The following is a 144179-nucleotide window of genomic DNA, read 5'->3' as shown; positions in this document are numbered from 1 at the left end:
GTACTTCCTTTCAACGGCACCTTTCGTCTTTGAACACCTTTGACCCTCTAAGGATCTGCTGAAGCGTGTTAGCAATGAACCGAAACTGATATGGGATGCTGTGAATAAAATAACAAGTAGAAAGTCAAATATCAGGTCACGAACACCGTATCTGAACAAAAGCCAAGTAACAAGCATGAACGAAAGTTTCCTGCAAGCTGGATCTTGTGCTTCAAGAGCAGGTAATGAAAGTGTGGCTCATGCAATCGATATCACACCTGTGACTAGCACTATTTTCATGCAGCCCGCAGATAGCGCAGAGATACGGAATTTAATGGACAAATTGAAAACTAATGCCTCGTCCGGACCCGACAGAATTCGGCCGGTGCAGATTAAGTGCGTCTCAAACGAGATAAGTGAAGTTCTAGATTACACTGTTAACTTGTCAATATCTTCAGGAATTTTTCCGGAGGCCTTAAAAACTGCACGAGTGACACTAATCCACAAAGGCGGCGCGAAGGATCTAGTCTCAAATTACCGACCAATATCTGTCCTAAATATATTCTCAAAGATTTTTAAAAGTGTGATATTTGACAGGCTGTGGTCATTTTTCGTTAAACACGATGTGATCTCAGACTGCCAATATGGCTTTCAAGAACATAAGTCGGCCGATCAAGCCCCTCTTAGTATTATAAAATAATTGCAAACATTGAAAAACAACACATTACACTGGGACTTTTTTTTAGACTTAAGGAAGACTTTCGACTCAATTGATCATAAAAGTTATATTACAAAAATTAGAGATCTACGGGATTCGTGGGCATTGCTGGTGATTTAATAAAAAAGTTATTTAACGAATCAAAGCCTATTTGTTCAGGTAAACTCTATTTCTTCTGACATTTTGCCTTTAACAAAAGTTGTTGCCTTCGGGCTGAAAAACTGGGCCCACGATTGTGCCTTATATACGTAAATGACATTGTACGAATACCTGACTCACCAGACATGGCAATGTATGCCGATGATACCAATGTATTTTTTTACATCCAGTGACATTGCGAACTTGCTTTTCAGCGCAAGTACTTCAGTGCAAATCTAAATCGTTTTGTCAGAATGGCTGAGAAAAAAACAGCCTCGAAATCAATACAGCAAAAAACAACATACATTTTATTCAGGCCTCGTAACAAAAACATGCATAGTGACATTAACTTAAATTTTAATGACACGAAAATTACTCGCTTAAGGAACAAAAAATTTTAGGTGTATGGTTTGATGAACATTCATCGTGGAGTTCACGTATAAGCAGGTTATGCAATGATCTTTCGAAATCCATAGGTACTAATAAAAGAATAGCCCACCTAATTCCTCTTTGGGTCAAACAACAGGTATACAATTCTATTTTTTATTCAAAGCTCTGCTATGGGATCTTGGTATGGGGAACAACAACAACAACGAACTGCAACAAGCTAATTCTTTTACAAAAACGCATTCTTCGTATATATAGCAATTACCATGGTCGTTACGCAGATCTTGAAGCCGCTCCATTATTTCCAGCGTTATTCACTTCTTCGCGCAGACAAAATTTATTATAAGAAGCTTCTGCTTACAGTACACAAAACAAATTATTCTCTAAAACATTCAATACAGATACATCTCGGCACCTTCTACGGCGAAACCCACCGAAACAAGCCGAAAACAAGAACAAATTATGGAAAGCAAAACGTTTTTTATATCAGTAAACTGAAATAATAAACAAGGTTAAGGAACTGTTAGACTTTAGCGCTCCATAGGGTACTTTCAAAAAAGCGTTAACCGCATTGCTACTAGCCGATGTTGTTTCCTTTTCTTGATCAATGTCATTCTGTTCCATTTCTGCTTGTTTGTATGTACATACATCCCGTCACAAAATGAATATATACAGTGCAGTTGTGATATAAGTGCATTGTGGCTGTGTAGTGCGTATTACAAGTGTAATATGTTTGTACTTGTGTAAATTCTGTACTTTTGCCTTTTATATGTATTTCCTTCTTTTATCAATGATGTCGAAACTGTTTGCTGTAGGGGGCTGGGATCTTTCGGCAGATCATTGGTACCTTTAGTCCCAGTCTCCACTAGCTATGACGAGGAAATAAAGTTCATTCATTCAAAAGAATGTGCTTCACGGGAAGAATGACGAGATTGCCTTCGGCAATAGCACTGAACTGACAGTTCAGATTTCTCTTCAGGTTTTGAGTTTCTGCCTATATTCCAGCTTTGTAGGATGGGAATGAAAGCTGTATTCGCATAAGGCAGGTGTGTGTGTACAGGGTCCAGCGTTTCCCGTGTTGAGTGAAATCTTCCTTAAGTGTGTTGACAAGGATGTCGAAAAGAACCCAGCATGTTTGCATCATAACACCGTCAGAGATGTTAACAATTCGTTGTTTTTTCACAGAAAGTGAACGGTTTGCGACTCCGGTGGTCGATGTTGCCAAAGGGTGTGGGTCCAGTTTGAACTTCACTTTCAAGGCGTCCGTTGGCGAGGAGCTGCAGTATTTGGATTTGTGACTGCATTTCACCCGCGATCGCAGTAAGTAAATTCCAACTCAGGCCACTCTAAACTGGTTGAAAACTGCATTGCTAGTTATTCCCTGAGAAATACTAAGTCTTGCCACCATGGCATCGACAACAGTGTTCATTCCCAATTGACTATAGAAGTGCCGACTACCTGGATCCTGTAGTAACCGAGGCTTGCTCTCGTTTATTTCAGTGTGTAAAGCGACAGGCGGCCCAGAAAGCACCGAAAAACCGGCATGAAAATGAAAAGAAAAATGTTTCTGCCCTACCATATTTCCATCGGGTCTCCCGGCAAATAAAGAATATAAGAAAAAAGGTTAATTGTTGATGTCTTATTTTCAGCACTCGTCAAACTAAAGCAATTATGCCTATAAATTCAAAGAAGACGCGATTATAAAAAAAAAGCGAAAGGGAAAAACAAGAAAGGGTGCGGTGTCGCGCCCAATGATTCATTTGTCAAATGCCGAACAGGTGTTGTTTACAGGTTTCTTCCCCTAACTTGTGGAGCCCGATGCGATGGGCAGTCTGTTCGCAACCTGTACAAGCGTTTCCAAGAGCACTGAAAGAGCACCACGCACACCCATTTGATATTCTCATAGATTCACATTTGGTTTATCGCAACTATGCTCAGAACAGCTCGAAAACTCAGAATACTGCTCGACCATCCACATCTCACCACTTCTAATACTTTCAAACTTGTTTAGGTGCCTGGTGACGCAGGCTAAAAGGTAATGAGCGCGCTCTGGCGCTAGCCCAAGAACTCTCCGACAGGGCCTCCAGGGGTGACTCACACCTCCCATACTCTAATTTAAAGTACCTTGCGGACGTGCGACTCGCAAGGCAGTACTGTCCTTCTCTCCATCGGGCTCTTTCTCAATGGCATTATTCTGTCTTTGGACCGCTGCATATCTTCAGGTTTCACACTCGTGTCTCCTACTTGTGTCTACCACTGAGCTCAACTAGAAGTGCTGGATGCCGCATCAGGCGCCCGAAAGTGAAGCCAATGGAAGTTGGGCGCCATGACCCGGAAGTCAGCCTTTGGCAGTGCATGAAATCAGACCTCAGCACGGTTTTTCAGCTTTAGGTTTTGTTTTAAACTGTCTTTTCGACATTGTCGTGCTTTCTCATGACAACGCCTACCTTTTGCGCCGTCAACTGCATGAGGAGAGCAGCAAAGTCTTCCAGAACGACGTTTCAAAAATAAGGATCTATAGCATCGCAATTGGACATTAGCAGACGACAGGACGTCGCTACACACAGCACGTACGGAGCCTTGTCTCCTTAGCTCTATGACGTCCTGTTGCGCTAGCGTCGCCAACTGTGCTCGTTGTTGTGATGCACGTTTTCGTGCTCTAAGCCCAAGTTATACTATCAATAGGGACAAATTTAAGAAAAAATAGCTTGAAAACTTCACCAGGCAGCCGAATTTGCAGTGACCGTTTTACCGAATCATGTTTAGACCGACCTGGAGCGAGGGCGACGACACTATCTGGTGAGGTGCCGACGGTGTTCTTCACTTAGCGCGTCCTGCTTTTTGGAGGAAGTGTATCATGTACTGTTTCGTAATGTATCAAATTTTGCCTGAATGGACTTATATTCGTGATGCTTGGTTCAGTTTCTTCCAACAGCGCTTGTCACGCGCTCTGCAGCGTTCGTGTTCCTCGTCAGTCATTTCTCACGCGCTATGCAGCTAAAACGCAGCTGTGCTATGGAGTTTGGTTAAAAGCACATCCGGAAGCCAAATGACACCACAAAGGAACAAATATCACCTCCTTGTGATGAGAAGAGACGTCGTTCGACACCTATTCCAAAGTGAAACTGCGGCAGCTGTATTACGAGTGGCTCTTCGAGCGTGAGGATTTGGCTTTTCTTCTTTGCAACACGAAACTTTGTTTTTAAGATGCCTAGACCCATCGCCTTTCCACTACTTGTCCTAATTACGCTCGGAGGGCAAGAACCAGATAAGAACAGTGTTCAATGCGCGTACCCCTTCGCCGCGGCATGGTGCTACCTGCATGCCTCTTTACTTCGGTTCCTCTGAAATTACAGGGTTCCCCGAACAATGCTTCCATTTATCGCGTTGAGCTTGCTTATTCCCTTGATATTATAATAGACGTTGCCCGAAAACAACGCGAAGAACGGAGGACGGAAGGGTAAAAAACGCGACTTCTTGTTTCCAGGACATGCCACCCAACTTCCGTGGCTTCACTTGCACCTACTTCGGAAAGTGGGAATGCGGCATCCAGCCACCTGGAAGAGATCAGTGGTATCTACACCCCCCCCCCCCCCCCCTTCATCGCCCTCAATGTCCCCAAAGTGGGGACCATCCAACCCTCTTCCACATGGTATGGCAATGTCAAGCCATTCCCTCTGTTGTCTCCACGCCTAACCCTTCCCTTAGCGAGAACTAATATGTTGGGAATTTACGGCGGGATATTTATAATATGTTTTAAACATATTTTGTATTAATGAATGCACTAAAAATACGCCGGAAATAAATTCCTGAAATTTTATGCTTGGTATATGAAATATATTCTTAAAATTTTTCAAAAATACGTCACTTAAAGCATGCTTCGAAAAGGTTTCAAATACGTGAAAAAATATCTATTCGGTTTTAGCATTTTGTTAATGTATTAAAAGTGTACCTTCGTAAATATGAAATTAATTCGTCGGAAGTATACGTCACATAAAGCATGTTTCGAGCACGTTTCAAACACGTAAAATATAGGAATATGGTTTTAGCATATTGTCAATGTATTAAAAGTGTACTTTCGTGAATATGAAATTAATTCGTCAAAAGTATACTTCAAATTTAACGAATGAGCTGTTCGCGCAAACGTATTTGCAGCATACATCAAGCTGCCGTAGAACAGTTAGTGCTCGAAATCGCTTTTCGGGAAATGACATGTTAGCAATGCATTTAAAGTGCACTTTCGAAAATACGAAATTAATTCGTGCATTGTATACTTCAAGTCTAACGAATGGGTAGTCTGCGGAAGGATATTTGCAGCACACTTCAAGCTACCGTGGAACAACCCAGTTCTAGAAATCACGTTTCCGCGAACTGTGATAACTCTCCCCATCCGTTTATGGTAACTTCTAGCAGGAAGGCAATAACCACTTATTTATTTGCGTGTGGACAGCGTGATAGCATTATAGCGTCAAGGGCGCCATGCGCACCTCTGGGCCCGAACATGCCAGCGAAAAGACTCCTACTGGCAAGGCCGACCGGCTCCCCCATAGACGCCCATGTATTTGTTGGTTTACAGTTCGACTCCTGACCGATGCCTGACGCAAGTTACGACTAGCAGTTTGGCTCCAATAGACCGCAGATTCGAACGCGACCACTCCGACGCTTGTGCGACAATTTGGGGGCCCACAAACTGCACAAAAAGCGCCTCTCCGGGCAAGATAATGTGATTCCTCTCGGGGGTATATATAAGCCAAGCCAAGTATCACGCTTGTCGAAGCAGTTGTTTGCTCACGACACTCTCTGTCGGCACTTCCTGTCTGGCGACATCTTTCAATTCAGGTGCTGTCACGTTACCTTGCATAGACATAGACTTCTTGATGACAACGCGTGTTATCTGGATTGCCTGTCTGGCGAGTTCAGTCATTACTTCTGCTGCTGACAACATTGAGCAGTACCATCCGGTGAATCCGACTGGTAGACCTTTGTTAAGCGATGTATTAATTGTGTATTTTCAGTGTATTTTTACAGCAATATAATATATTTATTGTATAGTTTTAGTAAATTCCTAATGTGTTAATTGTATATATTTAGTGTATATTTAATGTAATGTAATGTATTTTCATTATATTGTCAATATATTTTAATGTATAATAAATATACTAAGGGACAGAAAATGTATTTTTGATGCATTTGTAAGAATGTACAAAACATTACACCTAGCATTTATTGAAAGCATTCCTATTGCATTTTAAGCATACAGACAAAAAATGCAAAATTATATGAAATTGATACAATGTCTTCGAAGTGCATTTTAGCACCGGCTTTTTTCGCTAAGGGTTCTAAAACATCCTTGTCGAAGCTGCCAACGGCGCCACCGCTGCTGGCTTGAAATGGCTGGCGGCACGAGCGGAGTGTGTGGCCAGCACCTAAGGTGCCCCAGACTGGGGGCTCGACCTGGGAGGGACATATATATCGACAAAATACTTGCTTATTCCTCCTTTTGTCGAAAACGCACTTGAGGACACATCTTATGTGTTTACATTCCTAAAAGAACCCAAGATTGTTAACAAACTGATACTTTAAATATTCTTAAATGTCTCTTGCACATCCTACAAGTTCTGCACTGCCTTAGTCGTTTTAGAGGCATGAAGGTCAGCACAAACACGAACGCAGGGGCACCTCAACGTGACTTGTTTTCTTTAATTTTCTTGCAGCTGCTGATAGAAGACAGTTTTAGTTGCTCTTAATTCATTTATTTGGCATGCAGGTCATCTACCTAGGACTACAGCAGTGTGGGAAGTAAATTAGTGCGAAGAAACCGTGAATTTTTAATAATACAAACATAACATGCAAACAATAATAAATACAAAACAATCAAAACGGAAAACAAGAGTTGTAAGCTAAATAGAAATTGCGTAATTATTAAAGGTATAGCATTTAGGTCCTCGTCTTACAAAAACTTCCCGGTTTCTCTAGAATAAATTTTTTTGATTGGTCAATGGGGATATGACGTAATCAGGGTCACATCAACCCGCAGGAACCAATCGCAGAGATAAATTTCAAACGACTCCCAAAATTTGGCAGTTCGCAAAGGGTAGCATCAAATTTAGCACTCTGCTAACCTGCAGAAATAGTCGGTTGCACAAACAAGAAACTTCGCTCAAGCAAACATGAGGCAGTTCGGACATCCAGGAAATTTTGCATTTGACCCAGTTCTGAAACTCGGCATTTGGCTCACGTCAGAAACATGGCAGTCAGCCCCCCATATTTTCGATGTTAGACCATCTAAAATTTGACAGTTGGCCCACTTCTCAAAATTTCGGAGTTGGTCCAGCCCAAAAGTTAGGCATTGGACGCCTCGCAAATATCGGAATATGCTTCCACCAAATATCTGGCAGTTGGGCCACCCCTGAAATATGGCAGTAGGCCCACCTTATATGGGTTAAGTTAGTATAGTAGGTGGGTTTGCAGTTTTAGCGTGAAAAAGTAATGTGGTGTGAAAATGGCGGGGAAATCTGTTTTCCAACAGTTCTTGGCAGCAAACGATGGTATATGAGCAGTGGTGGGATGCCCAGCGATCATCTGCCAGGAGGTCACGAATAGATAGGCCGCTTGTCAGTGTCTGTCTGAAGTGGTTGCCTGTGTTTGTATTTACATAAAATTGAGAGGGCGAAGGGTACAAAATTTAATCACATGAAAAACATCAGAATTACAACGTACATTGCAAAACCGACAACCTAAATGATACTGCATTTCCTTCGTTAAAGAATTGTTAAGAATGCCCGTGATTTTTAGTGACGTGATTCGTTCACTAGTCGTCTGTCGTCATTACATAAAACATTTGCCTTTTTTAAGAGTTCAAAGTGCCAGCGAGTGTGCTCCGTGAAATATTTCATTTGGAAGGCAAAATAAAGGGTACCGAAACTGCAATGGTAATGATCTTATCATTAAAAATCTAAACCATACTCCCAAAAAACAGTTCGCACCAACAGGCAGTGTTACCATCGAACGGTTTATAGTACAGTTAATCATGTATGATTCTGCAAAACTTTGGGCGAAATAAAAGCTCAGACGAACGTAAACCAGTTGACCACGTCACAATAGGCGAGAAAATTATTTCAGACAAGCGGAAAATATCAATGGAACTCAATCTGTTCTTCCAGTCTGTCTTTTCCGATCACCATCCTTGCCAGTTTTTGGTCGACAGCGGTACAGATACAGACATTTCCCCAGAATTCATAACTAATGAAGGTGTATTTTTTAAGCTACTTAACATCAAAATCAGATAATCATGCGGCCCTGAAAACACCTGGAACGCTTTTGTTCGTCGTTACCCGGAACCACTTTCCCAGGTTCGGGTTGTTATATTCCAGATATCATTCTCAAGTGGATTTGTACCCTGTGACACGAAGCTTGCACGTGCTGTTCCGGTGCACAAAGAAAGGTGATCGTTCGCAGTTGACCAAGTATCGTCGTCTATCGCTTATTAGTGCCTCTTCAAAAATAACGGATCACATCATATCTACATATATATCTGAATTCCGAGATAGGCACAGCATTCTGTCACGATTCCAGCATGGGTTTTGCAAAGGCCTTTAAAATTCCGTTGAGCTAATAACGTAAATTCGATATTATTCTTCAGGTCTTGGTAACGCCGGTCAAATAGATGTAGTATTTCTTGGTTTCAGCAAGGTATTCGATAGGGTCTCACATTCTGGTTTACTGCTCAAATTGCACTCCACTGATATTATAAACAGGGTAATTACTTGGATATCATCATATCTGCATATGCGTCAGCAGTTTGTCGACCTTACGGGACATCACTCTAATTTCCTTTTCGACAACTCCGGTGTCTCACAGGGAAGTTTCCTTGGACCCTAGTTTTTTCTCAATATACATCAATGAGTTAACCAATTGCATCGATGAAAGTATCAGTGCACGCTTACTCGCGGGCGACTGCGTGCTCTTCAGGTATATTCATTCCACCAAAGATCAAGCTGCACCTAACGCTAGCCTTGATGCTGTTTCAGACTGGTGCGGTCTCTGGGGCATGTAACACAATCATTATAAAAAATCTTTATGCGCATCACAAAAAAATAGCATTCGCTTCCCTATCAGTCCACTATAAACCACTCCCAGATAACTAAAACATACAGCTTAACTACTTGGGATGGATGGAAAGCTTTAAAGAGTTCACTTACATGGGAGAACAATCACTAATCACTCTAGTTGGTCCGACTACTTTGACAAAATCTCTTCATCAGCCTGTCGAAAGCTAGTTTTGATAAGACTGGTTTAAGTCGTCTCCTCCGGTCGTCAAATTACTTTCTTACAACAGTCTAATCAGACCTCGTTTGGAATACGCATCTGAAGTTTAGGATCATTGTACGAAGAAATAGGATCCTTATACAAAGAAAGAAGGAAAAAAAGGAAGAGAGAAAGAAAGAACAGAAGAAAGAAAGAAGAAAAGAAAGAAAAAAGAAAGAGAGAAAGGAAAAAAACAAAGAACGAAAGAAAGAAAGGACATTTGTACGCAGCAGCGGCGGCAGGCAGCACGCTGTAGATGGACCACGCAAAATTCTTGCATATACACCTGTTTCGATTTTGCCGTCACTGTATTTTGGTTGAACCTGACTTTCCCACCCCCCGCCTGATAAGGACTGCTGACTTGGCTCCCAGCTGGTCATCTTCCGGAGCATCGAGGTGCCCTGGCCGTGCTTAAGGGCACAGGGTAAGCCCTATACTTCCCATGCATTTTAGGCCATGTTGTACATGTTTCTCACTAACTAATAACATTAGCCTAATAATACATATACCATTTTTTGCCAAATTTTGTGCTCTTTTTACTGAACGAGAATATTTGAAATGTGTTGAAAATTCGATTTTTAATAAAATTTTTTCCGGTAGTACACAAATCTGGCCTTTCTTTGCGCATTTCAAAATTCATAACAGAATAACTGCTCAGTGAAATTGCTTAATTCTAGTTCAGTAGTTGGCAACACTTATGTAGATGATTGCAAAAAAAAATCAGCCGTCTGTCTTGAAAGGCATTGGAAATAATGGTACCTTTGTAAGAAAAAACACTGTTTTGAGATAATAGAGCGTAAAGAGAAAAAAGATGTGAAAAACCATTTTTTATTCGCAGAAACGCCTCCATAGTAATTGGTTTAATAGCCCCCTGCTTCGTAGTCACTGTCGCCGTCATTTTGTCGCTTTTCGGCTTGTCGTTTTGACTGTCGGGCCTCTTTTGTAAGCTGTCGTGTTGCTCGGTCCGCAAAGTACATGCGCTTATGGTCAGCTTCCCTCAGCCACTTGATGGTGTTGCTCCCTGGGTTCAATCCACACGCCTTCAAAACGTTGGCCCGTGCGATGCTACCATCATTAAATGAAAGAACAGCCTCCAGTGTTGCCATCCGTAGGGTCCGAAGCCTAACAAACACATTCTTTGGCGCGCGTTCCCAAACAACATGGTTGAACGACTCATTTGCATTTTGAGTTCGCCCAGCAGGCACTTCTCTAGGAGCTCAGCCTTCGATAGCTCCCTATAAATGGGTTTGATAGCCTCCAAGACAGATGCAGGCAAACTCTCCTTGTGGAAAAATGGCTTGCCCTCTGACTGACTTCTGTTGAAGGCACACCACGTATCAGGTCGCTTTGGGCAACGTCCATGGCATGGGTCATCGTCTGTGGCCGATAAGTGGAAGAAGGTTGCCCAAACAGCCTTTCGCATTTCATCCAGGTTTCCTACATTTCTTCTGATGGCCAAACCATAGTACGTCTGGAGCTTGTCTATTACTGCATCAGTCAGTCGGCCTCGGCCCGAGAGGCTCTTTCCATCAGAGAGTTTTCCTGCTTTGTTTCCTTTTTTTAGCCTTCGTAACCTTGTGCCCATCCTTTTTTGCACGTGCCCTATGCACTCAACCTTGGATATTTCAACGGAATCACCATATGGCATTTGTGCCTTCACAGCCATAAAAGCCTTGCTGTCACCATCCCCAAGGTATTTGACGTATCGAACACCGTGAAGCTCCTCACTCCTGCCGAAAATTTTCAGTGCTCCTGCGACTTCCATTCCACCGCTGGTGCCTTGGTTGTTGCTTTGGCACACCTCTCTATGAAGGGGGTCACTGTTTGTACCCTTGATGCTGCACTTGGGACAACGTTTAGACAAAACCTCCACATCCAGCACTTTCCCATAGTCTACACTGGTCGCAGAGACTATGCCGTTATTGGAAGTATGGCCTCGCTTCTGCCAGCTTCCATCAAGAGCAACTGCGATGTCTTTAACCCCTCATTCAGCTGTATAGCTTCGTCAGCTGCCCTTTTCATCGACTCCTGAGCAGCAGCTTCGATGTGACCTAGAAGCTCTTGATTGTATTTCGCAAACTTTGTCGGCGGCTTAGGAAGGTTTAGCATAGCACAGAGTATATTTCCTGCAGCCATTCCCTTACCAATGGACCTCAAGGCATACACTAACCTGAGGTTGGCTTCATAGAGGCCAGAAGTAGTTTTCTTCGACGTCTCAAATCGTTGTGCGGCACTACACACTTCACAGTTCAAACTGTAAACGCTTGCAACACCTACCCGTTTTGTCACAATTTCAATGAGCTCAACACTTCCACCGCACTCTCTGCACACACAAATCTGTGTAATTGCGGCACAAATGCCGTCCATGTCCATTAAGGCATATTGGCTGCTGCTCTGTAGCACGTCCTCTTCCTGGAAGCGCAGAGAAAATCTTGAAAGCTTCGATGTCGAGGAGCTGGCGCGTTCGGCGTTCGGGATCTCATTCGGTCGTGGACATCCTTTTGCTTTTTCACGATGAGCGTAGCGGTTGCCGTGAAATTCACGCCTGACGAAGGCCTTCTTTGCCCTGGGCATCTCAACTTATCAGCAGCAACCAACACCGGCACAATTTACAATACTGATCGAAAGGGATAGCACTCGGACGCAGCTGCATGAAGGTTGCAGAAACGTGGAAAAAACGTGCAAAGCGTCTCAGGATTGTCTAGGCTAAAAAAGAGGAGCTGTACAACAGTTGCCAGACAATTTTTTATATGTAGCTGATTTTAAACAAGTTTTGAAATCAGGTGGTGGACTTTTTGGTTGAAAAAATTGACGTTAATCCTGAAAGGGGGCGTGGCCGCTCACTACTTGGTTTCGGAAAAAGCGTTTTTCAGCCGTAAATATGGCTTTCTGAGGAAAGTGCGATCATGGAACATGTGTAGAAAGAATTGAACGTCTAAAATTCCAAAAAAAAACGATTTTTTTCCAATTTTACCTTACCCTGTGCCCTTAAAAAGGCTGCATCCATACGCTGCGCCGCCATTTGCACACAGCTTAGGCGGAAGGCAGCACTCTGCGGATCTGCTCCAACTGCCACGCAGCATTCTTGCAGGTTGGTGTTTTTTTAAAAATATCTTCTTTAAACTTCGTTTTGTGCCCCGCTGCTGCTGCCGGTGCTGTTTTGTTTCCTGCTGTATTCTTCATTCACCTCATTTGAGAACTATGTTGGAATGTTTAGCCTGCCATGAGGATGTGAATGGTGAAGGAATGTGCTTAGTATGCTCAACATGTAACTATCCTTATCACCTTGCAAAAGTTCTGGTGTGTCTGCGTCGAGCTTTCGAAACAAGGGTAACTATATTAAGTCGACGTGGAAATGCCCAACTTGTGATTCCGCCAAAAATGAAACTGGCCCAGCTGCTTCTCCAACAACTGAAAATGCTAATATTGACCGCCAGCTAAAGGATCTGAATGACAAACTTTCTCTGCTTGGTCCTCTTGTCGCAAAGGTCGACGCGCTCAGTGAACTTGTTGCGAAAGTATATTGTTACGGTTGGTTATGGTTTATGGGGGTTTAACGTCCCAAAGCTACTTAGGCTATGAGGGACGCCGTAGTGACGGGCTCCGGAAATTTCGACCAACTGGGGTTCTGTAACGTGCACTGACATCGCACAGTACACGGGCCTCTAGAATTTCGCCTCCATCGAAATTCGACCGCCGCGGCCGGGATCGAACCCGCGTCTTACGAGCCAGCAGCCGAGCGCCGTAACCACTCAGCCACCGCGGCGGCTTGCGAAAGTATATGGAATTGAAAGATGAATTAAGTTGGTTTCTGAGCAGAATGACACCGTGCTAGAAAATATTTAGAAACAAAAGAACGACATGGCTGCACTGAAGAAAAGGGTACAAAACATTTAAACTGTTAAATATCCGGCAACCAGGCAAATAATGCTTCCGATAAATGAATTAGAGCAGTACAACCGCAGACTGAACACGGAAGTGCTTGTAATCGTTCAGGAACAGCATGAAAACCTTCTCGAGATAATGACTAGCGTAGCGGCTTCACTACAAGTTCCATCCCTGGAGGACTCGGATCTTGAAGCCCTGTATCGCTTGCCAGCGAAGGCTGTGAAGGACTCAGTCATCACTGCTAGATTTCGTCTGGCATCTCTAAAACAGAAATGGGTGAACTGTACTGTTCTCATTACAAATGACTCGGATGGTAAGCTTCTGGAACACTTCACTGCGGAAAACAAAGGGTAAGTCTGGCTAGCCCGCTCGATAGAAACGAAAAAAAAAATGCGTTCGTGCGGCAGAAGGATGAGCGCATTTTCGCTCGTAAGGCAGAAGGCGATAAGGTTCTTCGGATCTACGATGAACATGACCTTGAAAAAAATGTAATGATAAGGGGTGAGCGTTTACTGCTGCTGCCAGTTTTTCAGCAGAATGGCAAGTCCTGACGCTGGTATTTTCTATCATGACATATAATCCTTTCGTAGCATTTCTTTATCATTGAAAAAGCAGACCAAGCGCTTTTTCCTTCACCACCTAAATGCGCACAGTTTGCGTAGCAAGGACGAAGAGGCTTGCAGTTTTTTTTTCTTCGTTAAAGTATGAGTTTGAAGTTTTCAGCTTTTCAGAAACCTGGTCCAGGGATTCTGAAGACCTAGTGCATTTTGATGGTTATGGATGTGAAGCATTATGCAAAAGAACTAGATTAGGGGGTTGTGTTGCAATTTATATTAAACAAGGCCTTTTGGTATGAACTCATATCTGACTGCACAAATTTAAACCAAAACATTCCATCGCTTTTTGTCAACTCCAAGGCATTCATAAATGGTGTTGTTTACAGACCACCGTAAGGTTCTTAAGAAGAATTCTTCCGGCTGCTTGAACTAATGTTAGAAAAACTTTCTGCACTAGGTCTTCCGGTTACAATTATGGATTATTTTAACATCAACCTGCTTCGTTCCTGACATGTATCTGGCATTTTCGTTGATATTTTGTCTTCTTATGGCATCTCCAATGTTATCAATGCCCCAACCCGTGTCACTGTCAAGGCTGAGTCATTATTAGACCTCTGTTTATTATGTTGCGATAACGATAGAACAATGGCTGGTGTTCTTGCCAGTGGCATCAGCGATCATTTATCTATTTTATGTTTTATACCAAGAGGGAGGTCTACAGAATGTCGGTGCACAAATACTGCACGCACTACTCGAGTGATAACAAAGAGAAGTATTGAACAGTTCCGATCTCTTGTAGCCGCTGTAGACTAGCACGAACATTCAGCACTCCGAAACCCCAATGACTTGTCAGAACGATTCCTAGAAAAAATGATAGGGTTATATGATATCGCAATCCCCCTTGTAACAGTAAAGAAAAGGAAAAGACCCAGGAAACCTTGCATTACTTGCAAGCTACTGATAAGAAGAAGAGCTTGAAATGCTCTTTTTCACAAATTTTTATCATAGAGATAAAGCGTTGTGCGCGGAATACAAAAAGAGCGTAACAAGTTAGGTACCGGTATAAAGTAAGCACGCATCCTCTATTATGCCAACAAATTTGCTGACCTCTGTTATGATCCCCAAAAGACTTGGCGCGTTGTAAAAAGCTTACTTAGTAAACATCTTACTTTTATACCCGCTTAATTAAAGATGTAATAGCGATATGTTTGGCGGTGCGGCTCTGAGCAATGAGTTCAATAGGCATTTTTTAACTTTTGGATCTTTTACTGCTTGTGGTTCTTATCAGTTCGAAAAGTATATTCAATGTAACCCATACAACTAGATGTTTCTTCACCGACCACAGAAGATGAAATTGTTTGCCTAATAAACGCTCTTAAAAATAGCGGTTCATTTCATGGCACTTCAGCAGTGCCAATCAAAGCTGTTTCTGAAATTCTACCTGACGTGCTATGCCACATAACAAATCAGGTATTATCTCCCGGAATATTTCCAGATAAATGAAAATTGCTAAAGTAATAGTTCTTCACAAAGGCGGTGCTATCGACTGTATCAGTAACTATTGTCCAATATGGGTCCTCCGGCTGTTCTCCGATATAGTACAAAAAGTAATTAATGTGAGATTAACTAAGCACTTAAATGAATACTCCTTGCACTCTGGAGCACAGTGTGGTTTCCAGAAGAGAAAATCAACTGAATCTGCACTAGTATTCATTAAAGATAAGTTAGCCTATAACATAGAAACGCAGTTGTTTACCACAGACCCCTGGTGGTCGAAAATATTCCGGAGCCCTCCACTACGGCATCTTTCTTCCTTTCTTCTTTCACTCCCTCCTTTATCCCTTCCCTTACGGCGTGGTTCAGGTGTCCAACGATATATGAGACAGATACCGCGCCATTTCCTTTCCCCCGGAACCAAATATTATTACCACAGGAATTTTTCTGGATTTTAGCAAAGCTTTCGACTCAATTAAACACGAAATACTTTTACAAAATTACTGCACTACGGAATACGAGACGTCGCACTCCAGCTATTTCGGAGCTATTTTGTTCAACCGTTCTGAATTTGCCGTTATGCATTATATTGCCTCTGATTCGGAGTTCATAAAATATGGGGTTCCTCAGGGTCCCATCATGGGCCCTTTATTATTTCTTATTGTAAGGTGGGGTTTATCCTGAGCAGCTTCTTCACAGAAGCAGGGCCAACAGCACTCCGAGGTGAGCTAGTCCAGCCAGGAGCGTGCACCAGGCGATGACCATGCGCCCCGCGTATATGCTCGTCGTATTCCTTAATATGGCCCCCTAATAGAAGAGGAGCCATCCTGGCGACTTAAGGGGCGGACTAGACAGCGGGGTCGTAGTATCTCTTGAGGCGCTGGATATGTACAGTCTCACGGCCGCGGAGTCTGAGATCGGGTGATTGCGTGAGGGGCTCAACAAAAATTACCGCACTACGGAATACGAGACGTCGCACTCCCGCTATTTCGGAGCTATTTGTTCAACCGTTCTCAATTTTCCGTTGTCTGGAGATGTTTGTTCCAAGATGCGATATGGCCCTTGATATGTAGCCAGCAGTTTCTGGGAGAGGGCCGGAGTACTGGGAGGTATCCATAGACAGAGAAGAGAGCCGGGCGAGAAATGCTGGGGACGTTGATCTTCATCGTGGCGCGTTTTTCGAAGGGACTGGGTAGCTGTCGTGAGCGACCGGGTGATCTGGCGCCAGTCTTTGGCGTGCCTGGCGGCTTCCGAAACGGTGGTGCACTCGGATGCGTTCGAGAGCCCGCTGCTTTTATTGCGCTCATCTGCGAACCTCCTGGGGCACGCCTGATAATAATCGACCGCCTGCCCAACCGAGAAACTCCTGGCGCACGCCTGAAAATTGCCCGATCTGCTACCTCTGCGGCTTGTCAGGTCATGTGGCGCGGCTTAGCCGTCGACGCATGAACGTCTCCCGAACACCTCCTGAGTTTGCCGGTTACTGGTCTCAGCATCAGAACTCACCGCCTGCTGAGCCGCCTCTATGCCGCTCTCTGTCTCCTGAGCGCACCTCCTTCTCTGGACGCCGTTCACCTTCTTCACGTCGCCGCTCCATCACTCCGATGCTATGGTGTCCCTCGACCACTCAAGCGGAATACTAGATGCCGCAGTTCCCGAGGCGAGAATTGCGCAGTCGTCAAATTTTGAAAAGCCTCGTTTGTCTGCCGCCAATTTAATTGAAGTTTTTGTAGAGGGCGTATCCGTGATGGTGCTTGTCGACACCGGTGCTGTGGTTTCTGTCATGAATGCAGCGCTTTGCCGATCTTTGAGGAAAGTGAAGACGCCCCTTTCTGGCTTTACGCCCTGGTCACTTTCTCCGCCGGCCTCACTGCACTGCGGGTCTTCAACCCGTTTTCAAGCGCCTTCAACTTGCGCCGTGGCGAATGCATCCACACCGTGTAGCTATGATTCTGTTTTCAACCATCTCGACGCTGCCGCAGAATCACCGCCAGTCGCCATGGACGCCCTCAGCTCACCTACTCCTGCGCCCGCCCCGTTGTTGACCGACCTACTCTTTCGCTCTATCGACGCCACTCTACCTCCAACTCAGCGAAGCAAGCTTCTTGCGATTCTTGAGGAGTTTCGCTCCTCCTTCGATTGCCACTAACGTGTTTAGGGGCGCACGTCGACTGTCGAGCATCGCATTGATATCGGTGCCCATGTCCCTCTGCGACAGCGCCCATATCGTGTTTCCGCCACTGAACGACGAGTTATCGAAGAACAGGTAGACAGGATGCTTCAGAACGGCGTTATTCAGCCTTTCCCCAGCCCCTGGTCCTCCCTGGTTGTCTTAGTGAAGAAGGATGGCTCCGTTCGGTTTTGCTTCGATTACCGCCGCATTAATAAGATAACACGCAAAGACGTCTACCCTCTGCCTCGTATTGATGACGCCCTGGACTGTATACAAGGCACGGAGCTCTTTTCTTCCCTTGATTTGCGCTCTGGTTACTGGCAGGTCTCAATTGCAGCTTCAGATCGTGCCAAAACCGCAAACCGCGTTTGTGACCCCTGACGGCCTCTATGAGTTTACCGTCATGCTTTTCGGCCTGTGTAACGCTCCTGGAACTTTCGAGCGAATGATGGATACCGTTTGGCATGGCCTCAAGTGAAAGACGTGCCTGTGCTACCCGGACGATATCGTTATCTTTTCACCCGCCTTTCTAACGCATCTATCTCGCCTGCGGGACGTCTTCACATGCCTCACAAACGCAGGCCTGCAGCTAAACTTAAAAAAAAAATGCACCTTTGCAGCCCGTGAACTAACAGTTTTAGGTCACGTTTTGTCGAAAGACGGTGGACGCCCTGACCCCGCGAAACTTCGTGCCATGATTGAACTTCCCAAACCTTCCACCACAAAGGAACTTCGTAGCTTCCTAGGGCTCTGCTCTTATTTTAGGCGTTTCATTCGCAGCTTTGCCTCCATTGCTGCCCCCTTGTCTCAGCTGCTCGGTGCCAATGTCGATTTCTCGGCCTTATCACCCGCCTGCGACGCTGCCAACAAACTTTACGCCGTCTCCTCACGGCACCGCCCATCTTGCGCCATTTCGACCCGGCGGCCCCGACTGAAGTTCACACGGATGCCAGTGGTATTGGTCTCGGTGCAGTGCTCGCTCAGCGCAAATATGGATGCGACGAATATGTTGTTGCCTATGCCAGCCGCACACTTACAGAGGCTGTCTCACTACTCTGTGACTGAAAAAGAGTGCCTAGCCATTGTGTGGACGTTAGGCAAGTTTCGCCCTTACGTGTACGGCCGTCCTTTTGGCGTCGTCACGGATCATCACGCCCTTTGTTGACTTTCTTCACTGAAAGATCCTTCCGGCCGCCTGGCGCAACGGGCGCTGCGTCTTCAAGAATATAACGTCTGAGTCGTCTACCGGTCGGGCCGCAAACATCAAGGCGCCGGCGCCTTGTCTCGCTCCCCGCTCCCCGCCAAACTTGCCAGCCTCTGCGAAATCGGAGCCCCTAGGCCGTCTGCCACCGTCAGTGACATGCCTTCTGAACAGCGCAAGGATCCCTTGATTCGTACTCTTCTCGACTTTCTCTCCGACCCATCGGCGGTTACACCAACACGCGGGCTGCGCCGTGAAGTTTCCCATTTTGAGATCCGAGATAACCTGCTTTATCGCCGTAATTACCATCCTGATGGACAACAATGGCTGGCTCCTCGTCATTCCTCGCCACCTATGGTCCTATATCTGCTCATGTTTTCACACTGACTTGCAATGCGGTCACGCAGGCCTTTTCAAGACTTACACGCGCCTCCGCCTCCGCTACTACTGGCGTGGCATGTACAATTCAGTTTTGAAATACGTACGCTCGTGCCTCCACTTCCAACGCCGCAACACACCCACTACCCGTACTGCTGGCGAGTTGCAGCCGCTATCTTGTCCGCCTCGCCCTTTCGACCGCGTTGGGATTGATTTATATGGGCCCCTCCCGTATACTGCTTCTGGCAAACGATGGATCATTGTTGCCGTCGATCACCTCACGCTGTGTGCTGAAGCCGCCGTGCTCCCTGCTGTCACGGCACAGGATGTGACATCCTTTCTTCAGCGTCGGTTCATCCTTCGACACGGTGCCCCTCGAGAACTCCTCAGCGACAGGGGCCGTGTCTTCCTATCTGATGTCATCAAAGCTCTGCTCCGTGAGTGCAACGTCATCCATCGGACTTCCACCGCTTACCACCCTCTGACCAACGGCCTCACTGAACGCTTTAACCGCACTCTCGGGGCCATGCTAGCTATGCTCGTCGGTTCGAACCAGACGACCTAGGACCTTATTCTCCCGTATATTACGTTCGCGTACAATACTGCTACAGAGTCTACAACAGGATTTTCTCCTTTCTTCCTCCTTTATGGCCGCCATCCCTCCGTTCACATTGATACTGTTAGACGGCAAAGCCGCGCCGCATGACCTGGCAAGCCGCAGAAGTAGCAGATCGGGCGGTTGTCAGGGGTGCGCCAGGAGTTTCCCAGTTGAGCAGGCGGCCGATTATTATCAGGCGTGCCCCAGGAGGTTCGCAGATGAGCAGGCGGCGGAATAAAAGCAGTGGGCTCTCGAACGGGACCAGAAGGCGGAGCATAGGCAGGTGGACGAGGTCGCGCAACAACGTCCGCATATATCAGCGGGGCCGCGAGAGGTGTGGGCTGAGGGGCTTGCGGAAGAGCCTCAGCGACCTGTTCTTGAATGATGTGCCGTAAATTCGGAGTTATGTGTAGTGATTGCTCTTGATGGCGTGAAATAAGCGAGAGCTGGCGAGCAGCTTCTTCCAGGATGAAGCTGTTGATGTGCGGTAGGAGCGATGACTGGTCTCTTGCATCGTTTAGGCCAGCAAGCGAGTCGACCTTCGTGGTGCGTTCCAGTGTCAGAGCCCTGTGCTTGCGTAGTTCGTCGAAGCTCTGACACAGGGTGACGACGTCCGTGACGGTGCGCAGGTCTCGTGCCAAGAACACCTGAAAGGCGTCATTAATTCTCTTGAGTATATGCGTAATCTTGTCGGCTTCGGACATCTAAGCGTTCACCCTCTTGCACAAATCGATGACATCCTCGATGTAACTAATGAAGTTCTCTTCGATCTGCTGCGACCGCGCACGCAAGCGCTGTTCGGCACGGAGTTTTCTGACTGCCGGGCGGCCGAATACTTCTGAGAAGTTTGCTTTGAAAGCAGACCATGATTTAATGTCCGCCTCGTGGTTCCGATACCACAGATTAGCCACGCCCGTTAGATAGAAAATCACATTGTTCAGTTTGGTTTCCGCGTCCCACTTGTTGTACGCGCTCACCCGCTCATACGATGCGAGCCAATCTTCAACATCATGGTCGTCCGTGCCACTGAAGATAGCGGGGTCTCGCTGGCGGAGAGAACCAGCACAGACGACGGCGGCCGGGCTCACTTGCACGGCTTGGTGGTTAGGCACCGCTGTAGGGGGGTAGCGTTCGGTTGCGGAGCTCCAGGGCGAGAGGTCGTTACCAGGCACGTGCGCCAAAAGTAAGGTGGTGTTTATTCTGAGAAGCTTCTCAACAGGGAGCAGGGCCAACAGCAGTCCGAGGTCAGCCAAGTCCAGCCAGGAGCGTGCACCAGGCTATGACTATACGGCTCGCGCATATTCTCGTCGTCTTGGTTACTCTTATATATATTAATGGTATCATTGCTATCCCTGGAATTTCTAATTGTTTTCTCTATGCCGATGACACTAGTGCGTTGTTTACCTCACGAAACTTACCCGCTGTGATGTCTTTGGCAAACAAAAGCCTTCAAGATATGTCGGAATGGCTTTGTGCTAACCAGCTGATGTTAAATGTTAATAAAACGAAATAGCTAGTTTTTCAGCCGTCAATAAACCAATAATTAATTATATCACACTTTTGTTCCAATCTAGCTCCCTAGATCGTGTTTCAGTGCATAAATATTTAGGTGCGCTGTTTCACGAAAACCTCCGTTGGTGTTACCATGTAGACCTTCTAACCAGCAAAACTGCCCGATACATCAGTATACTAAATAAATTTCGCCCCCTTCTCCCAATATATTTGAGAAAACAACTATACTTCTCCACGGGCCAGTCTCGCGTACAGTACTGTTTGTTGGTACGGGGAACGGGCACGAAAACAAACATGGAAAAGATTTATATCCTACAATATAAACGCCTTCGTTTCATTCACAATCTGTCGAGATATGACTGTTCCAGCATACTTTAAAAAAACTCATATATTAAGTATGACAGCACTCAATAATAAATGACTACCGAATTTATATACACACAATATAAAACTAATTGTAGTGCGTTTTTAGATACGTTTGCTAATACAGACCCACACTGTGGTTAAAGAAGTAAACTTCCTAAAACCTCCTCTAATAGCCGGGTATGGTGAGCAGTTAACTCACTGGCAAATCCCGAACCTTTTGAACTGTTACCCTCGCATATTTGATCTTGAACAATCATCATCTTTGTCACCCTTCGGGAAAAAAGGTAAAGTATACGTTGTTGAACATGTGTAATTATTTTTGCCCTATTCTGCTTTGTTCTCGCTTTCTCTGATCTTCTAACTCCTCATTTGATGAACGTAAAGCGTTGTATTATTTATGCATTTGTATGTGCACTTTATCGTCTGCATTCTGCCTTTTCTGACGAATTAAATGTTTTCCAATCCAATTATCCGCGACCAGTGACCGACAGTTTTGGTTTGCTCCATGCCCGCCAAGTTAAGTTGCACATGTGATCTGTGGTGCCGAAGGCCCAATCAGGTGACTTGTACGTCACCTTTAGCCTCGGTCCCATGGACAATTTGCATTTGTGATAAATTTCAATGAAGAAATAAATAAAATTAATTTTTGCAAATACAAAGATTGGCTGTTTGTCATTATATAAGCGGCACCGGAGGATTGATTAACCATCTTGATTATTAGTACAAAATACCATCAAATCCTCAGAACCACGCGGGAAGCTAGCCAGAATAAAACTTCTATTTAATTTGTATCAGCACCGGCTTCACACCCCCTCCCTCCTCAACCTTTCACCATACTTTTTGCCATCACAGTCCAGAATAACAAGGAACCGCCAGCCACACACGCTAACTCTTTTGCTTGCTCGTACCAGCAGTTTTAAGTATTTCTGTTTCCCCAGAACCGTACTCGATTGGAATGATTCACCTGCTGATGCATTTGGGACTCAAAATGTGCTTGTAGCGATCCAAGAGTCACGTTAGTTGTGAACGTTTTCATTTGCTTCGGCGCTCTGTTTTGCTTGTTCCTGCTGTGCTTGGTTTTTCATGTGTATTCTTGCTAGCATGTGTAATCATTGTCTTCGGGTGTAGCCCACTCTTGCTTGGGCCATATTTTGGCCGACAGAATGTGAGGAATAAAAAAAGTAAACAAAATCTTACTGTTTTGAGTTGCAGTCCCAGCACCGGAGTTAGCCGCGACCCATCTCCGAGACGAACTTGCATCTCGAGGGCAAAAGCCGCCGATCTTAAAGTGACATTTCACGGCCGCAAGGTAGCTCGACAGGAGAACAGACTACTCGGTCATTAGAAGACTGTTAGCCGCCAAAATTAAGAAACCGACGACCATGTGTGATGGTCCGCAAATCCGAACCGCTAAAGACCGCTTTATTACGCCACCGAGGCGGTGCACCGCGTGAGTGACGGTCATCGGGCGCACCTATCATGCGACCTGCTCAGTCCTGTAGGAGTGATCCCGCGATTTAATTTTACAAATCGACGACTTCATGATGAGCAATAGGCATCGTCGGCCTCCGATCCAAGCTCGTCATGCTTTCGACGAGCTAGGCACATCTTCGAAGACAACCTTAGGGCACTGCGTTCCAGCTGGCAACAGGTGAGTGTTAATATAGAAAAAAAATTGAAAATTTGACACACCTGCAGGATTTTTGTTACAGGCGCCCACTTCATATTTCCGTCCAAAATGACCTTTTTTGTTAATTTATATAGATTCACTTCATAATTGCGATAGGTCTCTTGGTTTTCATTCATACGTCCTCATGCGCTCCGTCCTCAGTCCGAACATTTCAGTTGCTAAGAAATTATGAACCGCCGTAGCCCATCAAATTTATGATATTTAACATAACTGAATGTATACCAGCTGTTTCAGGGAAGCTCACTAGTACTTTGAAAATCTGGCTTTTGAGAAAAAGAGAAGCTTTTTGTGACATAGTAATGACAGTGTTGGCGGACGTCAAAAAACAGGCGAGTCATGTTGTCTAGTAGAGTGATCGACTAAATTCTAGAAGTTCACTTCTTAATTGTTGCCGATAGGCGCCTGATGGCAAACATACTTGTAGCTGGTCGTTAGTGATAGCCATGTCAGTTTTCACAATTTAGAAAACGCGATTGCTGTCGGCGATATGGCTCGACAACCATTTCTAACGCCGTTCGAAAACCGCGCGCGTGCGGGGAGCGCAAGGCGACGTTCGTCAAATCGCGACACTTGGTGACAATACACCACGTGCGCTGCGCCGCTGCCCGCTCTTGGCCACTTCACTGCACCCGCGCAGTCAGGGCAGCGATTGTCATGGGGTACGTGCGTCACGGAGTGTAGCGATTTGACGGCGTGTCGGAGATCGCTCTGCGCTCTCCGTGGGCAGGCGGATTTCGAACGGAGAGCGAAATGGCCAAAATTTGTTGAGCACCAGCGGTAAGGGTAATCACGTTTTCGTAACAGTAAAAACTCATAAGGCTAGCACTAACGGCGGGCTACAGACCTCTATTCGAAATCAAACGCCTATCGCAAATCGTTGAAAGCTGACTATTTGAATGCAGTCAATAAATATTTAAAATCACATTATTTGCCAGTTCTTGGAAGACCTCGAGAAGTGGTATTCCTGTACAGCAAACAGCTTCTGTTGACTTCAAAAATTCTGTATTTGAAATTAAGATTGGGCTCAAGCAGTTCGTATATATGCCATTCAGTGTTCAAGGCTGAGAAAAAGTGCTTGATTCTAAACTCTTGTCGCACTGCTGCCCGCGAGAATTTTTAAGAAAGTTCGCTTTTGGGTAAGCCACTTAACTCCCCCCCTCCTCCTACACACACATGAAAGATGTAAAAGGGGAGCAGACCCAAACATTAATAATTAGACATAACAAAAGCCCCAGGAGACCGCACATGTAGGAGTGTGAGGGGAAAAGGCCCCCAGCAGGTTCGAGCGTCCTCCGAGGTGGGGCCCCGGAGGATCCAGAAAAGTCGTCCCAGACCGTGCACGTCCGTAGATGTAACAAAAATGGTTTACTTAATATAGGAGAGCAGTCACTGATGAGTATGGAGCTGTGCGGCCGAGGGTCGAGGAGTGGCTCCGGTGTGAGGTTCCGCGGCCCGTCGCCGGAAAGGCGCCGGGGCCAAGTACCTCCGCAGGGTTGTTCTTCCTGCGGCCGGAAGCCGGGCGCGGAGCACCAGCACCGGTGGCGCTGACGACGCACCAGAAAGGTGACGGCCGCCCAGGTCTGGGCACCCGGGCACGGCCAGGAAGGCACCCTTTCACGGCAGGGGGTCCCAGCCACGGGACGGCAGGCACGATCCCACAGCAAGGCCAGCAGGATCTCCGGGCAGGCAGCACCTGCCTGTTCCCGGCACGGCGCCCGCACTCCGAGGCAGCGAGCGACAGGCAGGAGGCACGAGACAGCAGGCTCCTGGTTCAGCAGAACTGGGCGAGGACGGCTTCCCCAGGCCTGGTCACCCGGGTTCAGGAAGCCGTTCAGCCGTGACCTCGCCTGCTCCGTTGCTCGAGCTCGTCTCCTCGTGCCGTTCTTGTTGTTGTTGTTGTTGACCTCACACAATGGCACATACCCACAAGGGGGATTGGCCATAACCAGGCGGTGGCTATTTAAATGACCAGTTGCATGTGGCAAGCATGGGATGACCTACCAAAATTTGGATCGCACAGTTTTCGTAGCCGAGGAGGTTGCAGGAGGTTAGGGGGGCATACAAACTAAAATTTAGGCAAAGAAGGGGTAGGGATTACTATAAGTGGTTGTAAAAACCGAAATACAGAAGCTGATAATGGGAGGGGCAGGACGAAAGATCATGAAGGTAGACGTTTTGATTCCAGTAGATAATTTTGAACGGCAGAGCAAACATTCCCATTGGTATGGCCAAGCATAGAAGCGCCAAGAGACAGAACAACCACAGAAGACAGGCGCAAACTGAGATTCTGTATTGGAACTTCTAATAGTCGCCTCCTAATCGATGAGTAACGACGGCAAAAAAGAAGAAAGTGCTCTATTGTTTCCGGCTCCGCACAATACGGACACAATGGGGAGATCGCCAGACCAGGCCTGTATAGGTAAAAATTTAGTTGCGGTACTCGGCAGCGAAGCCTCGTGAAGGAAACTTCAAGATTGCGCGATCGCCAGACTGAGCTTCTCCATGGGAACAGTAGGTGCTGGAAGTCGTCCAAGGAAGTAAGCGCTGATGCACCCAGTTCGTTCATTACAGTGTACCGTCGGAAGCGTGCCGCCGTGATGTAAGCAGTTTTTGGAAGCGGGTCAACAATCGGTCCACTCAGGGCTGCCGCGCCGCGCCCCGCGTCTCACTTCCTTTTCTTCACCTTGCTTCTCCCGCCTGAGCGAGCGTCAGGCCGCCGCTAGAGCTGAAGGCGCTGGTGGCGCATCACAAGGAGACAATAATGATGATAACAGTAACAACGACATTAAGACAATAACGACTGTATTTTGGCTGAAGCAACCGTCATGGATAATTTTTCATAGCAGTTCTTGTAGCCTAATGAAAAAAAAACACAAAATACAGAGGGGAGAGCGACACAAGTGATCTTTTATTCGGAAAATTGGTCCTTTTTGGGGATCGTTAGTGTAAAATTGGTCCTGAACGCGAAAGCAAATTTTCAAGACAAAGAAAATTTGCAACACTAGCATCTAGAAGTGGGCAATGTTTTCGCCGGAAGATAATACAAGCTGCATCAACATATCGCCATCCTTAGTGTACGACATCCGAGACGCTGCGGACATACGGTTCTTTATTGGACGTTGATGGAGCAGAAAGAAGGCGCTTTTATCTCGCGCCTCTTCCCGAAGTCGCCCACTTGTCACGTCTTGGCTCTCTTATTTGCCTGGGACGGAAGTGCTGGGCTGTGTGCATTTAAGCTTTTCTCGCGGTCCCACTTCGTCAGGAAATGCATATGACATGCTGTGCAAATAACCTTAACACGTGTTGGTGGCTCAGAGCCTCATTTTGGGGCCCATATGAAATTATAAACTGAAGTTTATCTTCCCAGCGATGGGAAGAAAAATAGGGTAACTTCATCCAGCGGCTGCATCAAGCACGCAGCAACCCGAGCACCACCATTTGATTAAGTGATGCACTTCTTTTTTCTATATATACTCTCCACTGGCCCTCCACTGGCCCACCTCCATGGCGCCTGCTTTCTTGACAACATTCGTACCAAAATTATGACGCAACCGTTTCCCGCACAGCGGTCCGGGTGATCTCATGCAATTTGTCGTTGCATATAGCTTACATATGCGCAAGTAAAGTTTTAGGCGAGTTTACGACAGGGATTCCAACCTACGGCATACGCACTTTAAAATGTATGTCTTCGTAGTCTCTTTACCTCTTCCTTTAATGCTCGGTTGAGTTTTCCACCGAGCTGTTAGACAGGTAAAGCGCCAATCTCTTTCCTCGGAGACCCATTTGAAATTGTGGTTACACCGTTCGTCGTACAGCTTTCCGGGGGTGTCATACGTGGGCCGCAACCCTTCTTCGTACAGCGTTTCGAGGGGTGTCATACACGCGATGCAACCGTTCGTCGTAAAGCGCCCCGGGAGGTTTCATACGCGTGTGTGCGTGGTTGGTGCCGCGACAAGGAAAGCCGCACACACTGGAGCTCCTTGCTTGTGGTGTTCCATCGCCTGAAATAAACTCAGTTCGCAAACCACCACCAAACGTCTACGTCTTGCGTCCATGACATGCAAAGTGGACCAACCTCATCGGCGCACAGGGAGAGGGTACGCAAGTTTTCGATGTGGTGCGAAACCATTACTAAAACACATAAACTTCTATAACTTTAATGCATGTAGAAACTTGACGCGCAAACAATGCACCCAGGGACAGTAATATTCTCGGATTTCCGCACGTAAGCACTCTTAAGTGTATTTTCCAAAAACATTTTTCCCTTCTCAGGAATACAAGGACCGCACCGTTAGACGAACAAGCTAATTTGCTAGTAAATAGGCTTGCCATGCTGGAGCTGACAGCAGTCAGAACTCGTCACATGCGAGAAAGAAGTGCTGTTTAACGTGCTTCTTTTCATTGCTTCTATCATGTGGTGCATTCTCAGTGAATATGGCTTGACAGTGTTCTCAATAATTCTTTTTTATCACGTATGCTTGCCGAGATTTCTCACAATTCTTGCATGGGTGAGACAGCGCGAAAAAGAAAACGCACACACGGCCTGGGAGCAGTACACTTGCAAGTTTCATTATTCGGATGAACACCAACATCAATGAAAAAACGCTGTAAACTGACGGTGGGAGAGTTAGCACTTTGGAAAGTACTGCAGGGGGAAAGTGCCTTAAATAGGAACATTGAGTTTTTTATTAAGACATTTTATATGAATGTGTGAAAAATAACTGTGTAGGCCACCGCAGTGGCTCAGCGGTTGCGGTGCTGTGCTGCTGACCCGAAAGACGCAGGTTCGATCCTGGCCGCAGCGGCCTCATTTCGATAGAGGCGAAATCCAAGAGGCCCGTGCGCTTCCCGATATGAGTGCACATTAAAGAACCACAGGTGGTCGAAATTATCCGCAGCTCACCACTACGGCGTCCCACACAGCGTCACTAATTTTCAGATGTTAAACCCCGCAAACCATAACTGAGCGGCACAAGTCTGATCCAGAACATTCTCGAACGGCTTAAAGCTTGAGCATAACTGCCAATAGCCCAGTATGGATGGGGCGCCTTGCTTGATTGGCTCAAAGCCAGAAAACGGCGGAGGGTTTAGAGTGATTTTGTCTTCCCCTGTGCAGCTTTTGTAGCGATAGCTTCATTAGATAATTTCAGTTGAGCGTCTTTACGGCCAGCGGGGCGGAGCGGGCGAACGGATGCACCAGCGGAGAGGCGCGCGAGAAAAGTTTTAGCATGGCGGATGCCAGTCTTCTCGAGCGGAGTAGAGTCGCTTGCTCTTCTGCTCCACATATCGGTCACAATTCGAGTTAGAGTGAAAAGAATATCAATTAAGGCTGCTAATAATGCGCTGAAAGTCTTTAGTGAAGGTAGATTCTGTGTTTTAGTGAATTATTCGACAGCGCAGCAGCGCCGGTGCTTGTGTTGGCGGTTGCCATCTTGAATATCCATACACGCCCGCTCGCGCGCTGCCAATCGCTCTGCTGGAGAGGGATGCCCCGCGGGCGCAAGCCTCGCTCTGTAAAAACGCTGGCCTGTTCATCGACATGCGCATGCGCAGTGGCGTCTGCGCTCGTCCGCTCCTCTCCGCTGGCCGTAAAAACGCTCAGCTAAAACTGGCTATTCCGGTAGCATTTCAAGCCTTCAGCGTGGCCGCGCGACCACGGTCACGTGGCTGGTCACGTGGTTGGTCACGAGCAGCTGCAGGTGGCGCGGCGCCGTGCCTGGTCACGTGGTTTGTCACGCGGTTGGTCTAGTGACCAGCCACGTGGTGCGGAGCAGCTGCTGCTGCCGGCGGAGCGGTGCGCCGACGAAACCGAGCTGCAACAGCTGTGCGCATGCGCCGTGTCAAGCGGGATGAAGATGAAGAATGAACGCCCAGCAAAACGGAGCGGGGCAAGCCTGACTTTGAAATTCAACTGAGCAAGTCCACTCGGCCAGCTGTAGCGATCGCGTCAATCCAGGTTTAACCAGAGCGGAACCAACAACAATTTTTTTTATAACTCGCCTTTTGCCACTCAAAAAAAAAAAGAAATTAGCGCGGCTTACGTTTTGCCATGTACAGCCGCGGTCAAAAATACGCGGCCCACGGCTCCGGCGCAAGGAGCGGCTGCGGGGCCGCACCGCGGCGCTGCTACATGCGTCGGGCGCTCATTGCGAGGGGGCACACAGTGACGACAAAGCTTCGACCTCACTCTCCCCTGAGCCGCCACATGGCTGATGAATGTCAAGTGCAGCGTTCAGCTGTTTCGCGTCTGGCGGTCAGTACGAAAGAGGGCTCTGCAATGTGTTCTGTGTGTGACTTTCAGCGCCTACTCGAATATCTCGTTTTCCCTATGCACAGATCGGCTACGGCAGGCGCGCGTTGGGCAGTTCGGCTAAGCGCGTCTGCCTGCGAAGCGTCCGAGTACGGTTCGCATGCCATACTTACTCGGGTCTCGCGTTCGTGTATGCTGCACTCCAGCGCCCGGCGCTTGGTCGGGTTAACCCTAATTAGTAGCTGGAGATCGCTCCTTTAAAATCGTTAATTTCAAGCTAAAAATAAATCTAAGCACGTTCCTGCTGCAACGAAATTACGAGTAACACACTACCAGAAACAAAACAGGGCTTCACCGAGTTCACAGACCGGGGTTCTGACGCGACAGTAACTTGTTCTGCCCTATTTATTTAGCCCCGTAATGTACGTGCACCAAGGCTCACCACGCATGGGCGCGCGGGGCATACGAGAGCGAAGCAGTACCGAGGCCGCAACGGTGAACCGCGCGCACACCCCTTCATTACGGCTGGCAAACGACGGAAACCGGAGACGCGCCCCTTCATACTGACCGCCAGCCGCGAAACAGCTGTACGCCGCACTTGACATTCATTAGCCGTGTGGCGGACTCAGGGAAGAGCGAGGGCGAAGCTTTGTCGTCACTCTGTGCACCCTCGCAGCGAGCGCCCTACGGAGGTAGCAGCGCCGTGCTGCGGCCCCACAGCCGCTCCTTTCAACGGAGCCGTGGGCCGCGTATTTTTGATCGCGGGTGTACATGTTTCGTCTGTATTGCAAAGGCCGACGAAGACTCTCTTTGCGTGGAAAAATCATGACAGTTCAAACTAACCCTCGCCAAAAGGAAGCAAAAAGCGCTCAAAACAATGCAGCATCAAAGCAACGTTGCTCAGGGGGACGTCGGGTCAAACGCGCTGCCAGATTACAACAAAAACAGCGAACACAATATCGTCTAGGACACTGATGCAGTCACTGCCACCTATAAAGCATCATGACCGCGCCTACTCCTAAAGCCATTTTACATCCACACATCCAAGCATGCACTTGATAGGAGACGTGGGCCTTGCCTGAAGCATACGCATGCTCTTTACGACGATCATCGCACGTATATATATGGAGGACCTTTTTTTTTTTTCGTTTCATATATGAACAAAGGAGCCTACGCGTCCCGAAACGTCATTTATTTTGGCGAGTGTAAGTAATATGCGTCCTCCATTATTTTGCTCTCTCTTCCCTGTGGAGATGCGCAGTGATGTTGCCACTTCCCGGACTTCAATAATGTTGGAAGGAGGCGGGTGAACAACTGTGGTCAGTATACGAAACAGAATTCGCGCTGGTTGCGATTTCGGCTCGCTGTGGTTGACCCCGGCGACGGGACTCCGTCCTAAAACATCCCCGCCCCCACACACTTCTGCTGTCTGGTCTCCGACCGTGAGAAAGCAGTTGTTTGGCCGGTGACTTCTTGTACGTAAAGTTCCGTCTGGGGCCTCGACGGGGCCAGCCAGGGGCTCGGGCGGGACGTTCCGGCGAGATAGTTTACGTTTCGTCGCGGCCTCTGATTCGTCGGTCCCGGGCCCCGGGCTGTCCGGGGGCGGTGGGAGAGGGAGAGAGTAACGCTGCGGGGTGACTGTGTAATGCGGCGGATAGTAGTCGAGTTGGAGATCTTAGATGTGGCGGTGTGCTGGCTAACCGCGTGTGTGTGTGTGAAATGCCAGCCGAAAGGGGGTCGGCTCGTCACGAAGTGTCTGGCCAGCGAGTAGCGACTCCGGGGACCCGAAATCGACAGCCCGACGCCATCTCGGACCGGACCTCAACCACCCAAACAGCTATGCCCCGCCACTACCACCTTTACGAACTGTATCCTGTTTACGAACTATATATGTGTTCTTAAAAAGTGCCTTGTGTTTGTGTTTCCTCTCATCTGTCATATTAAACGTTGTGTGTAGAAGCCAAAACTTGTTCCGTCTGTTCAGTGTCTATGCTCTGTTATATGGATGGTATCGTAAATGTGTTGATCCTCTTTGTTAATTAAATTCTATTCACTCTTATCCCTGACTCCTAGGTCGTGCCTCCGGTCAGCCCCTGGTCAGGCGTGGACCTATCGCCGGTTAGCCACTCGGACCTGCTTATGATCTGACACCTCGGTGGAGGTGTTTGTCTCTCCTCCCCTAGAATTGGTATGAGAGAGTGGGGTGCCCATTGGTGGCGTGGTCCAACATAGTGACAGCGTACAACGAAGCTGCTCAAGGATTACTTGTACTCAACGCGCCTATGGTTTAAAATTAAAGAAAAAAGCATCCAGGATTCGACCTCTACAGTTAGAAGCCTCTACTAACCAGCTGCTTCAAGTTTACAGTTCCATGCGAAAGTGGCTGCTCCCGCAAATCTGGCCCTTGCCCTACTAACACTGCTGTTTGGCATTTGCTGAGGAAAGCGACAGAGATCACAGTGCACAAGTCTACATAAGCTGCCGTTTTCTGCAGTATTTGTGACGAGTGCATAAAACCGCGCATCTAAGATGACTTGATGGTTCGACCGGACACTAAAAGACAACCGCGCCGCAGATTTCATTGTTGCTTGCGGGTGCTGCTAAAATTTTTAAAGGCGAAGTTGTGTATTTTTCATCTGGGCACTGAAGATTGGAAAATCTGCCTAATAAGTATCATTGCGTCTTTACTGTCAATAATCAATACCAGAGATGGCCGAAACTATTTTTTTCCTGCAATTGGGAGCTATCCTGTATCCATTCTTTTTTTATACAATAAGTTGTTTATTGTTTATAGAAATAAATTCATAAGAAAGGAGAGGCTCACTATCACCGGCCTGACTACGCCCTCTACAGGGCAAACACCTCTCCCATATCTCCCCAATTAATTTTGTCCTGTGCTAACCGCGCCTACCCTGTCCCCGCCCGCAAACTTCTCTATCTCATCCACCCACGTACCTTCTGCCGCCCCTGCTACGCTTGCCTTCCCTTGGAGTCCAATCCCTTAATTACCATTAAGAGCCATCGGTTATCTTGCCCTCGCCATTACACGGTGTGCCCAAGCCCATCTCTGCCTCTTGATTTTGACTAGGATGTCATTGACCTTTGTTCGCTCCTTGACCCCCTTTCCCCTCCTCGAATTGGAGCGACACGGATTCTATTCAATGATGGTGCACAAAATGGCGTTCACTCGAAAGCGTTCCCCACAAAAGACCCGTTACTCATCGTTCCCCTGCAAAAAGTTTACGTATGCAACTATCTGCGAATTTATCTCACAACTAACCGTACGTGGACGAGGCAAGTTGAGCATAGTATACATTGAAATCCTGCAGAATGCTTAATCTCTTAAAACGCAGATTCAATGAAGCAGCCTTATGTCAAACAACTCCTGTAGTTCACCTACTAAGACCAATACTGGAACATGCATGTCCCTTATATGACACCCTGTTTGCTTACTTGTCTGACATGCTCGAACGAGCCCGAAATAATGCTGCAAGATTTGGGTTAACAATTCTAGCTTTTCAACTAGTGTCACGTCTCTTTTAAAGACCATCTCGATTGGGGTACGGTATAATTAGCTAACCGAGGAATATATTTCAGGTTGAAATCATGTATCGCATCTATATTGGAAAGCTGAGCGCAGCAAAGACCAGTATCTGCTTGAACCACACTTTTTGTTCTAGACGATTCAACCATCAGTGGAAGATCCGAGAGATGAAATGCCGGACAGATGTATACAAAACCTCACTCTTTCCACTGACGATCAGTGAGGGCACAGAACAAGCAGCCAGCTGGCGTCACTGAGTGCTGTACGGAAGATCCATTTCGCGCATTTTATAACAAGTGTGATGTGGCGCGTAGTTCTCTTGCGCATGTTTTCATTGCTCTTGTGCTATTGTGTTTGTGGCGAACAGCCGTCCTCCTTCGATGCATGTTTTCCATTCTCTGTTATTAATTGAGTCAAGATATCTTTATTTTTTTCTCGTAATTTACTAGTCTTTTCGGCCTTATCAGCAAATGTTATTTGTAATGCCTTCGGGCGCTGCAGGACTGTAATAAATGAATGAATAAATAAATACATAAATAAAGAAACAGCTTGGTAGTTTTTTTCCAAACAAAAGGCCAACAGACTGCAGTATATGATTTCTTTGTTTATCGCTCCCTTAGTTCTAGTCTTTCAATACTCTGGCAAGGCCAGGTCGCGTACTTCAGCAGGAAAAAAATCGCGCAAAGATACGCTCTGTGAATTTGACAGGAACTGTCAGATGCTCCTGTTTGTCGACACACAGGCGACCCATTGCTGCATTCTCGAAGCGGCAGCGCGTCTGGTGTACATCCTGCGTAAGCGTCTGCTTTGGCTAAGGTAGGAGGCAGCAGGAAAGGAGCACGGCGGAAGACCGGCGCGTGCGACGCACCGATTGCAGCAAATCTGCCACGCGACAGCTGAGCCGGACGCGAAGCCCTCAAGGAGGTGCGACACGGAGCGCTATCCGTGTGCCTTTCCTGTTTTCTTCTCTCAGACTCGAAGCGCCGCCGCCGGTCCATGGATAAAAGCGCGCGTGCTGCACTGTCGAAATCATTCACAAAAAAGCCAGCAAGCAAGGACGCCCGCACCCTGAATTCATTGCAGCTGCGTGGACTCCTCAACGCTCTGGGAGTAACCGTGAGTTGACACATTCGATTGTCTTTGATATACAACTGTGTCGCCAGGGGCAGTATCCTTGGCACAACACTGTCCGTTGAGCACCATAGTGTTGAATCGGGGTCGAAGATCAGAAGATTTAAGACGTAGCGCCGCTTACCAGGATATGAACCTGTTTAACTAAGATTTTCTAAACGCTTATCCACGTCTACCCAGTCCATTACCTTCTGCGCTGGTGTTGATAAACATATCTAAGGCGGCTACATTTACCAGCATGAATGGCTCATTTAGTCAACGTCATAGTGCTAGCTTTGAATCTGTAGCGCTGGTACGCCACGCCGGAGGCCGTGTACCGGAGCGCGTTGCACGGGAAGAATAGAGTTGGCCCCCTTACTCCGTACCACAAGGAGTTATAAGGTACTGAAATAAAATACTGAAATACCCAGAAAAGAGAGGAGACTCACCGCATAACAACAGCTCGTCGCTCGAGACGATAGGGCTAAAAAAAATAGAGGAGCGCTCGATTAACAGCTCGTAGTTGCTGAACACCCCCGCCATGCCATGCACATTTTCAAAGAGCTGCAGTCAAGGCTGTAATGTACTCAACACGCCCATTGCCTTTTTGGAACAATTCGAGGTTACAGTTTTTAAATATTCTTTGTCTGTTTTCATGTCTCTAGGCGTCAAAGGCTCGGCTGTCGGCTGTAATGATGTAGGCATAATTTTTTAGTTGATTTCCTTATGATCTGAAACGATACTGAATTATGCACTCCAAGCCATAAGCGACCCATTGAGAATTCTTTCGGCTGCCTCAGGCACAAGAGCACAGAAGGCAGATGAGCTTTGTTGCTATGACACCGTACAGCATACATTTGAAGATTTCTCTACTCTGCGATATTGACGCCAAGCAGTTGCACCCAAGCGCATGCGTGTAAGATTTCATAGCTGAGAAGAAGGCTTTAATACGCTACGCCTTAATGCACAACCCGCTACCTTGCATTCATGCTTTCAGGAACCTTGACCATATATTCAGCATTTCCATTAGCATGTTCGAATACTTCAGTTACTGCACAATTTTTCCGCTCATTATTGCCTCCTGTCGGTAATATTTTTGGACGCTGCAAACTCAATCATAAACAAGCGCACAGTCATGCGCAGTTTAGGAGGGATCAAGGTTTGAGCATATTTTTGTTAATTAGTCGGTAATTATATGCCACAAGCGCTGTTTTTTTTCTTGCTTATTTAGTATTCCTCTTTCAGTATAATATCCAATACTCATTTTCAGATTTAGAGGAGTGATAATTAGAAAAATCATAGCATTGTGCAAAAAATTTGTTCCTCTCGTATTGATCACAGATGCACGCTTTAATAATTATTGTTGCGCAGTAAGGTCTTAATTTAAAACGTGGTGTTCGGTCGTTTGTACGTTTGCTTCATTCGTGCGAGCCTGGTACCATAATAACTCCGCCTTGTTATCTAAAGTAAAATGTGTGGTGTATGATGAGGTGTACCTTTAATTGCCCTAACTGAGGAAGAGCTAACATATCAATGCATACCCGCAACTAGTTTACTTCTGTGTCCTTTGATGTTGACAGCGATGTTTTCTAGATAGTGTGCTATGCGTCTTGTTACGAAGTTTTTCTCCTCGATTGAATATCTTGCCCAGCGATTTTCCTTTTATCCTTTTGGTCTCCAGCTTTTCCTCTCCTCTTTCTCATTTCTTTTCATTTTAGAAATTTTTCAAGAGGTGGGTTTATATTCCTGTTTTGTCAATAAAGATTTAGTTGCGAAGTTGCGCTCGTGTCGCGTCTTGCTTCGTCCTTTCGTCCGCGTCTTTCGCGCTACCTCCACCATTTAAACACTCATAGTTATCCCCGAAGCGCTTTTGATTCACGAATCTGCAAATTGTGTTCCCTTCATTGAAGAGCACCGGTTGGAATTGTCCTTCCACGCGCGCTTGACATCATCCTTCTCTGAAACACTAGAAATGCCAGAACTAATCCTTGGGCTCATTTCAGGTTAAAAAACGTTTCTGGCTCCGTGCTTTCGTACGGAAGTACTGGAAACTGTTCACAAGGCACCTTTTGAATTAAACTGCGAAAAAATAAGGTTGCGCGAATACGGCTGCATCTCCGTACACATACGCTTTCGTATTCCAGAACTCACCTCCGCTCTTAGCATAAATGCCACAGGCGTCTTAACTTTGAAGCGAGATGTATTTTCATATACACTTGGCGTGACTGAAAATGCTCAGCTAGAACGCGCAGGAATAAAATAAAGTAGAGGATTGCTCTTAACATGCATACAACTGTAGGCGGTCACTTCATGGGCCGCTATTTATTCCAGCGCAATCAAAGAAAAACGTTTAGAAGTATCCGTGCATGTACCTTATCCTTTTGCACGCCGGAATGTTTTGTGCAGCTTGGAAGAAAAACCGTAGCGACAGGTCAGCCTCCATGAAGCTTTCTTTGCCGTCTAGAGAGCGTAACAAAGAAGACCAGAATACAGCGCGCCGAAATTGTGCTACAGACTTTATTTTCTTGTTTTTTTTGTCATATTTTAGCCTACCGCTGTCATGAAACTCTTTGGGATGTGTCGGGTTCCAGGCACTTTATTGGCGCACTTTGCCCGGGAAGATTTTGTGTGGCAAAAAGACTTCTTTTTCGTAATTACCAAGTTGGAAAGTTCAGCGCCGCGCTTTAAATATAGTCATACAGCAGTGAAACAGGAAACGTTCAGCCAATGCTCTATGCAGTGACTAAATCCTGATACAGTGGTGTCGGTAAAGGTAAAAATATTTAGTCCCACTCCACGCCACCTCATGCGGCTGCTCAACTACTTCATATTTGCGTGTAAAACAAGCTTTCTAAGAGCGTTAGCTCTCACCACTCGCATTCGAATGTTTCTTGTCCGTCCAAGATTTCAATATAGCGGCCGGTCATGTGATAAAATTGCTGTAGTATTGTGCAAAACATGACCCCTACATCACGTGACCGTGCGCACCCAGTCGCCGGCCAGCACGGCTGCATGTTTACCCCTTCGTTGGCGTTCCTCTATATATTTACCATTGCGAGGATGCCGACACTGGTGCCACTTCGGGTTGCTATTGGTGACAACATTGTGGCCCACCCGTTTGGCGCAGAGGGTTCGACGTGGAGGCAAACAAATTGTCACGATTCGGCGCACAAAGTTGTTAGTTGAGTTCAGCCTGGCTTAAGTGAGCCCTTTGTGACGACGACCTTTGAGTTCTCGAAACCGCAATGGGGGTGACCTTCGGAGGGCATGGAGGGCGAACCACTGGTCGCAGACAGATGCGGGTGGTACCAAATAAATTGTCGTTTCGTGATGTACACGTTGGTATCCGAATTTGGGACCTGGAAGCAAAATTCGGAGATAGCGAAGGTGCACGTTAATAATCATCGTTAAAATATTGTAAAGCATACTCGAAATCGTAGGTGAAAACAACCTAGCTAACAGTCTTTATTTGATTTAGCATTCGAAAATGAATCTTAAATTTTTTTTCTGCTGTAGCGAGAGTTGTTCGCCTTTGCTGGTACCGTATAAAGACTGCCCTTTATTTGGCGTACAACGCAATTTTACGGAATTCTTGCGTCCCGGGCTGAATATTTAAAACCGCCTTATACTATTTTCTACCATAATATACACCTGAAAGTGTAGTTTTTTTTTATACTGAAAAGGTCAAAGCTCCGCAGGGAAACTAGCTAGCGGATGCCTTGTACTTTTTCAGGAGCGGTTTTTTTCAACCAGCTGATTATTTTAACTCTCTTTTTCTGCGTGCTGTCCCCAGACTGGTACACTTAATGTGTAATTTCGAAAACGCAGTCATAGGATCGAAAACTGAGGACACGGACACTGACGAGGCTCTTTATGAGAATCATCATATCGAGCGCTACCCACACTGATGGCGCCCTGTTCTAAGACTTTGGTGTGGTTGATAAATGGCTGTTGTTATGTTGAAGATTTTTGTAGCGTACAAAGGTAGACAAGTCTCGCAGAGAGCGGTAATGTCCGGTGTGAAATGGTTTTAATCCCATAGGAAAAAATTAGATAACCGACTTAAACACCTCTTTCTGGGTAGAGGCTACCATCTTTAGAGTATTCAAAAAATAATGAGCGCAAACGGACACATATAGCGGGTGTCCCATTGAAGGTAACCCAATTTTCAAGAAGGTGGAATGCCCTAGCTCAATGAAACCAACTCAGGGCTGTTTACAGGCGAGTGCCCTTGTCGGCAGTATATTTTTGTTCTTGAAAGTTAGTTACTAAGTTTTAGTTAGTTAACCATTTTATTATTGATGTCTAGAATGAGGTGCCAGTTCAGAAGTCGTAGGTAGTCTTCGAAAATAGCTTGCTGAATTTTTTTTCACAAATCAATCACGCTGCTTAATTTACCCTCCTTAAAAGGAAGCTATCACGCGTTGACAGCTGCTTGGACATATGTATCTCCCAGTTCGTACGCTAAGCCCTGTCGTGGAAATCACTCCTAAAAAGAGCGGATTTTGTTCCCTGAGACGCGTATTGAGAGGCCGAAGTAGCACGGTGAAGCTTTGTAATTTTCGAGTAATCTTTTAAGGCCGGTTAAGAAAGCTAGTGTACGGCAAATTCTGTCTTGCTGCAGACATTCCAGCCAGCAGTTTTTCAGCATGATTTACAACTTTTGCATTTCCATTTTATTCCTGAAGCGAAAAATTAAATTTTATCTAATAAATGTTTAATAATTAACTCTTGCAAACGAAAAAATACTGCCGACATGCGGCTCCTAATAGCATGCCGCTGGTTTCCGTAGGTTAGGACTCTCCTTTTTTTGAATGTTTGGTTACCTTTAGCCGGGGCTCCCGGTATATCCCTATCATAAGCGTGAAATAATATTCCCTTATTCTTGCCGCAAGAAATGGCCCGATGAAATGCGAATAATTAAAACATTTGTTGAATACCCTGGTTTCTAGATGAATTTGAACTTCTAAAAAGCGCTTGATTTCTAACCTCAAATTCAAGAACAAAATAAAACCCCAAAGAACATCATTCACGCAAATGCACAAGCAACAGGCACATTAAAAAAGGGTGACGAAGGTAATCCCGTTTAGCAGTGGAGGAAGTAGCGCACGTAGCAGCTACTGGACAGTGGCATTCATATCTGCAGCTTGTAGCATGAAGTTATTAATGGCATTCTAATACAGTGCTGTACAAAACCACGATACACAGTTCCAGACAAGTAAATACTCGACAGGTAGTTTGGCTTGAGGGAAAGCAGTCAAACTGGCGCCAGCAGTCCAAAATAAAGGCGACGACACTGCGTAACAAAAATTACCAATTGGTAAGGTGCGCGCAAAAGCTTTCTGACAGAGAAATGAATGCATGACGCTTCAGAAATGAGGAGGGAAGTACAGAGTCTTTGTTTCAAGCTCGATAACATGGAAGCAGCTGCAGCTGCGATAATGTATCAGGCAGCTTCCGCTAGCGAGTGTGAGTACGACTGGCACGGCAAATTTCTTTCCTGCTCGTGTGAAGCCAGCTCACTTGAACTCAGAAGTGGACACTTGCATCGTCGGCACCTCTGTCGAAGTGCGCGTTAGCGTTCAACCACTCCCGGCCACACTCATGCACCTCCTCCGATTTCTCCCTTTTTGTAGAAACGAGAGACGTGAATGCCTTCGGTGAAGGTTTAGCGTTGCGGAGACCTAGGCTAACACACGTGATGCCGGCGCGTTAATCCCTTTCGGGCTGCTACAGGGTGGGAAAAAGAGAACAACGCTTCGAAGAAGTTCGCAAAAAAAGCATTTCCAGCCTCAGCCGAGACATTTAGCTCAGCGGCACCCTGAGAAGACACTGGTATCGAGTTTGTTCCAGTCAACAATGTTCGAACGAGACATGAATATTTAAATATATCAACTCTTCGTGTATAAGGCTGTATGGCATAAAGGTGCGGATACTCGCAGTGGAGGTCGTAAATATACACTCGGATCTAACTTTAGATTTTGTTATAAAGCTCGTAAAGGAATTTAAGCCGTGCTATTTTTATTCTCAGTGACAAGGGCGGCAGACCGGCCGGCCCTGCCAAGGAACGCAGTCACCGATCGTTTTCTGTCGTAGTTCGAAAAAATTAACCGGGCTGCTAATCTCTGAACCCTCTCTAATTTTTGCTTGTTTCTGTTTGACTGTTAGGGTCCCAAGCGATACCTGCATATAGCAATGCTGGTCATACCACAGTTTTATACGCCGCAAGTTTGGCACTGCGAGTGACATTCCGCAGTCTACTTTTCAAGAAACCAATGTTACGTTGGGCGGATTCACAAATATTTTCGATATGTTTGTTTCACTTCAAATTATCGCTAATTGTGATACCTAGATATTTAATATGCTTAGAACAATTGGTTTCTTTTTAATTAGTGGCACATGTATACTGTACTGGGGATTCTTATTTGTAACTGTCACACAGGTAGTTCTTTCGAAGTTAATTTTCAAGTCCCATACTGCACACCAGTCATTAATAAGTTTTAAAGATTCATTCAAAATTATTTGGTTATTAAAACTTTTCACAGAACAAAACAAAATGTAGTCACCCGCACCAGTTGAAATATCATTGATGTAAAATAAAAATAAAACAGGTCCCAAAACCTACCCTTGCGGCACACCAGATGACACGCGTCATGTACATGAATGGCTTCCGGATATTTCAACAAATTGGTACGTGGTAGACTTGAACCCTTTTAATTAGCTGAGATCCAACGCTCATGTCGCACAATTTTCAATCAGTTTCACATGGCACACCCTATCGAAAGTCTTCGACAATTATATTGCAGTCATATCTATTTGCTGCCGGGAGATAATTGCAGCCGCAAAGCTTTGTACTCTTTCTGAATGCTGAGTAGCTGTTGACAAGCCCTACCCAAATCCGTGTTGTTCTCTTCAAAATAGGTTATTCTTTTCCATATTTCTGCTAAGTGCTTTGCGATCACATGCTCCAGAATTTTTACACGCCGGACAAGTAGTTGAAATGGGACGGCAGTTATCCACAAGATGCTTATTACCTGCTTTAAAGGCTGACACCACTCTTGCCAGCAGCCAGCCGTATAGTAGTCTTCCTTCGTGCAGTGACATATCAAAAATATTAATAGAAGCCAGAAACCTTAATACCCGCTCACAGTAGCGTTTCAGGAATTTATTTGTCTTGTCAGGACCTAGTGATTTCTTGCTGTCGAATTTGAGAAGTAAGCTTTGTTTTTGTGTTAGTTGCCTATTCAGGGTGCTATTCGCAATGACGGTGCCTATGCGAAAGCGTGGCATATACTGCGCAATTTTTTTAGAATAGGCCCCTCTAGTGAGTTCGTGTTAGGAAGCAAAAAGGGGTGTTGGTCTAGATGGGCTTATGTGAAGTTCTTCGACATTGTTATTGCGGTGCTCATGGTTTACACAAAGAAGAACGGCAAATACGGACAGTTTGTGTTTGTGGCAGTTTGTGTTGTTTGTGTAAACCATGAGTAGCGCAATAACAATGTCGAAGATTACAAACCAACTTGGCCCATTTGAAGCTCTTATGTGAAGTGTTACGGTAAAGGCAATACTTTTGCATCGCGAGGTAGAAAACCTGTGTGATAGCGCCTATTCATTGTTGACGTGATCATTTTTCTGCCTTTATAGGAGCAGTCTTTGTGACAAACAGAAAAAATCGTGCCTTTACTGCTGCACTCTGACGCCCGTATTTAGAAGCTGGGCATGAATTTGATTGCGAGGTTTCTGAGAGTCCTGCACTTTCCAGCGCGTACGAAAGGAGCAAGAAGCTAGTGGAGCCAAAGATATCGCCGAGAAATATTGACATCGTTTCGTTTCTTATAAAGCGTAGGTAATGAAGCAAACACCGAAAATAGGAGATACAAGACACGACGACATGCAGTCTGAACAAGCCGGATCCATTAACTGCGCACGTTGCGTGCGCTGATCGACATAATGATCTAGGCAGGGGCCTCTGCCGCTTCCTACTTCCGAAGGTATTTGTTTAGCATTTCCCACGACAGTCTTGTTGATTTAAGGCAGGGAACTTTCCGCTGAAAAAAACACGTGAGGACGGCACGAGAGGAACAGAATGCAAAAACAGCGCAGTGAGCCTATGGTTCATCAAACTACCTACAATCTATATCTTCACTTTGTTGCTCCAGGTTTGAAGATGCAGTCCCGTTTCGTGATCTGCGCAGTTCTGCTGGTCGTTCTAGTCGTCGGCTTCACCGAAGCACAGCGTGAGTATCTTCTTGCAGCAGCCCCACGCAAGTAACTTTTTTTAGTATAGCGTCAATTGCCGTTCTCTGAGACGTAGCTGCAGCGGTGCCAGTGTCTCTTACAGAAAGGCATCTTTTTCCTAGTGAGGCTAACGGTTCTTGCAAAATAAAGGTTTGAAAGTTACAGTAAAAGGGACAGGTCTCCTTACCGCTGCGCTTATGGGTTGCCTCACAGGACCAGGGCTCCCGTTTTCTCTGAGTGACTGTAATGCCTCACATAACTTACTTGCAACGGATTCAAGTTTCCTTCAGTTAGCACCAGAGCACGCAGGTTTTGAAAAGACGGCCGCCACTATGATGAGCGCATGCTTTGTGCAATAAGTAACCATTGCAGGCTATCAGTAATAGGCAATTCGAGAAGCGTATCAGCCTACGCCAGTGATTGAGGAAGCCATGACTGCAGATGTTGGCACTCTTGAAGCCCGTGGGAGCTCAAGACGAATGGAGGTTCACTATTTATGCCGAAAACAAAAGACTGTATGCCTACGAAGACAAGTCCTCTTGTCGAAACGTTTGCGAAGCAATCTGAGGCTCCCCACTCGACCGTAGTTAACTTTCTTTTGTGCTGACAATCACGTGAATGTTATACAGGTCGATAGCTTTAGCGTTTACAGATTTGTATTTTAGAAGCAGTGAAATATATGTCCGTGCAGTCTGTGCAGGCGCATTGTACAGCTGATCGAACATTATGTACATGATTTAGCTCAATAATTGACGACTAATTGAATAAAATTCAAGAATTTTTGTTTATTTTGTCAAATTTTCCTAAAATCTTCCCGTGTGCTTCTTTTGGGTAATTGGGGTTCTCAAGGTTTCCTCCCTCTCACAGGTGGTCGTCCGAGTCGGCGCTGTGGCCGCAATGAGGCGTTCAACCAATGCGGCAGCGCCTGTCCACGTGTCTGCGGACGCCCACCGGCCCAGGCCTGCACGCTGCAGTGCGTGAGCGGATGTTTCTGCCGTCGGGGCTACATCCGCACCCAGGGCGGAGAATGCATACCTGAGCGCCAGTGCACCCGAAGAGGATAGACACCGACACAGCGATTCAACCTACGATTAATCTTATACAGCACAAGAAACCCCTTCCGGGGAAGCAATCACCTGCCGTGTAACATGCAAGCTTGAAATACACCTGAGGTTACGCATTTGATGTATCGCGTTTCCCTTCTTTACGAGCGTACTATTCTTGCCTTCTGTTACAAATAGTGTTCCTGGTTTATACGGAATAAAACCCCCAGAGTTTTTTTCAGCCAGTGGCTATTCTTCGACATATCAGTATCCCAAGTTAAGGCAAAAAGCGAGTTTTATACAGTGTTCATTTCGTTTTTTATAGCTGATTTTACGATTTGCAGTCACTAGTCACCGTGCGGCGTCTCGTTGGGGTCTACTTATGCATTCATTCCTACTTTATGGACACAAAAATACAAACATCTTAAGTGAATCCGTCTCTATGCCAGTTGGTCCGAAAATCATAGATGTCATCCACTGCTTTATTTTAAAAGCCCACAGGGATGAGATTTACATTGCGTCCGCAGAGACCGAATAATAATAATAATTGGCTTTGGGGGAAAGGAAATGGCGCAGTGTCTGTCTCATTTATCGTTGGACACCTGAACCGCGCCGTAAGGGAAGGGATAAAGGAGGGAGTGAAAGAAGAAAGGAAGAAGAGGTGCCGTAGTGGAGGCCTCTGGAATAATTTCGACCACCTGGGGATCTTTAACGTGCACTGACATTGCACAGCACACGAGCGCCTTAGCGTTTTTCCTCCATAAAAACGCAGCCGCCGCGGTCGGGTTCGATCCCGGGAACTCCGGATCAGTAGTCGGGCCTTTCGTTTTTCTGAGTACCAAGCGCGTGCAGCTTACAGCATGGTCTGCTAAGCAAGTAGACTCAAACGGTGATGACAAAAAAATTGCCGGGAGCACTTAAGGAAAGAGTAATGTGAATGCATTTCAAGTCTATTTGAATTCTTTTTCATTTCTATACGAATTATATTTCACCTCCATTGTAACATTATTTAATTCCTCTGTAAATGGTGCAGTTTTATGTACTTTACAGACTATTGCTTTTTAATATTTCGTATTTTGCCTCCTGTGATACCGTCCGACCGTTCCGAGAAATTGCGACTTTTGAAAACAGGCACTTTGTCAGCGACGTCGGGTTTTTGTATCGATGAGTCATCTAATGTTTTTACCTTAAGAATGTGCCGTAAATTCTATGGCCCGCCTGCCCCTCCGTTAGGGCTCTAAAAGCCTTTTCAGCTTTTACTCTAATCGGGTAATCAATGAGTGTTGTGTTGTGTTGGGTTTAGTGGCGCATATTCATCTAAGGCTATTGTGCGCCCAACACAATCTGTAGACCAATCAATAAATCAATGAAATAATATGACCGTTATTGGCACCGATGCAAGGGAGTGATGTGGATTACTGTGCTCTCAACTGCCAGTGTGAGGAGGTCCTTTCCGAAAGTTGTGTAATGCATGCCCGATGGCTATTCATTCATTATTAAAGAAGAGGTCTGCATGCTGTAGCTACAAGAGAAGTAAAAGCCATCGCTTGCTACAAGGTTTTGGCCGCTGACGGTGTCAAACGTTCTTGCGATTCGGAGCTACATGCTTTTGAGTTGATTTTCCTTGGTCAGCGAGCGGAGCTGTAAGTTACCAGATGGTCTCGTGTTCAAACCCCCAAAATTTGTTTAGTTTAATGCTTGCTTTCTCGACTAAATTTGCGAATACTTGAAATTGTTCCGGTGCGGTCCATCACCTCATTTGTGGACATCATGTTCGATGATACACTTCGACGCAGTGCCACACTAATGCCTTTCCCGTTTTTAAATAGTATGTTGCAGTACTACTTGAAGACTTTACGCTCACTTATTTCAATTGCAATTGATGCCTCGGTGTTTGAAGAAAAGGGAGGTGTAGGCATTTACTCCCAATCCCTCGACTAGTCTTTTCGTATCAGTCTTCCGGATATCACGTCTATGTGTTTGGCCGAGTTTATAGCGGTGGCTCTTGCGCTGCGTAAGGTCCTCAACTCGTTTTCCGCGTTAATAATAATTACGGACTGATTATCTTTATGCGCTTCTCTGTCCGCGTCTACTGAACCGCCGTCATTTCGAATGCTAAAATTTCTGAACCCTCCATATGTCCAATCAATTCGATTTGTTTGGATTCCCGAATAAAGGGGCCTTGATTTAAATGAACGAGCTGATGCTTTAGCGAAGGCAGCACTGAGTGGTCCGATCATTGACCCCCTTCCAGCCTGTGCGCTCATTACGGCGGCAAGTTTCCTTACGTACAATTTGATGAGAGAATTTTGCGCATCAGCGCTTACTTCCCTGGACGATTTTCAGCCCCTCCTGTTCTCTTGGAGGAGTACAGCTTGGCGATCTCACAAACTTGTAATTTCCTTCACGCGACTACCTTGTCTCTGCCGCAATAACCGTTTTACCTCTACAGGCCTGATCTGGCGACATCCCCATTGTGTCAGTTCTGTGCTCACCCGGAAACCGTATACAGCCCTTTCTTCTCTATTGTCGTCGCTACTCATCGCTAATTAGGCCACTGCAAGTAGTCTTATTACAGAATCTCCGTTTGGGCCCGTCTTCTGCGCTTGTTTTATCGCTTGGCGCTTCTATACGTGGGGATACGAATGGAAATGATTACTATGCCATTTAATTTTTTTTAGAATTAAAACCTCTACCGCCATAAGGTTTCGTAATACCCCTTTTACCGTTTATTTTGGTATTTCCTTTTTGCCATTCTGTTTCTTTTTCCTCTTTTCTTTTAATCGCTCACTCGAATTAATTTAAGCTTGTTAGGCCCCTTACCACCCTCGCCCAGCTGTGTAACGGAAACTGAGTTGCCCAATTTTTTTACATCATGCCATGTTTGTCGCATGCAATTTTCCATACAGGTAGTCACCGACTGGTTATGGCCAATCGCCCTTGTGGGTATATGCCATTTTATAAAGCCAACAACAGCAACAACAAAAGGCTTGAGTATTTCGTTCGGTGTCAGTTGTAGACGCGCCACAAGGCACAACAAGAAGAGGCCACCCCATATCTAATATAGTCGCCCTTTACCGATCCGCCATGTTTACCGTCCGATACCCCTTAGCAACCTTGAGCTCACTGGTGAGCCTAAACTATTAGGCATAGTGTAATGTGCGTTTAAACCGAGATGAAATATTTGCGGTTACTCTCCTGTCTCTTGTCTGACGTATTTACATCCACAGCGCTGCTGTGGAAAGCAAGAAAAAAAATTATTATTCCAAAACGTTTCCGCAATATTGGTTTAAATTACAGCATTACCGCTGATAATCGATGAAGTTGGTGTAGGCTCATATCTAAACGCTGCACTAAGGGGCAGATGGCACACCACCAAAGTAGACGGCACAGTCCCTCAGCCATAACTGACGCTTCCTTTTGGAAATCGCATTTGATATATACACAGCTAGAAATATTATTAAAAGTAAATTGGAAAGAAGAGTCAAACAGCGGTCAAAATGAGAACACATAGCGGTCATGTCCTATGCTGTCGAGTTAAGAAAACCCCCAAAAAAGTGCGAAAGGCTAATTATTTATTGCCACTTGCGACACTACGCCTGAGGGAGAGGGTATTTCTCGGGAGCACTAGAAACATTTTGTGATCGCACAAACATGGCTGGCTCTCTGAGCAAATCGCAAATCAAATTCCAGAGCTCTTCTCATTCACGGACCCGCAAACTCGAAGGAAAGGTATGGCATTTTTATGACGTTTGATAGCCGCAGCTCCACGGCTAGTCGCAGGCGTCTCACAAAAATATGACTAGGGACATCAATGTTTTGATAAAAAAATGACAGGTGATCCAGCTTTCTTCGCATAATTTGAAGAATGTGCTCTAGCAGGTCGCGTTCTATTTCTCTTTGGGTTCGAGGCTAAGGTTTCAAGGTCAGGTTTCCGGCAAAGATGGCCTAACTTGTTGATTAGGTGCCTTAGTGGCAGCTCAAAATAAAATTTTCAAACCGCTTAACGAACCTTGAAAAGGCACTGCGATAGGGGTGTGTTCTGGATCCATTGCACACGGATGAAAGTTGATGGAGACGGCGACATGTAATGCAGAGCGCAAGAGAGTGGCAGTTAAATACTCTCGATGATCGGTTGGGGAAAAGAAAACGAATGCGGCGATAGCATAGTGCTCTCGTGCAGTGGCCCTGTTCCCGCCGCCAAGGGTTCGAAAGTGAGTGGTGGCGCAGTCGGGGCCATATTTATTTTATTTCTACAGGTCTAGCTAGCTTCAGACAAACAGACGACGGGGTTTCTCGAGATTTAGAGCCTTAAGGCCAGCGCACTAAAAAATATAAAGAAACGAATGAAGTTCCAGCGACAGCTGTATCGCCAACATAACATTAGATGCGCTTTTCATGAACGTTTCTTCGTTCATAGAGGACATATGTATGCCCCTAATAATAAGACGGGCCACAGAAGCTGGTTTAGACTCTGCGCTCGTGTTTGTAACACGCCTTCCTGTTCGTAGTCTGCTTTTCGCTATCTTAAGACCCGGCGCTTTCTTGCTTGTCGCCTCCGCGCTGCTGTCCACACATTTCGACGGTGCTTGCCTATTGAGGCAACATAGCGTTGCACGAAAAAGCACTCAACTAATATTCGCCGGCGAAGAGTTGAGTTGAGTAGATGTGTTTAATGCTACAGGTGGGTTTAGCCTTGCCTTTTCTGCCGGCAATTGCTCCACCGTAAGCCGGCGAAGAATCACGTCACCGTGCGCAGCTGCGGAGAAACGAGTGGGCCTGGTCCCCTCCGCGGCGTGCTCATGCTTTTTGCGAACTGACCCAGTCTTCAAACGATGGCTTAGGAGGGGCAGTCCCTAGCTGCGCTGTGCGATTGTGTTATTTTGAGAGCTCCTCTCCTGGTTGATACTTTTCTGAAGAAAGCTGATCTGGCACTGCTCTCGCATCTACGCCAATCTTCATGTCGCACTGCGGTCCCTGGCACGCCAATAACACTTCTGCTGGGCCTAGTTGGTGCATGGTGATACAGATGAACGATGTGCGCAAACCACTCGACGAACCACATACACGGGAGAAACACAACGACTGGCGCAACTCCTTGCGCCAGTCCTCGTGTTTCTCTCGTGTATGTGGTTCGTCGAATGGTTGGCGCACGTAGTTCATCTGTATCACTGGCAAGACACGCCTTAAACACACCAGGTATGCGTCGGACAAGCAACGCGGACTGAGTGTGAGTAAACTATGCGGCTGAACAGCAAAATATTTCGAGACGTGAAAGTGCACAAATCGTCACGCTCTTCCTATATGGTGGTACTTTTTTTCCGTTCATTGTACTTTGTCACCTTTGAAAGCTGCTTCCATACTTGAAAATTTTCGTGTGTAATTTTCGTGTTTAATTTCAACTTTTAGCCGGCACTCAGATGGTTCTTAACATGGTTTGCCTTTAGCTACTTAACACTTCCTCCCTTGATACATATAAAAAAGCAGAACAAATCAGATTGGTAGATTTCTTTAAATTTATATTTTGAGAGTACACCTAAAAGGCCCGATGTATGTGGTTTTACAGCTCAAAGTCACCGTATTCAAAATTACACATGCAAAATTACTTTGAGCTGCAAGGAAAATGATGTATCGCCTGCAGCAAAAAGCTTACAATCCACCGCGCCATTCATGTCAGTGGAGCTTTGAACTGTAAGCTTTCTCAACAGACTACAGTTCTGCTGAAAGGTAGCAAGAAAATTTCCTCACACTTTGATATTTAATGCGTGTTGCAGTCTATTCCTTGGAATTTAAAACAATCAGGTCCAACCTGCCGTGTATGGTCATCAATAGGCGACGATGTGGCAGCGCCTGAAGTTACCACACCCTGTCTATGTGTCTTATACCACGTGTTTAAGGAAAGACTAATTCTCAAAAATATATTTTCTGAGATAAAAGTGTTTCTTTATGAACATATTATTGGCGTTGTTGCCGGACGCCAGAAAACCGGTGAATCGTTTTAAGTATTAAGCTGGTTAACTAAGTTTTAACTAATTACCTTAACTAATAACATTTTACCTATTAGAGTTAGGCGTTTGATTGCAATTAGAGATTTTGTAGCGATAGTTACATTACGGTAGCATTTCGAGCCTTCAACGTGGCTGCGGCTTCACCCCGTGGGTGCGCCGCCACGCTGTCACGTGGTTGGTCACGTGGCGCGGAGCAGCTGCAGGCGGCGTGGCACCGTGGCTGGTCACGTGGTTCGTCACGTGGTTGTTTACGTGACCAGCCACGTGGTGCGGTGGCGGCGCGGCGCGCCGGCGAAACCGAGCTGCCATAGCTGTGCACATGCGTCGTGTAGAGTGGGACGCAGATGAAGAAGGACTGCCCAGCGAAACGGACACCAGAAAACCGGTGAATAGTTTTAGGTATTGAGCTGGTTAAGTATTAACCTGGTTTTGGACTGGTTTGAGGCACGCATCCTTGAGGAACGTGTCGTTGCTGGCTGATGCTGTTCTCTGCTTCTGGTGGTGGTTCCGGCTTGTTCATCTTGGTGAGCCCGTACTACGTTGGGGGTTTTGGCCAAGGCATAGGATAAGCCGCAGTTCATGTGAGAGGGTGCGTTTTGCTGAGAGATGTCATTGACCTCCGCAGATGGAGGGTTGACAGCTTGGTTTGCCAGCTTGCCAGTCCAAAGCCTGCCGCTTGAGCCCTTCCAAAAAATGGCATTGATGCAATTCCCGTGGCTCTCGTCCCAGTCGGTGAGGGTGCGATCAAAATGAAAACCCCCAAACAGATTCAACAGGAGCTAAGATCATTGACAGACCGCTATCTGCAGGTCTCTGAGGTGCGCCCATTTGGCAGTAGAGGCATTGTGTGCAAATCCTCAGACGTCGCTTGTGTTGCAGACTTGCTTCAGTGCAAAATTTTCGGCTCACTGCTGGTGAAACCATTCATTCCCGAACAGCTTGCATGTATCAAGGGTATCGTACGTGTAGTCGACCCAGCATCGTCCCCGCAAGAAATTCGAGAATTTCAGAATGCAGGAGTCAGGGTGCTTTCAGTCTACCGCTGTAGTAGAGAGGTAAATGGCTCGCGGGTTGCTACTGAGTCTGTAATAACAACTGTAATAGCAGCCTCATTGTTGCCTCTGTAGCAACATCCACTCAGCTGATGATGCCGACTGCGCAAAACGTAGTGAAGAGCGTAGCTTGCTGGAAATTATCAAAGAGAAGAGGTGCTTAGGAACCGATGCTTACGCTATTCTTAACAGGAAAAAAGACTCATATGCTAGTCGTGCGCGCCCTTCTGTTGGGGACATTGAGTCCAACTTGACTTCTTCAATTGTGACAGCAGTAGAAAAAGCCCTTAATAATGTGGTTGAGCTAATGCTAAACACTTTTTCTGAGGCGTTGGCTCAGTTTGGGTCTGTTCAGTCTGTGTCACCATCGACCTCCGCTCTGGCAGCAACGTCTGCATCTGTTTCAGCTTGTGCAGCTAGTGCTAGCCGCTCAACATCACGTCCTGATGCTCCCCAGGTCCAAGCTAACGTCTTTGTTCCTAGCAGTGCATATCGCACTGACATCTGCACAACACATGTCGAAACGTCGTGCCCTACGCAGAAGCGCCGTACTTCCTCGTCACCATCTAAATCTAGTTCTCCGCTGATGAAAGCTAAAAAAGGACCACCCAAACTTCTTCCCCATGTTGATATCCTTAACGCGGGCGGTTTTTGCCTCTTAAATTGGTCACTAAACATGGCAGGGATCAAAGTGTTGCAATGGAATAGCCACTCCATATTGTCTTCTTTTCCATATCTAGAAATACTCATTAACAAACATAAACCTGATATTGTGCTTTTACATGAAACGTGGTTATTACCTTGCAAATCATTTTCAATAAGAAACTTTCGAGTTTGCAGGTCAGATCGGAATGCTGGTAGGGGAGGTTGTTTGGTAACCACGCTTTCTAAACATTTATGCCATCAGGCATCTATCTCTAAGAAAATTCTTCTTGCTGACTGAGGTTTTAGCGATAAAAATTTCATTTCCGCATTGTGTGGATATTACAATTGCTAATGTCTATTTTTCTTTAGGTGCACGCAGGACAGAGTGTTTAGAAAGCTTGGTGACTGGCAGAAGCAGTGAAGTTATCGCAGGAGATTTTAACGGTCACCATAGTGACTGGGGAAGTCGTAGTGATTCCTGCGGCCAGCTTCTCTGGTCGTGGCTGTCTGCAAATGCTGTACGCTGCTGCAATTCCAGAGGTATAACCTTTATTCGAGCGGTTGCTCGCTCAGCCATTGACTTACCTTTATCAGCAGGTAGGCTAGAGGTGACTGATTGGTCGACACAGGATTCGGGTACATCTAGTGACCACTTTCCTATAACTTTCACTATCCGGTTATCTCCGTTCAAAACTAGTTGTGTAACCCGTATATTTTTCAACCACAATATTTATAAAAATCTGATGTCCGCCTCAACTGCCTCTTTAGTTAGTACAAGTCGGGGTGACAGAGCGCAGCATACGGTTTCATTTTTGCAATATGCAGTAGGCCACTCAATATTCGCTGTGCCCGCAGCAGCCTCTAATAAAAAGCCGTCTCCTTGGTGGACAGAAGATTGTGAGAAAGCCTATCGTAGCAGAAAAGCGGCCTAGAAGAGGTTATCCCGCAACCACAATCCAGCTAATTGGTTAAATTACAAATTTTTCTGTGCATCTTTCAAAAGAACAATTTCAAAAGCCGAAGAGGAGTATAACCAAAATTTAAACACTTATCTTTCAAATCCTCGTAATCGCAAGGCCCTGTATAGATTCATAGAACGTAACAAGCGTTATGCAGTACCTTTCCTCACTAATTCAACAGTGTTATCAACAGAAAAGGCTCAGGAAACCCTGTAGCGTATTGCTCAGGGATTGACTTCACTTTTCCAGACGCAGAGAAACGTCCCTTTGTGCACAATCTCATCCCCTTTGGATTATACCGAGGTTCACGCATCAGAGCTCCTCTCAATCCTGGCAATGTTGCATCCTGCAGCTCCAGGACAAGAAGGTGTCACTGTTGGTATGATTAAAATTTTAGCCCAGGATTATACAAGCGACCTCTTAGCTATCGCCAATGCTTCGTTGAAACATGCATGGATTCCTATCATTTGGAAGACAGCGAAATTTACTTTATTGACGGAAGATGCAGGAAAAAGATACGTCCATGATAATATTCGGCCAAATGCGCTAACTTCAAATTTAGTCAAATTATTATGAAGAAGAGTGCACAGTCGCCTCACAAAACATGTTCATGACGTCACCGGTCTCAGATCAGCACAGATTGGCTTTCGTCGCGGATGCTGTATATGGTCCGCGCATGTGGATCTAGAGAGCCGAATTCGGCTTTCACTACGCAGAAGGGGTGTTTCAGCTTTGTAAACTCTTGATGTAGCAAAGGCCTGTGACAGTGTAGAACATACTATACTACTTAACAAACTTGCTCAGTTACATCCTCCAACCTACATTTATTCATGGATATCTCAATTTCTTAAGGACAGATAAATTTACTGCACAGAGAGAAGCCTATTTCCTGATACATATTATCAATCAAGAGATGTGCCGCAAGGATCGGTGCTATCACCGCTGCTTTTTAATATTCTCGTTAGTGGCATCCCCATTCGTCCTGATATAACAGTTTTTGTGTATGCAGATGACATAGTTTTTTCACCTCGGCCAGGGATATCCATTCCCTTTACCAGATTCTGGAGGGATGTTTGGGTGCTCTTGGAGTATGGTTGCAAGGTATTTATTTAAGCCTGAATGTTGACAAATGCGGCGTTTTGGATTTCGTCCACACACGCCTTTGCACATTTCATTACTTCATCGCCCTAACCAGATTCCACAAGTGGAATCCGTTAAATATCTAGTTGTCACTTATCACCCAGCATTAGACTGGAACCTTCATATAAAGAACAATATGTCTAAAAGAGAATGCGTTCTAGGCCGACTTACAAGAATCGCCAATAAAAAGTTTGGGATGCGCCACGACACATTATTGCTATTATAGAAAGCCTATGTAAGACCTATACTTGAATTTGGTTGCATTATGTTTCCTGGTAGGGCAAACTACAAGATTCAACCCTTAATCTGACTGGAAAGGCGTGCTCTCCGCCTCTGCCTTGGTCTCCCAAAATCAGTTTCAAACGCCCAGCTTTATCTGGAAGCTTGTATTCCTCATCTAATGTCCCGCTTGCAAATACTCACGGTGGGAACTTTCCTCGGGTCGTTGGATCCGGTGACTGATGTCAGTACTCCTATTTTTGTGTCGCAGCCGGCCTTATTATTTTCTCATCATTGGCCACGGTTAAATGCGACAAACTGTCTTAACGCAGAACCTTTTAACACGGATTGGTGTTGATTTCATTTCTTCGAAGTGGGTTGTTGACGCGCCGGCAGCAGTGGAATTTCATTTTTACCACATCTTCCCATCTCATTCAAAACACATGCCGGTAAACATTTTAAACGGTCTTCTCTCTGATCACATAGAGGAATACCTTTATCATACGGTAGTTTCGACCGATGCCTCCGTCAGCTGCCAAAAAGCTGCAGTCGGCATCTCTTCGCAGGATTTGGCCTGGAGCTATTCTTTCCGCATCCCTGATTATATTCAAATATTCTTTGCAGAATTTTTGGCTCTTGGATTGGCCCTGCACAAAATTTCATGTCATGTGTCTCACATTATTATTCTGGCTGATTGTTTGTCAGTTTTAGTCTCCCTTTAAACATCAAAAAAAGATTCTCTGAGACGTTTCCTGTGATTTTTTGTCCCATGCACTTTGAAGGAGGTTCGTTTTGTCTGGGTCTGTGGCCATGCAGGTATTCATTCAAATGAGGTGGCTGATTACTTAGTAAGGTCGGCTCTTGAAGGATCAGTGACACATCTTGTCGCGAATCTCAGCCTCCTGGCGATTTCCAGGTTTCAGTGCTTACAAGACGTATCAGCCAGGTTACGGGATCTCTTCCTAAATACAACTGATTATCAGCACTTAGCCTATAATTGGAATGTCCTTTCGTGTAAAACCAGGCTGTGTGAGGTATCAATGACGTGGTAGCGGTGCAGGATTCCCAGTTTGAAATTCTAGAGGCCCGTGTACTGTGCGATGTTAGTGCCCGTTAAAGAACCCCAGGTGGCCGAAATTTCCGAAGACCTTCACTACGGTGTCCCTCATAGCCTGAATCCCTTTGGGACGTTAAACACTGATAAATAAAATCAATTCCCACTTTGAATTTGTATCTCTTCAGGTGTGCGTTGACACTGACAAACCTATGTGACGCATGCGGGGTAGTTCAGTCTGTAGGCCATTTTCTCTTCTACTGTCCACAGTTCGCACTTCTGAGGAAGACTCACCTGGAGGTTCCTCTGTCGATGTTAGGGCTCCCGTTATCTCTGCCAGTGTTATTATCGTTTGGTGCAAGCACCAAATGATTTGAATTGGGTTCAATTCGTGGGATTCTAAATGATTACATAATTGCAACTGGAAGGTTGATTTGTTAATTCTTTTAAAATTCTTCGAGCTCTTTTTTTTTCACCAAAGTGCTGTCTGTTATTTTACTTTAAATATTCTTCTGTCGTTTTTAATGACACTATTTTCAAAATTCACGCTTGGTGCTAAAATTTTGTCGTTATCTCCAATGGAAATTTCCTTGTTTATGCCACTATACCTTGGCCAACCCCCCCCCCCCCCCCCTTCCCCCCGTGGTTATGTGTCATGGCTTAAGAGGACGAAGAAGAAGTAGCGAAACGGAGCGGCGAAAGACTGACTTTGCAAATCAACTGAGCAAGTTCCACTCAGCCCGCCGTAGCTATCGCGTCACTCCAGGTTTAGCCACAGCTAAACCACCGCCAGTTTTATGCCGGTTGTTAGTATCAGCCATATAAATTTTTAGGATTTAGAAAACGCCACTATCGTTGGCGCTGTGGCTCGACAAAATTTGTCTTCTCTACTAGTTTCGTGCATTGGAAAGCTCGCTTTGCCTACATGCTTTTCGAGAACGCATGTATTTTGGCACGATGTAGGTAAATTTTGTCGAGCGACAGCGCCGACAATAATCGCGTTTTCGAAATTCTAGAAGCCGATATGGCTATTACTTACGACCGTGGCTACAAATCTCTAATTGCAACTAGGCGAATAACTCTACTAGATAAAAAGCTAATTATTAAAAATTAATTAACTAGCTTACTACTTAAGACGATTCGCCAGCTTTCTGGTGCCCACAAACACTGGTAATACAATGCCGAAAAAGTCACATTTTTACTCCAAAAAGCCTTTTTTTGAAAATTTTCGAAAGTGTACTCTGAAATACCCGGTGCACATTCAGCAGACAAAGAAATGGAACGAGGAAAAAAAACGTGCAAAATTTTGGTTGCTAAATTAGACGGAGATAATTTAGATGCCTTTTTTTTTATACCAGCCATTACCAAAATCACCATTGAAGTGTGAGTGTAAGAATGTTGCGTATTGTACGCTTCATGCTAAAAGAACACGTCAGCCCCTTGCGAAAGCCATGACGAGAAGCCTTAATTTCATCCCACAATTTTCTGTACCGGGATGAGAATGATGATGATGATGATGATGATGGATGGACGGACGGACGGACGGACGGACGGACGCACGGACGGATGGATGGATGGATGGATGGATGGATGGATGGATGGATGGATGGATGGATGGATGGATGGATGGATGGATGGATGGACGGACGGACGGACGGATGAGGCTGCACCCTATAAATCGGGCGGTGGCTCATGCCACCTAGCCATGACTCGTAAAGTTTTACTCTTGTCATGATTTTAGCCACCAGGAAGATAACGTTCGCTTGGTTGCTTCTACCTGCTTAAAATTTATTCTTCCTTCATTGTCCTTAAACCCCAATGCTTTCAATAAATCAGCCCCACTGCTTTCCACTGCAGGGTGAAGCTTTTTACAGACAGGAATCAAATGTTCAGCCATTTCCTCCTCCTCTCCGTACGCAACGCACAACGTGTCTATCTCATGGTACAAGACTCTATATGTCTTAGTCCGCTAAACTCCCGTCCTGGCCTCGAAGAACAAAGAGCTTCTCCTACAATTATCATGGATATTTTCATTGGAAATTTCCTGCTTAAAGATCCTGTATGTTCCCAGTGCCATTTTCGTCAGCATCCCTGTTTTCCACAGAGCCCCGACTGTTTCTTTCACCTTTTTCTTAACTAATAATTGCTGATTTTCCACCCAACTGCTGTCCAGATATTTGCTTGTCTATTTTCTAGTTCGCTTTCTCCACTTTGTGTCCACATTTCTCATGTACAGATACCTGAAAACTTTCGTAGCCCACTGCTTTTCCCCCATTTTGTAGGGATATCTACATTACGCTAGAATTTTGAGCCTTCAGCCACGGCACCGCTACGTGGTTACGTGGTTGGTCACGGGGTGCGTGTTTGTCACGTGGTGCGGAGCAGCTGCCGGCGGCGCGGCGCACCGGTGAAACCGAGTAAGGGGGGAGGGGGGGGGAGAGTGGAGCGGTAGAAAGAGTGAATCACGTCCAGGGACGAAGATGAAGAAGGAACTCCCAGCGAAACGGAGCGGCGAAAGACTGACTGCAATGCGACCTGAGCGAGTTCGACTCGGCCAGCTGTAACTATCGCGTCACTCAAGGTCTAACCAGATCTAAAGCACACCCATTTATTCTCAATCGCTCCTCAAATGCTATCATACTACTACCTTCTCTCCCCTCGAACGACGCCCATCCCATATCGCCCTGTACCCCTTGATTTGGTATATTGCCACGTGCTCCCAATGTAACCTCCCTACGCCGCGTTGTTTGATTTCTAACCTTCCTTGAACCTCTGGACTCATGCACAGGAACGCATTGCCTAAATTCAGGTTAGGAACTTCACCCCTTCCAGATCACTCTTACCACTTCGTACCTATTATAATTCCACGGTCCCTGTTTTTCATGACAGCTGCGTTCGTAGTAGTTTTTTCCCTTACATATTTTTCAAGCTCTGTCAAATATTCTGCACACTTATTTATTGACACCAGAAGAGACTTGTACTTATCCATTACTTCTAGCGTGATCTCCTGCATTCTATGCTCGCCATCCTCATCATTAAATATCATGACTGCAGATTTTTCCTTACTAAACTTGAAATCTAATCTATCTTCCTCTGCACCGCAGATATCTATCTACTTCTGCAAACTTTCCTTATTATCTTCCATTACCGCTATATCATCTGTGTGGATTAGTCCCGGTAGTGACCTTTTAATCCATTCGTCTTGTTTGAAAAAAGCTAGGTTGAAGCCCAATCCGCTCTTCTCTAGTTTGGTCTCTAACCCTTCCAGGTAAAACATGAAAAACAAAGGAGAAAGAGGACATCCTTGTCTAAGCCCCCGCTCTATTTCTATAGGCCCTGATACATTTTTTTCAGTTTATATGCACTCTGTTACATTTGCATATATCGTTTATAAAAGTAATTACTCCATCTTCTACTTCCAATGTGCCCAGTATGTCCCACAAATCCTGTTGAATAGCGTTGTCGTAGGCTCCCCTGATATCCAGAAATGCTAGCCATTTATCGGCCTGGGTTCATTTTCAGTAATCTCTGTACACTGCTTCAATCAAAACAGATTGTCCTCCAACCTCCTTTGGTTCTGGAACCCATTTTGTAGCTCCCCTAGCACCCCCTCGTTCTCCACACAAGCCTGCATCCTGTCCTTTATAATCTGCATCACCACCCTGTAAACCACAGACGCCACTGTAAGGGGACGGGAGTTGTTTATGTCAGCCTTGTCCCTCTTTCCCTTATATATCATGTTCATTCTGCTTAATCGCCATCCATCGCCGGCTTCGCCATCTACCATCATTTTGCTCACTGCCTCTATTAACATTTGCTTGGAGTTTGGTACTAGCTTCTTGATTAAAGTAATCGGAATACCATCTGGTCCTGTCGACGTGCTACTAGAAACCTTCTCTTCCCTTTCCAACTCTCTTTGCTCAAGCGAAACAACTGCGGTAACTGGGTATCCTCCTTCGATAAATAACCTGAAACATTTCTTTCTTTTTAAATTTTTTTCTGGCATTCTTGTTCCTATATGTTCCATTGCTTCAGCCTCATCTAGCCTAATACCCTGATCTGTAACAATAAACCTTTGTTCTAGCTTAGTCTTATTAATCATGGAGTTGAGATGTTTCCAAAATTTCTGACCTGCTTTTCTATCCATCTTATTTACTTCTGACATCCATTCGGCACCCTTACTTTTAATTTTCTCATTGATCAAATAGGATGTGTCTCATCTACACTTTATGAGGATGTCCCGTTTTCTGTCTACTTCAGCTTCTGGTTCCCCACTCTTGGAATAGCTGTGTTCCCTGGATGCTTCCTGACGTTCCTCTATGGCCTTCTTGACCTCCTCTTCACACTAACTCTTGAGTTTGCGTAATCTTTTCCCTTTTGCTTGACTCGCGCATTAGCTAGCTGTAGCTCAAGTAATCGAGTTAGTCTGATATAAGTCCATTCTGTATCATTACCCTCGTAAATTTTGTGTGCTGGTCCTTCCTACAGAAATCAGAAAAGCCTTTCCTCAGTTTTCGTTCGGCGCACTCGAAGGCAGTTAAATGTGGCATAGCAATTTCTTGCCTAGGTGCTGCCATTGACAAGTCATGCGTGCAGGGTATCAGCACGAGCTTTAATCAGCAGGTTCAGAGGCTAGGAATTGCGGGCTTTCCAGATGATGTTTGAGTACTTGCTTGCAGTAAGATACTTAAAAAGGTCAAAAAGGGAGAATCTCAGGAACCTTCACAAAAAGATAAGAAAATTGCTGTTCTACCGTACATTGACCAAACGTCACACCGTTTGAAGCAAGTGGGCAGCAGATATGGCGATGATGCTTTATTTTCTGCACAAAAAAAGCTCGGCAAATTATGTGCCATTGTAGATAGAAAGGCCAGGGAAGAGGAAAAAAAAACGAAAAACTGAAAAAGGGTGCCAGATAAAGCATGACCTGAGGTTTATCCCTTGTGCTGAGGGGTTGTGTATGAAGTGCCGTTCACGTGCGGGAAGACCTATATAGGTCAAACAGGAAGGTGCCTGAATACCCGCGTACGAGTCCACAACACTTCTTTGAAAGGGGCTCCATCCTCAAATCAGGCTTTACACTACAGGAAATTTCCCCGGAATAACCAACCTGATTCTTCTGAAAAATCATGTACACCCATTTTTAATAAAACTAGAATCCTGTACAAACACAAATATAAACTAACAAAGAAAATCACTGAAGCGTTTCATATTCATAAAAACATTGACTCATGCGTGAGCACCCCCTCTGTAACAGTTTATGACTGTGAACTAATGTATCTGGATTCAAGTGATTGATTAATCATTGTGGCTTTTGGCGTTGCGCACGCGCCCGTGGTTGTCAAAGGAGTATATTTTGCATGTTTTTTCTAATAAACGTTCAGTTGTTAGTCAGCGCGGGTCCTGTTGTCCGCTTCTTTCTTTGTCCCTCGTCTCAGCGCTGTTATTCCCAGCAGTATGTACCAACTCGCTCAACTCTCCGTGTTATTGAAGTTAATTACTTTCTCAATTTTTTCGGCTGCTGCTTCCAACTGCTTTTCTGAGAAAAAGTTCTCTTCTGATTGTTCATCTCGCTTCAGTCCTACATTGGTTTCTCTGCCGAAACTCAACTTGATACGCTCGTGGTCACTACCTAGACTTCTCGAACCATCTTCATATGTGCTCATTACCCCTAATCTATTATACATCCTATGTGACACAAGTGCATAATCTATCGTCGAGTGCAGACTTCCTGCCTCCATTGTTATGAGACCTTCACACTAATTGGTACTGCTCCATACAACTAAATCATGCTTGTCACACATATCCAGCAGCGTGCTTCCTGTGGAATCTGTGTACCCATCCAGGTATTCTATGCGTGCCTTCATGTCGCCTAATATTATTATCTCGCCCTGTCCTCCTGGCTCATCAATGTCGCTTGCGATACTATCTACCATTTTCATGTATTCATCCTTGGCATCAGTTCCTGTCCACAGGTATCCAAAGCCAAAGAGTGTTTGCTCCCCTGCCACTTTTCCTTTTAGGTACAAATGTTACTTGCATTCCTGTTTAACCCTTTGAAAATCCATACTTTATGAAAAAATGCCCCAATTCCGCCCCCCTCCTTTCTGCTGCCCTCTGTTCTATTGCAATATTCCCATGCGTAGTGTGGGTTACAGGGCGGTTGCTCCATGTCCCTAAGATGTGTTTCCACTAACCCATATACCATTATCTCCTCCCGAAACATATAGCGGTAACTAGTGAGGCGTCTGTTAACTACACGCTGATCCTCTTTTCTGAGCTGACAAGGCGTTAAGTACAGCCTTCAGGCATTCTTCAACCCGCGGCCAAAGCGTGACCAGGGGAAGTCTTGGGTGGCAGCCTCAAGACTGTTTCAGATCTGCCAGAAGAATAGGATCACGGGCTTTCCTCACTTTTGAAGTTCATTGTTTGATGAACGAGAAGCACTGCAGGCATTTGTGAAAGTATTCTGCATCAATCACTGTGAGTAAAGCCAGGCACACGCGATTCCTTCGGAAAACGCGAAGAGGAGTTCCAACCACAAAGGATCATGGTCTTTGTCTTCATCATGTACTTCAAGAGAAATTGGAACATATTTCATCCTCACGCCAGCGTCACCCTCTAGCGGATGTCGACTACATGCAGCATGGCGTAGAATCAACCAACGGACTGCCTCATTTATGAACAGAGGCCTAATCCACTAACCGGCTCGCTTTTCTGCGGGCCTCCGCGTGCCGTTACACCAGTGGATTTCACGTGACAAAATCTCCTGCTTCGTCTATTCGGCTCCCGTCTCTTGGATTTGCATTTTTTTGAAGCATTATAGCTAACGCCATTAGGGATCGTGGTTTGCAGGCGTCAATACTTTGAGGACTGTTACATCCCTATTTCGAATGTTACATTTTCTTTTTGGCTAAGATTTTTCTGGATAGGAATAAAAATGATTAATTCTTTTAGACGTAAGATAACATAAAAGAAGGTAGAAGAGAAGAGTTTGTTCTAAATTATCACGCATCTAAACAAAATTCGTCAATTTCATTCAATAGGAAAAACCGTAATAAAAAGTGTAACATTCCAGAATGCCTGCCCTGTCTTCAAATACAATATTAACATCTTTTGAAGCATGATTTCAGAGCAGATCACGTGTTTCATAATTTTCTGGTCACGCGTGTGAGCAAGTCAATTCTGTAACTAATGGAAAATGTTTGCTGCCGGATTTGTAGAAATGAAGACCTCTGTCACCTTCAATTCGTAAGGCATGGTGCCTGTGGAAAGCGGCTGAGCTAAAAGTATCAAGAAATGCTCTACAGAAACATGACTGGTGTTATTTTAATGTTACAAATTTATATGATTAATACGTGCTGAAGATCGCACCTCGATTAATCTATTAGAGGTGATATCCTATAGTCATGGAAGAATTGCTGCCAGCCTGGGATGCCATTGGATGCAAGTAGACCGCCCAGTGGAGGTTCAAACCGTCGATCTCCGGGTAAACTCTTCGCACTATCTTGATACCTGAGTTAGCTGCGCCCTCTCGATAATGATAGCACTGATGTGTTGTTAGGAAGCCGTCCTTTTCATGATTGTTTTCCGAAACACGTAGCTCCATTCTGTGGGGCACGTGCCGACGATAAACACAAGAGGAAGAAAATAGTCGACAATGAGGAAGAAGAAACTCAGCTTCCCTTCGGTGCATGCCGACATGCAAGCTACTGATGTCCTTCCCCGGGCATTCCGTCCTTCTGAAGGCGGGAACCCTCCTTCTCCTCCGCGACGACTGATCGTGCAACGACTGGGATTGAGAGGCTACTGCAGTCTGTGGGTGACGCTGGCCTGCTTAGCCTGCCTGGCACTCGGCTGTGTGCTCAGAGGAAGCCCTCCGACATGGAATCCCGGTAAGCTTACCCGGCAACCAAGCAATGATGGCTGAGTGTAAAGAGTTCTGCGAACAATAAGCAAGGTGGGGAGCACGTGAGAAAGCCAACACAAAAAGGCAAGCCACAGAACCAAACGCTAGTGTTGGAAGTCCGCTAAGCGAATTGATTGCTACTGCTATTTTCGATGAATTGGCTGCGGCTTGCTTCCCATCTTATTTGAGTAGCAACTTGTATAATTTCGAGAGCTGTAGGTTTTGCCTGCGCGCGCCTGATTATTGCTTCTTTTTACCTCGCATGACATACGATGCTAAGTAGGTGCGGTAGATTTAATTAGAAAACATTTAAAGCACCGCGGCTGTCTTCTGTTTTGGGGCTTTATTGTATTTTAGAGTAAAAGCAGTGAAAAAAAAATCCTAAAAGAGCGCGAAGGATGCGAAAGGACATGCATGATTTTTATTTTTTGTAACCTTTGACGCATTGTGCATGCTTTTATTTCTGCATTTGAAGTAGCTGTGCGGTAACCATTAATTGTGGTTGATTAGGGCGCGAGACGCAGGACAACTGGGAATGTGCGCACTTTTGTGAGGCTGTTAGCCACACTGAATCAGGCCTATATTTAGCTTCTCTGTGTGCTTTCTATAAATTCTCGGGAGGAGACAATTACAAGTGCGACAAAGTACGAAATTATTGTGTGTTGTGCTTGCTATTAACCTTATGCCCAGTACCTATATAGCAAGCAAATAAAGTCTCGGTTTGACTGTAAAAGAAGTTCTATTCAGAGTTAGCTATTTAAAATTATGCTTGAAATTCTCCCAACAGCTAGTAGCTAAGATGCAGGCACCGTGTAGGATCCCGTAGCGGTTTATGTAAACCCTTCCCAGAACTACGTAGAATACTAAGGAAATGGCCTCGTGGTAAAACAAATGGCTCACATTCGGCAGGTGGTGAGTTCCATCCCCTGCGTCGCCGGGAGCCCACCGGTTTTCTTACAGGTTCAACGTATATCCCGGCCTTATACCCTGGCCTTCTAGGATGAAATTCCTGGGGAAAGGGTATTTGGTCAACCTCACCTGCCCCTTACCTTGACGGACAATCTACCTTCGAGTGACCGAAATGTATGGCTTACGCGAAAAGTTCATTGTGACCATTTTCTTGCAAGGTGGGGTCAAAGACCCATTTTTCAGCAATGCACCCCAGAAAAACCGACCACCAAGTCAAGAGAAAACTTGTACCCAGTGTATCGCCGGTGGGTGCCTAATGGTAGCGGGGATCTAAACCGGCACCTGCCACATGCCAGGAGCATCCGAACTTTCACGCATTGCCTTTGACGCGTCTACGTAACTTTTGTTGTTGTTTTAACCCGACTCACTTCTGCAAAGCAAAGGTGCTTGCGGTTACAGTAAATCAAAAATTCCGCCCAATTTCTTAACTACGCTTCGATCTACGTTTACACAGTGTGCGGCCCCTGTGTAATCTTCTGTTGAAATGGTCAGCGATGCTGAGCCCCCTTTCGCATCGATGCATTTTACGCGGTAGCGTTAAAGGCCCCGTTCTCCAAAACATCAGGTGTGAGCATTGTAGGCGTCGGCGTAGTGAGCGAAAAATGACGAGCACGACTCTGGCAGGTGGTCCCGGGAGAGAAACCTAGGAGGCAGGTGGGCCACCTAGGTCACGTGACTTTACGGCGTCATCACAACCTAACCACAGGATAGAGAGCAAGCTGCCAATCGTTCCAGGCGGCAGTTATATTAATGATCGCTGGCTCGGGGAGAGCAACCTGGGGCGCACAACGCCCACCGATGAGAGCACCTGCTATAACATGGCTGTGGCGCATCGCTTAACTTCGGCACCACTGCGCCAGGAGGGGCATGACTCCCAGTGATCTGTGAATGCAAAGTAGAGAGTGACCTTCTGCACAGGGGAATAAACGCACTACGCGATCGGGTCATATCCTTTAGGCAGAGATTAATTGTCCCCTGCAATTTTTTTTCTTTTGCCGATACGTCCGCGCCGACGGATCGCTGTAGCCAGTTAGCGTTTAGTACCGACTACAGAAGGTGGTAAGGGGCGAAGACCAATAGAACCTAAAAAAAAGATGATCAAACCCGACGAGTCTTTCGCCTAGCCGTCATTATTCTAAATACATATATGCTGGAAGAAACGGTGCTAACAAACAGCAAATACTGGGCGGAGCACCTCGAGGACCTCGACAGCCCCTGGGATCACATAGTTTCCAAATATAACTAGAGGGAAAGCTGGCGGCGCTGCACTTTATCCACCATGGAGAGGTAGAGGAGCGCCTGGAAGACGAGGTTTCGTGTTTGGCTCGACTATTGTAGGCCATAAAATATCGATTCAGTCGTAACAATATGACCCTTCTCGCGGGAAACCTCATAAAATGCTGAGAAAACTTCCGTACCAGCGGAACACTCGCAATAACTTTATGAAAAAAGTGAAAAACGCACAAATAAATTAATTTCTTCTCAGCGCAGACGAAAGCCTCGAGGTGCAGCTCCTGATTTTGAGGAATAATCCACGTTTTCAGCCCAATACAAGCCAAGACAGATAAGAAACCTCGTCCTCCCGGCATTCCCGCAGAGTATATGGATCATTTTTATGGAGCTCGCATTGACGGTGGCGCCAGCTTTTCCTGTAGGTAATATTGAGAAACTCTAATCGTGGGACGACACGTGGATAGCAAATATGTTGATATAACGGGAGAAGAGCAGAAACATGAGGAGTACGGTGGTGAAATTCTCGACCCCTCTTAACTCCAGCAATACCGACAACGCTCGAAGAATTACTTCGAAAAGCGATAACCGCGAGCGGCAGGATATCCTGCTGACAACGTTTTAAGGACTTGCTACGTGGTGTTCCGGGCTTCCTTAAATATTTTCACTAGCCATATTCAGCGTATACACGGTGTAGCGGCCGCGTTGGAAAACTGCAAATGCGCACAAATAATTTTCATTCGTCCCAAGCTTTATGAAACGTAGTGGCTAGAAGCACTAAATAGAGCGCTGTGCATCGCTTTGACGGCTTTGACGCTTGTCCTAGCAGAAACGTGACGCTTTATTCAGCCATTACTGCAGAAGTAATACTGCTCCTACGGCATACGCCATGGCTCTAAACTGTACAATATTAAAGAGGGTCAGAGAGCAGCAGTATACTTTTGTACAAATTTGTAGACGCTTTCAAATGACCCACAAGACAGTACCTTTTCTTTGATTTTCTCTATTGAGACGTATAGTCTACGGCAGCAGTACTTGACGGAGCGAGACTAACGTCGAGAATTGTCCGCCGTTTTGTAATTCAGGCGATGCTCACAGCATGACACTCTTTCCGTTCCAGAGGCTGTTTTTCCGCACAAGTTGGATCTGTATCGCGAACAAGCCAACGCACCAACGCACGGTACGGATTTATGGTTGCCGACAACTGTTGCTCTAGTTCGGTTATCTTTGTATAACGCAGTGACGTGCAAGCTGTAGAGCGTGAGCCGTGCCGGTGTCATCGCATATGTAGGAACAATATTCTACGTTTACATTAACTGGACAGAAGTCGATTTACGTGCACTTTTTGAGGGGAAGTGAAAAACCTTCGAACATTGCTGAATAGAGAACTATAGTCACATTTTTCCTTATGAAAAGTCGTCCTTTCTCTCGAATAATCAACTAGACCCGCACTCTGTCGAGTTCATGTAAACGGCGTTACACTGGGACTATCAGCGAAGACCGCAGCTACTGTTTGAGTCAAGATTTTTGAAGTATGAAGATGGCTCTTGCTACACAGTAAGACAATTGGTAGCGAACGTCAGAACGCCAGTGTTTCATGTGTACAAATAAAGTGGTGAAATGATTTGCATTAGAGCGCTTTTTAACTTTTTAGAGTCAAGAGTAAATAGAAATTTGGAAGCTGAACACATATCATAGGCATGCCACTTTTTAGCATTAGACAGTGATTTCACAGCTCTTGATGATCCGCTTGCCAATGAATTATTTTCACTGCAGGATTTAGCCGGCAGTACGGCGCAGTGAAGAACACCACCGTAATCACCGACGTCATGGTAATGTGGCCACGACAATTGCACCTGAGCCTAGTCATAAAGCACAAAGGAAGGCTGGTAGAAAAGGGTTAGCATAAGCCAGTATTTAATAGGCCTGCCGCTTATCTTTCAGGGCAATCTGGCCACAGTGTATCGAAACTATAGCCGTAATCTCGCCTCACATAGGAAAACAAAACGACAGGCCATTTACTGGCTTAGATAAGCGAAGAAGATTGGCAAAAACAAACATAACAAAGCATTTTTCTGTCGCATGACACCTAACCACTGCTCAATTCTGGTTATATGTGTGCATTTCTACGGGGAACAGCCATTTTTCTTCAGTTCCTAGCCGTTGATTGCAACATTACATCCTTGTTTTGGAATATTTGGTACAGTAAAATAGGTTGTTACTCAAGTCTCATACAGACTCGAGAACTTGAGCGCTGATATGAGACGTCCTTGGAAACAATACTGAAGAACACTGAAGTTCTTCCCGCTTACGTAATTTTTTTTTCTGAGCCATTTTTTAAGCACACGCATGTACGAGGGCGTTTTTCCAATGCTTATCTGCTCTCCTAAATTTAAATGCACATCGTGCAATTTCTTGCACAAGTTAATGTTTCTTGTAAATGCTTTAAACTTCGAGCTATCTCAGCACTAAGCGACTTGGTAGCAGCATTTTTAGGAAACAGCTGTCTTCTTAGCTTGAAATGGTGTCATTCCACTCCCACAAACCCATACTACAATTTCCTCAAATAAAAAAAAACGGTTTATTGCATTCCTATGACAAAAACAAATTAACGGAGCTTGCCCTTGGCTAAAAAAAAAGTTTTCGTGTCGTGGCCGCCATCTTGAGTTTCTAAACGGTAGCAAAACCAAGTGTAGCAAAACAGCTCGTAAAAAAATGTCTTACGCATCACCATCAAATTTTATTTTGTGCGATAGCAGATATTACGCTTCCACACAGTCATTTTCAATTACTTTGTTTTGTACTCCTTTATTATAGAACTCAACTTGCAAAACTAAGAGACTTAGAGATTTTTATCAAGTGTCATTTTCTCTTTCAGATATCAGGAACCGTAAGCCTTGTCAGAAAAAAAAAATATTCTAAATTTGAGAAAAGTACCTTCCTGCGGCACATCCAGCCGTCAGTTGCATAGTGAGATGACGGGTAGTAAGCTCCGCAATACCGTTCAATTGCATTTATTACAAGAAGTTCATTTATAGAAGTTTTTTTAGGCAAGAAATTCATTTGCAAGTAAAGCACCGACGCCCTATTGCGGCGTTGCTGCGTGCCAGCTCTCCACTGCAGTTCACGCTGGAGCCGGCTGCAAACGAGATAAAAGCTGCACTGCTCGGTCCTTCAAGTTCATTCTACTATGTTGGGTTTGAAAGGTCAGCTGACGTTTTCATCCACGTTTCGGTACTTAAATCTGCTTGGGACTGTATTTACTCTGATTAAACACCTAGAAACAATGTAATTATGTTACCTTGTAACTTACTATGTTTAATATTGTTACTACGACTACCTCACTATGCAACTGACGGCGTAACATGCCGGAAAGTGCAACTTTTGCGAAATTTAGATTTTTTTCCGACACGACTTACGTTTCTTTATCACTGAAATATTTTTATTGGCTGCTTTGCCTTACGGACAACTTGCAAGTACTATAGGACTTACTGCTGTAACAACCCAAATTTTGATAAAAATTTCAGAACCGCGAAGTTTTGCATTTTTGTAATCTTCATAATAAAGCCCACCAAAATTCATTTCAGGTTATTTGTATGCAAGCGTAATGTCTTTCATTCGCGCAGAAAACTCAGAGTAACGTGTAAACTATTTTAATTTTTACGACTTCTTTTGTTAGACGATTTTAGTACCGCTTGAAAGTACAGACGGCGGCCTGAGCAAGAAGAATCCTTTTTTCGCTAAAACAATGCAGGGACAATATTTGTCAGAGCAATGCAATAAACCGTCATTTTCTTAAAAGGAAATCGGAGATGTTCGAGCACAAAGTCTGGGTGAGTTGGCGTGAGATGAACCGTTAATTAATGCTCCACATTTGTTGCAGAAGGTTCGAATGGACGCCGAGACAGAGCCATTCGCCATCACCACCGAGTCATCTGAGGCATTTCAACAAGCGTCAGATTCAACCTCCATGCCACATCAAGTAAGATATTGAGTATCACAATCAGCTCTAATAAGGAAGCTGAAATATTTTTTTCGAATTTGACGAAATAGAAGTTATCGAGGGTAGGATGCTTCTCAGTCAGGCAAGAAAAGTTCTTTTGCTCTTTCTTTTTGCGCCGGCTTTTTAAACTTACTCAGCTGTCCCAGGCCTTCATAGAGAGTGACTCAACATCCGTTGCCGCACAGCATGCACAGAGAGCGTGACCACGACCCACAACGTTCTGAACATTCAAAGACGTGACAATGTTAATGTTTTTTTTTTCTCTAGACACCTCTCTTGTGCAGCAAAACTTATACTGGTCTCATGGGCGGTTAGATTTCAGATTAGCGCTGCATCGGCCCACGCACTGTCGGCGGCATTGGTCTTGCTCCTTCGAAGAAGCCTGCGTGGATTGTAAATGTACTGCAGTCGTAATGACGTCACCGGCCTACCCCCCCCCCCCCCCCCTCCTACTGGCCGCTTTGTGCTGCGGAGAAGCCTGAACGCCATCGCGGCTTTATTTCGACCGTCATGTCACCGTTTGAATCCTTCTACAAATATTCTTCCCATGCTTCCCGAGCAAATTTCACGCATTCGGTACCTTTATACCTCGATCCCTCACTCACAGGGAGCATATCCACTGCTAATGCACTGCATTCAAGGGCAGGTAGTCGCAAAGATTCCAAAGAATTGTTCCTTGCGTCATTATGAAAAAAAAACTGAAAAATATGTTGCAACCCATGTATCCTTGCGTGACGATGAGAGAGGCGGTAGTGGGAGTCTAGAGTCCTTTCATATTTGCCGCCCTGGTGCACACTAAGAAAGTTATAAATGGTGTGATGCGTTTATTTTGTTGCCACTGTAGTAATAAAATTCCCGCTGGCAAAACTGGATTTAAAAAGGAATATCGTTTGCCATGAGCTCCACGCTTGTTCATCATCGTGATTCTAATTGAGCGCTCCTGGGGCCAGCAGACATCATATGCAGCCGCAGTGGCTCAGTGGTTACGGTGCTCGTATGCTGTTCCGAAAGACGCGGGAGTTATCCCGGCCGCGGTTTTCGTATTTTGATGGATGTGAATTGATAGAGGACCGTGTGCTGTGTCGAGGTCAGAGCACGTTGAAGAACCTTAGGCGTTCGAAATTATCCGATGCACTCCACTACGGCGTCTACCATAGCCTGAGTCGCCTTGGGGCGTTAAACCCATAAAGCTAAACCAAACCATCCAGCATGGAAGAAATTCGGGCGCATAAATGCCCGCGTACAAATATTTGTATACCCCACAGAACCTCGCGTAGAGCAAATTTAAGTGTCTCTTTAATTAGCGCGCTGCGCCACATTTACACATGCTGCCGCATTATTTATTTAGCTCACTATCTCTCTCTTTTTCATCTTCTGTTATTTGCCCAGCGCGGACACATGATGCGTTGCATTTTTGCTGCATCCAGAGTTGTTTGACGCACGTCCCCTGACATCCCGGGCGTGGGGTAAGCGTGCAGCGTGGGGCATGCGAGCATAGTAAAGAGAGATGGCTCTAGTGCCTTGACCGCGTGCACCAACCATTTCCTTCACATCGCGCACACGGAGCGAAGCGCTGTCCGAGCTTGGCGCATCACGCGACGTAGCATAAGCGTTGTGAATATTTTTAACGCGATAGCATAAAGGCTGCCAGGCGTCGTAGGCTTGTAAGTGAAAGGGGTCGGTGTAGATTGGCCACACAGGTGACAGCTAAATTATTGGTTGGTGGCGAGAGATTGCTCTCGAAGAGCAACCTGAGTCGCGCAAGCCCCACTGGTGGCAGCATCTACCGTCACAGGGCAGTCGCTCATCGCTTAACCGCTGCACCATTGCGCCCGAAGTAGCATGGGGACTCCCGGAGATCAGTGAATGTAAAGTCGAGAATCACTAATCCCGCATATGTGGGCATTAACCCAAAAACCTTATCGCGTCATACTCTTAAGGCGGAGCCTATGTGACCACCTCAATTTCTTAATTTTTGAAGAACATGCCAGGACATCAGCTCATGTGCAAGACACGGCCACTGCTTAGCGATTGCATATGAAATTGAAGAAATTTTTATCCAACCATTCGAGTAGAGTTATAAACCGAAAGCTGACTACGATATAGACGCGAGAAAATAATCAAGGTTCGCGGTTGTTACATGCGCCGAGATGATTTGACCTTTTTGTTGGAGATTTCACGGAATGATACACGATAGTCTGTAACGCACTACTCCGGCGGACCTTGTTACCTAGAAAGTAAAACAGACCACTTGTGCCTCAACTGCCGCAAGTAACCGCATATTCATGGGCCGTAAAATATTTTGAATGAGTACGAACGAAAGTGCTGTGGGCAGTATATTGAACTTTCCCGTTTGGGGTATTGTCGAGGTTGGCTCATGAAGAAACGAAATCTGCCCTGTTAGTCTCGCCGCTGCCTGCTCTTGAATTATTCGTCCAGGGTACCTGGCCAGCAGCGGAGGCTGCTTGCTTGTCACAAATGTTTTGCACACTAGGTCGGAAGGCGCCCTATCGTTATTTCTATTTCACGTCCAAGTGTTCATGCACTTGATAGAGACTACCGAAGCTGTCAGTGTCGCAGTATATTCGTTTTCAGGTAATTGGAATAACTGCTTCTTCGACACTAAGATAGCAGTGCACCATTCAAACCACAGGCGCACGGCATTACAAACTGATTGTTCCGATTTACGCACATATTTCGAGTCCCGGTAATCTATTGAAATTGTTGGTTAAAGGCCGTGAGATCGCGGTCTGGTTTTGAGGTGCACAGCGGAGAACTAACGTAAAATTTAAGACCAAAAGGATTTAAAGTAAGGTTAAAGGGAAATACCAAGCTAGCCCAGACTGCCACGCGATAGAAAATATGCCATTATCGCTCAAAGTTTTCATTAGTCAGATAATTAGGCAAAAGCGAAGAAAACCTAGTGCCACGACTGTAGAGCCGTGCCACAATGGCAGGTGACGTATTTATAAGCGTTTTCTAAAAGCGCTGTTTCGCCGTCAACAGGCAATCCCCGTCGAGATACGAGGAGTGCAACGAGGTTAGCGCAGCCATCGATGCGAAGATTAGCTTATTAAAACAGTCCAAGACAACGGAGAGGAAGGTTACACGCAAAAGGCGTTAGTCATCCGCTTCTACACGCCCGTAGGGTGGGAAAAGGCGGCGTCCTGCACCCGCCATCGACGTTTTATGTCCAAGAAAAAAAGGCGTTTTTCTGCCAAGGCGCCGTCCGGCTGGCGCAGCCCCGAGCCATTAGGAACCTTTAGCATTGAGTGCACCGCTAACGCTAAAGGCTTACCGCGTACCGCTCCCCGCCGCCGCGCACGTGCTGATTGGTTCCGACGTGGCAGGAGGGCACGCTGCTGACTGTTGTCAGGTGCGTGGCACCATCTGGCACCTTCGAGTTTATCTTAACATGCGGAGTAGGGGGCCCCTATAGGCGGTAATCGTTAGTGTAGCGGTACTGGCCATGCTAAAAGCATCTAGTGTCTATAGTTTTTTTCCTTCCTCGAACAGTATCTATTATGGGCTCGTCGCGGAAATTAGTATGCGGCGAGATAGGGCTGGTACACATTTTTTTTCCCGCTGCAAGGCGGAAGTATGCTTTCTGCTGTCGCCACTGCCAAAGTGGCTGCATCGTGAGTCGACTGCGTGACTATGCCTTTCCTGACTCATCATCTGACGCCCCAGGAGGAGTCCGCGCGCTAGTCAACTGAGGCTGGAGGTTGGTGTCCGATCAAACAATGGTTAGCCTACGAACATGCGATAATCTGCACCACAGCTTGCCATTTGATGAGCAATGTGCGGATGCGGTGGTGAATGAAATTCGCCAGAGCGCGACTGCTGCTCACATGCTTCTGAGGATCTCTGAGGAAGCTTACGTGTACACTACCCGTGAGCACACAACGTGCCGAAAGCCGCAAGTTCGCCTCATCGTCGCCGATGTATACATGCGTGAGACAGACAGACAGACAGACAGAAAATCTTTATTACTGCAAGTGAGTTTTACTACATACATGTGTGAGCGCGGCAACAGGCTCGCTTCTTTGCTTACTTCGCTTATTTGCTTTCGCACCCACAGCGCCTATTTCTACCGTACGTGTGCGTAGCCACCGTAGAAGTGATACGCAGTCGCACGCGATGCAGCGGAGAACACCTGCCCTTCATTGGGAGTGGGCAGAACTGAAGGGTTAAACGGCCTGCATTCGTACCTTGCCGCAGTGACTACTGAATTGTTGACTTTCGGTTTGCGGTTCCTGGACGCGTTTCTGGATTTCGGAAGTGGCGCCTCTGATTGTTCGGAAGGTTCTATTGCAAATGCGTCACAGAAATATGGTTACTACGCCCATACTCCGCACGCGGCTCAAATGCGTCAGGGTTTCGAGGCTTTCATTTGCTGTTTTCTCGATAACGCGCAGACTCTTTCCCGCGCAGAAAAGCGCCGGAATAGTCTCCGAAGAACAATCTCTCTGTTTTGCTTAAGTTGTTATTTCCATTTAGTGGTTCATTGAGAGATTAAGGCAAGTTTCCTAGTTGACGGGTGCCTTGAATGCCCCACTACTCGGGTGGAAAGAAAACCTATCGCCTGAAGACATTTGAAGGTTGTGTGGATCTGCGGTCCCATATGCAAAGCCTACTCCAAACTTGGATATGTACGTCTCTCTATGCGATATTTGTCACCTGAACTCTGGCATTTGAGCAAATTGATTTGTTTCCTGCAATCAGCTCGCGAACTAACCAAAAAGTTAAAAAGAAACTCCGAAGAGCTGATAATGCGGGCAACATGGTAACATTACTTTAACCCGCCGCGGTGTCTCAGTGGCTTTGGCGTTCAGGGGCTGGACGCAAGATGGCGAGTTCGGTTTTATCCGCGGCGGCCATATTTCGAGGGAGGCGAAATACAGAAACTCCGTGTGCTCTCCGATATCAGCACACGTCAGCGAACCCCAGGTGGTCTAAATTATTCGAAGACTGAGTCGCTTCGGGTTGTTAAAACACACTAATATAAATTAATATAAATTATTTACTCTCAGTGGCTACAAAAGGGCCTAACGCCAGAAGCCTGATATAACATTGCGCTTTTTGCAGGATGAGAGCTTCACAACTGTCTCAAGAGGAAGCGATTCGCCAACGCAGACCCCGTCCACTACCCTGACAGCAGGCTCGACGGATACTTCAAAGGAAAGCTCGCACCTGCCGGTGCTTGCCAATGACGGAACGTCTTCGAACGTCTTCAGCTCTATGTCGGCTCACAGAGAAAACGACGAAGCGCCTACACCTAATTCAGCACTTCCTGAGGACGTTACGTCAGCGACTGAGAGCGTCGGTGCAGTATTTACACCATTGCCAGACACAGATGACGGAAGAGCCCTCGCTCCCGCGCCAGAAGCAGAAGCGCGGAAAACTACCGAGACGACTGGCTCTGCAATGCCACTAAATGCAAGCACTCTGACACCCGTTTTAAGCGGACAACCATCGGGGCATAACCTCAGCATCAATATATCTGGAATTGAAGTCGTGGTGGTTGTGACAGTGATTGTGCAGCCTGAGATAAATGCGAGCACTAATTCTTCACAGAGTTCGAGCTCAATGAAACCAACGGCAAGTGTGGAATCAACTTCCAAAGGCGTAACCATGAAGACGTCGCCAAACGGGAACTTTACGAATGGTGCGAATATAACCGATATATTTACTGGTTCAGTTTCGTCATCGAGCCCAGGAAGTGCGAGTACAGTGCGAAGTATGAAAACATCCTCCCAAAGACCGTTCGAGGAAACATCTAGCAAGATATCGAGTGTCAACAAGACAACCTTGACGCCTACGTTGTCACAGATGACCCGCTCCACCGAACCAATCAGTAGGAATGTAACAGAAAGAGGATCTTCAATCCGGAGTTCCGTGACGAAGCCATTGACTTCTGACACGGAGGATTACAATTCCAGTTCGCTGTCGTCGACGAAAAACCCGCAGGCAAACACATCAATGTTCACTGTGGAGACAGATGGAGATTCTCTCAACTTCACGTCCGTTTCTAATGCCACCACGAAGGTGAGTATTGTGGCGTAGAATAGCTTGCGAAGATTTTTTCTTCTATTAAAGTAGTACTTGCTGTTGAGCGTGTTGTTTCATAATAAATTTGAATGGCGTAAAGCAACGAACACAGGAAGCTTTTTGTCAAAAACTTTTCGTTCACTTTTTCTTGCTGAAGCCATTTCTTATTTCGGTGTGTTTGATGCAGCAGTCAGCGCTTGTAATGTAATCTCTTGCGTAAAATAACTATTTTCTGCAAAGTCTTTGGAAATATTATTTTTTCTCAATAATTTCCTGCTTACTGGAACAAACCGTAGCACTAAATATTGCTACTGTGACATCCTGCGATGATAAAAAAACAAGTCACACCGTGAAGTAGGGACCGAGCCGGTCCCGAAATGTCGTGTTTTTCAAAAATGAACCTGGTTGGCGTCAGTCATCTTTCTACTAAATAATTTTCCCAACCCGACAGACTTCTGTCAAATCTTTTCTTTTAAGTTTCGATATGATGAGCGATTCAGAAATTTTATCCGTTATGCGCAATGCATAATACTTACTGCTCGAGAATTCTGCTCCCATTTGTGCCTTATAAAAAATTCATTCTATCCAAATTACGAATCAGGTAATTTCATGCAACGTAATTTCTATCAAGGCGGCAGACTGAACTTTCGTCAACTTAAATCAGAGTGGCGAGCTCTATAACGGCACTGTCGAAAAAAAATAAACTGTAGGGTGAAAACGGTTGGACGAAATAAGTAGAAAGAAACTTACACTTACCTATTAGGCCCGTAGGAAAGGGTGCGTTTTTTCGTTGGTCTCAGAGTTGGTTAACGAATCGCAGTAATCATTTTGGCAGCAGGGTCGTCTTCAGCGTTGAAAATTGTGGCTTTGTTAACCGAAGTGGCTGCCTTCTGCCCCCATTACACTAGCTTGCCGGATCTATTGACCTCATTTTTGCAGAGCGTTAAGAACATAGCGCGACGCTGGCATTCAGCTACCAAGTAGCGAACATTCTTGCAGCCTATCGCGCGAACGAACGTCACACAGGCGTGATACGAATGCCGTTGGGGCTACCTAGAGGGAGGCTGGACGGCTGTCATCTACAGTCGCGTTATGACGCTTTTCTACAATAATTGGAGGCAGTGTGTAAATTTCGTCCAATTGATGAGTCGAATACAGAAGTTAAATTCCCCCTTGCGTTGTGTCACTTTGTTTCAGGTTATTTCTACCAGCAGCGTCCCGAAAAACACAAGTAAGTTGTTTACGCAATACAGTGCTAAGCTTGACGTAAGAAAACGACGCGAACAGCCAATTTAGTAGTCGTTTATACTTCACACCAACCTCCCAGCTCGGCAGCAATTATTTTACGAATATTTAAAGCGTTTTGAATAACGCGGAAACCTTAATTGTCAGAAAGTGAACATAAAACGAACTTCCGTATGGCGCTATTGTTGTTACTTAAGTGTTTACAAATACTCATGTGATACGCTGGAAAATCAAAACACAGTGCCTGTCCTGCCATGTCCAGAGACGCTGTAGATATGGAAGCAAGGGCAAGTAGCACCGACGTGGAATAGTTGAGCGTTGCCATTCGAAGGCCTTCAAAAACTGGCAGTTTTAGAGCGAATTATTTAGACTTTGCGCGTTAGGCTCATACCGTGCTAGGCAATACCTTGCAATGTAGAACTCTCCAATCTTGAGTTATATCACCCCAGCGTCGAGTCGACTGGAGTTCAGCGCCTCATCGTGGAGCGGCGAGAGAAAGCATACGAGAAGACGGGCTCGCACACAGAGCGCATGCTGCTAGTAGCTAGGCCGTCCTGCTGACGCACCACATTCCGCGGACACTGTCAACACGATTTGGCCTATTTGGGAGTAAAAGTATTGTAAGCTGTCTTCTAGTGCACTCCTTTTTAGGGACAGGGTATGCTGCCAAAGCCCTATGGTAGATCACCATCTCTAAAAATACAGAATACTTATGCTGCCCAACAGAAACCAACATGCGAAACCCACTTCGAAACATGCAAATTTGTAATAGTTACGAAGATCCTAATGGAGGTTTCAGTATCTTCTACTTGCTGACCTCAAGACATCCGGTGCCGGGTTTAAAAGCTTGCTCCTACTGCTAAATGCATCATGTTGTTATGCTTTGCGGTGGGAATATGCCTCTGTTGCAGAGAGAAAGCATTCCGTGTATTTAATTTTAGACATCTACTTCGGCACACCAAAAGTATACAATACCCTAAAAGAGGGTGCTCTAGAGGGCACCTTACTTCCTTTTTGCTCCCGTAGAGGATAATTCATGTTTGGAGTGTTGACCATGACAATAATGGCAAAACTTGTAATGCCCTGCTAGACGTGATCTCCTTCAAAGGAAATCTTAGCGAATGTTCCAAAATATGCACATGCGAGCCTTGCTCCTGTGATAGGGTGTAAACAACTGCTCGTCTTGGCTGAGCCGCCTCCAGAGCACAAGTGTTTCACGAGAGGGAGCCAGATAGAGACCTAGGTACAGAGTGGTTTTGCGTCGATGTCGTTTAAAAGCATCGCACCTGTCCTTACAGCCAAAGCCGTGTTCTCATTGAGACCGATTGCTCAGTTCGCGTGTTTTGGGAAGGGGCACAGAATGTTATGATTAAAACGGTGGGTACTGACCCTGTGAAAAGTAAAGAAGCGTGATGTTTCAAACCTGTAAAATTTAAGCACCTGCGGTGACTATGACCTCCAGATTTCAATCCTCAAGTTCTATACTCGTCTCTCCATCGTACTGGGGCTCACACACCCTGGCTCATAACTACCTTTAAGGGCATAATGCAAACTGACAATGTTGAAATAAAAAAGTTAAGCATTTCAGAAAGAGGAAGGGGCTTCCATGGCTCTGCAGTAGACAGCAGGATGGCCGTGATGTCATAGGCCGTTCAAACTCGTGGTCTACTAACGAAGGGAATTAAAGGAACCTAATGTGCGTCATTTTCAAAGGTGTTGCTGAATGCAATGACAATAACGTCATAACAGAGCAGGATCGCTTATCCTGTGCTCGTTTTTGTGATTTAGCAAAGAGGCCCAGCGGTGGGGAACAAATCCTATGCAACACATCTTTCTGCAAGAGAGAAGGTAAGCTTTCGGAGAAGTTCTTGACATACCTTCAGCTTTAAACAAAAGAATTCGTCTCCCTCAGTGAGCCCTTCTCAAGATTGAATTCATGACGCCTAGAGCTTAAGAGAACGCAAAGATTAGAACAGAGCCTATACACACGGAAGCGACGCTATCTTCGAATGTCTTTTATTTGACCAAAACGCCGCGGGGCTCAGTGATTACGGCGCTCGGCTACTGAGCCAGAGTACCCGGGTTCGAACCTTACCGCGGCGGCCGCGTTTCGATGGAGGCGAAACGCAAAAGGCGCCATTGTGCTGTGCTGGGTCGCAGCACGTTAAAGTTTGCCAGATGGTCGAAATTATTCCGAAGCCCTCCACTACGGCACCTCTTCTTATTTCACTTCATCATTTATCCCTTCCTAACGGCGCGGGTCGCATGTCTACCGAGATATGTAAGACAGTTGCTGCGCCATTCGTTTTTCTCAAAAACAAAATAACTAATTCTCACTTGAAAGTGGCAACGAAATCAAGCAGACATGCATGTAGAAGATAAGAGACCGCTTTTACTGGTTGAAGAAGAGATGATCCGCTGACAAACTTATAGCATAGCGCGATATGGGATCCGCAACCGTGACCCTCTTCCGCGGGGTGCCACTGCGCGTGCGCAGATCGCCCAAAGGCGGCAGATTGCGCCACGTACCCGTCAGCTGCGCGCACTCCTGCCGCTTCGGGACCAATCAAGGCGTAGGCAGTCGTGCTCTGCTGAAGCGGATCACGTAAACGGATCATAGATCGCACTATGCTGCCACTATCTATTGTCTTCATTGGTCTCTTACGCAGATGGCCTCGAAAATGCCCCACACTGACCGCATTCCCAACCTTTCTATGACGCGTGTTTCTTGTAAGAGCGGTTTAGATGATTTACTGGGAATTTTCTTTCATGTGACCAGTACCAACTAGACGTAGTATACGCTTTAAGTAATCTTCTCCTTCTATCGCCCAAATTAGCTGCCATAGCTCCGAGCGTTGCAACTCTGAGATCGGAAAGTAATGATGCGGCTAGTGAGCTACGTCCAGTGAAAATTAAAGTTGTGTCTGCTGCTTAAAACTTTGTTTTGAGAGCGAATTCTCGAAGGCGAATCAAGAATTGAAGCTTTCTTCCGAGAATATACAAGAAAAACAGAGTTGCGCAAATACGCATACGTGTCACCATGCTATAGTCCCGGAACGGCCAATTCTGCAGCAAGGTGATCAAAGGAAACATGCATATTAACGTGACAAGTACATAGTCCAATCTCTACTCATCTTTACGTGCGAACAAAGGGCTGAAGGAGGGTGCTAGCGCTACGAACTTTTGACTTCGTGCGATCACTACCACGCCGGCAACTGCTACATGACAGAGGTTTAAGGTGGGTCGTCGTTCTGTCACTTCAAGATTTAGCTGTTCCCCTTTCTGCTATGAGGCGGTCCATGGCAGCAACCCTTCGACGACGGCCAGTTGCCCGCAAAGGCAATGCATAGAATGAGGAATTATTTGTTCCTTGATGATTTCTTTACTACTTGTGATGCTTATCCTATAGTGCGTTCTCATAAGAAAGCCTACATATTCGATGCAGGGCCGCTGTAAAAAGGATACGCCTTGTGTTCTACTTCCGCCTTTGACAAACACGTTGAATCGTTTCTTCTATAAAATAGTACAGCTTCCACATTACTGTTGATTCCTATATCCTCGAGTGTACGACATTTTAGCGTGCTTTGCGTACTGTGCATTTCTGCGCTATAGAAGAACATTGTCCTGTATAAGCGGAGCGTGTTGCTCGGCGAGTTGGTTTGACATTCTGAACACTGAAGCGCTGGCAGACGACGGACGAAGAGAGGACGAGACACACAGTGCGCTGAACTAACAAGTTTAATGTTTAATACCAAAGGAGGGCGATTAGCATGCGCCATTCAAAGCAAAAAAAAACAAACAAACGATAAAGCAGGGGAAGCGCTCAGGCGCATTTTGAAGCCACACCATACAGAAACAAAAGACACAAGGGGATCCGACTCACTCCGTTTGGCGAGACATCAGGCACACCCGCAATCACGCCGAAATCGAGACGTGTCAGTTACGTCCGTCGTCTGCCAGCGCTTCTGTGTTCAGTTTACCTTATATGACCGAGAAACGTTCGCGGCATGTTGGTGAGATTGTGCAGAGGTGTGCGAAGAAAATGCGCCCGGCTGAAATTAATAAATATTTCAACTTATATTCAGCTTCAACGCTACCCTTATGATCGCTTGAAAATATCTAAGAGGCCAAGTAAGTTCGTACGGGCATTAGGTTTATGTTTTATGACACTTTAACGTCCCAAAGCGACTCACGCTATTAGAGACGCAGTAGTGAAGGGCTCTGGATATTTCGACCACCTGGAGTTCTTGAACGCGCACTGACATCGCACAGCACTCGAGCGTCTATAATTTCGCCTCCATCGAAATTCGAGCACCGGGAACCGGGGTCGAAGCCGCGTCTTTCAGGTCAGCGTACTGGCATTAGGTTATAGTAAACTGCGGCATGTCTCCAACCAAAAGATTTCTAGTTTAATTGTTTTATGCTATGGCTTTTAATTATGACATCAGTTTACTTCTTTGTAAGTTTCACCAATAAGCTGCACTCGCGTTTTTCTAAACCTTAGCTTGTGGAGGTTCTTTTTGTTCAGTAATGTTATAAGACTTCGTCCTTGAAGCTTACCGCCGTGTTCTTTCGTCTTGCATGCCCAGGGTCGCGCCTGTCTGGCATCTTCAAGAGCGGACGTGACCCGTGCGACGACTTCTACGCATTCGCCTGCTCCAGTTGGCGAGTGAAGTCAACTGCTTCGCAGATGTACGAGGACGTGGACGACGCCATCGCTGGTGCTATCGAAGAACTCGTCAAAACTCTACTGCAAGGTGAGCGCTTTGCGACGCCATTTCAATGAGATTGAAGCGCATTTAGATTCTTGCCATAGTAGGCTGTCAAATTAGGCATACAGAGCACACCTTTCTAGCTTCGTCTGCTGCTTTCATTTTTCTTGCTTATGAATCGCAGCATTCCATAACCATGACCATAACATTTGGCGCCTCCAAAATTGCTTATGTAAATCCTCAGAATGATGCAGCAATATTTTAAATGTGATTTTGATTCTGGCCGCCTGTGTGTAGTTTCCAAAGACCATTGTGGTCAAACTCCGCCAAGCGGGCAGATTCTTTCACGAATAACTTGTCCGAAAACTCGCACATGCTAGTTTTAGCTATTGCAGTACAATTCTAGTCACATGCAGTACAAAGTCTATTGACATAAAAACGGCCGTGTCGAAGCAACTAACCTCGACAAAAAAATTGACCCAGTTTTAATACACTTCCTAATACGGTATTTGTACGCAGCTTGGTTTGGCGATATAAAGAGCCAGGAGAGCTTGGAGGACGTTTAAGTTATTCTTGAGAGTACAATGCGATGCCCTGCTGCCTTCTCGTCCAATCCTATAAATTATCGTACTGAACGAACGCTCCTCAGGGGCGTAGAGAGACGCGGTGGAACCCTTGTCCGGTTGCGGCGTTCTTTCTTCCGGTTGCTGATCCCCGGAAGAACGCGTCGCAACTCGCTTCTCTCACTGGCTCAAGCAGGAGCGCTTAAACGACAAAGGACGCGTCTTCCTTTGGAGCAGGCTGAGAGGCTCGTGGCCCACACATTCAGAGCAGCGCGTGCTCGTTCCAATGATAAACGGCATGGGCTTGGCAAACGGCTCCATTAGACTCCCCTGCATGTGCTTGTCGAACGTTCAACTGCTGATTCATGGCTTCCTCAAGTTGTGACTGGCAACTTTCTGGTAGCTTTTGTGCTAATCCGAACATAATTAGTCACGCTCCTGTGCAACATAAGCGGCCCACAATCTCTGCTCAAGGAATCGCCACTTCGGCAAGGCACTGTTCCGTTGTAATGCGCTAGCATTACTGGCCGCGGTGAACGATTTCCGCAATCTTTGTGGGTCCTTATAGTAAGTTATCATAGGAAGCGATTACGGAACGTCACAGCCACGACGAATGCCGTGTTAGTTGGTGGATAGAAGTGAACATACATTTTCTTTTCGGCAAAACAGCAGTGGCGGTAGAACATTCCATGACGTCATTTTAAATGGCGTAAGCGAACAGATGGTGGATGACGTATACAAACTCCGCCTCCGTTGACGGTAATGGAAAGCTACCACGGGCTCGCCTATAGAACCTCCGGGCGTTGATCTTTCACATCGGTCTCGCGCCAAACATGAACCAAGCAAAATGGGCCATGCCTTCGAGTACCTTAAACAGTGTCATAAGCCCGCCACTGTTGCAACAAAAGAAGAAGACTGACGTGGTGTGAACAAGGCGGTTTTGGCAGTGTTGGCAGTGGTTGAGCAGAAGTTGAGTGAATAAAAGAAGGTGTTTGCAATGGCCAACAAGTCGTGTTTGCAGCCAAACAGTCGTTATTGTCGTTAACTCCTTGCTCAACCTTACTTTAGCACAGGACGACCTCTTATTTTTTCACAAAGCACGAACCACACAAAATTCATTTTTTCACAAAACCACATTTGTTCACAAACCTCTGATTTGGCACAAAAATTTTGCAGCCTTATATGGAAGCGTTGCTGGGTTATCTGCCTGCTACCGCCTCCACCGCAGTCGCTGTTGCGCAGAGGGCTGCGGTGCATGTTCTAAGATTGACGTCTATCTAAAAAAAAAACAGGTTTACAAAATCATTTCGCAACTGCCGGTACAAACTAAGCGCCACCCATCTTGAGGGTGGCTATGGCAAGAGTAGTATGATGCGACACGCTCACTTGCGGTGGCTGATGCGCATCACACCGCCCGAGGAGAGGCTTAATGGCGGCGTCACCGCGCCCTTTGATTGGAGGACTGAGCCGGACTGCTAGCCGAAGAACGAGTATATGTGGAGAAACAAAATTGTGGTCTATATTTCTACTTATGTAGTTGTCTCCCTTAAATTCTTTGCCTATATATATCGAAAAATGAAAATACCGAAGCAGCTAAGCTGATAGTCGTTTTTTACAACGCGAATCAAATAACGGTTAACCTGCTTGTTTTATTCTCCAGATGGTTCCTCCTCGACGCTGAAGCCTTTGACAAACGTCTACGGCGCCTGCATGAAAAATGGTGCGCAGTCTGAGCATTTAATAAATACTCATGTATAAAACCAACAATGCTTGGAGCCTTGAAGTGTTTGACCACCGGCGTCCTTGAAGCGCTAAAAAATTGGAGTACACTGGAGCCCTTTGTTTACGTTCCCCTAGAATGCTGCCGCCGCGGCTAGGGCTGAAACTAAGACGCTGCCAGGAGCGCAATGGTAAAGCAACTAAGCCACCGCAGCATATATGGAAGCCTACCATATTGAGCGCAGACGTTTAGTGAACGCTGCTACAGCATGTTTCATAGAAGTGTTAATCGTAAAATTCTCTCCGAAAAAATAGCCTTGTCATGCTCGATATGTTTTGTTTTATCGTTCATAAGAAGCTTAACAGACAGCACAGTGGCCGCCATTTTGGCATACATGAGACACGGCGAAAGACTGTGCCGTTATCTCATCCAGTTATCGACATTTGCTCTGCCCTGAATTACAGCAGCGGCTCAGAGTATATGGATATCTCTTATATACAAATTCTTTTCAAGTCAGTTGCATTCATCACGCAAAACAACATGTATGCCGCGTGCGCTATTTATACGCGTATATTCCGAAAAAAAAAGAATTCATAACTACGGCCATTTAATTAACTACTGCATTGGTCGTCTTCTCATTCACACTGTTCATTAACAGACAGCAGTTAAGTTACCATGGGTTAACTAATACATGCCACTCACACACTCTTAAGTACAAATTTCCTTGCTTAATCAACGATCAAAATTTTTGAGCGATATGTCTAAGTGAAAAACCACATTACTTTTGTGAATATCCTGCCACTCTAAATAGGTTTCTTGCTCAGGATCACTTCGTTGCCGCACATCACATAAGAACAATGCTGAAACAGCCGGGATTTAAGCCAACGTGACAACGCATGCGCTATAACGACTAAACCGTGAGCACTAATGTTATACACAATCGTGCGCAAAGGACTTGAGATTTCAAATCTTGTGTCATAACGGCTTGTGTGTTGTTTATCTCCTCTTTGCGGACTTCCTACTCTACGGTGTGCTTCGCGCGGTTCATATCGGACGCCTACAGTTAAAAAGAAAACTGGTTCAGTTGGCATTACCTATTTTCTATGTTCTAGACTTAAGTCACCTCTTATGCTGTCATTTCCCCTGTGCCCTTTACGAGCGCTGCTTTGCTATCATTGGATACGTGTGCGCTCAAAATATGCGTGCTTAAATGATCGCAATTATAAGAGTTTTGCTAAGGTTGGCTTCGATCACGTAACTTAAACCTAGTTAGAAATTGCAGCAATTGCGTATACACAATATTCGCACTGTCGGTAACTAGTTGATCTAGCGCGCAAATACTAGTTAAGAGTTTCTCCTTGAAGTGAGTCTGAAGGCTAATAAGACCATTCATTACTGAGATGCCACCCAAATGCCGAGGAATTCACGGCTGGAAGCATATTATAAGGTAGTGAATTAAAATTTAATTGTGTGACTCACTGAGCGCTGCTAAGTGCTACCAGACCGTATTAAGTTCATTTTGTTGTGATGACTGCTAAAATCCTTCAATATCACTAGCTTTTAGAAACGGCCAAGTAGGAAGCTCTGCCTATGTTGGCAAAAGTGCCGTAGCATAAGGTCTTGTGTACGGCTCCTTATATTTTTAACTTACCTACTTTCGTTGAAGGTGCGTCGCAGGAACAAAAAGTTAGCTAGATGAAAATTGCCTATTTTATGGGCAGTGCTCTGATGCCGTACACTTCTCAATTTTTGTTTGAATTCTATTAGTCTTAGAAGACGCCACAACTACACTGCCCAATGAATTTATCGCGAGGAAGTTTAAGAAAATGTGAAACCACAACCTTTCTTGACGAGATATCTAAAGGGTGCCAGATATAGATTCTTCGTTTGCATGCACAGCACATGCTTCTGATTTCAGTCCTTAGCAGATATGGTCGGTAAGCTCTATTATGAACGCCAATTGTTGGGTAGAACCGCTTAAGATACATCGTTAAGAGAAGAAGCGAGACAGACGACGCTGTATGTTTATCAGGTCCTTTTACTCAGCCCTGTCTTGTGCGCTGTAATCTCTGACTTGAATTTTTAAAGCGCTGTTCAGAAAAGAATGTTTTAGCAGATATAGGACAAATAAACTGAGATACCAGTGTAATTTTACTGCACCCAAGTGTCTTTGCGTATTTCTTTATATTTCGTTCAGTACAAAATTATGACTCCTCGGCTATAAACTCATGGCTCTCTCTATTACGAAGGCGAGTCAAATAAAAGTGAGCCAAAGCGAATATGTTACAAACGGGACACTTTATTTAAAACTAGTCTCCATGAGCATTTAAACATTTGTCGCACAGACTAACGAGTGCCGTGATTCTCGTCTCATAAAACTTCCTGCGCTGCTTCAGAAAGTTTGACCGACTCTTTCACGTCATTGTCCGATACGTATCTGGTTCCCCTGAGCAGTTTCTTCTACTGCCCGAAAATGTGGAAGTCGCAGAGATACAGGTCTGGGCTGCATGGCGTACGTTGCAGCGTTTCCCACTTTATCTTTGCCAGTTTTGTGTTAACCACATTAGAGACGTGGGGACGGGCATTGTAGTGCAGCAAGATGACCCCATTTGTGAATTTTCCACGTCGTTTGTTCTTGGCTGCGACACGTGACCTATCTAGCGTTTCACAGTATTGGAAACGATTGATAGCCTCTGAAGACTGAGCAAATTAGATTAGTGAGAGCCCCTGACGATCTAAAAAAATTTAACAGCACCTTTTTTGAACGACCGCCACAAGACGGGAGAGGTTCGGCTCTGGCTTTACTCATCTGATCCGGTATAACAAATGAGGGCGACGACCTCTTCTCAGCAGTTGGGGCCGGGGCCGAATCGTCGTGCCAAAACTGCAAATTTGAAGCACGAAGGCAAAGCTTACATTGGAAACAGTCGAATTAACTACCCGCAAAAGAAAGCGACACCACGCTGTCCAGCTTTTGAAGCCTCCACTATGTCACTAAACCGTGTTAAATCCAGTGTGTGAGAGCGATAAAGGACATTTTTCTTCACACCTGCATGTGACTTTCGTAAAGCGAGGTGCCTGTATGCTACGCGCATGCCTCACTTTCTTTTGACTCGCCCTTATAAAAAACACATAAGCCAATGAAGCCACCGCAACCGTAGTTCTCGTCCGCACGGATAAAAAAGATTGTACCACGTTTTCCCGCTAATACTGCTACCTTACAGGCATTTTTGATCCCCAAGCAGTCCGATACCTATCAGAGTCCAGAGCCCGCTCAACATATAACGCTGCTACTTGTTCCCAGTCGATACCGATCGAATATTCGGGTTGTTAAATGACACCTTTCACGCCATGCATATGCTGTTGAGCAAATGGCGGCAAAAAATAAGCTTGAAACTATTTGCAGTCAAGTGTAAGCGAAGAAATTAAACGCTCTGAACAAAACCCCGTAGTTATAACGTAGCTACAGAAGGTTCCTTCTAAACATCAAGCAAATCGCCATGCTGCCGAACCGTGCTTCGCTGCTCCGTTTGTTAACCATATCGTGACCCTTTTTATCTACACAGACTTTTATTTTTCCGACGGTGACAGGTACATCGGTGCTTTCTGTGGATGCGCGCATTATATTACTGCAGACTTTGCGAACCTGACTCTTTCAAAATTAGACACGACAATATAACCGAAATTATTTATTTAGCTTTTTAATTTTTTGCTTTATAGGGCGAGATTATATTTTGAAAAGCAAGGCCGTCAGCATTGATCGCGAACCTTTCTTCTGATTTTCCAGAATCACCATATTGGTTCGAAATACAAAGTGTAAAAAAAACTTTGGAGACCTGTGGCTTTCCAGTGTGGACCAATTATATAACAATTATAGTGCTTAGCGTGATATCGTCTCCTAAATCACGTTAACCTCTACATAATAAATGCGAACATTGTGTCTATATTCGCAGCAATAGAAATCCGAGCAACTCCCTTTTATCAGTGTGCAGTTAAGGGCCGCCACATAAAGCAGCTTCCAAAGGCGCATTTTCTAGCATGAAAATATTAAAAACAAAATGATAATTAAGCAAATTTAAAAACAAGGTTCTCATTCGAAGTTGTCCGCCTTCAAATTGGCTGCAAAATCATGAACCCTAAGGATACAATAAAAAGTTTGCACATTGTTTTGTGAACTACTCACCTTTTAGTTAAGCTATGCCTCGCTCGTAATGTTTGTTTTGCTGTGCAAACAACCTGCACACACTGCGCCGACTTTTGTGAAGGTGTCTTAATATTTGTATCCATTTAAGAAAGAATAAGCCGGTATATTGTCTAGGCGCCCGTTGTATGGAGAGTATTAAATATTTCTTCTAAATCATGCACTGAAAAAAAAGTTATTCCAGAATTTGTTTTTATCTAAAATCTTTCGGGTAATTTCAATTCCGTTCTTACTTGGTTGTTTTCTGAGCACGAGGGTACGAACACCCATCCGGGACTGAAATTCCCGAAGCCCCTTCAGAAGCCTGCTTGGAAAAGAGCAGGATCGGGCTCGATCGCGTCTGAATTGGCCGTGTAAGAACGCTGGGCCTGCATTGAGCTTAGTTCCGCACGAATGTGTCCATATGACCGCGGTACAAGAGGACTCGGTCACTGCGCCCTCTTTCACTTCCTCGTCATTAAGAGCAAGGCCAGTGTAACTTTCAGAATGCTCGCGAATTCTTATTCCGTGCTTATACTGTCCGTGCTGGTGGCGTTCACATGTGAGTGGGCAATGACGTCACGATATTAACCCTAAGACATGCGCCCCTTACACATCCGGTAGACCTCTTGTCTACAGTTTGGAGGCAGGACGAAAGTACCGTCGTGCCCCACTTTATATGGATCCAAAATAAGTGCCACCGAAAAAAATAACCTCTGTGGGTGCACTCACGTATGTTCTAAGGCCCATCTGATATACCGACAATCGTTCCACTCTTTTCTATGTGCGCCTCGTTTCGCAGTGTTCGCCTGCCACTCAGAAGGATCACTTCAACAACTTTTACAACACTCTTGCCCAGCCTCGGCGAGTAACGATGACCTCCGAAAAACGCTGGCGTCGCTTGGGTTCAACCTCACCAACCCTGATAACGCATCAGCTGAGGACGTCCTGAAGACGGCCGCAAGCCTGCTGGTCGGGTTCGACATCGCCCCACTCTTCTCGGTCGCGCTGCATCCGGACCTTGCTGACAGAACCGCCAAGGTTCTGGCGGTGAGGATGATTTCAGTTCCTTAGCCAGCATTTGTAGCTGAGGATTATTTGGCCTCCACTGCGTAGGAATCCGCTACGTATTTACGTTCGCTGTGGTCTTAGCACATACAAATATGCTGTCACCTAATGAATTATGCTTTTGTTTCAGCGCATAAGCTGTAATAATCCCTAGCCTGTTTATGTTGTATCTTTACCAGGAGCATTTCCTTGTGAATGTGTTTCACAGTTGTACCTGCTGTCAACTTCAGATAGAAGACAGGGCCTTTTAAGGCTTTAGGCTTTTTTCAATGTCTTCAAGTTTAATTTGAAAGAAGTAATAAAGTGAACTCCACTCAGCGCAACTCATCTTGTTGCGGTTGATGTCTCAAAGTACAGTCATTCAAAATACTTGCAATGATCTCCCTGCTTGCAGGGTGGTTTTTTGAACGCATACAAATCTTCATTTTAAGAACTGCGAAAAATGTGTCCGCGCGGTCCACGTAAGTGGACTGTAGACCAATGTGGATAATATGTACGTGTGATGTCTTATTACTAGAAGATAAATTACCTGCAATTAACTAATCAAGGTTTTATTTTTGTTGAAAAAGCAAGATTACAGTGCGAAATCGAATGGCGTAAACATTGCAGTCGACCCTGTTCTTAATTATTTTCTTCTTCGGCAATGTGGATCAAAATATCGAACGTCAAAAATACACATTTGAAAGATCGCCGAGATGTATTCCCCACGTTGCACATTTACAAAATGGTACCGCTGCGTGTAGCTTCGTCTCTGAAATCACAAAAGCGGCTTCTACGTAATAATATACACAAGCTCGGTCTGCATTTGCATCTTCAGAAGTGCGAGCGCGCTATTCTTTAAACGCCCAATCCGGGAAATCTAAGTCAACGAGCTTTCAAATGCTTATTTTTGACGTTCGATGCTTCAAACCATATTGGTGATCAAGCAAACTTAAAAACTGGGCTTACGGTTCATACTGATGGCCGCTGAATTAGCAATACATTCTTGCCGCCTGAAATCAAAACTAAAAAAAGTGTAATACGTAAATTAAATTAATAGTCATGTAATTGAGCTCTATAAAGTTCAGAATCTCCGCCTTGCTGTTCAATATTGTCAGGCTGTAGGGGCCAAATCAAATTACATATTGTAGTTTTTAAAATAAAAATCAGTCAACGTTCAAAAAATCACTCCTTATTAGAAGACAACGAGTGAAGAGGCCATATAGGATATCAGCAAGAAATACTCATTGATGGATGTCGGACACCGCTAGCGCCATTTATTTTCTACAGGTAATCGGAATCCGAAATATCGCATCATTTGCGCATACGTGACTAGTTTCGTTTGCAAATTAATTTGTGCGGCGCCTTCTGTGACGGTCAAGTTACCCGGCAGCGAATTGGTCTGCTGTCTTTCATGAAAGTATTTCACGACTGATTCATCACTGTGGATTAATTGTTACAGCTATCGACTCATCACATCAATATCGCGGGGTCGAATATTGGGAGTGGCTTCAGCATTTAGATGACTGCGAAATGCATAAGACATCAGTGTGCTGCGCTTTGCATGTGAGCTAAGGAAAACCTCAGGTGTCCGAAAATAATCCGGACCTATTCACTATGGCGTCTCACATACCTCCACTGCATTGCATTTTTGCCCGAAAAGTACTCTAACGCTACGAGCCAGGCGCGGAACGCTAGGCCTCGCGTTGTACCTAGCACAACAAGGGCGGTCCTCCAGCCCACGCCTCGCCCCGCGCCACGCTGCGCGGCGCTGAAAATCAGCTCGGAAGCGTCCCTGCCACCAACAACAAATGAAGTCTTGGATTCCGACATGGACTTAACCGACTGTCAAGACCGAACGGAGAACGGTCCGATGACCAGTTCGTCCCCGGCCTCGCCACCGCCTACTACCCCTCTGCCCAACGGCTGGAAGATAGCCTTAAGCAGGTTTAGGTTTAGGTTTATGAGGGTTTAACGTCCCAAAGCGACTCAGGCTATGAGGGACGCCGTAGTGAAGGGCTCTGGAAATTTCGACCACCTGGGGTTTTTTAACGTGCACTGGCATCGCGCAGTACACGGGCCTCTAGAATTTCGCCTTCCTCGAAATTCGACCGCCGCGGCCGGGATCCAACCCGCGTCTTTCGAGCCAGCAGCCGAGCGCAATAACCACTCAGCCACCGCGGCGGCCCTGATAGCCTTGAGCAGACATCAAGAAAGGAAGCTTCGCGAAGCAGCCCGGACTGAAACCAACAGCCAAGTACAGGGCAGCACCGACTCCCAGGACCCCCCACCAACTCACAAACATCCTACGCCAAAGAAACGCGGCCTTCGAGTCCGCCTCCCGCCTCTACCGCAAACGGACATCAAAATCGTGATTCGACCTCACCGAAGACTCGCTTTAAAGAACTTCTGAAATCTCGATCTTGCCCAAGCAGTAAGCAACGCCTGTCCAGAGCCGCAGCAGGTGGAAGGAAGGTACCTCCTCCGCCCCCACTACGGTTCAAATATCCTCCTACCGAGCACTCCACACGCAGAAGTTGCCAACGAACTTCGACAAATCAAGGCACTGTCCCCTGAAGACCTCACTCATGATGTGAACGCCTACATACCTTTCACAGAGCACGACAGACGGGGCGTAATCCACGGAATTCCGGACCACGTGACACCGGAAGCTCTCCAGACGGGCCTATACATCCGCTCACGCGGGACCACCGTACTCGACGTACGACGCATGGGCAGAACATCGTCAATGCTGATCACTTTCAACGGCCCGACCACCCCCAAAGTTGTGTACTTTGGGGGTGGAGCGCGGAATTTCGTTGCCATCTGTACCGCCCAGCCCGACAATTCTGCTATGTGTGCACGCAGCCGGGTCATCGCTCCGATGTGTGCCCCACACCAGACCTGGTGGCCTGCAGGAAATGCGGTGCCCAAAGTCCTCTTCACAGACATCAGTGCCTGCCGAAGTGTGCTCTGTGCGGAGGAACACACGAAACCGGCAGCAAGGAGTGCCCCAATCGCTTCAAACTACTCAAGCAAAAGCCACCATCCGTCCGATCCTCCACCCCACCCATCAAGGAACAACACCGGTCCAGGAAAGACAACCAGGCCCGAACACAGACACCGCGCTGGTTCAGCACGGACGACCAGTCATCCAGCCAAAGCTGCAGCAGTAGCAGCAGATCGAGATCCGTCTCAACCAACCGGTCAACCCGTCCTCCTCCTGCACCCAAGCAAAAAAAAGGAAATTGGCCGGCCACACCAGGGGAAGCCAAGGCCACGGACAAAAAGGTGAGCTGGGCAGAGCTCGTTAAGAACTCTCCCACTGTTCCTTCGAACACACCCACTCCACCCAAATGCTAAGACTACGCAAAAATGGCACACACTATCGACAAGTTACAATCCGAGGTAGCGGATCTAGCCCGCAAGTGCACTCCTCTCACCAGCCCCCATGTCCAACCTCTATCACCTCCCGCGCCCCGGGACGTTGAGACTTCCCCCAAACCACTTCTACCACCAGTGGCGACACCCACTCCCACACCTCGCCAACCGACAACCACCCCCCTCCTCAACACATATGAATAAATTTAGGGATGTCTCTTGAATAGCATTATGAACAACTAAAACCCCCTTCTCACAACATTCACCTCCCAGCTCTCAGCCCAAATCGCACAAATAGGCGCACGCCTGGACGCACATGACGCCAAAATTGTTACCCTACAAGCACTGATAAACACCAAAGCCCCTAGCAGAAAACGTGTTACCAGCTCTGACAACACTCGAGCAAAAACCTACCGGTCCGCGACCGCGGCGTTCGCTATGAGTAGCGACAACGAATCTGTCAGGAGCTTTACCAGCCACCAGGATGGCTGCGCTCTCTAAATCAGGCACTCCTGACCGCCTAGAGATCTGACAATGGAATTGCCGAAGTTTCAGGAGAAAACAAAGCCTCTTGAAACCGTACATCAATGTCACCCTCATTCGACCCCATATAATCTGCTTGCAAGAGGTAGGAGCCGTCCCAGCGCCGACTCTCCCAGGATATTACACAGTCCACAACGCGAGCTCGCCAAAAGTTGCCACCCTTGTTTCTAAGGACATCACGGTGGTCGAACACTCCTTGAGAGAACAGGAGATCACCTACAACATGATCGAGGTCATTCCCACCAAGAGGGGCCGCAAGAGCACCTTCGTTCTGAACGTGTATCACCCCCCCACGAGCAACCAAGGCCGATTTCTATGACATACTTCAAGAGGCAGATCAGCTAGCGGTTTCACATCAGCTTATCGCACTAGGTGACTTTAACGCCCCCCGCAGGATATGGGGCTACAAAACGAACTCGCTGCGTGGTCTGAGCGTGGTACGAGCTCCGGATGCCCTGGGCCTGGAAATACTTACTGATCCTTTATACGCAACCCGAGAAGGAAGGAGCGTCACGCGCGATTCATGCCCTGACCTTACAATCGTCAAGAACATCCATAACGCTACGTGGACAAATCTCAGAGAGTGATTAGGTAGCGACCACTACATCTTAAGCGCGTCTATCACCTCCGCAAACGTTCGTCGCACCCTGAGAACAGCCAAAATCACGGACTAGACTAAATACCGTGCACAGCCCGTTCCGGAAGACCCCATTCAATCAATTCGCGAATGGAGAGGACAGATTCGGAAAGCACACAAGGAGGTCACCACCGAAGTACAATGCACACCCGATTATCCGGCGGTCGATCGTCACCTTCTGAAGTTGTGGCAGACCCGACGGACTCTGGTTCGCAGATGGAAACGCCAACGCCTCAATCGTCCCCTGACACTCCGCATATCACAGATCACGGCAGAAGCACAAGAGTATGCACAACACCTCTCTCAACAGAATTGGCAGGAATTTTGCGAGTCACTACGCGGCACGCTGGGGACCTCCCGCACCTGGGCGATCCTCCGCAGCCTCGTCGATTCGCAAACATCGCGGTCTGCCATTAACCGTACACTTAAGAAAATCGCCCATTTGTACCCCGGAGACGACGCGGCCCTCCTCACCGCCCTCAAAACCAAATACATCGGTACCCTCCATCCTCCCAGCACAATCTCGTGCACGGGAGGCCCAAAGGAGAGGCTGGACGCCCCCATCACCACTGCCGAGGTTTACGCCGCGGCTCGATCTGCCACACGCAACACGGCAGGTGGCGAGGAAAAGATCACAAATGGCATGATTCGAAACCTGGGCAAGTCAGAGATCGAGGTCCTAACTACCTACATAAATGACACCCTATGGGAGGAGGGAGAACTCCCTGCCGAGTGGAAACACTCCGAAATCGTTACTATCCCAAAACAAGGCAAACCACCAAGCCTGGAAGCATTACTACCCATCTCCTTCACCTCTTGCCTGGGCAAACTATACGAGCGCGTTATTCAGGCCCGCCTCCAAAACTACATAGCGGACAACCTCTTTCCACCCACTATGATCGGCTTCAGGAAAGGTCTTTCTACGCAAGACGCTTTCCTCCTTCTCAAGGAAGAAGTACTCAGTAACATCCCGAGAGGCGGCGAGCACCTAATTATGGCACTTGATCTGAAAGACACTTTTGACAACGTTTCTTACGACGCCAACCTGAAAGAGCTCAACGCCCTCGATTGCGGACCAAAGACCTTCAACTACATCAAAACCTTTCTCAGCAACCGCACGGCCACGATTGGCACAGGATATGTCCGCTCTGGCACAGAGCAGGCACCCAACAAAGGCACTCCCCGAGGCTCTATCATCTCTCCTCTCCTCATCAATATAGCTATGATCGCCATGGCAAAAGCACTCGAGGCTATTGAAGGCATCGGCTATACTATCTACGCCGATGATATTACCATCTGGTCCACCTGGGGTTCCCTTGCCGACAAAGAAAACACCCTACAAGAGGCAGTCAATTGCGTGGAAAGACAAGCAGCAAATTGCGGCCTCCGTTGCGCACACGAAAAATCCGGAATTATCCGCATTCAGGGCTATGCCTACAAATCTCCCGGCAACATCGAGGTTTACCTCGAAGGCACGAGTATAAAGGAAGTCCCTCTTATCCGCTACCTGGGTCTTTGGCTTCAGAGCGACAGGAAAGCCAACCACACGTTACAGCGTCTCCGGGCAACTGCCCTCCAGATCTCCCGCATTATTCGGCGCATCACCCGCAACCGAAAAGGCATGAGAGAGGAGGATACAATTCGACTGATACAGGCTCTAGTTATGAGCCGTCTGTCATACTGTCTCCCATTCCTACCACTTCTGGGGAATGAGCGAGACAAAGCAGACGCCATCATCCGTACCGCCTACAAACATGCGTTAGGCCTCCCGATGTACACGGCCAGGTGCCACCTCGAGGACCTGGGACTGACCAACACAATAGAAGAAATTCGAGAAGACGCCCTAGCATCGCAAAAGGAACGCCTCCTCACCACCAAAGCTGGACGCGCAATCTTGGAAAGAGTGGGTTCCCCGGCTGACATACGCGCCGTCCAGGACAACCGAAACCTACCCTCAACACTGCGAACACGCGTGTATGTAGCTCCACTCCCGAAGAACATGCACTCGGACTCACAAAAGGGACGACGAAAGGCGCGAATGGACTATCTGCGCCGCACACATCGACAGGCACAAAATGCTGTATACGTCGACGCAGCCATGTACCCCGATTCAACAAACGCGGTGGCGGTCGTCTTGGACACCAATTTCAAGGAAATTGCCAGCGCCTCCCTACGAAACTGCTCTACCGCAGTAGCAGAACTGCTGCAATTGCCCTCGCAATCCAGCACGGCGATGCTACGGGAAATGAGCTAAAAAAGTGGCCAGGCTTAGCTTGGTTAAGCCAAGAATGCGTTGCATATTGCGCGGTCTTTTTTTTTTTTGAGGGCAAGGTATTGCTTGGCGGCACTCGATTTTCTCGGCAATACTTGGTTATACTTGATTTACTCGGTAATACTTTGTTTAGCTATTTTAATTCTTGGTCATTCTGTGTGCAAGTACCAGTAGTGAGGCGAGAAGTGCTGTAGCGGCTGTATACGTGGTTGCCGGTGAAGCTAATGCAGTTGCGCTCTGTCGAACTGCTTTACCCGTGGGCGGCATCTGGCTGTAAGACTAAGACTGTCCCGGCGAAGGAGTGCATCTCTTTTATACATATGCCGTGACGTCAATCATAGCGCAGCGCCCCTAGCGGGAGGAGCGGGAGTCAGGTGGTGGCTGCGGCCGCACGCGACCGCGCGAGTTGGAGCCCAGCTTTTCCTCCGTGACGTCACGCGCCGGCGCAGCGCCCCTAGCGGGAGGAGCGGGAGTCAGGTGATGGCTGCGGCCGCGCGCGACCGCGCGAGTTGGGGCCCAGCTTTTCCTCCGGCTGTCGTGACGTCACGTCACGTGGTTGCGCTAAAGGTCAATGGTGGCTGCCCGGCCGCGCCCAAGGGCTGAACTGAGTGATTGCAATATGCAACGCATAAAATTATTACCGACTCCCAGTCCGCGTGTCGCCTCTTCCTCTCTGGCAGACTTCTACACTCCGTCGCTCCCATTCTGACTACCCCAGAAGTTCAAAATTCCACATGCAAGCACCAAATCACTTGGACTCCTGGGCACGAGGGGCTCGAGGGAAACGAGGCCACGGACAGTCTAGCTCGAGAATATACTAACTGAGCGACTAACCTCCCCGACCTCACCCCTCTCACCTCTACGTACGGCGAGCGCCTTCTCCTTCTCCGAACACAAAGACAAGTCTATCTCCCACCACACCGTAAGCTAACGGCGGCAGAGGCGAGGGAATGGCGACAACTACAGACGAACACCTTTCCTAGCCTACACAAGCACCACATAATCTTCCCCGACAGATATGACAATCTCCCACCACACCGTAAGCTAACGGCGGCAGAGGCGAGGGAATGGCGACAACTACAGACGAACACCTTTCCTAACCTACACAAGTACCACATCATCTTCCCCGACAGATATGACAGAATCTGCCTCTTGTGTGGCGGAATTCTAACAACATATCATGTAACATGGGGCTGCTCCGGTCCCAAGCCCCCCGAACTAGACAAACATCACTCCGAGGAACAGTGGGAGACTGCCCTGCTCAGCTCTGACTTGGCGACGCAGCGAAAGCTGATATCCCAAGCAAGAGCAACTGCGGTGGACATTGGGGTCCTGAAATAAGGACTCCACCCAAAATCTGTATTTTCGCCTCTCTATCCTACCTTTTTGGAATAAATGTTTTCTACTACTACTACTCCATTGCACTTATTAGCACCCGGAATGTCCAACGCTATGCTGGACACAGCAATGGCGGAGATTCGCCCTGCCTTATCATTTTCTGTGATGTTTTCTGCTCTCATGAGACCAAATACGATGTTTATTTTGAACTCTGCAAGCTTCATTTCGAAGCCTGTTCCTTACACTTTGCTAGTGAACAAGCTGCGAAACTCCCACACAACGGTAACATTGGTCCTAACACCAACGCACGATGACGCACAGACAATCGATCTCTTAAAAAAAATTCGCAGCACATATTGCGAAAAAATTTAGATAGGGGCAAGGGCAACTATTGTTCTGGCAAGAATACAGTAAAACGTAACGACTGAATGGCAGGTTAGGAAACAGTAACTAAAAAGGAAGGCACATATTTCGTGTGACGAGTTCTGTAGAACGGCATGGTTTGCGTTCTTCTGCGACTCTTGTCGCAGCACCTGCTCCCATCTAGGGATGCTTTCATGAAACGTCCTTGTGGTGAAATTGTTTGATTGTGTTCGTGGAGTTCCGCGTCATATTCTAAATTGCTGTGGTGGAAAGAAATATGGAGGAAAGACAAAGTAGAAGACCATAAGAACGAGCGCTCGTCCCTCTGATTTTATGCCTCCTCTTTCGTCTATTGTGCTCTATACAACCCGCACTGATTTACCAGCTACCTAAACTGTCCGTATTACTTCATACTAAACAAATTCGAAACTCGCTTTACTCTTTAGCCAGATATGTGGCTCCAGGATACATGAGGTTAATTATATAGGCATTCAGTTATTTCTCAGCAAGTAGATCGCAATCATCAACGCTTGTAGTATTATCGCACTAGGAGAGCAAATTTTTTCCTCGCTGCAAAACATGAATATATTAAGTGCACAGAGTCTCACTTCCAGTATGCGTGAAGCACACAGCATGCAGGGGCTTTTCCCTAAGCAGTGTGTGCAAAAGCAGTCGAGTTATGGGCCTGTCGCCTTCCATGCCACAGCCCTGAGCCCGTCTTGAGAGTAGGTAGATAGTTTTTCTGGAGGTAGATAGTTTTTCACGGACAGTTGTCGGGAAGCACGCGCGCTTTCTTGCGCGTGCACTCGCTCACACTTTCGCGATGAATCGCCTGCACGCGGCTTCAAGAGGATCGTTCAGATTGACGTGCAGTTCCGCAAAGCAAACCTAAAGGTGCTTAAACATCCCTTCAGGAGGGGCAATCTTCAGCATGTGCAATCTGTACGGAAGCGGCAGCTGCCGCGTCAGCACGGCAACATGCACAGAAGACGCAGCTGCTGCGTCAGCGTGGCTGTGAGCGCAATTTAATGCAGAGGCGATGGCTTTTGTTCGCTGTGAACGGTGAGGCATAGCGTCGTTGCAGTGTTCCCGACGACCCCGACCTCGCGTCGTGTGTTGCTCTGCCATCGCCGCTCAGTTGGTGTTGGCTTCCCGAGCTATTTATCTGCATTGAGAGTTTTTCCTGTTTGTTACCTCTTCGCTATGTGATCTTCACCGCTCAAAAGAACGACCCTGTCGTCAAGTGCGCGCGAATACACGGCAGCATGATCATTTACAAACCGCTTTGTGAGAGTACGCTGCGCGTCTCCAGAGGGCCGCTATCTCCGAAGACATCTTCCCTTTGTGGGACCCCGGATCATAAGCTATGCGACACCGCGGCGGTTGTACTGGGGATTGTGAGCAATGAGCCGGTCGTCATGCAAACACCAAGCCACAAGAAGGTGCACTAAGAAGAAAACAGGACGAACGTGAGTGCTAGTAACCGGAATGAAGAAAAAAACATCGCTTTCGATCAGCGTGCTCATTGTAATTTTCAGCACATGATGTCAATAAAAGTTGCACATGTCGAAGGCAGCTTTTCTTATTGTTGTGCCGTCCTGTTGTGCGGTGTGTTATAAGATGTCCAACTAATTAGTAGCGTCACCTTTTATGCTATTAATCATTGCCGGCGTTCGGGCACGTAGGAACCTTTCTGACGAATTATCTACAAGGAAACGATCTCTCCTCTCGCTCCTTCGGATCAAGTATAAATGGATCAGATCCCGAAAATACTGTCATAGCCTAGCGGCCAGACGAAACAGTTCTTTCTCTCACAATACTGAAACCATTTGTCACTTCATCACTTGATGCTCTATTAACGAATCCTGCGCAAGCAATGCACCTCCATCTTTTGTCGTATCGGCATGCCAACGAAGAAAAAACGGCTTATCCGCTACTGCAAGCTTTAGCTCTGGACTCCTGGCAGACCTGCACCTGATAAAATACCTCGGCAACACAGACCATTCCTCTGCACACCCCGGGACACAAACTCTGCCCCATTTTCTCCCAGACTCTGCCAAGGGATCCACGTGTCGGAACAATAGGACAACAGAACATTAAACCCCTATAAGCAAGAGTAGTGCAGCGCAAAAAACAGGGACAGAAGAAGACACAAACAGCACTGGCACTGGTCACTGGCGCTGTTGTTTGTGTCTTTTCCTTCTGTCATTCTTTTTCTCGCTGCACTACTCTTACTTAAGATGAACCACCGACTAGCCCACACCAAGATGTACTTAGATTAAGCTCCCCTCCGCCTTTAACAATCTTTAGAGTCAGATGGACGTTTGGGATATATTGGTGATAGAAGCATTCGGAGGATTTTGTCTGACGAGGGTGGTATAGTAATCCGCGTTGGGGTGTCAGTACGATGTCTGCGAGTGTGTGTAATTGTTTGTGCTGTTTGCGCTGATTTGTGTTATGTCAAAATCTATGGCGAGTGCCTCAGCTGCTACGGGAGTTTATGTTCATGTATACCAGTGGCCCATGTGATCGTGCCCGCTTGGTCGGTACACAGTGTTGTGGCAGAATGTTCTCTGTCTGGCGTCGCTGGACCGCCCGTGTGTAGTATGTTGATCCTGTTGGTTAGAGGTAGATGAGGTGCATCAAGTTGTAGATCTGTTACTGCCCTTGTGAGTGCACGCATTCGTGTCTCGAGGGAAGTGATAAGTTAGTGTTGGCAGCGTACACGTGGAAAAAATTTATTTAGTTTCTATGTGGGTTAGAATCTCGTTGCATGGGCTAGTATTCTAATAAATATCGTACGATTCGTGGCATGTTTAACGCATAAAGGCTCATAAAGTTATGCGGCAAAAGCCAACTTTTACTTTTTTAGTAGGCTGTGTACAACAAGGCTCGTGGTTTAAGTAGTACGGAAAATAGGTGTGATGTGAAGTGCAATTCGTTCTGCTGTGAACTTAAGTAGTAGTGAATACTGGCAGTATTGTCATGATTATGTGTCACTCCTTTAAGTACTGTAGTGGTATTAATTTACCAAAAAGGGCGCTTGTTTTGTATCAAGAATGAATAGTGATTATGGTGAGTGTAATTAATTGTCAGTTGGTTCCGAATTTGTTAAGGCACTCAAGGATTTTGCACGTCCCACTTCAACGTAGTGAGACATGGGACGATTTTCCGCGTTCCGCCATTCTGCTAAGGTCCGTTTGAACTCAGGTACACTCTCCTTCCGACAGAAACCTTCCGCTTTTCTTGAAGGTAGTTCTGAAGGAGGAATAGTTAACTACAGAAGCGCATACATTCTGAGAATCTTCTTGGATTTCAAGGGTAGTTTGTTTAAGTTCGCTTAAATATTATCACGTATATCAATCCCCCCCCCCCCTCCCTCCCCCGCACCGCTCCAGTTAGCGCTGATAATAATATTTTTATTCTTGCAGCTCGACGAAGCTGATGTGTTGCTCAGTCGCGAGGACGCCAGTGGAAATGCGAGTGCGAAAAAGTTCACGGGCCTTGTGTGCAAGTTTCTGCAGTCTGTAGAAGTTGCTGCAACCACAGTAAATATGACCGTTGTTGGATGCGACTTCATAGCACAGGTTGCAATCGAGATGGCCAAGGTGTGTATGCTGTTTCACCGCGGACAAAGTGTTGTGTAATCAAGAAAGTAAGAGCATCGGTCACGTATACACTAAAGTAATTTAGTAAAGTAAAGTAAGTAAAGGAGCTCGGCTAGTGACCCGAAACACACGGGTTCGATCCCAGCCGGGGTGGTGGAATTTCGATGGAGGCGAAATTTATTGACCCGTGTACTTTGCGATGTCAGTGCACGTTAAAGAACCCAGATGATCGAAATTTCGGGAGCCCTTCACTACGACGTCCCTCACAGCTTGAGTGGCTTCAGTGCATAAAAAGCTTCATTGTTATGCACTGAAGTGTGCAATATAGAGTGCAACAAAATGCAAAATGCGCTGGAAGATTCAACTGGTTCTTATATAATGGCGTTAGAGGATCGTGGTTTTTGCCTCAGGACGACACAACACTAACTAAATGAAAAATGATTGAATATCGTTAATAGTTTTCAGTCGCGTGACCTGAAGCCAAAATGGCGCACTGACTTCGGCAGCCCATAGCTACAAAATTTAGTATGGCGTCTGTCTTTCAACGCACAGTCTTTTGCACATAACTGCAACAGAGGAAAAAGAAGCGCGGATAGATGCCAGCGTGGTCCGTAAGCGGTGGTCATCGCAGGTCCGCTTAGCGGCATTCGGATAGACTGGAACGGGCCCCGCACACGCACGGCTCTTTGATGTGGGAACCTTTCATTTCTTCGCACGGTTTACTTTCGTGCATATCCAATGTGGAGATCGTTGAAACTGCAACACCGTTGATTCCACCTACGTTGGAAGTGTTGTGTTCGAGGGCTGTTAAACGCCAATGTTATCATAATGTAATGATTTGTGCCAGATTCCAGGAACCTCACCCCTATTGCGCCTCTTTGTGCAAGGCGGAAGTTTATTTATTCAGATAACAACAGCGCCCGGAAACGGGCATTATCGCGAGAAATGCTGTTGCTTAAAATTTCATTTTCAATTGGTATTACCTAGTGCCTCTCTAGCGCCCAATCGTGCGGGGAAGGTTCGCTTCGCCGTTGCGGCACATTGCTAATTTGAAGTCTTGCTAGAGTGATTCATGCTACTGCTTCCAACCATTAGCTCATCTGCAATGCTGCGATGTCACTTGCGGCTTCTGCACTTTGCTCTTACAATTTAGCCACGCTAGGAGCTGCTGTTTTCAGCAAGACAAAGCAGCTGCTACTAGCTCTGCTCCTAGGGCGTTCCATGAGAGCTTAGATGGGGCCGCTTTGCGTGGAGGTAGGAGATGCTGCTGTTTCGTCTCAAGACGCAGGCGCGCAAAACAGCGCTGACAAAGAAAGTGGCGCTCGTGCCCACGAAGCCCCGCTGCTTGGACAGCCAATTTCCAACTGCTAGCCGCGAGTGTGCCGTGTCCGGGACGGCGTCTAGTCAAAACAGGATCACCTGAGCACGAGCTCGGCATTACGGTGACGCACAGATGCTACTCCTGAAGTCAGCCCATGACATGACACTGTGGCGACTAGCAGCCACCGTACGGATAGTAGGACACTGGTCATCTAGCACCAACTGCGCGATTGGCGACCTCAAATTCTGCCATCCTTGCCGGCTTGCACAATTATTTGTTGAGTGTGCAAATGCACCGAATTGAACGCGCAGTGAATGCGTGCACAAGACCGTTCCTCTTGCGGTTGCGACTCCATTGATCTCATACAGATCCAGACGTTCTTTGCAGCATCCATCCCGAGGTTCAGTGTGGTGAGCTCGTTCTAAAGCACTCCCTAGAGTTCTCATTAATACTGAGATTTCTCCCTTTCTCTAGCAAGTAAGGCGTCCGAAAGTTACGCTTTTCAAGGATCTCCTCGCATGATTCTGGTCGTGTGAACTGGCCTTAGGTCGTGCTGGAGAAGGAATCTGCTGTTCGTGAAGGGGCCGTCAAAAAAGGGCTGCAAACAAAAAATTGAAGCGAGGAGCAGTGTGTCAGCGTCGAAATCCTGACGTGGATTTCAGCAGCAGTTTTTCTCGACTCCTGCCCATACGCGCATGGTTTCTTCTTTTATTTTGTTCCTTATACGGTGTCTAATAGGAGGCAAAGAGTAAAAGCTAAAAGTCTGACGAGGCCTTGGCCTGTTGTACAAGTTTTTACATCAATGTAGAGAGCTCGCAATTCGCTCAGCAGTAGAAGGCAATCAAGCAACTTTCCAAAATATCGAAGGCAAAGTTGTACCGTTCTTTACATCATACAAAATGACCCAAAACAGTAAAAAGGAAAAGCACTTCTGCTAACATTTGTAGCGCAGTACACAAGGAGCGAAGGCAACAATATTCAACAAGTGCTTAACAAGCGCTACCCAGAAGCAATAGGCCAAAAGTGCTACTTTACAACCAGAAAAGCAAATTTGCATCTAATGGCAGGCATTAGATGCACTTTTCAAGTGTGAGCACGGAAATAACTAGGATTTGATGATGCAGGAGATTTAGTTACAAAAATCTATAATACATGTCAATGAGCCAGGGACAAAACAGCTCAATTAACAAATGAATTTCTACATTCACTTTTAAAAATGGGGAAGGATTTCTTGAAGTCGATGGCCATCTCAAACCTGTTTAATAGTTCAATGTAGAAGCGCCCACAGTTCTCAACCGCACAGATGTACTAAGCCGTATACCCTGTTAGGAAAATGTAAAGTGTGCTCTTGTCCTTTTAAGCTGCACCTGTTGTCAAAAAGCATCCTTAGGTCGGCCCATTAAGACCTAACAAGCCCACTCTACCTGGCCCCTCTCTTAAGAATGGAAAAAGAATTGACAAGAAAGTGTACCGAGGCAACCGATAAGGATGTGGTCTGTTCCATTTGTTCTTAGTTGTTAGTAAAAGAGATGTTTTTACAGGGCCGGCTACCATTACCATGAATTCTGGTAAGCATACCGGTTTAGCGCTGCTAAGTTGAGCAGCCTTTCACGTTTGGTATGCAGTCACTCGGTAACTCTCTTTCTGTCTTATGTCACTTAATATATCAACGCCCGATTTTTTAATGTTCAATGGCATGTGCCACTTTACGGCCGCCAAGGGAAGTAGAAGCGCTCTTTCTAAACTCCTGGCAAAAGGTACAAATAGGTTAAAGTCCGGAAAACAGCCCCTGTCAGGAGCCTCCACACGCAGCAGTGATCGTGCCATGGAGCAGAGAACGTGCTCTGGTCATTGAAGACGATGAGATAATTCGTCAGTATAGTTGCGGGAGCGTGATTTCCAGGCGCTCTGTTCTCCGTTTCGCAGGAAAATACGGATTCTGTGTAGCGACAAAGTTCTTGAGCCCTGCATCAATCATGCGCCTCCACGATCTCCTTCCTTGGCTTTAGTTAGAGGGCTCCTGTTATGTCTTTCCGACGCAGGAGAGGGGTTCTTTATTTTATTCAACCGGCAAATTTCGGTAGATTAATGTGCTCTGGCGTCGGTGTTTCTCGACAAGACTGAGCTCTTGGCACACAGGGCATTGCCGTGCGCTTGTAACAAAGGTAAAATTTGGTCGGCCCGCAGATTTGGCCATTCCTTGTGGCAACGTTACTTCGTCTAAAGAAAAGCTCTGCTCCATCCACACAAACAAACCAGTGTACCTTGTGTTACAAATGGCAAGACACACATCGAAAATGCGTGCTGGCATACACATCGAAACGTCCTTGCAATATTGACCTGTCGCAACTAAATGGGATGAATTTTCACTTTAACGTATGTCTTCTTTTTCGTTAGCCTTGAAGAACGCCTTTCGAGAGTGATAGCGCAAATCCTTTCCTGTCATTGGCGCAAACCATACGCGTTGAACGTTTCAGGTATCTTTATTCCGGTTTTATATGTCATCTCATTGTGCTCTTTTGTGTCTCTGATACAGGAAAACTAGTTCTGGAGAGGTGCTCACTAGGACAAAGGGCGGCCTTTAGTATTGCTGAGGATGGCTTGGGCTTGTTTAGGAAAGATATGCCAAAGCAATCTCCAATCATTGGAACGCGGGAGGTCCGACGTTGATCTTCGAACAGATTTTGTGCGCATCGCTGACAGGCGGTGTTCCTCCCGCTCTGTTAGAATCACAGCTTAAACGCATTCAAAAAATAACCGAACACCGCAGAGGAGTTTGCGACACCCATTCGGTGTGCGAATTTTTTTCTGACTAGCCGAGCATCTCGTCGTGTGATGTTTCGAGTGCCATCGCGCGTGTTCTTCACAGTCAGACTTTTGCACGTAGCGCTCAGCCCGAAGAGCTCTGCATCGCTGCCGTGCTGTGTTAAGCACACCTCAGCCAATCGGGAAGTGACTCAAAGCAGCAGCACACTCACTAAAATTTAGGCTGCGAGAGCCACTGCTACGAGCGCCGCTTAAGGCGTCAGCGGGAATTCCTTTGTAGATATAAGCATTTCTCAAAAGTAACGAGAACACGACGTTTGCTTCTATGCTGTGTAGTGGGATTCTTGTGGCATATGAAAACTTGATAACTTTGGTATCTGTGAGGACGGCACTTCCTCCCACCTTCTGGAGATTGGGAAGCACTGTCGAAGCACGGCGAACCACTTAGCATGATGCTGAAGCAAGCTCTTTGGGCTCGAAACTTTTGACAAAGGCTGTAGGTTTTCAACCAAGCAGCAGAGTTTTTTAGCACCAGCCACAAACCACTAGCAGCAAAAAGTTCCCTTGGCTACAAACAGCAGCAGGTTGCACCGGTTTGGATACAGGAGCAGGATACAGCAAGCGACAGTGGCGCGTTGCTTGTGCCCCTGGCAGCAGCAAGTTGACAGGTACGGTAACAGTGCTAAACTAGCCCTACGCCACGCCAAAATACAGCAACACGCTAGCTTTGCAGCTAGCGATAGACTTCAGCGTCGCGACTTCAGCGAAAAGAAATACATCGACTTTTGGTGGCGTGACAGGGGTGACGCCAGCGGGGTGAGTCGGTGTTCGTTGTGCCCAACGCCGCTTGACCGCGCGCAACCGGACACCACATTGCCGTTATTGCGAGGTGCGCGGTACTGGCGGCTAGCAAAAGCAACGCCTGCGGAGTACCGACATGAGGTGTGCTGAACCCGCGCTGCGCTTCTCTGTTCCTTATGGCCTGGCAACTAGTACTACTCGACTAATATGGTCTGCACTCGTGAGCTCCATATTTTTTTCTTCATTTTGGTTGTGCTAGCACCACCTCGAAACGTCGTGAAAATAGAGACTGAGTCAATAAGCAGAGCTGTCATACAGCATTGGTTCTGAATTGCAATCCGTCCCCCTGGAAGCGGATAAAAAGGCCGCGAATAGTAAGAGCCAGGGAGAATCAAACAAACAACTTAAGAAGTAAACATAGGAAAAAAAGAAGTCGGCGATCTAGACTGAAATAATTAATAGCTCGTCTAACTTTGAACCTGTAATCTTTTTAAGGAAAAATTAAAGCGGCTGAAAGCAAAGAAAATTCAATGACTAACTATGATATCCGAAGGCGCATCAAGCTCGTAATAAAGGTGCGCAGCTTTGCACATGCCTGTAATATTACAGGGAAATCGTTAGAGGCGGCAAATGAATAAATCTATATTGTACGAAAAAAGTTATAAGAATTTCGTGACTGTGCTCCTTCAAACCTAGGACAATATCGCCCAGAACTTGGGCGTTCGCAAGCACTGTTATATGACAAGCAAGGGCTTGCTGTTCTGCTATCCCTTGCTTCAGTCCTCGCAAATGTCGCCCATTATAAAAACACTTCAAGCTTTCCAGCCAAATATCACAGCAATTGCTTGTTTTTGGTTGTAAACAATAAAGCGCCTTGGTGCTAAGCGGGAAAAAATGTTTTGCACTATGTAGTCTATGCACTACACACTATCTCCTTCTCTGGAGTCGGTATAAGCAGGGAATGCATTGCTGGAAAGGCGTTGCGCATTCTAGAACGGCGCATAATGTTTGGTGGTGTGCCAGGGACCTTGATTGCTGAGCGTGCACCTGTCTTCGCCGGTTACTGTGATTTTTAGGTAGGGCGCACTCCTACTCTCCGACGCTGCATTCACAGACTAAGCAGCCTCGAGAAAGGATGACTTCTTTATTGGAATGTAAGCTCGAACTTATCCAGCACTTCTGGTGCTTTATATGCCGCTGCGTTACCAATTCATTATGGACGTCACGTTAAGCGTGTTTCCCTGCCTATAAGCTGCTTGACCGGTCACATCACTCGCCTGCTTTCCATTGGCTGAGCGGCGCATTTAGCCGCTTTGGCCGCCTTTGCAATTAGTGCGCGGCTATATAATGCTGTACGCGAAATAGGTCAGCCTCTATACCTCTTGACCGGCTCAATTGCACAGCCACGATGGCAGCATTAATTATTACCTACTGGCTCAAGCGTTGGAAGCGCTGAACATTACGGACAAAGGCGAGAAGAATGGCATGCGACACTCCTCGCTAGAGGCTACCACCTATAACGGAGTGCGTGAGAAGCTGTGACGACGATCGATTGATCCGAGGCAACCGCAACGAACGTGCTATGCTGGCGCCTGCTCTGTTTTGTATTCCAATGAGGGGTATAGTTCTTAAAGAGCCGCTCAAGGAGTTTTTCGTGGCTGCCGTGTTCTAACGAAGCCTACACTAATTTTCGTCTTCTTTTTCATTAAGTCCCCCGTTTTAGACAGCCATCCAATATTGCATTCAGGCGCAAATCAACTTTGACGTTCACTGCTTCGGGTGCCAAAGGTCGGACTATTTTCACGGGAAACACTGCACGTTTCTCGTCGAAAACATTTTCGGCACGTTAATATCCGGCCCCCCTCTATAGTAACAATATTTTGACGCCGGTATTACGTTGCCTTAAGCATTATATGAAAGGATTCATCCTGATCAGTCGCTACTCTACACATTCAATGTGCGTACGACTGTTTTCCTACTAATGCTTGCGATGTCAATGCTGCGTAACTCGAAGCGTTGCCCCTGGCAGCGCACTGAGTTTCGGTTTCGTCTGCTGTTTGCGAAGTTTTAAAGGGGCTCTGAAACGTGCTTTCAATAAAGGTGTGGAACCCCTGGGATGTTAAAGTGCGCCGCTACACGAATAACCTCTAATAAGGTTTCTTTAATGTGTTTTGTACAATCTGATTTAGGACGCCGACACACGCGGGAATTCCCGGGGAAGGGGGGGGGGGGGGGGGCAACGTTTCCTGATCCGCCGGGGCGACGCTGCTGTCTGGCTGCGGCCAGTTTAGCTTCGTGACGCCCCAAAAAATCTAACCAATAGCCATCTCTGAATTCTGGTCAGGTGTGCACCGGCCAGGGAAGGGTAGTTCCTGATACCAGTTTATTGGATACTTCGCAATGAACTCTGAGAATCAGTCAAGCTCGCGTCACAGTATTTTGAAACAAAGAGCGTACTTATGTACAGCGTGCCTGTGCGTTTTCCTATGCAGGCAGGAAGCCTTCGGCTAGCTTTGTGTACCTTTGCGAGTTGGTGTTTCTGATCATTTAACTTATCATGTTTTTTTTACGCGGCGATCAGGGGAGGGGTCATTTTGGACCAGCCGCGGGCAGGGTTTGTGTCCTTCCCTAAGGGAAAGAGTTTATCAGGCGTAGAGCAGAAAGAGGCTGAACTCTTTGTCAGGTGCAAAGACATTACCGCTTAGTCTGCTTAAAAATGTGGCGGTTACAAAATGACTAAAATATTGATCCTAATTAAGTTTCAGGGAAACGACTGTTGGCGAGTACGTAACGTTATTTAGCTAACGTGATTCCAAAGTGTAGCTGCATCAGTATCGTTGGCCATTTGGAAAATGCACATACAGTCTGTGTTGTGTAGCCCCAAAACGCCTGCCATGTCTACACGCCCCACTCGCACGAGTGCCGCCCATACCCTGACGCACTTGGAACGCACAAACACAGACGGCACACGTGTTCGTTGTGGCTAAGGCCCACTCGATCAACATCAAACAGTGTTTATGTGACCGAGTGAACTCGGTACTGTTCGCCCATTGCCACGACGCCGGCGCCGAAGCCTTTTACGCCGGTCAAAGCACCTTTTACATCCTGGATTTTAATAAGTAACTTCTGAAGTTCTAGAGTTACTAAAGCTTCAAATGTAAATGCTTAATGAGAAAAGGAGAGCGCTCGTGCTCTCCCGCACTTGATGGACACCCGCCAAGCACTACATATATGCTCTTATCCGACGAGTGTAGGGTGTTTATTTGAGCCACGAATTTTAGACGAACAATGCCATTATAAACGTTCGTTTTTTTTTGAACTCTGCGCTCAGTGAGCAGCACACAAAATAAATACTTCACTATACCGGCTCAAGCATGCGTTAGGGAGAGAAGCTGTGTGGGCGCACAATGTCAGTAAGCCAAATGCGAACACTTTCAGGCTCCGCACGTTCTCAAGCGCGCACAATTGCATTATAATATCGAAATTCGCGCCCAGTTTAAATATAAAAAAAACATTACTCAGATATACCGTACCAATGCTTGCACTGTTTGAAGTTTGGTCTGTCTTCCTTGAACGTTATGATTGAAATTTTACGCTTATGACAAGGACGTTGAAATTTTGTCAATAAATAGACATGAGGCCAAAGATGCACAATTTTGCTTAAACCGACAGCCAGTAATTTTAATAGAGTGCTGCAGCCCCGGGAAGTTTCAACTGAACCTTTGGCCGACGTTATCTGGGACACCGAGTGCGTACTGGCTTCTGCCGTTCTCTGCGTATCTACCATTGTACTTGACCGCGAAAATGTTCCATACACGAAGACGCGCGTATGGAAGCGAGCGAACACAGATATCTATCGAGTTGCGGCTGCTGTGGAGCCGTACATATATGAGCCAGCGTCAGGGTCATATAGATCGGACTTCTTCCCAGAGGCAAGGCGTAACATGCACGAATTGCTTGAGCAGCATTTATTTGTTCTGCAGGCTTTGTGCCCACCCCAGTGTACTGCAGTTGTCTCTGGCACCCTGCATAGCAGCAAGTCGCATGGTGTCGTACATTACAAAGAGACAGTTATATCGGCACAGCCGTGGTAGGCTGCAGGTACGGTTTTTGATAAGACTATGGATTGAACGGCAGCCGTCGTGGCTGCAATGGAAGTCAGCTGCAGGAGCTCTATGGAACGCGCTCGCACAGAGCAAGTACTAGTGCGTGGCCATCACTTTGGTTGTCGTTCATACAGCCTGACATCACATAAGCAACTCAAATCCTCACATCACATCCATCTTTGAACATCACTTCAATTAACCCGCGTGCTCTTTCGTTCTGCGCAGTCGTCATCAAAACAGGACCCTTTCGTCGACCGAATGCAGAACTACAGCGCGAAACCATTCTCCTCCATCGCCTTCTTCACTCCGGTAAAATGCAATTTAGCTTTTTTTAATTGTGGAGCAACAGTTGACATTCGTGTCAACTCCTGCAGATGATATCCGAGATGAAACTGATTGATGGCGTGATCGCAAGAGCGACAAAGGTGGTCGTGAAAAACCCCATGCAGTTGAAGAAACTGGAATTCCTCCTTACATCGGAGCCGTGAGTGACACGCAAACATTGTCGCACATGCGTCATTCATAACTAACGACTCTGACTTGAATATTACGACGCCTAGGCAGTGTTCTCAATAATAGCTAGGTGCTGTGTAGAATATTGATAAAATTTTGCACGCTACTTTTAAAGAATAATTTAAACCAGCTAACACAAAAGCTTGTTTCTACTTGATATTCGTTTCTTCCTTATCATCACCAGTTGATATGAAGACTGAAAATTCCCCGAACAAAATTCCCTCTGCTGTAATAGTATTTTCAGCGCAAATCTGCCCGCTTTACATTTAGCTGCGCTTCGGCCGGCGCGTTTAGCATGACTCATCACAGTATAAGTGACCGGAGGTATGGTGCTGCGATTTCACGTGGCGCTCTTAAGCCGTAACACTCCGGCCACTTTGCGCCACTGCAGCCAATCTCTGGATGCTTCCTGTGGCAAACATTATCTCGTTACAATATCTCTCCTACGCCGCCGCGAAAACCTGTGACGATCCCTTAAAAGATCTACATTGAAACGTACCCCCTCATCGCAACACGAAAACAGCAAACCTAGCTAGATACACAAAGCGATGCAGAAAAATACTAAGACATCCAGATAAAACACACAAATGCTTGAGTAAGCTCTTGTGGCTATAGCATGTATATTTACAAGTGGCCAATTAGATGCGCTCTTGACCACCTAGAAATTCAAATTCAGACTCTTAAGTTGTCTGTGAGATGTTAATGGGTGCAGGACGCATTGAAATTTAACAACACCACGCGGCTTCTCTCAAGACAGGTCCTCATGCAGGTCTCTCTATATCTTACATTGAGAGCTCCGCAAGATATTTGGTCCATGTTAGGCGCATGTTGTGTGTTAAGGGGGTTGTATCGACAATGTGCCCTGGCCCCTGCGTCGTCGCATTATTCAGGCAGTCTTGGCAGTGAATGCGTTTGTGAGGAGTGTGATGCTGTTTTTTAATTCACCTTTAGTCAGTGAAAGAGCGAAAATTATTGCTGTCTCTTTTTGTTCTTTGTGTTTCTGTAAACAGTCTTTGTGTTTCTGTAAACAGTAACGCTGTGTCACAAGAGCACTAAGCTCGTTCATCATGGTTTTTTTTTTCATCATCGTCATCATTTTATTTTATAAAACCAATACATCGAAACTTAATTGGATAGCTTAAGATACTATAGTTTAACATCCTATAGGGAATGGTGTTCCTTTTCTATCCACCTATATTGTATTATCCGCTCTAATACGCGTATGAGCGTACGCTGGAGTTTCAGAGGCTAACCCATTCTGGCAGTGCAGATGTGAGGTGTCGTAGCTTCTTTTGAACTATATTAAGCGCTGGTGGTTGCGACGCTCAGCTGCAGAGTTTTGCCCCAGTCGCTGTTAACGGCTAATAATGAAGGCTAAATGCGAAAAAATGCCTGGACAATGGTATTTTTATTTTGATTTGGAAACCGCATGTGGCAAAAGGAAGTGGCGATCATGTTTCCTTAGAAGATGAAAATATATTGATTAGTCGTTATTATATTTCTAATATAGATCTAACGTGATGATGGCCCTATAGGCCGGCTAGTGGAACAGAACAAACCATAGATTTTTCATGAAGAAGCCACGTTTGCGTAGTACACGCCATTCGAATACGTATTCTGATCACAACAAGCAAAGCTGCTTGGCCGAAGTCCAGCTTTCATCAGTGTAGCTCAATTTTGCCAGATGCGCTTTAACAGTGTTTTCGCTGCTTCTCTCTGTGCTATCCCAGATCACACGTGTACCTGTATTTGGCATTCCACTTGACCGTGTACCTCTCCCCTTTCCTGGAAGAGGGACAGCGTTTCTGGGGCACGGCCGCATACTTCCTGACGGGACACAATCGCCGAGGCCCAGTGCCCAAGTGGCGCCTGTGCGTGAGACTTGTCGATCACGTCCTGCCCAGTTTGCTCATCATGTCCTTCGAGAAGCACATGAACAACACACTGGGCTTCTCCGAACTCATGGTGCGTGCTGGAACGCTCGGGTGTTTGTTGAACAGGCGTCACGCGCGTGCAGCTGATGAGACGCGTTGCTGCTATTTTTTTGCTTCTGGGAAGTGTTAACAGCCAGGCTGCAGGTAAGGCGTTTTGAATGTCCGCTAAGCACAGTGTGGACACAGGCCACCAGCAGAGCACGCGGTGATGCGCCTCAGAAAACTCGCTGCATGTTCGCAAGAACGTACGGACTGTGCAAGGTTTATGGCTTTAATAAGCAGGTTATCCAATGCATATCTGAAGAATTAACGTGTGTTTCAGTGAGGTTGATGTTACGCCGCTTGTGAATAATCCACTGGGCTTCATGTTAGGACATAGGTTTTCGCGCGGGACCCTTACAGCCTCCGTCAAAAGTATACAGGCCAATGGGTTCGCTTCTAAACTGTCTAGCGCGGCTCCCAAGAATATTTAGGAATCAAACTTCATTAAAATGGAGCTCCAAAGAGACAAGCACGAGGGGAAGACGCCACAAACATGAACGCTAATAACAACTGCCTTTATATTCGTAACAGTTATTAATATATACATGTACACATCGCATGCGCACACGACACTAGGGCGGCGCTGCTCTTCTTGACAGAAAAAAGAAAGAGAAATCTCATTACTTATCTACAATTGTAGAAATAACGAGTGTCAAGTGAATCAGCAGCGAAAAAAGGAGAGAACAAGCAGGCATTGCAGAAAAAAGCAAAAGAAAAAACAGGCACGCAAGTAAGAGGCAGTGTTGTGCTTACAAAAACTTTCCAGAAAAGCGCACTCGGAAAAGTGCAAATATATTGACGCGTCGCCAATCCAATGATTTGCTTTTTTGTGGGTGTGGAAAGCCTGCAGCAAAACTCTGGCTTTTAGGTTTGCACTCCTGCCCAGAATCTTTGCTTCCTTACAGCGGGGCTCGCACTTGCACGTCATAACATGCGAAACTAAATTCGCGAGCTTGTCTTGTTGTGTTATGTTTAGGTCATGTTCCCTTAGACGGTCGTTGAGACAGCGCCCCGTGTGCCCTTTATAGTATTTTCAGCAGGACAGGGGAATGATGTAAACCACTCCCAAGGCACATTTAGCGAAGGCATCTTGATGTGCTTCTTGCAACCTCGCTCAAACTCCCCGCAGATGCGGGGGCATAGTTTAGCCAACTTATTTTGCGCCGAGGAAGTAAGCGGCACATTGTGCCCACTGGCCACTTTCTTGAGGTTATGAAAAACCTTATGAACGTAAGGCATCATCTCGGGTTTGGCCCTTACGCATTCAGTTGCAGCCATAGTTCTTCGGGGGCCCAAGCTTATTTACGAGGGTTTCTGCTATTGCCGTTAGGACCGAGCAAGGGAGGCGTTCAGCCAAAAGCCTGCGAATCTGATTATTAAAGCTATCATGCATTTCAAGCGAACACGACTTACAAAGTGCAATTTCCATGCAGTGCGAAGCAATGGCTCTTTTTATAGCCTTGGAGTGGGAGGAGTCGTAGGGCAGGAGTGCTAGTAGTAGTAGTATAGTTGTTAGTAGGGTACGTGTTTGTGGTGTCTTCCTTCTCTGCTGGTCTCTTTTGCGTTACATTTTACTCCAGTGTGTGTCACCAACTAGCCCAGCAACAAGTTTTATTGAATTTAGGAATCAAAAGCTTGGGAGGATTGTGACGCGAAATCATTTATCGCTTCTGTGATTATGATCGCTGAGCATGCATAACCCGGCATTCTGAAGGCCTAGCAAAAAATCCCATGGGCTGTATACTTTTGATGGGAGATTTACCTGCGCGGCAGCACTTAGGAGGTTGCCAACGAGTAATTGCTCCCTTATTTGAAATATACCACGCGTCGGGACATTCGCCTAACTGCATTGCTCTAACGAATGTAAAAAATAGCGGCTAAGATCTGCATCGAGCGATCTAACACTTTCGTTTGCTTAGACCCTTGCTATTCACAGCAACCGTCGGATCCGATTGACATTGCGGAAAGTAGGCTATGAAACTGTGAACTGTTTCATATACGAATATATATATAATTCTACAATTACGTGAAGTGAAATTTCAGGTATAGTGGCATGCCCCCATATGCACGCCTTCTTCTGCAGGTGCCCCTCGTTGTACCTAAAGCCCTAGCCGCGCCGGAGTAGGGCAGCTGCAGTGATAAATTCTGCGCTGCTAACTAGCCGACTATTCGTGCAACGCGTCACGCCGCACGCTCTGCGATACGCACCGGGGGCCTTTGTTTTTCACAATAGCTGAGCATTCGCTTTACACAAACGGCAGGAAAAGAAGTGCCCACGAACGCAGCCACGTGTGCTTGGCTTTCGGATAGAATTGAAATGCCTTTCAGAGGGTCGTACAGCACGACAGCTGCCGTAATAAGTTTTGTAAGAGACACGCAATGGTGAATTTTCGCGAAATCTTTGACGCACAGCGTCAGGATTTGGCTACATGCCGACTGCACGCGGTGCACTCATTTCTGCATTAAAATTGCATAGAGATATTGAATTAAATTACTCTTTAGTACCAGGTGCTTCCTGATGAAAGATTTTAGTACCAGTCTAAAGAAACTGTCAAGGAGAAAGAGGCGCCACTGTTCGATGAACAACTAAGGTTAAATGTTTTCTCGCAGCTCAATTTGTGTGAATTGTTCAAGGAAGAAGAGGACGAAATTTTTGGGATAGAAAATGGTTTGTGTGGTGAATATAAGCGCTGGTGTTGTCTTTTACATCGTTCTTGTGTGTCGCTATGCTTTTTCCTCAATGAAGAATGTTTCTTTTAGCTTAGGGCCTTGAAGAGTGCCTGTGTCAAAAAGCCCGGCAAGATGCTTTAAACGTGTTTCTTTTTTTGTCTGAAAAAATTTATTTGACTTTGGCATGGCCACGAATTTTAGCATTTTGCTTTCTTTCTACTTAGTACTTGTTCTAAAAATGTCTACAAATATTTCAGAAAAGGAGACTACCAATACACTAGAAAGACTATGCCATGGGCAACGCTACTACCACCGAAAAGCGATTATTTGTATTTGTGATATATGTCAGCTTAATTTTGTTCATAACAGTTATGAAACCACCTGACTGCTCCGAACTGTTGTTTCAATAAAACCTATGTTTCGTGGTTAAACTTTGCCTTTTATTGGAAGTGTGTCTCTAATGACAGGGTTTGCAGTAGAGACTATCAAGGATGAGCGCATTCCGTTATCGAAAAAGTACGCTCAAAAGTTTTCCGCTATGTTCTCCAGCGCACATGTGACTATTCATTCTTTGGTAATCATCGTTCGATTCCTGCAAGATAAAAAATACGCGGTGAATGGAAGTAATTAGGTTCTCTTTTTAAGGAAATATACAGTATTTAATTACGCTGAAAAATGGTCGCTTTCTTCTTGATATATGAGTACAATATGGTGTTGCGATTCCAGTAAGCAAAAAGCCAGAAAGGTCATTTTGATGACAGCATACACCACCATTTCGCCCACTTTTTCTCACAACACTCTTCCGTTTCCTCTGCGCACTCAGTCATCCCTAATGGATGTATGTAAATCCCTCTAAATGAGGGGTTTACATAACCATGAAGTTGGAGACAATGTGCACAGAAGAATATGTCTGTTTGTTGAAACCTTGCTCAACACTTCGTTTGGTCATTTGATCGAAACCTTGTACAGAGGACTCGATATTCTACCTTCTTCCTTGAATTCAAGTTTGTGCTTCAAGGAGTGCTTTCCACATTCTCTTCTAGTATAACTACTGTACGAGGGCCAGCGGAAATGATGATCTAGGATACCCCTGTATTTTAGAAAGAAAAGAGTTTTTCAACACTGGTAGCAGCAAAATGACGGGAAGAACAGTGGAAAAAGCAAACGACAGCCTGGTCTTGTTCATCACAATATCAGAAGAAAACATGTGAAACAGAGGAAAACGCAACATCCCTCAAACGTTGCAGTGACAAGTAAAAGTGTGAAAGCAACAGTACTACAATGAGGAGATAGGCTTCCGTTGCTAAATATGAAGTCAGTATCTTAATCTAAGCACGAACAGCTGCTTGTACATTATTCATTACGAATACAGTAGTCACCTAACAGTTAGTCTACCACAAAACATGAACTAGTTGCGCAATATAGATAAAATGTCCAATGTCACAAAATCTAGTTTTATAGATAGTTTTTTCAATTTCAGGGGCACTGAGCAATAGCGGAATTAGTTTTAAGATGTGTGCACATTGACTCGCATATGTGGCAAATACTATTTCATTTTTAACATCTTCGCAGTGTGGTCGTCAAAGACGTAATTTTTATAGGAGTTGGGATGACGCTCTGGCAGCGTGTTTATAGTTGTCTATATGTGTCGTTTTTCGCACAGATACTTCCAAACTGCGCCTGCCTCATAGCAGCGGCTGCAGGATATTACATCACCATTCGCTTAAAGCGGAGGGTTCGAAAACTGTTAATTTGTTTTGTAATCCTCCAGTAGGACGCATATAATTTTGCAATCTCCTGCCTAGTGTTTTTCCTGGCCCGCCGATATTTGTGACAATACATTAGGCTATTCCAGCTGACTCCAGATAGAGTTTCTCTAACGTTCAGGTTGCTTAATCAGGGTTGAATGCGATTACATTTATCTTGCCCACCTCCCAAAGAACAAAGAGCAGGTCCCGTTGCGTAGTGCCGATTCTCATAAAGCGTGATACTCGTAACACTGACTCGAATTTTCTAACAAAAAAAAAAACAAAAAATAAACGTGCCGCGACTGGGCAGTTTCAATAGCTTAAAATCCCTTTTACTGTGTATCAAACAGAGAAGACTTCTGTCCCAAGCCGCGCTGGAGACATATCGGAAGGAAAAAAATTATAGGCGATCAATGCGACTAATGCTGAAGAGCATGCTTTAACGTTCACATTCCCCCAGAAGGAGCAGCCGCAGCCGCTGACGGCTTCAGACCACGTGCTCGGGTGGCGTGATGCAGTTCTACAATCTCCGTATGCCACGCACCACCCCAGCCCCACTGTCCCGACGCAATTCAGGATCCAGCACACTCAGTGTGACACGCCGTACAGCCTCTGCACTTCTCTCCAGCAGCCGGCCAACTCCTCCTACCCTCTCTTCGTCTTCCGACTGCCTCCTCTGCCCCTCAAAAAGTAGAGAGGGGTTTATCTATCCCTCTCCACTTTGCCATCTGCCAACCGGGGCTTCAGATTGACGGAGGGGGAAACAGTTTTTTTTAAGTACAGGGCACGTGCTTTCTTATTGTTGGTTTGGTGGTGCCGTAAAGCACACCAGCTGTGAAGTAAGCCTGACCTGGAAATATTTTCAGGCTCCTGGACACGCGTCTGAATGCAGACAGGGAAACGCGGGGAAGGCTTGTTCATCAAAAAAAGCTTCTTAGGCGGGTTGCAGCTGACAATCACTTTCTTTTTGTCTCCCTTCGAGATTAGGCCTACGTCTTGGCGGAAGAAGTGCGGTCATCTTTTCTGGATGAGTTCTCGCACCTGGAGCCGGTAGACAGCTGGACAAAGCACATCATTTCACAAAAGGTGAACTATACCTGAAGAAATATTTAGGGCTACATAGATGAGCTGCACGATCGCGATGTATGTAGTCGGCATCTGCTTTACTGCATCTCGGCTCCTGCGCTTTTGCAGTAGAACACCTTAAGGCGCTCTTAAAGGTTCATTGTTGTTACATCAATCAGAATGATTTCGAGCTGAACAACGACAGGACGGTGAAGCGAGCAGACACAGAGTAGTCCTGCCTTAATTGGAAGTAAAAGTTTGATGACAGGGTTCGTATGCTCATTCCATATTCAAAAAGAAGCAATACAAACTTTTGATCCTGTTGCAGGAGTGACATCACCGCATATGAGCGGCCTTGGTGTCTTAATTCCTAATTTCTGTTATGATAATGTAAATAAAGACTCGCCTACACATATGAAAACAGTTCTGGTAATTTTAGCTTCCTACACAATTTTATCCTGGTCAGGTGATCAATGCGTCAGTGCGAAACAGCAAGTCTCAGACTGAGACCTGCGCTTTCTAGGGAGTATGCCGCCATGATATTGTTGGCGAAAGATAGCGCAGGGCTGTCATTGCCGAACGTCGACGCCTTTGGCAGTGGTTCCTGTTTAACGCATTTGGCGCTAAAAAAAAAATGCCGTGTAGACATCTCCATGGTGGCACAGAACATTTTATAACCATTGCTGTTCTTCTTTTAAACATAATAGAAGTTTTTCTCGATAGATAGAACAGTTCATAAAGGTGATAAAACAGCGCCAACACCAGCACGGCGGCCACTCTTCAGATCATTAGAAAGTTTCTGGGGGCAAGGTATAATTACAGGTATTTTAGGTTTTGCGAAAGCCGAAAATAAGTCGTGTGCTTTTGATCGATGAAAGCTATCGCAGGGAAATTTTACGTCCTGGGCAAGCGGTTTCAGAATTTTGTGGTTGCTTAGCGCCCTTCAGACACGCGAAGGTGAGGTGACAATGGAAAAGGCGGCGAAAAATAAACATTAACTGAGCAAAATAATCCGGCAAAGCTCGCCATAATACCTTCCAGCCACTGACTTTCATATATTAAAGCAAATTTTGCTCACCCTGCCGATGTCCGTCTGAATTCCTGAGCCCTTAAGAAGCTATCCACACTGCATAAATAAGCTGGATCTGTTCAGATGAAAAGAGGCAAGTGCTCCACTTTCCATAAAGGTTACGGCCCTCGAAAAATTGGCTTCAGTAGATGGTTTTTTGTGCGCCCCTCATTCGAAGTTCGACTTGTGTATCAGTCTAAGCGAACAATTATTTTTTTGCTTAACTTTACTTGAATCCAAAGACACCGGTCATAGTTTTGGCTCTTCATTGCTTATGCAGTAACACTATCTAGACTTACTTGTTACGCAAAGATATATCTCAAATGATAGCACCCAAACTCTCGAAACTTTGTGCATATTGGACACGACTGAAGAATTTAAAAAAATAAAAGCCTCTGTGCAAAGTTTCTTAAGTTCAGAGTCTACGACTCGGGCACTTTGCCTATTTTGAGAAAAAAATACAGAGAATTGTTATAGAGTAGCGACTTCTCCTCATAGCCCCTTCAGGCGCCAATTAAAACTCCTTAAAAGAATTGTTTCTGTATTAATCAGGGTTAATAGATCGTATGGAAGTAATGCTTAAAAATGTACGCAAAGCTATCTATATTTAAGCATATTTTATTCGCGTCCACTTCTGTGGACATGGCGCGTCAACGCTGCTTTGTGAAAATAAACACTGCAACATTTGCTTGCCTTTTCTAAGTGATCGTTGGTGGTGCTGGGCGTGTCCTTGGTGAGGTCATTCCACGTTCGTGGGGTTTTTGCCAGAGTTCAGGGTTGCTGTGCTGTCTTGGGTGATGTAAGGGTGCCGGCGCGCAGTGTGTAGGCATGTCACCTCCCCGGGAGAAGGCTCGGCAGCCTGGTTCGCCAGCCTGTCGACCGAAAGCTTGCCTCTAAATTCTTTTCTAAAAAATGGGATTGATACAAACACTGTGGCGCTTGTACCGATTGGAGATGGAATTCTCAAAATGAACAATCCAAAATTAATCCAGGAACAACTCAAAACTCTTACCGGTCATTATCTCGACATCTCGGAAGTGCGACCTTTCGGCAGGCGTGGCATTGTTTGCAAGTCGGCAAACATTGAGTGTGTGTCGGATCTGATCCGATGTAAAACCTTCGCTTCTATTCCAGTTAAGGCCTTCATTCCTGAGCAGCTTGCGTGCACTAAGGGCATTGTCCGAGGAGTGGACCGCATTCTTCGATCCAAGAAATTTTGGAGGAGTTCCAAGAAGCCGGGGCGGGCATTATTGCTGTATACCGCTGCTCTCGCGAGGTGGCTGGAGTACGTGTAGCTACGGAGTCAGTCATAACAACTTTTGCTGGCCGCACATGCCCCTCGGAGTTGAAGGTTTGGCCAATTGCCTATCGCGTGGACCCGCTGCATCCTCGACCCCTTCAATGTACCAACTGTTGGAGATTTGGACACAGTGGTCGAGCCTGTAAGTCGGCGACCAGATGCCGGGTGTGCGGTGGAGGTCACTCTTCCGAGATCTGCACAGCTGAACAGCCAAGCTGTTGTTTATGCAATAACAGTCATTGCGCCGATAATGGCACGTGTGAAAGTCGGTCTCAGGAGCAAAGTTTATAGGAATTATTTGAGCAATATCGCTGCTCACGGTCAGATGCTTATGCACTACTTAACCGCAGGAAACATTCATATGCCAGCATAGTGCGTTCCTCTACTCCTGACCTCGAGGCCACGTTGTCTGCCTCAATAGTGGCATCCGTCGAAAAACCGCTCTCAGTGGTGGCCGAGCGCATGCTCAGCAGCTTCACGCAGGCCTTGGCTGATATTGTTACAAATCAGGCTATTGCTCAACCTCAGCTTGTAGTTACTCCACCTCGAACATCACAGCAAGCCTGCGCTCAAACTGTCTTTGCCACGTCAACACCCCAGGTGCTGTCTCATGTGCCGCCTCTCGACAGTGTCCCTGTAAGTCTGTCTCACAACGCTGTTTGCACTAATGACGTAGAAATGGCTAGTCCTACGCAGAAGCGTCGTGCTTCATCCTCTCCTCCTAAGTCTTCCGTTCCGCAGATCAAGACCAAAAAAGGCTCTCCTTGTGTATCTTCCAAATCAGATATTCTTCAAGAGGCTGTTTCAGCCTCCTTTCTCAAATAGGCACCATGGCTGGTATAAAGTTTCTACAATGAAATTGCCGCTCCCTTGCATCTTCCCTTCCTGATTTAAAATTTCTTCTATCATCTCATAACCCAGATATCGTGCTCCTTCAGGCAACTTGGCTATCCCCTATTAAGTCATTTTCATTAAACAGGTTTCGTGTTTTCCGTGCGGATCGCATAAATGATAGGGGCGGCGGGCTGGTGACCATGATTTCGTCAAAATTGTGCCATCGGGCATCAATAACTAAAAGGGTAATGGATTCTGATTAAGAGCTCCTAGCTATAGATCTCACTTTGCCACGCTGCTCTACAGTCACAGTTGCAAATGTCTATTTTCCAAATGGAGTATGTAGAACAGACCACCTAGACAACTGAATTGCAAACTCGAGCAGGGTAATCATTGCTGGGGACTTTAACTCCCACCACGTAGTCTGGGGTTCCTATACTGATTCACGTGGCCATATGTTATGGGCATGGATGTCCGCAAATGTTATGCGGTGTTGCAACTCTCGGGCTATAACATTCGTCCGCAGACACTCGCGCTCAGTCCTCGATTTGTCCTTGGCAACAAGAGGAGTAGATATAGGAGCATGGTCCACGATTGACTGTGGCACATCTAGCGACCATCTGCTAATTACTTTCACCATATTGGTGAGCCCCCTCCGAGAGCATGGTTCTGCCCGGAAATTAGTTAATCTTGAAGTCTACACATCCTCTTTGCGTGCCTCCCTTACATCTGATCCATGTTCATGTAGGACCAGTAGGACTCAGCGTGTGTGTTCTTCAATTTTGAAGGCTACGGAGAGCTCCCAGTTCACTGTGCGTTCTGCTCTTTGCAATAAATCACCATCCCCATGCTGGAATTATGACTGTCAGATAGCTTTCCTTCGTAGGAAAGCAGCGTGGAGGTCTCTATCGCGCAATCAGAGCCCGGAAAGTTGGATCAACTGCAAAGTTTTCTCGGCATCATTTAAAAGAACTATAGCAAAGGCAAAGGATGACTACAATCAAAATTTAAACACATATTTGCCAAACCCAAAAAATAAGAAGGCATTGTATCGTTTTATGGAATGCAATGTTAACACTTCAGTCGTGCAGTTAACCAGCTCGGTGGTGCTCCCTTCACAGGAGGCGCAAGTTGAGTTAGAACGAATTGCCCAAGGACTTTCTTCACGTTTTCAGGAGCAGCGTACAGTCCCCCTGTTCGCCCCCTACCCCTGCTCGGACTATGTTTCCGTTGATAAATCAGAATTATTAACTGCAGTTTCTTTAATGCAATCCTGAGCTCCGGATTGGGATGGTGTTACAGTAGGTATGGTGAAAATACTAGCGCAAGACTTCACCCAGCACCTCCTCGACCTGATTAATACATCATTAGAAACTGCATGGCTGCCGCACTCCTAGAAGGTGGCGAAAATTATATTGTTTTTAAAATATTCAAAGAAAGGCTTCCATATTTATAACATTCGGCCGATAGCTATAACATCCAATTTGGTGAAGCTCATAGAAAGAATTGTGCACAGCCGCCTATCCGCTCATATCTCAGTAATGAATGCATTGAGCTCTGCCCAGATTGGCTTTCGCCGGGGATGCTCCATTGGGTCTGCTCATGTCGATTTGGATAGCAGAATCCGCCTTTCTTTGCACAAGAATGAAGTCTCAGCATTAGTGACACATGACATTGCTAAAGCATACGACAGTGTTGAATATTCGATCCATCTTTCTAAATTGGCATTATTACGCGCACCGTACTACATTTTTGCATGGATCCGCGAATTTTTAACAGGACGCAGTTCTTTTGCTGCGACGGTTCCTTCACTTCAGACACCTATGCTCAAACCAGAGGCTTGCCACAAGGGTCACTACTTTCGCCACTTCTATTCAATTTGTTGATGTGCGGCATTCCAGTTAACCCTGAGGTTACAGTATATGTTTATGCAGATGACATAGCCTTCTTTGCGTCTGCAGCAGACATTCATGCCTTATATCGCTCTCTCAAGGATTAACTCAATGCGCTTGAGGTTTGTCATGATACACTCAATTCAGTATTAAATGTTCACAAAAGTAGCGTACTACTTTTTAAAACCAACATACCTCTGTATGTATCATTACGCTATCGCTCGGACATCATACCTCAGGTAGACTCGTTGAGGTATCTAGGCGTGATTTATGATGCCACTTTGGATTGGCAGCCCCACATCAAAAATAACGTGGAGAGAGGAGAGCGTGCACTAGGTAGGCTACTGCGGATAACAACAGGAAATTTGGTATGCGCCGTGATACGCTTGTACTTCTCTACAAAGCCTATGTCAGACCCATTTTGGAATTTGGCTGCATACTTTTTTCTGGCTCCCCTAAATATAAACTTCATCCATTGCTGCTAGAAAGGCGCGCACTGCGCCTCTGCCTAGGTCTCCCTCAATCAGTTTCTACCGCCGTTCTGTACATGGAGACTCGTATTCCCGATCTTACATTCCGGTTTCATCTGTTAACTGTCGGGACTTTTTTGCGAGCATTTGAGTCTCCTCCTGGTGCGGCTACTCCTATTTTCGTCTCTCACCCTGCCCTTTTTCTCACTCCTCATTGGCCAAAGTTCCGCCTACCTCAGGTTGTATTTACCCAGAATTTGCTATCCAATATTGGTGTGGATCTCACGTTTGTATGTAGAGTTGGTTGGGCAGTGTCTCGTGTGGATATTGCTTTTGATTTTATTTTCCCACCAAATGCGAAGCATCTGCCTTCTAGGATATTAAATGGAATTCTCTTGGATCACCTTGGCTAGTACCCGCAACATATTGTAATTTTTACAGATGCGGCTGGGATCGAAAGGAAGGCAGGGGTTGGTATTTTCTCAGAGTCTCTCTTGGAGCTTTTCGGTCAGAGTTTCGGATTACACAACCACATTTCTAGCAGAGTTTATGGCTCTGGGGCTGGCCGCTTTGGCGATTCCCACAACTGTTTATCAGGTAACATTCCTCTCAAATTTCCTCTCTGTTCTGCTGGCATTGGAGTCCACGCGAGACGCTTTTTTGAGCCGCTCACTAAACGTTTTTATTCGTGGATGGGTGAAAGAGGTGTGCTTCGTTTGGATACCAGGCGACAGCGGTATTTTACAAAATGAAGCAGCAGACTTCTTGGCAAAAGCAGCTCTAAATGCACCAGTTGTCAGTAGCGTCCCTAATATTGTTCTCTTTGCAATGACTCGATTTCAGCGTTTTCAGTTTATATCTACTGCATGCAACGATCCCTTACTCTTTTCTGTCGACTACCAACATCTCATGTACCCATGGAAGACTCGCGCATGTAAAACCCGACAGTGTGAGGTAACGATGACACTCATGCGGTGCACGATTCCCGGTTTAAATCTGTATTTATGTAGATGCGGGTTCAGTCCGACAAACCTCTGTGCGGCTTGTGGCGAAGTAGAGACATTGGAGCATTTCTTACTCTCTTGCCGGAGGTGTGCACATCAGAGGAAAACACATCTAGAAATTCCGATTACAAAATTGGGTCTCACCTTGTCGGTTCCTTTCCTCCTGTCTTTCGGCGCGAGCGCCAGGGGTTTTGCACTGCATCAAGTTTATGAATACCTCCACAAATATATAATAGCTACAGGCAGATTCCCTTGCTAAATGTTTCCAAAAAATTTCCGCATTCAATAAAGCATTTGGGTATTTTCATCTAACATTATTTATTCTCCAATATTCTCTCCCGATATTTGTTCCTTCTTTTTCGTTTAAAATAATCTGAAATTTCACCCAAGGTTCATTAAATAGCCTGACGCCAGCTTTTCCTATTTATGCAGTATCCCCACCAAACCCTGGCCAATCCCCGGTCGTGGGTATGTGCCATGCGACCAAGGCAACAACAAAAACAACAGTCGTTATGCGAGGAGAGGCAAAGGAAAGTTTGGCATTTTCGGCCTTGAACGTGGCGTTTCGATGCGCGGCCTTCACGCCGGCACCGTTTATAGTTACATATTAAGAAGTTGCGACCAATGGTTGCTTCCATCATAGGCAGTGCTTAAAGTCTAGCTCCATCGAATGGATCTCGAGTGATCTTAGCACAGGTGGATAGGGAGTGTGAGAAAGAAGCTTGCAGCCCGTTATACACATGGTTTTACAAAGAGATGAATTGATTTTAAAGGTCGTTGTTTACTAAATTTGTCAGCGACCTGAAACAAACTATCCCCACGCTGCAGCGGTGTGCTGATCGTTGTTTTGTAACCTTGGAGCTCACCGTCCAGCTCTGAACTGACTCGTGGTGTTAGGGTACGAGTTCCCTTTTTTCATCTTCCTTGTATTGTGCTGCCACTTTGTATTTTTTTCTGTCTCGCGTTTTATACGAAATGTTATTATTTTTGCCAAATACCACATCGAAATTTGAAAACGATAGGGTAGAAATATACAGATCGCCACTGAAAAGAAGCATAAAAAGGATTCCTTGCTTCAGATTCATGCAGTCTAAACTCTAGCATGGGGGGCGTCTGAGATCCCTTTTCAATATTGGTAGGGGGCCCAAATCCCTCGGAGACCTCCTGAATTTAAGTGCTTATCATAGTGAGCTGTGTTTGTCGGCGGCGGCCCCACGTAGTGGCGGCTCTTCGCGAGCGTCTGCGGGCCTTCATTGATCGGGCAGCTATGCTTCTTTGGAGGTTCTTGTATATTGGCTATTTTCATGAACAATGCTTTAGCGCAGAAGTCCTTAAACATTCCCTTTATGAAGAATAGTATTCAACACCTGTAAGCATTAAGCCTTTTTCGTACCGCACCTGCCAGAAAAAACCGCGCATAGACGGCCGAAAACGCCACTGACATTTTTGAATTAAGACGTCATGTCCATGTTTGTGGATGCGTCATTGTGGAAGTCCACTGGAGTGCTTTTTTATCTATGACAATGGTGTGCCATTTCTACATTAACCTAATGGCACACTCACAATGCTAAATCGCGTCATGCACAACCACGTGAAAAGATAGCATGCAAAAATAAAAGCTATTCACTCGTCCCGCCAAAAACCGCCGTGAGGCCTATCTTTTCTTATTTATTACCAACACATTTCGCTGTAACTGCAAGAGGTTGCGCCATACGATTGACAGGGAGGGTAAAAATGCAAATCAAAAGGACGAAATTCGTCTTGTATACAAAAGTATGAGCAGGCTTATGTCGCGTTCACATGTGTGAACAGAGCACCTGAAGGGGATGGGGAAGGTGTCAACATATCGCGGCAAGCTGGTTACACAACAACACTAAACAATTGAATAATTGTTATGACATCAGCCGTTATACTGAGCCACCCTGGGCCTTCACGTAACTGAGGTCCGTTAGCGCGTGTCAGGAGGTTCTCCTAACAAAGGGTGCTCCTGAAGTGGCACCTTCGGGCACAGAAGGTGCGCGGGCGATGCCTCCTCCAGAACTCCGTCGAATAGACGCTGCCCCAGTGTTGCTTGGATATTGCACACACGCACACACAGACCACGGCTTCTTCGCATAAAAGGACTATACCGCTAACGCAATGAAGAAAAGAATATAATTTCAAGATGTTAGGAAAGCGTGAAGAAACAAACACAGAAAAAAAGGGAGACTGGCAGAGAGCGCGGTAACCGTCAGATGTAGCGTGCGCGACAGAGGCCATGCAACAGTGAGAGTGGCGCTAGCGATAGAACGAAGGGGCGGATCTTGAATTGTTCTCACAGAAGAGGTTTCTCTTAAAAAGGCATGCAACTGTATAAGTGTGTAACTGTCACGTTAAGCAACTGCCACCTCCACGTGAGATTTCTGACCAATGGCGGCTATCACAGAATCTTTTAACCTAGCCGTAGCCTTGTTTGGCCAATAATTTTTATACCCACTCTAACAGCAATTAAGGCAAGCACGGAGCAGTTCGAAACACTAAATTTAAACATGGTGGCGACTATGCGAGCAATAATCGCAAAAGAGCGTGTGTTTTTAACATGTGTAGTCACACTTTGATTGACGTTCTTAAACACCCAACAGATAGAAGACGTCCGGATCCTGTCCCTCTTCCCTGCTCGATACGCGGCAAATTCCTTGGTCACAGCTCTCGTCAGAAAGGTCTGCATCATCAGTGTTTCTGACATTCTTCAAAACTCATCTAGGAAAAAAAAAACAGGAATGTCAAGAAGCAGCGCCCAATCAGACAGTTAATTATGCGACATGCAATGCGGTAATGATACCATCACGAAATTCATTTAACCATAAAACGAACATTCATGTTTAAATTTCTTCACAGTCGAAGAGTTCTTCAAACATTTAGTGGTTCCTGTCTTTTCAGGCAAGGAGCGATGCTCGTTCTGGGTTGCTAGTCTAATTGAATGATCCTAAGCACCACTGAGATCAAGAGGAACAAATGCGCTTGCGCAAGACATGTAATGCAAAGCCAAGATAACCGCTGATCCTTAAAGGTAATGTAGTGAATTCCAAGAGAAGGCAAGCGTAGCAGGGGGCGGCAGAAATTTAGGTGGCTGGATGAGGTTAAGAAGTTTGCGGGCATACGGTAGGCGCAGCTGGAATAGGACAAGGTTAACTGGAGATTGATGGAAGAGGTCGGTGCTCTGCAGTGGGCGTAGTCAGGCTGATGGTAATGATGATGAAGCACGTTTTGCTTATTGAACCTGCAAATGGTTCGAATTCAGGCGTTCTCTATGAAATTTATGTTCAAAGAACCATTGCACACAGTGGCAAAACTCGGCAACAAGTTGTAAGAACGTCAAACGATCTTGCCTTCAGAGAAATACGGGCACTGTTTCTTTGTATTTTTGCTTCCTCATGGCTACGTCTTAATGGCTAGCAGAAATTCCTGACTGTAAGTACTAAGTAAGCTTGTGCGCCATGAAATTCACGTAAATTAGCTGATAATGAGCAAGATGCCAGTGGTGTGCACAGTAGCTCATTTCTAGACGCAAAAGCGACTTTCTACTAATTACGCGACATATGAAGGCAACTAAACTCACTGTCCATGCACCAGTGAACGCTGATTCAACTTGTTCATAGCTCAATGATTACTTCAGTCATTACTCAATGAGCAGTTTTCTGTTTCTTCCTTTCGTTCACAAAATTTTCCTCAAAATTTCTGTCGCATAACATGAACGATCAGAAAATTTTTCAGCGTTTTTTTTTAAGAACTAAACGTGTTTCCATTTCTTCTTATTCAAGATACAAGCAGAAGTCCCTATGATGAGCCAGCCACTCGACTATTTCCTCAACATCAGCTCATTCCTTGGATCCATGCGTACCGACCCAAGGTGGCAGTTTCTGGTCGAAGGGAGGTACGTGCCCCTGCCGAGCATATACTGACCGTTGTTTTCCGTTCAATGAAAACAAGGATGGTAGTTTTGCACAGTAATTAAGTTTGGGGAGGCGTCCACGGTTCATTTTACGCTCTAGAGTCATTACAGCTGCTCATCCGCGAGGGAATTCGGTTAATTTAAAGACAACATACGACGCTGTTTAGGCACTAGCCACGCGCAGGCGTTTAAAGGACCTTCTGTAAACTCTGAACGATGCTACACAACACCTTGAATAGCTGAAAACCAGAAAGAGCACTAACAAGATAAAATTGCGCAAGCCGTTAATGAAAAGAACTCAGCTCCTCTCCATTGGACCGCGAGAGCACTTAATTCATGGCTCCGTTGTCCTGCCTCTCACGCCTTCGCTACTCTTGAAAATTGTGCGTGGGTGCACTGAAGAATTTTGAAATGGAAGCGCTCAAGATTCGTGAGGTAATCAACCACTGCATTGTTCATGCTCGTTACATGACAGTACTTTCATGGCTTAAACATCATATGATTTTAGCTTCGCTTATCTTGCATCACAGTAGCACATCGGGCACAAACAGCGGTGATGTTGGTGGCGACACTGACCAGGAATCGAAGACAAAACTTACAATTAAGTGGACAAAGAAATTCGCATAAAACCGCAGCTGTAATGTGTATTAAAAACATTTTACAACTGTTCTCAGTTGTACTCGCACTAGAGCAGAGCTCCGCGTAGCGAGCTCTGCCATCGCTATTTGCCATCGCCAGTTTTTACTATTCAAGTAAGGCACATAAAAACAGCTACATCATACCACTGAGACCCTGATGGATACAGGCTAAATGAGACTTCTTTAGCGCAAATTTGTTCAGCGAGGCACAAAAGGAGCGAAGCTAGGTGTCACACGCTGTTGGGGAGAACGTGGCGCTAGGTTTCCTGCCACCAAGCTCGACACAGGTTTTGTATTCCTTCGTCATGAGACGCAAATAATTTGCTCAGCCACGAGCATGTGAGCCGTAGCAGCCGATTTCCGCGCCGCAACAACCTTGAAGTTAGTGCAACGTGCCCTATTATACGACTTCATTCATCAAGCAAAATGCTTTGTGCCGCCCATGTGGAATAAGGAAACGCAGGTAACCTCAGGTAAGGAGCATTTTCTCGCACTAGTAACCTCAGGTGGATATGAAACCAATATAGAGATCTTCAAGTTAATAATACCTAAGGTGTGGCCTTCAAACGGCTGAATTTATTTTAACCATCGGACCCCTTGTGTTTGGTAGTATCCATTCTGTATTTCATGCGCGCCTGCTGCTATCAGATACTTATGAGATAAGTTGTCTATAAACGCGACTGTTTTCGCTTCTCTCGCTTTAGGAGCGGCGTGTCCCTCTTCATCACTGACTGCTATTATTACCCGGAACGGAATGCCGTCGGTAAGTCTATGACTGCTTTCGTTTTTTTTTTTAATTTTTGTACTTATATCTGAATTCGCGAATAGACACTTTAGAAAACTACAAGCGCTTCGCTACCGTGAGTGGTTGGCTCATGCTTCGTATGACTCTTTGTAACTTACATGATGTTCTCGCTTGCAGACAACTGTTCTTAAATGCGCGCACTTTCACAAAGCTACTAGTACCGAACCAACATTTCATATTTTACTTCTTGGTTTCCGCAAAACATTATCACGTCTTTGCCTATTTTACAGGATTTTACAGTCTTTCACAAGAGCTGGTCGTGTTTCTCTTTCGCATTGATGCAGTAAACCAAAGTCTACTTCTAGTTATGCTAAACCAACCACTGGGTTTCACAAAGTTGCCACTTATTGTAGAGATAGTCTGTCTTTGAAATGTTGACGACGTGATTTTGCTTTTACTTGCAGTTCTTCCACTTAGCCTCTTCAATATTTCTGTACCAACCTCAGCGAAAGAAGGGTACGTTTTGCAGAAATTTAAAGTTCCTTTAGTGAATGCTATTTTTTAATTGTAAAAAATAATACACTCGCATAAGCCAAAACATGAGACAAGTGAACGCATTGAGTGATATAACACCTCAAATACGCTGCTTGGGAAAAAATGTGTAAAGGTATGTCAGCTATTGGACGAAAACGGTCTTTTCGTTCCTGCAAGATTTCTTCTGAAGTAAGCAACCACAACTTCATGCTAGCAGCCGATTTCAGACTTCTCTGTACGCAGTTGGCAAACGCAACTGCTAGAACTTCAGTATGCCATTTGGTTAGCCGGTAAGGAACACTTCCAGGAACGTGATGTGCTAAGAAAGTTTCGTTGCTTATGCTTCGTTCTCACAGAATATACCGTTAAATTTTTGAGCCCCAGTTTAGTTGATACACTGCATGGATAGCTGAAATGCCCGAACGGTTTCGTCGTCCCTACTCATAAGGTAATTGTTGTCGTACACTGCCGATTCATAAAAAAAGTATTCTGAAGAACCGTGTGGGGTAAGCGCTCTAAACATTGGTTTGCCGAAAATTGCACGTCCAAATTTTACGTTAGAGCTGTGCATGTAGACACACGTGGAGGTGTGAGTGCACGACACAACTAACTGCTGAATGAAGCAAAAACTTCATACTGCCCGTACTACTTCGAAGCCCGTGACTTCATACTGCTGTATGAAGTCACGACTGTCAAATTTTAAATCTCCCTAGGTACTGCTACAACCGAGATTCTAGTTTTGCAATTTTTGAAAGCGCACCTGCAGTATCAAATGTGGCTATAGCTAGGCTAGGATGTACCCGCTTAGTTTCTAGTTTCTCTTTAACTATAAATACTTTGAGCAGTTCGGTAAGGCAAACAGGTTGGCCGCGTCAACTCAAACCAGCCTTTTCCCGTACATAGAGTTTGTAATAGTTAGACAGAACGAATGTGCGAAATTTAAAAGGGACCTCTTTTTCCACACTGTTCCGACTGGACAGGAGGATAATACTGCTATTCATTTCCGCCAGTGCTTAGTAGCATGGTGTGAGACAGATTTTGAGGCACTAAGAAAATGTTGCCCAGTATGGCATGCTGAAAACGAAGTTCAGAGTCACCAGACAATGCGTAGCGATTGTTGTCTGCTCGTGTTCTAACTCAACCGGAATACCTGCATTCGTTAAGAATGAAAAGTGACTGAGATTACCTGCGTAGTGTTTGTTCTTTACTGCACTCAGTAACGGAAACACAAGTTAATTGATTCATTCTAAAATTTTAATAAACTATCTGGCGCAACTCGTATGTCTATGACGTTAGCTAAGTCGGCACAGCCAGGTTCAAGCAAACAAATGGCTTAAACAAAAATGACAGAAAGCTGACCCATTACGGTTCTTATAGTGATATCTCGCTAGACACCACTAAACCGCTGAGAGCTGAAGCGATGTGAGCGCTTTGTGTAAAGGTCAATTTTTCGTGAGCGGGTTCTGTCAATGCACGTAAGATGCAATGCACGTGGTGTTCAATTTATTTCATTGTCCTGAATAAATAAACACAGTATATGTTGTCTTTATTGTTCATTTATAGGCAGCAATGGGCGATTTCAAAAGCCGTGTGATGACATTGCGCAATGATTTTTGTTCTATCGTTTTACATAGATACTGACAATTCTCAGTGCAGTAATATAATCCAGATGGTAATGTTTGGTAATGACTGTCCTCGTGCTATCCTTTATAGGTGTATCGAGAAGTTAACAGATATTGCCTGTATATTTCTCTTTCCGACAGGATGTTTCATATGCCACGAATAGGGCCCCGGTTGGCGAACTGCCTGTTCCGGGCCACTTTTGGAAGTAAGCCGCTACATGACCGCTTTTACTTGAGCTCTTCAGATACACATGCTATATCTGTGACTAAGAGTGTTCATATTTCTTCTCGTTGGATCAGTGTACCCCGCGATTCTTTCGGGATTAACAGTCAACAATGTAGCACCATCAAGATGGTCTGTGCGTTTTGCGGAACCAGGTTGTAGTTTAGAACAAGCTTTCTTCCCTCGATTCATTATTTCCCATCTCCGGTATTGGTAGCCTCCACCTCACCCATTACACCCAATTAAATAAATTTATTTTTATGTACTTGCCTTGACGTCACGGATTGCTGCAAGCAATGACAGGGAAATAAAAGAATGCATCCTCCAGAGCATCTTCATGATGCGCAAGCCTAAATTACTCGTACTGGCATTAAGCTAGAAGTACTGCCTATTTTGCTAGTCAAGTTGCATACAGTGCGCAGTGGGTTGTATACGACACCAGACATAAAAGCATAGGGCTGGGGCCTTGTGTGTCCTCGTTGCGCTTCACATTAAGGTCTTCGCAGGTGTTTGGAGACTGCACCGCACACCTTCCCGGGTGTGCTAACGGCTCAAACTACGGCGTGTTAGTAGCTATTAGTCGTTCGTGCGGTTAAAATGAAGCTTATAAGCAGCCTGCGCTGTATTCAGGTCTTTGGGACACGAAAATGAGGTATCCTTTATATGCCAACAAAAGAGAATTTTTTCTGTTTTCTTTGACCTCCTATAGAGCGATGAAGAGTCTCTGGCGCCAGCTAACGCGACGTAGCGAAGGCATTAGGCGTCAAACCAAATTCTGCGCTACGTGCACGTGGCAATCGCCGCGGCATTATTTCCTTTGTTGGAGTGTCAGTGTTACGTGGTCCGTCAGGGCCAGTAAACATCCCGCCGCAGCCGGCCAGTGGATGTCTGCACGTAGGTATTAACTTCACTCTTGCCTCAGTGCAAGCTGGTTACTGAGCCAATTGAACAAGCGGTGTGCTATCGGACGATATAAACAATACGCCGCGAGCTGTTTACTTCCGATTGAGGTTAGCCATAAAGAAAGGCTCCAGGCTTCCTACATTAGCAGCGAAATGTCATCTGCGGCGTACGGGCACTTGGTGCAGTATTTCAGGATAGTTTCTGGTAATGTTCGTGTATATGTCCAGCGATTAAAATGTGTGCGGCTGTTTTGGTCAGACTGCGATTTCTTAGTTTAGCCACAGCTCGGACAGTCAGGCTATTTTTTGTGACCGAGCACTCCAGTTCGCCGTGCTTGGTGGTGACCGGATGTGGCGCAGTTTTCGGGAGGGCCGGAGCGGCATCACCTTCATCTCCGACCTGCTTTTTAGGCAACCAAAGGAATGTTTCGAAGTAGCGCGGCTAGAACATGTTTACTTCGTGGCAGAAAATTCCACATGCCATTTCAGGCACGGGAGTGCTAGAACCGAATATAAGTGAAAATTATTTTCCATTTGGCTCTTTGGAATACCTTTAGCATATTGCGAGCATTCACCGTGCTCTGCCTCCCCCCGCCCTTTCCTCCGTCGTCTACAGGTCTGTTATCTGCAGCGGATAACATGCTTCCGAAGTTCATTTCGTTTGTTCACGGATGCTTGTCAGACAGACCGTGCGCTATAACTTTCTTTTTGATTTTCGAATAGTTAGCAACGATTCTGTGAATTGCGGACAAGTAGGGCTTTCTTGGCCATAACTTTTAACTGGAAGGCATCTGTGAAATATTGTGAGATGCTGTTATGAACGTACTAATGAGAGTTGTCTAACCTTTCGATGCATAAATTTACAGTTCTTGCATTTACAGTTCGTTTTACTCTCGCACCGAGTGGTTAAGACTGTTGTAGAAAACCAATGAGGTGTGTTTTGGCTATACTTGTGACACAGCTGTAGAATATATTAGGGTGCTGTTATGAACACAATCATACTCATGATATGATGTTCCGATGCGTAGAAAAATCTTGCTTCTAAAGCTTGTCAACCACTCGCGCGAGTTGTTAAGACTGCCATAGGAAATGAACGCGGCCCGTTTTTGACGATAAATAGGAGAAACCTACAAGCACTCCGAAGAGCTGCCTGCGGATATAATGATCGTTATGATGCGGTCTTTCAGTATGCGAAAAAAAATGCGTTCATAAACAACTGCCAGTTGAAAAAATGTGTTTACCCACAATTTCTGGGTTTGTGAACGATGTAGGTTACAAGCCTCGAAACATGCGCTGCATTTCCGATGAGGCTTCGCATTTGCCACCGCATTGAGCAGAATCAAGTGTAGTAACAGCTATGGCTGCATGAGGAAGCAGTGCCCCTGATAGCGTAAGTGCGAGTAGTCATAAAAAAACTCCCGCATTAGCTGGAGAATGACACTTAGGATCGCTGAGGAAAAGGCGCCGGTAAAACAGTGTCAATCACTATTGCGATGCAAATCAAAAGACCGCGCAAGATATAGATCGTTGGAAGAAATGAGAGAAATCCGTTGTCTACCTTCGACACGGTTAAATGTGGGGTGCCTGGGAATAGCGTACAAATTTAGAACGGTGTTCAAGATTGGCACGCTACTTCCGCTAAGCGATGAAAATTTATCTTCCAAGATTGGTAATCTAAATGAATGCGGAAGAACACTTTCAGGTTGTCTGTCCTCTTTTGTCTACGTCCTCATCTCTTGCACTGTTTCATCACATATCATCGACCAACTAGCCTGCACCTCAGCTGTTGTAAGCAAGGCGATCAATTAAGTACAGTCTTATTGTTTCTTTTCAGTGAATATTTTCAACGATGTCAACTTTTTTTGGACTGATGTGACTTTGAAACATCTTGAAGCCACTTCGAAGTGCTTGGAAAAACACTACAGCAAACAAAACAAGGTAAACGCTGGGAATCCTGGCCTGTTTACTATTTTGGCGGTGCTGTTACAAAATAGTCTCCATCCTGAATCGCCTACATGCAAGTTCGGACTATAACTGCTGATGCGATGATATGCCTGTACGATTTTACTCGCTTCTAAGGCTTGAGATCTTTTTCTTGTCGAAAAAAAGGTACTTATGCAGCAAGACCGCAGCAAGACTTTGGTTTGAGCTAGTTGGCGCAGAGACATAGCTGAAGGATCACAACGGCACAGGAAAACAAGGACGAGAACACGCACGGGCGCCGTTGACGTTATACAGCTGCGTTCTGCCAAGAGATGCTTCTTTTCTGCTCTAGAGCACGGCTTTATATATTATAAAAAGGTTAATTTTCATAGAGTGCCCGAACATACTTTTTACAAAGGGGCCGTACCATCCGGGGCCGGTATAATGATTCCTGGCCGAATGGATACAATGTTTTAATTTCCGTCACTTCGCTATTCGCTGAAGCAACGCTACGTCTTAAAATTGGCATGGAATCGGTTTGGGAATCGTTATATTTACCACCCCAGAATACGATTTCGGGTCATGCTTGCTTTCTGACACCGCAGATATTTAATCGCTGGCCAATTGCATTCCGTCTTTGTGACAAGGGAATGAGGCAGAGTAGGAAACTTCGACCGACCTCAGCAGGAGATCTCTGTTCACAGAAAAACGGTTTGGGAAAGAGGAGCGATATTTTAGTTTCTGGAAATGAGCTGCAGCGTTTCGTTGTAAATTATTAATGCAGCAAATATGTAAAATATAGAACGTAAATATTAATTCGCTTCTATTTATAACTGAAAAGCTTCAGCTTTTTCCCAGTTTATCTATAGTCCCCCGCATTGATGGGTCAATCGTTCTAATGCCGAGTGATGCGCTAATAGATGTTGCTACTACACGAAACAAAGGCTAAAGAAATTCTCATCGTTGCTTGAAAAAATATTTTGGACTCATTTGGCCACACCACGCTTTGCTTGTACTTATGAGTTCTGCTTCCTGCAGGTCATGTCTATGGAATCTAGGGCAGAAGAAAGTTCTGCTCTGGTCATCGCCTTTGAGGTAATTGATACACCTGCTTCAGTGGCTGAAAAATAGCCAGTAAAATGATAGATGTGAACGCACTGAAAAAACTATTGGTGGAGAACAATAACATAATGCAATTTGATGGTTAGGTTTTCTTCCACCTTTTCCAGTATTGGAAACGTAAAATCTGCGAAAGAAAATTCTTTCTATTTATTTGTCATACTGCCGATCATATTGAAGATCCAAGCATGAGGACAACACGCAAAATGGACAGCTATAAGTAGCATGTAGTATCATTCCGCGGTGTTAATAATTCTCAAAAGGAATGAGTAGTCGAAAAAAAAAAGAAAATTAAAGGTATCTGATCACAGTACAATACAAGTGAACCTAATTAATAGTTTGGTTCTGTTTACCGGATATAACGTCCCGGAACGACTCAGGTTGTGACGGACACCTAGTGGTGGGCTCCGGAAACAAAACAACCTTGTGTTTTTAAATGAACTAAGATCACATAGTACACAGACCTCTAGTACTGAAATGCGACCGCCGCGGCTGGGATCGAACACGCGTCCTACGGGTCAGCAGCGGAGCACCATAACCGAGCCACCGCGGCGTCCCTGAACCTAAATGATGGTGACGAGTGAGGCGTGTAGTCAAAAGTGATATCCAGCGGGCAGTATCAAGCGCCAGGCTGTTATTTATAGAGATGGAAAGGAATTCTGGACGAATTTTTCTTCTTTTTGCGTGAAGGGGTAGGACATTGTTACATTTAACTTGTTTAGTGGGAATCGGATGGTGATAATTTGGAGAAAGTTAACCTTGCAGCTTTTATTTAGATTCTTTCAAGTGTTTTATTATTAGCTTTGGCATATAGATCCTAAAAAACCAAGGCACAATCTAATTTAGGAATTATGAGTGAGTTGTAGGTGAGTTTTGTAACGTCAAAGGAACCTTTCGAATGTTTATTGCGTAAAAAAGCATACCTTGCGACAGGAGAACGCAGACATATTTGCACTTATGGATTCCAGGGCACGTAGTTAACGTTACACCCAGGTATTTAAAACCGGAGACTTCCATAGCTGGTGCTTGTCCAATGTGTTATTTATGATAGTTTTAATTTTTATATGGTAATCGAGGAAAGTTTGTTTTTCTTTGTTTAAATCCATGCGTCATTTCTGGCTCTATGCAAGGATGCTGGAGAGATACTGAGGTCAACCTGGTGACTAAAACACTGTAATGTCACAGTAAAATACGCAATCATCTGCAAACAAACGAATCTCTATGCTAGAAGCTACTGTTTAAAAGATGTCATTATTATGCAGCAGAAATAATGGCCAAGTACACTCCCTTCATGTACTCCAGAAGAGACTGCAGCACCACCTGACCCTGCACCCTGAATTGAAACATTATGTTTGCGGTAATTTATTTGTCTGAAATCCAGAAAAGTTATATAGCCGGAAGGCCAATAGTTTTAGCTTTTAGAATTAATTTACCATGAGCGACGTTGTTAAAAGCTTTGCTAAAATTTAAGAAGAATAAATAAACTTTGGCATCACTGCCGAGAGGGAACGCAAGCGAATGAACGACTGTACTGAATAGGTTGCTGCTGAGTACCCTTTCTGGAAACCTACCTCACATTTGGATTGAACGGAGTGCCCATTTTTAAAAATTAGTGCATTCGGTTAGAATTAAGGTGCTCAGTTTTTTATACCGCAATGAAATTCTGATAATGAGCCGATAATTAGCTACTAGTTAAACGATCACCCTTCGAGGTACAGGGATGATTCGCGTGACAGTTAGCTAGCAGTGAACGATCACTTCTATTAGATACAGAGGCGATTCGGGCGGACTTTTTGTCGTCTGTACATTTTCCAATTCTGAAGGGTACTCGAACCAACACAAAAACTTTGCAATTGAATCCGCATACTGCCGTAAAAATATGTTCAGAATGTTTTCGAGGCCACACTTTTTTATTTTTCATTTCATTAGTATAAACAATACTACATAGTAAGGAGAATTCAATTATGTGTCGTGAGATGAGGCTCTAGGAGTGCGTGTACTGCAAATTTTGCAGAAACTTCAAAAGTGGGTTTTAAAATGTTGGGCAATGACTCTTTGTTAGTGGAACTGGTTATTGATATCTGAGACAAAACGGCTTTTTTACCAATTGTTTATTACTGGATCATTTCTGATGCATTCGTCATAAATTCTGCAGAAGAATTTCTGAAGTAGTAATTTCTGATTCAAAATCACACTGAACAGAAGCATTTTTTTTACTTCAAAAAAGAAAGCATGCTTTTTGTTTGTATCTTGCAGAAATCGACTTCATGCTTTCCCCGATAATTGTTCCTGAAGAAATACTCGCGATCTGCGACACTATGTGTGCTAACGCGCTGATATCTTTGTCTCTAAGGTATTATCTCTCACTGTGTTGTTTTTATGTGGGAAGATAAGCCACACATAACGATCCGCCAAGGAACGTGCTATGAATAAACTGATTGCCTGATATGCGAGTGAAGTGGGTGCTCAACGCTTTGCGCAGAGTGCTCACTGACATGATGTCATAGATTTCTGCGACTATTCCTTACTTCTTGGCTTTCTATGCAGGCTTTTAAGGAAAAGCTGTTCACAAAGCAATACATGAACAGCGACTATGGCCTCTATGGTCTGCCTGACGTGACGGCAGACCAACTTTTCTTCGTATATTACGCTCTCGTAAGTGCGATTCGCTGATGACATTGCCTTGCTTAGTCACTCAGGGGGCAAACTGCAAATTATGATCAATGAGTTGAACAAGCAGAGCAGTACGGAAGGTCTAAAATAATATCCAAAAAAACCAAATTAATATTCAACAGTGTAGCAAAGGAACATCAGTTCACAATCGGCAGCGAGGTGCTGGAAGTTTTAAAGGAATACGTCTCCTTAGGGCAGGTTGTGACAGCTGATGCAGGTCATAAGACGGAAACAATAAAAGGATAAGAATGGGGTGGAGCGCATATGGCAGGTTCTCTCAGATCATGAATGATAATTTACTGATATCCCTCAAAACAAAAGTGCACAACAGCTGTATTTTTACAGGTACTCACCTACCGGGGAGAAACGTGGAGGCTAACAAAAAGCATTGAGTTTAAGTTAAGGACAACGCAGCGAGCCACGGAAAGAAAAATGAAAGGTGTAACATTAAGAGACCGGAAGCGGGCCGAGTGGGTGAGGGAACAAACAGGGGTTAATGACATCCTAGTCGAACTCAAGAGGAAGAAATATGATTGGCAGGGCATGCAATGCGAAGGCAAGATAACGCTGGTCCTTAAGGGTAACGAAGTGGATTCCAAGAGAAGAGACGGGGGCGGCAGATGGTTAAGTGGGCGGATGAGATTAAGAAGTTTGCAAGCATTGGGTAGGCGCAGCTAGCAAAGGACAGGATTAATTGGAGAGACGTGGGAGAGGCCTTTGCCTCTGCAGTGGGTGTAGTGAGGCTGATGATAATGATGATGAAGTGCACATTGGAAACCGGACAGCGCAACTAGGGCATCTTCATCCAGTAAAGTAAACATATTTGCGGGCTTGTGAACGACAAAGCATAGATGAAAACCGAACGCATACCATTTTAAAGAGAAGAGGCCATGAGGGGCCCTTGAAGAAACCGTATTTTGTAAACCCTGCGTACATTAAAAAGTACCTCCAATGCTTACCTTTTTCCCCATTGTTTGTGCATAGAAGATACCTGCGTTCGATAGCCCTACTCTCTCGTCCAGTTATCAGATGTGTACCGTTACACTTATCTTTTTCCTTTGTTTCAAATAAACCGAGTATATTTAAGCGAATGAACACAAATTGTAGTATACCATGGTGTGAGTAATCACATGTGCACACCCCATAAATGAATCCCGCTCCTGGCGTAACCTGAAGCCTTTGAAAAACTAGCCAGGTAGCGGCATATGCGTAGATGGCGAAATTCAGGGCGCTGAACCAAACAACTGTCCGGTTGCTTCATGAAAACGGTCACCAATTTGAAAACGTTGTAGGCTTTTTTGTGGTTGGAGCATAACTGTGACTGTGTATTTCATGTACGTCAGTGCAAAAATCACGTTTATTTAATCTGTGTTAAGTTTTGCCTTCTTGTATCATGCGAAGGTGCTGGTGCTGCAAAGTTGGGTCGTAGTTGACGAACCATGGTCCCGTCCGTCCTGGTGGATGCTGCGCCACACCATTCCAGTGCAAATTATGCCATATTTTCTTTCGCGAGTCTGTCTACCCTCGCTTGAGACTGTCGTCAATGGACAAGCGTCGTCCTGAGTCTCTTCCGAAATAGTTTATATGCAAACATCTGTAGGATGCGCTTTCATTATGATGCTTCTTCCCTCTAACTTTTTGCCTTTAATCACATGCTTGTTTTTTTTTTCTACCAGATTGATTGTAAAACATTTTATTCGCCGGGAAGAGCTTGGCAAGAGGTCGCGTTAAGTGGTCGAGAGTACATAGCCCTCGACGACTTTGTCAGCCCACTCCACCGCCAAAACTTGCGTTCTGGGGTCAGAGCTAGCCAGCACGGTCTCCCACCGCTCGAGAGAAGGAGCTGTAACTAGATCACCCGGAGGTGGCTATATTTTGCAGTCCCACAGGATGTGATCGTAGGTAGCACGTTGGCCACAGTGTTTGCAGTTTGGGTTGTAAAGATCTGGATAAATGTGCGCGAGGAGTGATGGGGTGCGTATCGATCTCGTCTGTAGACGACGCCACGTAACCTCTTGTTCTTTAGTAAGTCTTTTGTCTGGAGGGGGGAAAATTCTCCTCTCTAGTTTAAAATGATTGGTGAGATCATGATATGTGATCATTGAGTCCTTCGTGAAATTCAGGGAGCCAGACTCATCCACTGCCCGGTCGACGAAACCTCGGGCTTTATTGTGGGCTGCCTCGTTCCCCGGATTCCCCGAATGGGCTGGGACCCATATCAATTCGGAATAATTTGGTGAGAATTTGGTTGCGTTAAGGATTCTAAGGGAGGTGTTTGTAATTCGCAAATTAGCGAAATTATTGATACCCATTTTGGAATCGCTGAGGATGATGCTCCCTTGGGTATGTGCTAAGGCGAGGGCTATAGCCGCCTCTTCTGCCGTTTCAGAGGATTTCGTTTTGATTGTCGCCGAGACGATGTAGTCACCATTCTCGTTCGCAACCACAACTGCAAAGGCATTGGTATTTTTGTATTCTGCCGCATCTACATAAAGTGTTGCAGCGCACTGTCTGTATTTCTTATGTAAGGCTTTGGCTCGTGCTTGTCTTCTACCCTCATGGTGTAAGGGGTGCATGTTTCTACCAGAGCTTTCTGTCCTTTCTTCACAGAATGGCTGTTCTTGTTTCAGGATTATTGTGCAAGGCCAGATAATACTAGCAAATCAAGCAATACAGTCTTACGAGACAGGTAAATAATTATCTTTTATTATAGAGTAGTGTTTGGTTGCTCCTGCTCAGTAGTCACGGCCAAGCGAAAATGTACGGCGTCTTCTAGGGAACTGTTTTGTTGATACTGCATCAAGAGTAAGTTCTTGGTGAACTAATTTTGTTTTAATTGCAATTTGCTGCCAAAGAGACAGACAGCCTTAGTAGCATAAATATTGAGTAAATGACGTATATTTCATTGTATTTTATAATTTATAATGTGGAAAACAACACTAACCTTCAAACCTCAAACAATGAGTAAATGCCACACTCATCAGACGAGGAGAGGTAATGACGTGCTTGTTCTGACAAACATATGAGGGCGAAAAGTCACTTCAAGCGAGCAAAATATAGGGGAGTGTTTCTTTATTATGTAGGGTTAATCAGTGGGTATATAGTAGTGGAAAGATATTTTGCTTGAAATATAATTATGGAGACAAAAAAACAACTGCATGCCACCGGTGGTATCTAAGCACACGGGCTCCAAGTCCAGTGGGCAGTGCTCTACCTACTAAGCTACTACAGTGGCTGTCCAAACTTCTACTGTCAAAGGCATTCGTGTTGTAATATAACTTCGAGAATGTTTACCTGCACTACCGCCAAACATAGCAGCGGAAGCAGAGGCGCCCTGTCATACCGCAAGCACCACATGGAATGTAATCGATCGGAGAGGGAGGAAGTTCTACGAGAACCCTCTTACGCTGCCTGTGGCGTCAAGTCTGCTAGGAACGAGGCCATCGTTAACCAATTAGCGGAAAAAGACAGGTAAATGCTACACTTGTTACGACATTGTTACAGTGCAAAAGATGAGAACGAGAGGAGTACACGGCTGCAGTGTTTGACTTACAACTCGTCTTTATTGCGCGTTTTCCACTTAAATATCGTGGCAAACAATCTCAGATGAAAATACGCACACATAAATTTGACAATAATGACTTTACAAGAGCTCTGCACAGGAAACAGTGACACATTACCACCTGTGCGGATTTGTCTACCGATCTTTCAGAAAGCGTAGTTCTTTATCAGACAGAGCTATTGAGCCGGTGCTTGCGCATTGATGTTGCCGTCAATGTATTTCGTAGGCTTCAATGATCTTGCTGGTTATGTTGATGCGGCCACGTGTCAAAACTTCGCACTGACTGAAAATGAGGAAACGTAGTTTCTTCTTTTTCTCCTTTCTTTTTCTTTGCAGTCTCTGCAATTAATCCCAGATGACCAGCCACGGTGATTCGCACGTTATTGTGTTCCCGTAGCCGGTCACTGAGGCATCTACCTGCTTGTCCCGTGTAGTGCTTGCCACATGATAGCAGAATTCTGTATACAGCCTTGCTAGTTCAATGTTCAAAATTTTTTTGGTACTTTTTGGCGCAGCCCGCCTTCCTTGTGTTGCGTTAATGAAACCGGGAAATGCGTAGGGGGGATTTTTATTTTTATATTTCTTTTTTATACAACAGGTGATTAGTAGTAAAATCACTTCTTACCTGAAATATTTAATGAAACTGCTGGCCTTCTTATAAATTCCACATAGTATCTCTTAGCTTTAAAGGACAAAGATATTCAAGAAACTTTTCTGTGTCTTCAAAAAGAGGCACTTGGATGAAGTTATAGTCCCTGTCCGTATCCCTCATACGTTGTCCCTGTTTTGTTTCTTCGGATTTTAGAATGAATATTGTTGGATGTGCAAATAACTTGCCTTTTCTAATAGCTTTCAATGCAAATTAATTCACTCTATTTTTGTGTTCTTTTCTCTTCCAGAGTAAACGTCCCACTGAAGAACTCGTACGAGTTTGCGACCGCGTTCAATTGCGCTGCTAACGCTACGATGAATCCAGCTAAGAAGTGCAGCTTCTGGGATTGACCGAATTCACCACACGATTCGATTACGGCAGCTCCTATGTGTACTTCGGGCGAGGAGTAAATATGCTTAGTTTAAAAACGACTCGTAACGGCATATTAAACTGCGTTCCTAATCATGGTTGATCAACATATGAAACCGTTCTGTATTTCCATCAAGGGTCTCAAGCGATGTCTTCATATGACGTACTTTTTGAAGAGCGAAAATTTTGTTTCCATAATCGCTTTTATGTATCGCGTATGCACAGAGCAACGAAATATTTTCATCAGATTATGCCAAATACCAGTTTTTTATTTGGCTTTGAAGAATACAGCGAAACATGTTTCAACTTATTCTCGCCCTGTGGTGCGGTATTAGAGCAGCGATACTCGCATGAGGAGGCTTTGCACTGGATGGCATTACTTCTATTTTCCCCTCAATAATAGACTAGATTACAGCTGTCCGTGCTAGTTGGCGTTACATTTTTCAGGGTGCGTAGTGTACAGTCATGGACGGAAAATTTGCTGGATGCCGATTAACGGAAAAATATTATTTGCGCATTGACTCGCTAGCCAATTAGACGGTATTTCAAGGACTGCATTTTGTCTGCGTCCAGGGCGATAACGCAGCGCCGTCTAGGCAAGCTATCTAATTCTTCTGCTCTTCCTGTCTCCTTCTCTACTTCCCGTCCATAATATTCACTAACATACGCGATCCCGGTTAACCTCACCGCGTTTCTTTGAGCGTGTAAATATACGGGCATACACTTGTCAGGGTTCAGCGACTGCCAGCGTAAAGAACAGTGGGGAAATACGAATCCTGTACATCGTTTAAAAAGTCTGAATAACATGATCTAATCAAGGTAAATGGAGGAGCTGATTTTTCGTTATTCATCTTGCTGGTATGCCAACGGAATTCAAGCTATAACCTCACAAATTGGTTAGAACCCTGAGATGTGAGAATAATCTACGTACCGGTCGTAAAACTGTTACCGGCATCGAGGGCTGGCAATGAGCACAGCGACAGAGCGACACACGTTATCGAAGTGCAGGGAATGCCACGAAAGTTCCTAAAAGCATGTTAGTGTGACCGACTTGCACAGGTGAGCGCAAAAGAGGTGCGGCGCTTCTGCTACAGCTTAACCTTTCATTCTATCTTACTCTTGAATATAGCTAGGATAAATTTAACGTAGCGTATTGCTCTGTTTGCTTTCTTTATGCTTTTAGCGTTCTTACCTATGATAATTTTCGTTTCCTATAAACTTCTTTCGTCAGCTGGCTCTCTCATGATACAGTTCACATGTCGAAATACCCAATTACAGGATATTGGTAAACTGCTGTCCGTAAATTCAGAGTGCCTTCCAGATTCGTTCAGA

General features: G+C 45.7%; 2 protein-coding genes across 2 annotated transcripts; both read left to right on the top strand.

Moving 5' to 3' along the window:
- Positions 1–34148: 34148 nt before the first annotated feature.
- Positions 34149–43812, top strand: LOC144124686 (allergen Api m 6.03 / Api m 6.04-like). The gene is made up of 3 exons (XM_077657521.1): positions 34149–34297; positions 42450–42527; positions 43396–43812. The coding sequence occupies exons 1-3, from the start codon at positions 34177–34179 to the stop codon at positions 43590–43592; spliced, it is 396 nt and encodes a 131-aa protein (XP_077513647.1). The 5' UTR covers positions 34149–34176; the 3' UTR covers positions 43593–43812.
- Positions 43813–62257: 18445 nt separating this feature from the next.
- Positions 62258–142874, top strand: LOC144123101 (endothelin-converting enzyme 2-like). The gene is made up of 25 exons (XM_077656006.1): positions 62258–62543; positions 65877–65936; positions 66533–66588; positions 68640–68738; positions 73848–74807; positions 76008–76041; positions 77844–77903; positions 80645–80812; positions 82991–83050; positions 88090–88280; positions 100243–100419; positions 109639–109722; positions 109788–109897; positions 111657–111891; positions 117308–117406; positions 126576–126653; positions 127755–127867; positions 129228–129286; positions 129733–129784; positions 131566–131630; positions 134384–134487; positions 135511–135567; positions 138139–138246; positions 140895–140953; positions 142726–142874. Exons 1-25 carry the CDS (start codon positions 62309–62311, stop codon positions 142826–142828), a joined length of 3426 nt encoding a protein of 1141 aa, XP_077512132.1. The 5' UTR covers positions 62258–62308; the 3' UTR covers positions 142829–142874.
- The last annotated feature ends 1305 nt before the right edge of the window (positions 142875–144179 follow it).

The sequence above is a fragment of the Amblyomma americanum genome, chromosome 3 (genome assembly GCF_052857255.1).
Source record: "Amblyomma americanum isolate KBUSLIRL-KWMA chromosome 3, ASM5285725v1, whole genome shotgun sequence".
Classification (NCBI taxonomy): Eukaryota; Metazoa; Arthropoda; class Arachnida; order Ixodida; family Ixodidae; genus Amblyomma; species Amblyomma americanum.
Note: the sequence above shows the minus strand (reverse complement) of the source record. Positions and strands in the feature narration are given on the sequence as shown.

Coding starts and splice junctions, on each gene's coding strand:
- LOC144124686 (XM_077657521.1), top strand. CDS start 34,177: ATGGATAAAAGCGCGCGTGCTGCACTGTCGAAATCATTCACAAAAAAG. Junction 34,298..42,449: donor CAACGCTCTGGGAGTAACCG/TGAGTTGACACA, acceptor TTGTTGCTCCAG/GTTTGAAGATGCAGTCCCGT. Junction 42,528..43,395: donor CGGCTTCACCGAAGCACAGC/GTGAGTATCTTC, acceptor TCCCTCTCACAG/GTGGTCGTCCGAGTCGGCGC.
- LOC144123101 (XM_077656006.1), top strand. CDS start 62,309: ATGAGGAAGAAGAAACTCAGCTTCCCTTCGGTGCATGCCGACATGCAA. Junction 65,937..66,532: donor AGCCAACGCACCAACGCACG/GTACGGATTTAT, acceptor TTTTCACTGCAG/GATTTAGCCGGCAGTACGGC. Junction 140,954..142,725: donor AATACAGTCTTACGAGACAG/GTAAATAATTAT, acceptor TTTCTCTTCCAG/AGTAAACGTCCCACTGAAGA.